Below are 102,590 nucleotides of genomic sequence, written 5' to 3' on the forward strand. Positions count from 1 at the left end.
CCCCTCTCCTTGACCCCACAATCCCAATTTCAGTTCCAGACCTCGGTTAGGAGGACAGCATCGTCATCGTCTTTCGCTCTGCTTTGGCATCTTTATCCTTTATGCAAGAAAAAAAGAGGGAGAATAAAACACGATTCGAGTAAATAAAAACACAGAGCTTCTTGGGGCACGAGCAAAGTTGATGGCAATAAAAAAAAAGCTTACAATTTATTGATTTCATATTAGTAGGGGACTGACGACACGCGGGATACACACACACACACACGCATACCCACAAACTGGATCCGATCAGGACGTATGCATAAATTTACAAACGCCTGAAAGTGTGCAACGAAATCTGTGGCACTCTGTCGCCAGAAATTTGGCTGTTGACGCAGAAGTTTTTCGGGTCTTCTTTCTATTTCGTTTCGGTTAATGCTTTGATTTCAATTTGCCCGAATGTGGGTCAGCTTTTTTGTTGGGTATACTTTGGGTGGCACGCTAATTTGAGAGAGAATTTGAATCTTTTGGGCCGCAGAACTTGCTAATTGAATCAAATTGTCTTCTAATTGTTGTCGAGTTTCGATTTCTTTAAACAGAATTTGTATGGCTTAGCGAGTGGCGGAAGTGAGCAAACTTTCCACTTGGTTTGGAGCAGCAGGATATTGCTCTATTAGGATTTGTTCGGATAATACCACACACAACACACAGATGTACTGTAGTCACTCGAATTGTTCGGCAAACAATCCATCATTTAGGCCAAATACTGTGTTGGCTGTACAAATTATAAACCAGACTTCTGAATGCCAATTTGATAAGCTGATTTATGCTTCATGTTTAGACTGCGGTCCTCCCTCTCTGGGTTGACAGGGAAATCATTAGGCTAATGCGATTGGAGGGTCTGCAAACACAAATATTGGAACTGGCAAACAAAAACGAGCTGTGCACATAAATTAAGCCGGAAATCAGTAATCCCATTGATTCCCAGCCATAGCTGCAACCCCATCGATATGCAAAGTTAGTTCGTTCGGTGATAACAAATGTGGAACAATTATGGCCGCATTAAGCATATGCCCGAATGGTCAGCAAACCTCCATCCAAGTATATGTACGTGTGGGTGTGTGTGGGTCAGTGGAGTGCACCGTCAGTCGTTCTTTGGATTTGCATAAATCCAACCACATTTATTCAATAAGCAACCCACACACGCACGCACACATGTGAGTGGGTGAATGGGTGTTTGGGTGGAAAAACAGCAGCAGCAGGAGCAATCGACTTTGGCTGGGCTTTAAGACCACTTAATAATCCACTTGGATGGGTTAAAGGGGAGTCGAACAGAGACTCCAGCTCCACTTGCTGATTGCCCGCACTGTTGGCATTGATTTACGGGGTGGACTAACCCCAGAAACCGAACCCTTGCCCAATCCCATTCACCATTCCGAAAACGAGTCCCAATGCCAATACCAATCGGGTATGCAAATCGAATACAACTAAATGTAAACACATACAAATGCAGTTGGAGATGGAGATGGAACCTAAGTTCCATTTCTATTTTTCCGATTTGAGTTCGCAAGGGTTCTAATGCCTCAGCGGCTGGGACTCGGACAGGCACAGGAGAAGCAGGACTATGGCCAAGACTAGGAGCAGGAGCAAGAGTAGGACGCACTGAATGACTGGCAGACATCCTTGGCAAACTTTTGCTTGAACGGCTTAACTTTTTTGCACGTGTAGCTAGCTGGGCAGCAGGCACAGGATGAGGAGCAGGATTCGACCCTGCCACTACACACTTTTAGTTAAATTCGAAAAAATAAAAGAATCTTTTGTTCTTTGGCAATCCCTTAAAATGTTTTTCCAGCCCCTTTTTTCAGATGGCAAAGAACTTTCCTCATTTGCGGGAGGCTTGAGAGGGTCTGCAATTTAACTCTGTGAAGATTAAAGACCGGATTAAGCTTAATGAACTCACACACACCTTTAATGAATCACCTACGTATGAGTCGTCCTAGTCAAGGTCTAAGTTGAAGAAAAACAAAAGTACCGCACCCACAATAAAGGGAGATGATCAATCAGCCGGAGATATGCAAATGTTGTGGAATACCTTGACGAAAGATCAGCCAGGTAGACCGCAACAGAAACCGTTTAGCCCAACAAAAAGGCCCAGACAACAATGGGCCGTAAACGCATTAACAGTAATGGCAAACAAAAAGAGAGGCAGAGCCAGCAGATCAACCAGAAGGCAAATCATGCCACACCTGCGCACCAGTAAGAGGCAACATGTTGGGCCGCCAGCCGCGTCCAACGCGCTCTTACCTGCGCAGGTGAGTGGTGAGCGACCCAACATGTTCGCTTGCACTTCTTCGTTTTCCAGTTCCATCGCGAAGCCCCTGAAAATGGGTCAGGCTATATAAACGCAAGTTCAAGGCGATCGCCGTTTCAGACAACTTTGGCAGCAGACGCATCAACATCACCAAACCAGCAGCAGCAGCAGTAGCACCACCCCAAGCGGACACAACCATCTCTATCGCGAAGTGAAATCCGAAGTCTCTCGAAGTGGGATCGAAGTAAACGAAAGTTGGTATCGATCGACAACAAAAATATTGAGAGAGAAATTTTCCAGTGCAATTTTTGGGTGAATTTTTAAGTGAATTGTGTGCTTGACAATCGCGTGCTGAAATTTTCCGTTTTTGCAGTGCCAACGAGCCAAAACTACACTCAGCCAAAGGAGTAATTACAATTTTTCTTAATTGTTTTGAGTTCAGCCAGCTGAAAGACAGCGGGATTAACAGACAGGTGAGAGAAATTTTTCCAGCACCACAAAAATGTGTCCAACTAAACTAGTTTTAATGGAACCGCACAAGTTAAAAATAATTTAATTCAGAGACATTCCATGCAAGAGTTGAGCTATTTATTCAATTGACTGAAAGCTCTTTTTGAATGGTGGAGATTATTAGTTAATTTAAGAGCCATTCAAACACTTTATTAATATCAACATAAATATGCCAACCTTATTTAATGCTGAGTCATCTAAAGTAAAAGTTTGCGGATATAGTTGGGAGTTTTAATGATGAAACATACATTTGTACATGTATTTGGGACTTTTTGATATCTTAATGCAAATATTTGTGACTAATTTTCGTTGCGGCCTTACATCCGCTAAAATATGTAAAAGGTGAGACCTGTCCCTGTGAACTCAATCAAACTCCCTTAAGATCAGCTGATGGACTTTGAGACTTTGCAGCTTGATCCACAAATCAATTGGTCAGCACTGTGTCCAACCAGCGTCGTAGCCCAGAACCAGAGCATTAGAAAGTTATTTACAATTGATTGAATGCCACAATTCTGTCCCGTTGTCGTGCCATGCGTTTTGTTTGTCCAACAAATTGAGGCAAGAGCCAAATATTTGGGTCAGGCCTAAAGAAATAACAGAACTTGAAGCATAAATACAGCAACAAAACGGCCAGAGAGGGAGGGCGAAAGAGATGGAGAGAGGTAGGGGAGAATTTCTGTTAAACGAGTTAACAACTTTGCATGAAAAAGCAAACAGAAACCCATCGACTGGACGCAGCGTGGAACATGTCAAAAGAGAGAGGGGACGCCTGCGGTAAGGAGAGACGCGTATTGGAAGTGCGGTGCGGTGGGGCGACACTGCCAGCCGGGCACGCACTCTTGGCCAACAGGCAACAGACCCGGCTACATATGGAAATGTGCACTGGGCCCAGGTTCTCTGGAAAGCACACCGATGCGGAGCAAACCTCCAATGTGCACTGCTGACGCTGACGCTAGCAATGATGATGGCCGCCCACTGACCCAAATGGGCGCCTGTCGCCCGTCTGTCCACCTTCCCAAAGAATTTTCGTTTTCAGGCCCCCCGTTTTGGCTCTCTCAGCCCACGCTTTTGGCACTCCCAACTCCCCTTTTGTGGAGGAGGCCTTGCGGCCGTTTTGTCTATGGCCTTGATTCCATGTGGGTCTCCGTCTCTGTCTCGCACTTGCTCTTCACTCTCTTTCTGTCAACGTTTCTGCTGTCTCTGCAGGCCAATTAATGCCTGCCTTTTGGCCAAGTCTTTTGGGGAAACTTCCTATACAGAATGTATATTTATTTTATTTATTTAATTGGCTGTAAAAGGTCACGTTTGTCTGCCATTTGCTTACCAATTTGCTTGGCATTCAACCCATTTTCTGATTTTCTGCTGCCGGCCCTTTATTTATTTCTTATCGCCTTCTACCTTGAAGCAAGTTATTTTATTTTATTTGACTTTTTTTCTTACTTTTTTGTTGGTAACTTTCATTCATTCAGCGGTTTGTTGTTGGCTGCTGGTTGTTGGTTTCTTTTGGCATTTTGCGGCTGTATTTGTTGGTTTTGCTGACTGGCTGGCTGTTCGGTTGTCAAGTCGAGTGAGGTGAAAGTTTTTGCTTTGAAGCTGCTAAGTTGCCTTTGCAGTCGGGTTAAATTGAATTTGTTTTCGTTGATTGCACTTTGAGAGAATGCTTGAACCTTGGGGGGGACATGTTATCTCGAAATTCACGCAAAAAAGTGTTTTTCTTCCATGACTTTCAGGCTGCTATGACAGCTGTAATTTGTGTCTCAGCTGCAGCTGACTAATAACCATAATGGCAATGGCAATTGCAAGTGCAATTTGTTCTGCTTTCATGCAGTTTTGCAACTATATTTATCTGTTGGATTTGCAGACTGCATTTTGGGGTCAGTAAAAGTTGAAGACAAGTTGAAGTCAACTTTTCCGTACCTGACATCCCTTGGCGATCATTTCTGCTTGCCTTCAGGTTGCATCACTTTGGAAATTTGTTACCAAATAATCGATATAACTGGTCAACACTCTTTACCCTCACGCTCGAACTTTTAAGCCGAATTAAAATGCAGTACAGTCCGCCAGTCATTTGGCCGATTGACAACGGTTTGCTGGTGGTTTTTCGTTGGGGGTTGCTGACCAGCGATTCAAGACGAAAGACTTAAGGCACAAACTGGCTAGAAAGCCGCAGTGCATGCCAATTAAGGCTAAGTGCGCGCCTCCAAACAATTGCTGTTTATTTAAAACTGTTAACCCCTTCTTGGTCAATAAACCTTGGCTCGGATTCTGGGCAAAAAGAAAGTGAAACCTGAATATTTGTGGCCGCTTTGCTCAAGTTTCTCTGCGGCGGTGGCCGGAAACCAGTCCATGACTGTCCAGAAATCTGGCCAACGCTCTTTTAGGTCTTCGCCGAAGAGAATGATTCACAAAAGAGCGGAGAGCAATGGGCGTGCATCTATGTATGTATGTGTCTGTGCATCTCTCTGCTCACTTACCGCAAATCACGAACATTTTTACCGCTTTCTCATGTTTGACTTTGACCAGAAACCCAGTGGAGCGTGTCGCGGCACGAGACCGCAAACGAAACTGAAAATAAATATCACATAAATTACAATGATATTTCTCCTTTCGCCTCCAAAGAACTTGGTTATTGTTATACTCGTACTCGTACTCGTACTCACACTCGTATGTCTGTATTTTTACTCCCCCTCTTTGTGGCATTGCTTTTCCTCTCTCGCTGTCTGTGTTTTTGCGGTTTCTACACTTTCTAATTTGCGACTTTTGACCAACTGCAGTCGTGTAATTGCTGCTCTCTATATCGAAATAGTTATATTGCTTTTGCCGCTTTTTATAGAGATTTTAATTGCCATTTTTAGACAAACGATTTGGTGCCGCTGCTGGCCATGAAAGTAAGAGTTGCGTGTGAAGTTTTCAATTAAAGCTGGCGTGTTTTGTTGAAGTGAAAAATGAATACACATAAGCAGCAGTGGTGGAGGGAAAGGCTTCACTTGTGGAGAGAATTATGTCACAGCAAATGGCTGTCATTAAGACGAGAGTTCTTTGAGTGGCCATCACAATTTCCCTGCCATTTTGGCATTTCTCTCTCATATAATCAATGAAATTTCTCTGCCACATGCGAGTATCATATCTCAGTCATTAATTACCATTATCTTAACGACTCGATCACGCTTGCAGATCCCTGGAGCTGGAGCTGGAGCTGCTGGCTCTAACAGCTTTCTAAATTTACATGGCCACCGTAATTTCCACGGAACTGTGTCGAATTGTGTCACAAAACCATCAAATCTCGATTGGCATAACCGTGAGATGCGGCTTACTGCTTCTGTCCGATTAATGATCAGGCAATTTACATTTCAATGCAGTTTGACCCATTCTGGGGAGCCTGTTCTTCGTCTGTCGGCGGTCGCCGATCGGCGGTCGGCAATTAAATGGAAATCAATGCAATCTCTGTTCTGCCATTGGCATTCCGCTGGACTCTCCACACCACTCTTGAGATTCCCCACGACTCCACACACTCGCTGGCTTTATTAATTGTAACGGTAAGCTGTTGCATGACATCTGAGCAAGAGAACCGCTAGCTGGAACAGGTTCTTGCCACAGCAACACACAACAAAAAGTAAGGAACAGATCAGAAATAAAGCGAAGATGAAAGAACTTCTTTCCATTCCAAATCGCGCGGATGAAGAGCTCAATTCTGGATGGCTCCCCATGCTAATATCAGACAAAACTGTGAGGCTCGCATTGAGGAAGAGTCTGCTAATTGCTCTTACTTGGCACCTCACCTGTGCCCCACCTGTGCCCAGGCGGCTTTCTAGCGTATGTTGCTCAACTTGGGTAATTTCCCTGCTGCTTCTGCCACAGAAACCACTGGGAGATGGGCATGGGATGGGATCGGATACGATGGTGAACAGGTTCAGTTTGACCGACACCTTAATTGGGAGCAGTTAGACTAGTTTCTAGCTGTTTCGGAAGCAAACCTGGCGACGCTTTGGCTTTGTCTCTGGCTCTGGCTTTGGCTGTGGCTTTAATTACACGCCGAAGCAACTTTCTTATCTGGTTTCCATGGAAATTGTAAAGTAATTTCTGCTCCATGAGAAATGGACAATTTTTGACAATACCTGAGAGAAGCTTTTCTTTCTTGTCTCTCTTTTTTTTGGGTACCAATGAAAGAATATTTAAATGCAATACTCACAAGTGTTTCTTGCATGACAATTCATATTTTCTGAATGGGAGAAAGCATATTTACAATGAAGTTTCTTACAGAATTAATTGTGTGAATTGTTATATTTAAATTTGAGTTGAGTTTCCATTAGACAACACTTAAATGCAATCCATATTCTGCAATTTATTTGGCATTGTTTGGACTCTCTGCCATTTGAGACATGAAACTATTACCAATTCATATGAAATCAGGTCAAGCATGTGCCACTGAAAGGGGCCAGAGTACAGTCCTAATATTAATGCCCAACTCGTGCGGCGGTTCAGGAAACTCGTTCACACACACAATTGGGCAACGTGAAAGTGTTATGCCAATTGTGTGGGCGGTCTTTGGCTTACGATGAATTTCAAACAGTTTTGCTCTGTCTTTTGCAGCAGTCATGTGGAATCAGAGTAAAGTGCACGCCTATCTGCTGCTCTCGATAGTGGCCAGCAATTGCCTGCTGATGACCTACGCCTTCCCGCAGCAGGAGGTCTACCAGAGACAGCACCAACTAGCCCAATCGCCAGTCTATCGGGGAGAGGAGAGTGCCAGGAAGTTCGCGGTCAAGCCGAATGCCTCGAAGAAGGTGGCTCTGGACGACATCGAGGATGATCTGGAGAACAATCAGCTGCAGGAGACTGTGGGCGGCCCCGGCGGATTCACCTGGTCCAACATGCTCTCCACCGTGATGACAATGTTCTTTAATGGCGCTGTGAATGCCCCATCGAAGTCCGATGATGTGGACTCCTCGATTGGACTGGGTGGCAGTCCCTGGGCCAATGTCATCTCCATGGGTAAGTCGCACTCAGTTCCCATAATAGATCCATCTTCATACTATACCCCTTTAGGTCTTCGCATCATCAACACTCTGTTGGGCGGTGGAGCACCCAGCGATGGCATCGACAAGGTCGACAATGGCGGATCTCCCATGCAGGTAAATCGATCGATCCATTAGCCACATAACATGGTGTACACTTACTGATTGCTTTTGTGCCACTTTTGTTTCGCTTTTATCGTAATACGTTGATCGTTGATCGCTGGATCGCTGGATCGTTCATTATTTCGTCTTACATACATACTTATACTTATACTTATACTGATTCTGGGTGTTTGGCTCTTCTCTTATGTTCGTTTCCCGCCTACCTCCTCTACCTGTACCCGTACCTGTACCTGTATCTGTACCTCTACCTCTCTAATAAATCGCACAGGGCATATTGGTGGCTGTGATGTCTGCCGTTTTGGGCTCCAGAGACCCCGATCAAGTCAACTCGATGGCCAAACAAGCTGGCGAGGTAAACATCTTTATTGCTTTCACAGAAAACACAAACAAAACTCAACAAGAGACACTAGGCAACAAGATCGGGGCACTTCGCAGCTTCTTCTAGACAACTTAGAATAGTTTCCACGTCTAAGTTTATTCTTGTTACTTGATGAAAGCCTCCGGTTTGCAATTGAATCAATTTCAATCAGCTTAAGATCCAAAGTTTAACCCCTGAAATTGTTTCCTTCAGCATGTTTCTCTTTCTCTAATTCACGCCCCAAATCTTGTTGCCTAGTGCCTAGAGAATGTAAATGTTTTATATGCACACACACCACACACCACACATCATACACCACACTCTTACACCACACACACTGCGACACACTCACACACACCTCTTAGAATTGGCACAAGCAAATGCAAAACTAATTGACTAATGCTTCCTCTGCCCACCGCGCCCTACCAACACACAAACACACACACAAACACACACGCGACACACACACATGCCACAAAACACACCTTCCACTGAACAACGCTCCCCCTTCCACAGTTCATTCAGATCGTGATGAATCTGCTGGACGCCCTGAAGACCTCCTTCTCGCACCGCTCCCTAACTGCCCGCTCCCTGGGCAAGCGTGACTCGGTGAGCGACGCCGTCGTCGCGGGCATCTCCCTGATGAAGGGCTACGTCCGCACCTACCGCAACTCGGAGGACAAGTGCACGCAGCGCTACATGTGCGACGCCAACACGGAGTGCGTGCGCGAGATTGGCGGCAGCAGCATCTTCTGCCAGCTGGGATCGTAAGTCACGCGGCCGAGCCAGCCCCTTCCTTCCTGAGATATTTCTTAATCATAATTCCTCCGTTTCAGATACGCCACCAGCTATGTGCTTGGACGCAGCAGTGGCGGCAGCTTTGAGGAGCTGTACGATGCTGGTCGCCGGGGTCGCTCGGGCTTCGACTGCCGCCAGATGTATCTGGAGTGCAATGAGGTCTAGGTCCGAGGTCCGACCGGGGGGCTAGTGCCTACGACTGGACTTTTCTCTTAACTAATTTAAATTAATTTATGTACTTCCATTTAGATCTTAGCTATTTATATTATTTATTTACAAGCAAATCTGTATTTATTTTCGTCTCTGACAACAAAACAACAATCCATACAAAATAAATGCATTGAATTTGATTTAAAGAGCATGGTTCCAAAATTTAAATTCAAAATCAAAGTTGTAGTGTGACCATGCAGCGGCACGCCGAAAATATCGCATTATATTCAACTTGCTCCACCAGTCTGGCAGCACTATTTCGCTAGCAGTAAGAAGCTGATTGCTGTGAAAGGGCAACACTGCTTCGTGAAAGCAGTGCATCAAGCAGTTCGAAAAATACAGTGCACCTTGCAAGCAGTTATAATTCCACTGCTCATCGCATATTTGAATCCGAAATTATCGTTAAAAAAGCATACGGCCTGAGGACGTTTAAAAGTGAAACTTATTAGACTTAGTACATAAGTGCATGTTATTTACATTAAAATAGATTTTACAACTATATAAATGCATTGCCTGCCCCAATTTATCCCTAAATAATCTCCTTTATTTTGCAAGCAACTTCATGGCCATCAACAACAAACAACTTGGTATCACCCCAAATGTTGTGTTTTCTGTGCAAAAAGGTGTGTCAACTCCACCCAACATCCATCCACCCATCCGCCCCTTGACAGCGAAGTGGCCGCCTCTTTGGAGTTTCTTTGATGCAACTTGCAGCCGTCTCGGTTGTTGTCCTGGTTCTCATTGCTTATCAACATTCAGCAACAGACAGAAATGACATCCACAAGGGATGGCCACGTGATAGGATCGTGAGCGGAATGGGATAGAAATGCTTGCAGCAGGAGAAAGTTTTCGGCAAAAAACATTTATTCACATACCTGGGTGCACAGCACGCCAGCTTCTTTTGAGTAGGCTATTTTGTGAGGGATGACAAACAGGAAAACTTGCCAGGCCAAAGGCAAGGAACTTGTCTTGTCTCTGGGCCATTGCGCAGCTGCACCCTTTCACAAAGTTTCCGCAATTTTGATAAATGTCAAGGCACAGCTGAGATTTATGGGACAGCCGGCAACGCCGACGCAAAGAAAATGTGCACCAGCCAAATGGAATGTGGAAATGTAGAAACTTAACTAAACTCCGAAGGCGTATCTTCAAGTGGATGAGTTTAAGTGTGTGTGCGTGTGTCTAGGGGAAGTGACAGAAGAGAGAGCCTAACCTAACCCACATTTAATGGGCGGAGATGGCAACATTTTGTCCAATGCAACAGCAGCAGCACAGCAGCACAGCAGCAGCGGCAGCAGCCTCCAAAGTTATGATTAATTTGTGCGGCCAAGTTTTTGCTGCTGCTGGGGAGGCTCCTGCTGCAGCCCACCAAAAAAACTTGTTCCATCTACAGAATTGTTTGTTTCCACTATCTGCAGGAGCAGCGGTGGCAGTAGGAGCTGCAGCTGCAACAGCAGGAGCCTTCTGCCCGTAATTAAAGGCGCTTTCGACCAAATGGCAACTGGCACTGGCACTGGCACTGGCTGGCGATGCATCGCTTAAAATTCCATTTAATTACGTTGAGTGTTGAATATCTTTAGTGCGCTAATTAGAACTGTGCGCAAAACTTTTCTCGGACACCAAATGCACTCCTAGTCTGTCTCGCAGCAAAACTCCCAAATGAAACAATCGAATTTTGGACAACGATCTAATTTGCAGCAGTAGAAGCAGAGCCAACAGCTGCAGCAGGGAGGAGTGCCGTGGCAGCAGCTGAAGTACAAACTTGAGCATGAGTTTGACATTTTTGTCAGACTGCTTAAATTGTTTCTCGCAGACTATAATAAACTTGTTGTCTAGGAAAGAAATTAAGTCTGCCTGCTAAAATCTGAGGGGTTTTTAATGAAATTTTGGAGTGCTGGTGATGGCTAATTGTTCTTGCTGGAAATTAAGGGAATTAAAATGGACTATTGAAGAGAATTTCTAAAGAAAAGTGCACGTAAAGTGGAGTGCGTTTTGCCATGGCAACGTTCATGGGTTGATGGGTTGGGGTATGCATTAAAATACAAAGAAATTATATGGAATTAAAAATGATTGAGTTAATTAAGGATCCATTGTGAGGAGAATTGATTAATTACAGAGCAGAGGATTGATGACAGCTCCATTTCCATATGAGTTGCTCTGAAATGTGAGCAGCATTCAACAATTGTTCAATCATTTTTATATTAAAATAAAAATACGGATAAATCTGTAATTGAATAAACATTTTCAATAAAATTGTCATTTCAACTCGTCGCTATTATACATTCATATTTCGAGCATATATACACGTATTTATACATACCATGCCAACCAATGAAAATTAAAGCAAAATATACATGCATTTCTGTTGTCCATTGCATTTCCATCAATTTCTGTTTGAAAATAATTCATTCTCTTCTGAATGTTAATTCTGTGAGCGTGTAATTAAATGCTGTGTCAAACGTATCAAATATTATTCAATGGCGACCAACGAATAAATACATATTGGTAGGAACTTCAACTTGAAATGTACATCAATGCTCGTATCATTTGGGAAATTTAATATCAGCTCTGTCCAAAAACAGGCCAAAGGTGCTCCCTTCATCACAGTAGCAGACACTGAAGCGAGAAAAGTTTTTTATCAACCTCATTTCCAGCACTTCTTATCCAAGCTGTCAAAATAGGTTCAACAAATTCCATGTCCGAAGGGATCTGTGACACACAAATGTACAAACTTTTTCCCGACATTAGCACTCTGACACGAGCCCAAAAAAAAACGTCTACATATTTATCCATGGGTAAATCCATGGGGAGAAACTAACCGCAAATCAACAGACAACACACACATGTCGCACACGTACAGTCAGGTACATAAATGTCCATCAAAGTCGCTGGCAATTATTTGGATATTTGCGCAAGCATTTTTTGATTTGATTTCCTTTCTGGCTTGGGCCAAATCAATTTATTTGAATCGCCGAAAGTGCGAAAATCTGTTCGATAACCTCAATTTAAGAATAAAAGCTGTAAAAATCCCACCGACAAACAGTAAAATGGCTAAAGCCGGGACATACAAAAACACCAGAATATATAGTACATACATATGTATATGGACATTTTTGTCAACATTTTTTTGCTTAGGCGTTTGGCGCAAAAATTGACCTATTGAAAAATTTAATGTTTGCATACAACAATTTCCTGCAGACAGAAATAACAATGACAACAATGAGGCTGACAAAGAGTGAATGTGAAAGTGAACGCAAACGGGAACGTGAATGTTCTGCTGATGCTGACAACTACAACAAGCCTTTAGGGCTGTAAAAAATTGGTAGAAAATGAAACCCGAAAACAAACCACAGGCCAGGGCGACCAGGACATACAGGGACGAGTGCAGGACACAACGCCGGAGGCGGTCGCTGCACCACGGGAAGCCACGCGGGCAGTTAAATCGATACACTGAGCGTATAAGCGAAACAAAACCAATACCAAAAGGCGACACACTGCCGGAATTTGCATTTGGCTTCTACCCCACAGCTCTGACTATACTGCCACCCGCCACCAGCACCGCCACACTCCAACACTGACACGCAGCGGGCCCTCCGGCAATGTGTGTGGGGCATGTCAGTGGTTGTCACCATCAGCATCACCAGATCCACAGTCAGAGCCAGGGCCAGGCCAGAGACAGGAACCAGGGCTATGGCCCAACTCTTCTCTGCTGCTGTCAGCGTCGGCGATATTGGCTTTTTTTCGGGAGGAGAAGAGAAACGGCACCAGTGGGGGCGAACCTGTGGCTGGGTGTCACTCTGGAAAAATCACAAGGCGCCCGAGCAGCCAGTAAACGCATTCTATGCCAGTTTTTCACCCCATGACCCACGGACCAATTCCAATTTTTGAGCTGGCCTGGCAGGTCCGCTGACGACGCCACCGTGTCTTATGTCACATGTAAAATGAGTTTTCTTTTCGTTACCCCAAATTTGGATGGCTCGTTTTATGTTTTCGTGAGACATCGTGGGCCAGGCAGCGCCCTAACAAACAATCAACTTGAAAACCATTAAAAAACCAGGTCACTTTATGATGGCGAATTTTCATAAATTTCTGAACAGCATTCTGCCACTGTGGGGCTGCTGCCACCGTATTTTTTGTTTCATGGCTTGCCAGTCGATTTTGAGTTCAGTTTCGGACAAGTTGGAATTGCTCAAATTTGCGAAGCGTTTTCAAAAAAAAGTTCGGCCCTACAGTGTGTGGTTTCAAGTGGAACTTACTGGCATTCATTGTGGGCACAACTTTTTGCATACATTATTGGCTCTTCCTCGAGTTGTGTGAAATATATTGAATTATTAACAGCGAAAAAAGGTGAAAATATTTAAACGCAATAACCAATTGTTGGCAGCTGTCCATCCACTCTTCCATGCATCCAGCCTCCGGTTGTTTTGGCGGTTTCCTTTTTGCGTTTGGGAGCGAGAAAATATCACAAAACCATTTGGCTACAAACTACATTCCGGTGGGCTGGGGAGTCTGGCCGGAATGGTTATAGGTTCCTTCGCCTTAGGCATAGCCTCCCCTACCGCCGCTGGTTGATGTAAACAAGCTGTCAAAGCTGCCGAGAATCGATTTGATTTCCTCCTTAATGTTTCCTCCGGCTTCCCTACACAACTTTGGCACGGGCTGTTTTGTGGTCAAATTTCGTAAAAATATTTTGAGAAATTATATTGTGAAAATAACTCCAACCGAAGATTTATGTATGTAAAAGATGTTGAAAGGTAGGCCCTACAGGTTGCACTAACCTGCTTAAATGGATTCAATTATTTTTTGTAAACAATCTACAAAATAGTTTAATTTTATTCCATGAATTCTTTAAACGTTTTCCTTGGCTTGTTGTTTATTTTTCTCAAAGCAAATTGTGTTCCCTCGAAACGTGCTTAATTTTATTTCCTAACATTTAAAATGTAATTGATGTTCAATCCTCTTTCAGTCAGAACAAAATCAGGCTTAAAGTTTGGCAACTCGATTGCCTCTATTCGTTTTAGTCTCTCCCTTCATTGCCTAAAGCCCTAGTGGAATTCGATTTGGCCACTTTAATTACGTCCGCGTAGGGCATTCAAACTTCCATTGGCCAGAGCCACATCCGCCGAGAGGAGATAAGTATTTTGCTGGTCCTACTATCAGCGCTCCCTTCTCAACTCGCACCTCCCCTTCCACCCATCCACCCTTCCACAGTTCAGGCAGCTCGAAATTTGGGCAAAAGCGGCATGTTAGTGATATTTTGCTATACATATACTCGTTCTCGTATATTTGTTGGCTGCCTCTTGCCCCCGACACAAATTGCTTAAAGTGGAAAATTGCTGGCGCTGCATTTGTGTCCTGTTTCGCCCAATCTGCCCCAGAGGATGGCGGCTGGCTTTTGGACGACGTCGAATGTGGTATGGATGAAGAGTGTGTGGTGCCTGGACTCACGATTCGTTTTGGTTACTGCCTGCATCTATGTATCTTTTATTGGTTTCTTCTATCTCTTCCGCACTGTCTATCAGCCGCAGTCGCTGTCGCTGTTCGTTGCTTCCTTCCCAATCAAATCAATATTCGATTGATGCGAATGCCATTATCTTTTTATTATGAACATTTATTTGCCATTGACTGCTGCTCAATTTGCCAGATAATTTTCATGCTGCGCCCCCCACAAATTAGTTCCAGCCATTGACGACTAATTGATGAGGGTCCTCGCACCACTTGTCACCGCATCGATTTGCCATAATCTATCACACATCCTGAGCGATGGGCCTATTTTTTTGGGTGGGAAGAATCAACCCTTTCGGGCAAGTCCATCAACTGATTTCTTTATCGTCATCGATACGGCTCCAAGATGTTTTATGGGAATTAAATGCCTGGCCTCCAGCCGGACGGCCTGCCCATTGGGGCTGCTTCATCAGCAGTTGCTACAAAGTACGGATCGCAATCTCATAAAGCCAATTCGAATATTTGCTTAAGAATGCCATAAAAAGGGCACAGGGATAAGCCATAAAACCATGTCTGGTACGAGGGATACTAAACATTTCCCTCCAAGCAACCTCTGACACTCACTGACACCCTAGGCCCCGATACTCGTAATAAATATGTATGTTTGGGTCATAAAAAAGTTAACTTGGAGTTCGTTAAACCAATGCGCGGACTCCAAGCCAAATGTAAGCCAGGCCTGTTCGACTTTTTTAATTGTACTTGGGCCAATAATTTTTTATTGCTTTTTAAACGCTGCGCTACGTGCGGAAAATAAAACAATTGTCGGGGTCACCATTATAGGGCGCCTTCCAGGCATCATCTAAAACAAAGCCAGTACCACAAATGTTGTAAACAACATATAATTTGATTGTTCGTTTGACGGGGTGTGGCGAGCATTTTCTAATTAAAATTTGTACTGCAATTGCTTTAATTAAAGCCGCAAGGTGAGCGCCAAACTTTATGGCCAATACAAATTTTGGGGAGGATTTTGTGCCGGCTGGGTGCTGGCTGGAGTTATTCCAAATAACTTTTTCCAGACAAAGTTTACTTGGTAATTTATTGAGTTTGCATTCGAGGGCCGCTTTTAATTAGCAGAAGGACGAACGACTCTCACACCACGAAAAATCGGAGCTTAAGTAAATTGTCAACACCAACCGGAATGGGGGCCATGCATTATGTAGCAACTTTTCGAAGGAAATTGGCCGAATGACCCAATCTCTGGAGTTAAAAACTTTTTATATTTTGTCTCACAAGTGACACACTGGAAATAGGAACAAGGATTGAACAAGGATTGTCTTTAAATATTCAGTGTCTTTTGCTTTGGTACGAGCGAACGCTTTTCTGTGGATTTAGGTTGTATTTCCATTAGATTTGATGTTATTTTGAGCGAACTAGAATAAAAGCTCTCTTCTATTATGTGTGTACTTATGTATGTTTGTTTGGTAATTCTTTATCCTTCTATATTTATGTGTGTGAATGAATTATCTCCCATGTGAATAAATCTTAGTCAAACTCAAGAGCATTCAACCAATTCATCAATTGTGAACTTTCCAAACTTCACAACAGAATTCCTATCTATTTTTAGAGTATTCCACCTTCGATCTCCTGAAACTCCCTTTTCGTTTGCGACTTTACCACTTGGCGATGACGAAAGAAATTTGCTGCGAGGGCAGAACTTGTTATTTTGCTCTTCAACTTGGTCCTGGTGCTGGTCCTGTTCCTGGGTTATCTCCCTCCCAACATCATAATCAGCAGCAGCATCAGGAGTGTACGTAGAGAAGCGGCAACAGCAGCATCAGTGCCATCATCATAATTTGCTGGCTGCGCTTATCGAACGAACGCCAAAAAAGTTAAGAATAATGTACACTTCAACATTTGCGCCATAGTTTGAAAAGAAAAAATTCAGCGAAAGATTGCGGAAGGCATTGGCTGAACCCGTGGCGGCAGAGGAAACAAAGGCCCGAGCCGAAAATAGCAAACATAACTTGAGCAAAGAATTTTTAGAGGGCTTCATCTCATTTTTTTGGGTTATGGTAGTACTTCCATGTTCCTTTTGTTTGTCCTGTGAGTACGTACACAACGGTTTACACTCGTTGTGAGTGTGTACTACGAGCTGTGTAATGCAAATGAAATGAGATTTTGTTCAGCGAGGTATTCATTAAAGCGCGCTGATTCGGGGCCCACAAATTGCATTGGCCAATGGCCACTGGCCACTGGCCACTGGCAGGCTCCACAGACTGCGAAATGTGCAAATATTTATAGCTGCAAACAACAGTGGGGCAAATTCATCGGCTCTAAAAGCCTACAGCCAGTTAGGGGAACACAATGTGCTGTTGAACAGCTCTACAGATATGCAGTATGTGTGTAGTAGTCGAATCCCATTTGGAATGCTCTTTGCATGGCCATGCCCATGCCCATTACCATCATCACCATCAGATTCGATGCCTCTGCCTGCGTGGCCAAGCTCTCGTTCCTCCTCTTACCCACAATGCAAATGTTGTTGATAATGATTTGCATTTACGGGCATTACAGCAAACACATTTCTGGATGCTCGATGGTGGAGCCGCACTGGACCCGTTCCCGGCATGGACCTAGTTCGGTTCGCTAATGCGAAATGATTGGGATTCCTTAGACAGAAATGTGTTTTTCAATGTAATTTATCATCCTCAAATTGAACGGTTCCACAGACACATCCACGATAAGGGCACAACTGACGTTCATCGGAGGCCTAAAATGTCGAGAAAAAAGTGATTACCCTTAACTCCTCTCACAGTTAAAGTAAAGAGTAGCCCATCATGTCTTCTGTTGACTCTAACAATTGCTGGTTCAATACAATTATCTAAAGATTTCTACTGACTTATTTACTTGGGATTTATTTACTTTATTTTGTGGATATGCGGGGGCTCGACTTTCCAAAATTGTGGCTTATGGGTTTTGTCTTTTTAGTTGTTCTGTTTACCGAAATGCGATACCACAAACACAACTCAGCTGGACTTCACTCTGCCAAAAGTTAAGCCACGAAAAATACTTTCCCCGAACTTGAATGCTGCAGGGCGGTATCTTCCTACGGAAAAATATGTAGAAAAGATTGAAAAGTTCAAGCTGAATGACCCAAGTGCAGGGCAAAAGTAAGTAGAGGGGCTACTCCCAGACATCAAAGACATAAAACGCACTCACACTGTCAGAGAAGAGAAAGGTTCGGAAACTCTCCACAAACAAAACGGGAGCTGAGTCCTTCAGTAGTGGATGCGAAAAGGGAACAGGAGCACATTTTCCATGGAAGGGATAAAGGAAACCTCCTTCGTCAGAGAAAGTGAGAAAACGAAGAAAGACTGTCCCGCTGTTAACCCAATTAGAGGGGCGTGGGTCAGCATCAAGAACAGAGAAACCCGTTACACGACTAACGGTCAAGTCTGCGCCGGATGTCATTCGGTGCACTCGTCTCTGTTTTTCATGTAGTCTCGAGTCATTATGCCAGGGGAGTTGTCCCCAACAAAAAGCGAGCAAAATAAATTTTAAGAAAGTTCAAAAGAAAAGACTAAAAAAAGTGAAATTAGGATATCCGAACCGAGGAACACCCTTTAAAGGGAGTCATTTTGTATTATCAGGAAAATATTCACGGTATAATATTAAGACATTGCCATGGCAGAGTAAATTGTTTTATGTTTTTTGCAGTCAATCATGCTGTCCTTTGACAAAGTATGAGCTGACTTCAATAATTCGATTGCCTGACAGAGAACGAATCGAATAAAAATTCAAATGAAATCTGCGCTGAAATGGAAGCGATGGGAGAGACAAATTTTAACGGATATTGAATATATTTAGCCTAGAAAAAATACGAATAAATGTTAGATGAAACTGTCACGCTGAAAGTGTTCACTTGACTTTCACTTTTGCCATTTTCTTCGCTTTCGCTTTCTTGTTGCTTATCTTAAAGTTTTATTTTCTCTGGTTCGTTGTTTTTTTGTGTGTTATTTTATGCTGGATTTTATTTTTACTCTGCTCGAGCGTTGAGCGTTCAGCAAGGACATTTCCAACTGGCTTCATCTTGTTTGACTTTTCCTGCCTTGACGGGGGAGCTTGCTGAGTTGTTGGACTTAAGCCAGCAGCTCCCTCTCGCCTTTCGGGCCACCATTCCTTCCGAATGGCTGTCGTCGGGCGAGTCAGTCATCAGCATCAACATCAGCAGCAACATAGTGAAAAATATTTACTGCCTTTCTTTCTATCAGCCGTCTCTCTCTTTCCCTTACTCTGTGTCCCCATCTCGCTCTCCTACTGTTTCTTGTAAATTGCTTCGCTTACGTCCAACCAACACGATTTGCCTTCTTTCTCCTCCTCCTCCTTAAGCTTCGCCTTGACAGGACAACGACAAATTTTACGTGTTGTTTCTTATTTTTACTTCATACTTTTGTTGGTTTTATTTTTTGGTTTGTTTTTTTATGCTCTCAGTAGACGGAGATGTGATTTCCGCTGCAATAAAATAGACTCTCTACCTTAAAGGCTTTATGGCCCCTGGAATTCGCCAGTTTATGGTTTCCGTTGTTTTTATGCACTTCACCAGTCCTCATTTTTCATTCTCCATTCTCGTTTTGTTCGTGCTCTAAGTTTTTGGCTCATTTGTGTTTCCCTTTCGTCACTTTGATGTCCTGCGATGGGTCAGAGTTGGAGTTGGAGTTAAAGTGGAGCCTAAATTACCATAAAAAATATTAAATTATTTATGCATATCGCAATTGAGGAAATTCCTTTGCTGGTCTCCCTCTTTTATTAGACCTCTGTCAACTGAGGGTCAAGCCGGTATTCGTTGGGTTACATTAAATCTGGGACTCTGGTTTATTTTGGGGTTTATTTTGTCAGTGGCTTTTGTTAAGCTTGTGGATGGAGGTATAGAGATGTTTAGTTCATTTTATAAGGGACTACATAATACTTACTTTGAGGCAAGTAAATGGATGTATATTGGCGAAAAGAGACTGCTCTTAACTTAATGAAGCTGTGAAGAGACAAACACTTTCCGTCTATTGTAAAATCAAATAAGTGCATAAAGTAAGTTAAAACATATTTTTGAAAAATGAATTAATGACATTATTAATTATATTTCAGCTAACACCAATCAAATACACCCAAAGAGAAAGAGAGATGGGAAAAACTTCATTATATTTATGCAGATTTTAATCCACACACCATGCAATTAGCTCAGTTTTGATAACTTCCATAAATGATTTACCATTCTGAGCGGAGAGATAACACTGAGATTTCAATTGAGTTTCACATGATTTATTGAATGCTTTTTATTTATGAATTTTTTGCTGATTTCTGTGTTAAGTTTTTAGTGTTTTAATCTTTTTCCGACAATAATCTAATTATTGATTCGTTTTCACAACTTGAAATGGGGAAATTCCGCTCGTGTATCTATGACTAAAATATTAATTTACAGTAGATTGAATTGTATGGTAAGTGTGGGGAGCACGAGTGCGAGTATTTGACACCCAGACATGAGAGTTATGGTAACATTTAACCTAATTATAGAATCCTACTTCCATCTCTCGCCATCTCTGCTATTTACAAGGCCGCCTTTAATTAATCTCTAACCTAAATTACGTAACTGCAGATGGCGCAAAAGCTTACAAATAATTGGAAGCTGGACAGCAATGTCCGCAGCATCCAAGTCAGCATCCTCGACCATGTGTCCGTGCGTCCATGCGTCCCGTCTATTCAATAGGCGAGTCACGTCTGGGGTGTGTGCAACGGTCCCTGCAGCGCCCCAAGGAGTCCCAAGAGTCCCAGCATCCACAGCATCAACTGGGACGTGCTTCTCCCGCTGGTGCTCCTCCTTGTCTTTGTCCACGATGCCGTTGACATGATGGCCGATGCGGAATATTCACCTGTTGGGCAATCCGTAATTCGTGGTGACGACAGTTGCGATTAATATGAATCATTCGACCTGACACACATTTTGTGTGATGGCAGGGGGCTATGGAATGGGACTTACCGCTGAGGACGTGCAGGTCCACTGAGACGGAGACACTGTTTGATGGCTGGCACGTATAATTGCCGGAATCCTCTTTACGCACGACCGGTATAATTAATGAACCGATCTGCAATCAATGTGTTTCGTCAGTGGGAGCTAACTAACTGCCTGGCCCGTAAACACTTCACTTACCGTATTCTGATTATCACCCACTGTCCCGAAGATATTGCGATCGAGCTGTGTGTACCACCCAGTCCGCTCGTCGTTTTCGCTCACCTTCTTCTGGCCCCGGAACCAGATGATGTACTTCGGTGGATCCAGAGTCCCCCGTACGATGCAGTGCAGGGCCACCTTGCTGCCGGCCTTCACGAAGCGGCTCTGATCCCCAATTAGCTCAGTCTTGGGTGCTGTAAGATTGGGAATATACATACGTAAACTAAAACTTTATTGGGCTTCGAAAAGTACTCACTGACTATCTCCAAGTGTACTTTTGCACTGAGCTTCGGTTCGGTGGCCATTTGGCACTCGTAGCCGCCCGCATCGTCGGGCACTACGTACTTGATCTGCAGCGACCAGGTGTAGTCATGATCTTCCTGGAAGATCGACTGGAAACGCTCATCCGCTATAAAGGTAGTCTCGTCCACACTGATAATGTGGTTGTCGCGCATGCGCACCCACGAGACGGGCTTGTCGGAGAGGCGATGTATCTGAAAAGAAGAATCGAAAATTGAATCAGAACAGATAAATATGCTGCGTATTCATTAGCAGTTAATACTCGTAAGTAAATCTATTATGAACCAAATCAAATCAAACGAAGGCCATCTCAATATCTGAGATAATCATTCTGCCATCAAATTATCAAGCACAAGCTGAGGCAAACTATCATTTACATAACTATTATTATGTAAAACCTTGGCCAATCTGCCGCTAATGAGCTTTCACGCATTTCATTCGCCGCCAACTAATCCATACATGAATAATTACCAAGGACCCCCGGACATAGAATGGCACTAATCCGAGCACGATGCCCTGTCGTTCTGGTGTCAGGTTAAAACATCTGATGGCTCAAGCGCATCAGCGGACAGCAAATCAGATCCAAAAGAATCTCTAACGCCACGAAATGGAAATGAGATGGGAGGATGGAGGTGCTTATGTTTTTGCTGAAATATTCTCATAGTCATGTTTGCTTTTGCTTTCGCTTTTGGGCTCATCTTCGTGGCGTGTTCTGTTTGGGGTTTCTTTTACTTTCTGTTTCTGTTTCCGGTTCTGTTTCTGTTCTGTTTCTGCTTCTGGTTGTGGTCCGACACAGATCAGCATAATTTCATTTGCATATCAACAATTCATTCTGTTTACGTTTATTTTTTATGACGCAAACAAGGCTCCCGGCAACAGACACTGAGCCAAGAACCAGTCCCAAGCCCAAGCCCAGGACCAGGCATCTATTTAACGTTTACAATTCCATACAATTTATTTATTTTTGTTCACCCACTCTCATTCTGTTATGTTTTGTTGTTGGATTGTGTTCTGCAGATACAGATATGTATATATGTATGTATGTATGTACATATATATTTCTGAGGAGGAAGAAACACCTACAGGCGCATGTAAATTTGATGTCTGTTGTGGCTGTATGTGAAATACATTGTGCAATACGTGTATGCATGCAAATAAGTGTGCCTCTCCAGCTGTATTCGTATCTGTATCTACGTGGATGTGTGAAAGTCTGCGCCTGTATCCGTGCCTGAGTGTTGGTGTGTGTGCAATATGTAAATGCTAGTTTTATCTCCGGTCCGTTGAAATTAAAAAGGAATTCAGAAACAGTCAGAAAGTGAGAAAAGGATGAAGGGCCTGCTCCACTGTGAGACATTCAGTCTGTCTTCCCCTCGTCAGTAACTGAGTCAGGGTCGTTCTACATTGAGTGGTTACAGTTTTCATCATTGCCCACCAAGTCTCATGCAACTCAGAGCTTTAAGTGTTGGCTTATCCCCTAGAATTTAGTCAGAGTGATTAGGATTTTGGCAAGGAAGTGTTTAGACAAGCTTTGAAAGTGTCACAGCACTTTCGTGCAGATAATTGAACTTGATTGCTATTGTCCACGTGGAGCGGCCAGAGGCTTGCTTGAGCACCATGTGTACCAAAGTTCATGTCTATGGGTTTTGGTTGGGTTATGAAGAACAGGAGTGCCAGTCGGTACGCCAGAGAGGTCCAGACAGAGGCCTTTATCATGGGCTAAAACAACGTAGGGTTAAAATAATTTTTGCAGATGCGTGAATAATAGTTTGAAGTCTCCGGAACGTTGATCTTGTATATTTTTTAGGAATTGGGCAACTTTCTTCGCTGTGTGAATATTTCCCAATCAAAGCTCTTTGGCAACGGTTCTGTTCGAGCCCCAAAAGCATCATGTTAACTGCCACTCTTTAAGCACTCTTTAAGCGGCTTAGCCGTTCTCGCAGCTATGTATTTATGACACGTGTCATTTAATTCAAATTTAATATTCGCAATTAAATGTAAGCGCATATTAAAAACCCTTTTACGAGCGATACCTTTAAGGCTTAGCTGACTTACATCACGCGCCCTAACCGAGCCCCCATCAACCAGCCAAAGCCCACACCAAACCCAGAGATTATGCGACACACAACAGTGGTGTGGGTAGGGGGGATTGTGGGGCCAAGTGTGACAGGAAGAGAGAGTGGTAGAGAGAGATTACTCACTCACCTGGCATGGCATGTAGGCGTGATTCCCCATTTGGGCGGTGATGTTTAGCACCGGCATTGTCAGGTTTCGTCGGACTGGCTGCCCGTCCCCGTCCAGTGCCGCCCGGTGGGCGGCCAAGTACGAATGCTGCTCATCAAACATTCGCCGTCGCTGCTCCTCTGGCGACAATGTCGCTGCCTCCGCTGATGCTGCTGCAGCTGCTGCGGCTGCTGCTGCTTTGGTTTCCTCTTCCACGGCTGCCGCGGCAGCAGCTGCCGCATCGGCTGCAGCGCGGTAAGCTGGCAAATCCGCTGCCGCGAAAACGGGAAACGGCGGCAGGAAGGTGGGTATGGAGAAGCCCTTGGTCAATGAATCAGCCCCACCCGGATGCGGTAGCGACAGTGGCCGCAACGAGTTCTTTTCATCATCCTCAGCAGGCAGCTCTGCCCTTTCCAGTGCTTCGTTTTCCAATTCCTTTCTCTGGTTCTCTGCTGGCAGCGTTTCAATGGAGTTGTGGCCATCCGTTTCCGTTGATGCTGGATAAATTGTTGATATGAGCATCGCTGCTGTCGCTTCAGCTGTTGTGGTCGCTGTCGTACGCTCTTCTGATGCTGCTGCTGCTGCTGCTGCTGCTGCTATTGCTGATGCTGTTTCTGCGGCTGCATTCGCTGTCTGTGGCGCTTTCTCTATTTGCTCTAGCGCTTGCTCTTCTGCGTACCGAGTATTTAGCCCAATTTGTGCTGACTTAGTCGCTCCTATCGTTTTCCCACCCGCTGCTGCTCTTCTGCTGCTGCTGCTACTGCTGATGACACGCCCCGGGCTACGGCCGTGCTTGTTTCCCCTTCGCTCGGGCTCGTTGAGGCTGCCTCGGTTTCTGTTGTTTGTTTTTTTGCTGTCGTCAAGTTGCTGGCTGTCGTAATTAGATCGTTTTGTGTTGTCATTGGCCTATCTGGCAGTGTGGATCTCGGGGCGGCCATAAGCTCTGTCTGTGTTTGTGCTTGTGCCGCTGCTTGGACCTGCCCCACTGCTGGTCCTGGCTGTACGCTTGCCTGTGGCTGTGGCTGCGGCTTTGCCTCGCTGCAGGTGACAAGCTCTGTGGAACATGCAAAATAAACCAGAAATTGTTTGGACAGTCCTTGAATTGAAGCAAAATATTTAACGAGATTTTGTGGAAAGATTTGGGAAAATTCCGGCACTTTCATTCATAAAATTAAATGGAAATGTAATAAAGAATATAATGAGATATTTAAATTACGTTTGATATTCAAATTGTGGTATGTTTTAAGGAGCTTGCAAGCTGGAACTCAACACTCGTTCATCCCAGCAGGAGTTAAACATAAATTGGCTCAAATTTCCTTTCGTTTAAATTTAGATTTTTAATTTCTGACATAATCAAATTAAAACCTGTTTATTGCAACGAATTTGATTCAATTTAAGCCCAAACAGATCCAATTATAAAAGTGTATTCAATTTAAATATTCAATACTGCACACATTAAAGGCGTATTTTTAAATAATTAATAATTCATAAATGTAGGCAGAAGTTGTAATTGCATTTACTCGCAAATTCACACTTTTCCAGCCAGAGTCTATCTTACATTTAATGAAATTTACTTTAAATTGAATTAAAATTAGCTTTCAATGCTTTCTACTATATCTGCCACCTTAGGATTAAGATTTTAAATAATTTGTCTGTGCTATCCAACCCTTTGCGCATCCCTCCGAAATGATTCCCTTAACTTTTAACAACTTTTCAAACATTTCTATGGTTTACCTTTACCCTTTATTTTCAACTTAAATAAACAAATATTAATCTTTATTATTTCAGAGTTGTTCAAGTTGATTTCATCCCCTTAAAATCTTTTTTTTAAGCGAAAACATACATTAAAATTTTATTTTTCAAATTGAAAAAGTTATTAATAAATGAATGTAATAAGTTCACATCAAAGCGAAAATTAAGAAATATTATTGCAATCCTCTTATCCAAGGAGCATGAATTGAAATTCCAATGAAATATCAACCTCTCTCTCTCTTGCTCTCTCTGTCTCACTTTCTCACGGATTCTCTGAAACTCTCACGGTTCTCTCTCAGTGTTTGTGTCACACACAGTCGCACATGTATTCCGTTTCAGTTAATTTTCAATTACGCTTTTATGCTAATTAAAATCATAAAAATTTGCCGCTTAATGTCACTGCCTGTGGTGGCTTTCGTTTCATTTTGTTTCTTTTTCTCTGTGGGGTTTTTTTTAGTGAATAAAAGTTGTTTGTTTTTTTGTTACTTTTGGCTGCCTTTTTCCATTTCCTTGCCCGGTCTCTGTTTCCCTTTTAAACTTTTCCTTTTTATGTTTTTCCCACTGTGCTGCTGTGCCCTAGAGGAAACTCGCCGACAAAAAAGAAATGGTAACTTTAGCTTCATAATCATTTCATATACACGTGTACTGCCAGCGTCCTTGGCCGGTGGTTTGGGGGAAATTAAAGTCCCATACCACGCCATCCGCCACCTGGCTTTAATTACCAAACTGAAATGCAGCACAGCAGCGTAAATATTTATATTTGTTTTATTAAATTTATGATATTTTTGCATTTAAATTGTAATTATTATCCAGTCATAAATTTGTCATCCGTATCTGTTCGATGTTTGTACAATTCATGACCGAAACTAATTTGATTTTTATAAGCGGTATTTATGCATTACAAAGTGCATGTTTGTTTTTGGAAGTTTAAAAAAAATGAAGCGAGTATTTCGTGAACAGTTCGAAAAGGTATTCCACAGTCGAACCCCCGTTCATGGCCCTGGAGTGCTGAACTTTTTGTTTTCTTTTGTGCAAATAAATTGAAGGCCCGTCAATTTGTTCAAAACTTTATTAAAAGATTACAAAGCTAATAACTTCAGGCAAGAAATATCCAAACACCAAGCAGAAAAAGAAAACATCTCCCAGAACTAGGCGAAAACCACAGGAATAATTAGCTCAACACTCATCCCACAATCGGAGGAACTTTCTTTTTTGAGCAACTTTCTGCACCTACACTCAGAGCAGGACATGTTTGTCTTGGGGCTAAGCATCCACTAAATTGTGGGGGTGTGTACCAAGAACAGCACCCAGACTTGAACATGGCACCAAAGTCATTGAAGTGAAAAGTTTTTGAGCAAACCACAAAAACAGGCAGCAAGAGGAAGAGAGGAGGAAGAGGACTGCAGCAGAAATCATTTCAGTGTCCCCAAGTTAGAGTACGAGTATTTCTGTAAATTTGTCGTTTGATCAGAGGTCACTAAATTTGTTTAGAAGTAGAAATTATTTCAGAAATTATATTCTATGACGAAACTTGACAATCAATATTATTGTATTACACGACAAGTTTTGGCCCTAATTACGCAAAGACACCAAAAAGGGGAAACCCCGAAAACATGTAGGAAATCCTTAGGAAAGATCCCTTTAATGGCTCTCATTTGTCGACACCAAAGAGGATGTTCACCATAAGATCTGTGCAAGTTACATAAATTGTAGTACCTAATGTTAATGACCGGTCGTATCCCCTAGCATTCATTTTTTTGATTAGCCTTTAGCCTGAACAATGAACTTACAACAACATTCCTACCTTCAATACCTTCATATTGAAACCTTAATATTCATGATAGGAAAACAAACTCATTTGCGGCTACCTTTAGCCCAAGTCCCTCCCTTACCCCTAAGGAAATCCCGGACAAGTTCAATGCTCAATGAGTTCGTCGGCAGTGAGGAGAAGTCTACGGCTTTGTGCTGATTTCAGGGCTAAGATTTCAGTGGCATGATAAAATAGAATTTGCATTTTAAAATTATTTCATTTCACGTGCTTGTCAGGGCCCATGATTTAGGTAGGGCAAGCCAATTCAACCATTCCGGTGGAATCCGTTCTCGTGTTACCTTCAGTTTCAGTTGGCCAGAAAATCTACGTGTCTCGCTGGCGAGAAAGCCCCCCAAAAAAAAGGATGGAAAGAAAAAAGAGAATCCACACAGGGCAACCGCATAAATTTCCCTCACGAAATCATTTCCACCGAATGCGTGTGATTTGCCTGTGTTGATAAGGTCCAAACGAAGCCCAGTTTCAGGCTCTGGCAAAAAAAGGTTCCCAACGAATGTGAAATTTTTGTAAAAATGCAAATTGAAAATTTCACTAGCCCACACCGTAAAGAAAAAACAAAATAGTAAATTTAAAATCCACCACAGAGCTGTACACTTTTTCCTGTGGTTTGTTTTGCTCTTTACTTGGGTTGTCAAGACTTGCCATGCTGGGAGCCAATACTGAAAGAGATCCAACCAAAACCAGATAGAGAGAGTTGCTCAAGGCAGAGTTTGCGTTTTCAATTAAAACCGATTTAGCCGGCAATCAATTCGGGTTTGATTTCCTCTCAAAAGACCAAACCAACTGGCCAAACAATGAAGAAAGGAAGCAACTAGGAAAACGAATTTTATTTTTGTGGAAAACTGAGTATTTGTAATTCGTAAGGAGCAAAGAGTTTTTATGTCATGTTACGACTATGCCATACCTTCTTATTTCGGTATTGATTTCGTCTGTATCATACAGATACAAAAAGACGGCATACTCTTTGACCTCCCTGGATACCCCTTGCGAAAAACATAGAAAAAGAAAGACACAAGAGGCAGGGCGATGCCACAAAACTATGCCCCTTAAGCCGATTAATTTTCTGGGCTTTTGCCGTGTTCTCCCTTTTGTTTGCTTTAGCACGGGAGATGAAAAAAGGCCTCAGCATGAAGTGTGATCTAGCCATTTACCGCACTTGACGATATCCAGACAGACAGACAGACAGATAGGCACACAGATACATAGCAGAAAGAGTGAAACGTGCAATAACATTCAAATTGTTTTCTTACTCTCCCTCGGCGTTCAGGGATTGCCATTGCCCGTTGGCATGCCAAGTGGCCCCATATCCGCTCCGCTTCGCCTAACGCCACCTCTCGAACGACCACCATTTGTGGGTGCTATTCGTCCGGTGAGATTGGAACTAAAGTCCATATTTTAAGCCAGAATAAACTGCTCGCTCGGCTCGGCTCAGCTCGACTCGACTCGAACGCCAGCTGAATAGTAATGCTCACAAATTAGGCACACGGCTGGTTCAAAAATTACTCAAATTGCCTTTCCACTCGGCAGCGATAGAGTGAGACAGAGAAAGAGACACAAAAAACTACCAACAAGAGCAGCGGCGGCTGCACCAGCAGCAGTTTTTGCAAATGAGTGTGTGGTGTGTGTGAGTGTGTGTGTGAGTGTGGGCTTATGTAAATTGTGAAATTGGTTTAGACAACTACAAAATGTGGCGCCGCATTAGACTGGAAGACCATCAGCATCGTCAATGTCATCAGCTTCGGCGAACAGTTGAACAATGGGTGACAGCTGGCGGAAAAGTGAACAAAAGTACAGACAGGCTCCAGTGAAGAAGGAACCTGTTTCAATGAAGAACGACTAAAACATTACGAGTGATTGTCTCCAAGGGTCCAATATGCCCGATTCTGAATCCATTGACACCCTCTACAAATGGTACAAATGGAAATCCTTATTTTCGTTTGTGTTGCTCCACCTTTTTCTTTTACTTTTCCAAAAAAGATATTTTAAGCACAACAAAATGTGTCATACCAGAAAAAAGAAGACTATGCCCTTTGGGCATTTCCATAAAAATAATTAAAACAACATTTTCAGCAGACCTAAAACTGTGTATATAATCAAATAGTGACCTAGGGCAATGCAAAAGTTATTTATACAACGAAAAAGCAAAAAGCTTGAAAAACTATTCTCATTTAATTCTTTCAAAACTGTCTAAGCCCTTCCCATTGTACAGGGCAGTGCCATATGCCATGCACCAGCAGTGCTGGTTGGTAGCAATGACGCAGTCACCTGATGGGTTTGAGAGTCAGTGAGACGGAGGGATAGGTCCAGACTCGACCATATGGCGTACTCATCCTCGGCACTTTGACCCCTTAGTTAATATTTCATGGATTTTGCCTTTTATGGTGTCCACAGAGAAAGAAGAACACAAAAAACTGATTGGATTTAGTATTGAAGCTGAACATTTTCCTATAATATTGATTACCTTTTGCAACAACTAAAATTAACGGCAATTTAATTAAATTAAATATTTGCTTTTCTGCATTTTCTTTATCATTATTTTCAGATATTTTTAGCTGTTTTTTGTTAAGTTTTCTGCATAAATTTGTTTATAAAGAAATTTATTTGAATTTCAAATAAATACTAATAATAACTGAGGAAAGTTCAAATTGTTTTGGCGGAATTTGTGTGTGGGGAAAAAACTTTAATTGCAAATTATAAAAACCTCTCCTGAGGCTGAATTTCCAGCTTGCTGACCCGGCAAAGGTCAAAAGGTGATAATCTGCACAATCTCCCAGGCACGTGCATCATTAGCGTGGCATCAGGACTTTCCAGGACACTCCAGGACACTCGCATCGCATCGGCTTGGGCCGAATGTTAAAACTTTTGCTGGTCTTCTTCACATTTCATGTAATTATAAAAAATATGCGTGCCCACGCCCACACCTCCACCTCCCCCCAAAAATATAAAACCAGAGTAATTACATATCAAATAAAAAAACATCAGGGCTTCTGCAAAGGACAAAATGGCAGCGGCGCCGTGGCCATAATTAAAACGTCGAGCCCTGTTGGCCAAAGAAGACACCGTCGGCCACTTGACTCTTGGCCAGAGCTGATGCTGAGGCTCCAAGAGAAGCTGAATGGCATCCGGATCCGTATCCGTATCCGACCGTGGAAATTCGCAAAGGCACAGCCCACACACAAGCCACAAACACAAACTTTTCATTGGGGAGCACTTTGGATTATGGCCGCCTCGAGTGCACATAAAACACGAGCCCGAGGACGAGGACGAGGACGAGCATGAGGACTTGAGGATTGCTGCATCCATCTAACTTCGCTTATGGGAGCGCAGAATGTGTGGTTGTGTTGCGGATAGTTGTGTCGTCAGATTTCTGCCCCTCTCTTGCTGCGGGTTAACCATCTTAATGAGTCTCCTTTGGGGCACCGCCAAGCAATTAATGTCCAAATGGGCTAAATTACTTGCTCGGAGACACATCAAATGGGGCAACATTTACACGAATCCCAAACCCAAAAGAATATCCAGCAGAGTAAAGAAAAACCTTGAAAATTTGTAAAACATTTAATTTCTATCTATCAACAAATTTGTGTAGACCATTTACGGAAAAATGTATGACAATTTTCAATAAAGAACTGCTCAAGATTCTATGAAACTCCATAACACACGATTAAAATCATTTATTTTACTCAGCACACGCGAGAACACTCTTACAAAACCTTTCGACTGTAGACACATATTTTTAAAAATACATGCAAAGAGTTGTCCAATTAAAGATGCAAGATACCCACAGCTTCAATAACAATGCCATTAACAATATTTGCCTTAACCGAAAGTTACCAACACGTGTAACACGCAATACACGAAACAGGACAGGCAGCAGTGCGAATAGGCAACAGAAAACAGACAGAAGTGCGTATACGCAACGCTGGGCAATGCTCCAATTTCAATTTACGGCGCAACTGAAACGGGCTCTCAAAGGGGAAGAGGAGCGAGAATGAGAGAAAGAAATTCGCCTTCTGCGTGTAAAAATACGTAGGACACGTAGACCGAGAGGAACACGATGCCATAAAAATAAATTGAGCTGAGGCAGAGTCACCGACAAAAGTGGGTGTACGTATGTACGTACAAGTGCCAAGGCTTTCTGAGAAAGAAAACTGTATTGAACATCCCCATAGGCCCCCTTCCTTGGAGCTCATTCCCTGGCTTTGTGTAATTTTCGCAGTGACACCCAACATATGTTTCAGTTTTCAATGAATTCTGGGATAACGGCAGCAGAGAGCAATTTCCCACTAAACACATCTCCCACACCCTTATCGTCCATCCACGCAGACAGTGAGCCGCACAGGGCACTCGAATAACTGAGCTCTCACCCACTCAAAAGCACCCACTCGAAGCCACCCACACTCGTGCAAATGTATCTTTAATGCGTGTTTTCCTAGCATACAGATGCAAATACATTTTCAATAAGATTTCACGGCTGCTCTCAGCGAGCTTTTATTTATTTATCTATTTTGTGAGCATTCGCATTCTGTAATTGTTTATTGATCGATTTGATAAATGCCACTTTAAATACAATTTTTCTACTCATTCTCCACTCTCATCGATTTTTTTTGTTGTCCTCAAATATTTATGGGAATTCCAAGCACTTGCGATCAAATGTCATCGCAATGTGCATAAACATAAATAATTTATGACACAAAAGGTTCAACGTGATGAAGATGAATCAGGCTAGAAAAGACTCTCTGCAGGGGAAACTCCAATGGGAGCACAAGTCTTTGGGGAAATTAAACTGGCAAAAAATTCTGTTGAGATATAAGTTCATTTTGATGAATTTAAATGGATTGATTGTTTCCTTTTGGGGGAGAAGGCTACCATCCCTGCCAAGGGGGAAATTGCTGATGCTTAAACAATTTATAATAAATTCATATTCATTCGTATTTGATGAGTTGTTACAGATACTCATGCTTCACAATATTTGTTTGGTTTTCGGTTAACTTTTCGAAATTATCAGTTTGATTCCGATTATAGTTATCCTCTTTTAAAAGCTTAAGCATTATCAAACATTGCAAATATATTCTGACCTGAAATATGGCAAACATTTTCCCACAAATTGTGCAAATTAATGCCAGAAATGTTTTCTATCCTACATATTTCCATTGGCTTCATTAAAGCTCGGACTCCATCTGCTCTGCTCTCTCTGCTTTTTCCCCAAATAAATCAGGGGAAATAATTATGCGAAATCTCAGAGAGATATTAGAATATCTCTTATGGCTGCTGTGGCTATCTAGTTGATTTTTATGGCCTCTTGGCTAAATATTTGGCCAGGGAGAGTTGTCCTGCAACAGGGAAATGGAAGAGGAGAAAGAGAGATTGGGAAAGTGAGGAGTGAAGAGGGAGTCTGAGAGGGGGTATCAGAGATAGAAAGAAGAAGGACGCTGCAGGGCAGCCATAAATAAGTAGGCGAACGTTGACCAAAAACAAAACAATTTTTCAAAGGACCTCCTGCCGGGATAGAGTCTGTCCAGGCGGGATCCGCTTTCTCTATGCCCCCAACCCCATCGCCTGCTGCGATTCATAAATTTCCACATTTTGGCCTAGACGAAGCCCTCTTTCTGGCCATTTTGCCCTAGAGGAAGCTCCCGGCTCTGGCCGTTCTTTTTGGTCGTGTTTGTCTTGTTCTTTTCACACTTCGACAAGAAATGAAGACAAGGCTCGTTGACTGCCGCTGCACTTTGTCATTTGTGGGTCATTTCTCGCCATGCCTCTTCCTCTCTCTATCACCCTCCGGTTCTCTGATTCTCTGCTCTTGTCTGGGCAATTAAATGCCCCTCACACACACATGCATTTGCTGTTGCTGTTTTTCTTGTTGTTGTCTTTGATTGCCCAAAGCGTCGACGCTCCGCTGCCGCTGTCGCTGCAGCTGTTGAACGGTTACTCCTTTGGACCCTCTGAATAATTTAAGCTCACATTTTGCGAACCAAAAGCGCATCAAGGACATTCAGCTTACACTGCTGCTGTGAGTGTGTGTGTTGGAGACAGGAAATTGTTAGTTGCATGGCGAATGAGGCACAGTGGGTGGCACAGCCAGCACCACTCATTGTTGCCGTTACTTGAAACCAAACGAAGACTGCTATATATCCGATTATGCAGCTGTGGTCTACCCGGTACACCGATGTATGTATTTGTTTTGAAATAAGAAATCATTTCTTAATATATGTTTATTAGCTGTTCTCTACCCATTTCGACCTCTGGGGCCTACTCGTAATATCTTTTACCTTCTATAATATATCAGTTTCCGATTCCAGCTGCACGAGGAAATGTATATATAAAGGCTATCAATAATGTATATTCCTTACATGCCTGACAACCCTTACAACCGATTGCGTACCGAAAAAAAGTACTCCGCCGCTACTCTCAAAATTTCATAGCCTACATTTTAGGGCTCCACAATGGGCAATTCTTTTTATGGCGTTGCAAACACGTTGCCTGGCAATTTGTTCCACCGTTAGATACTTTGTTGACCTGTGGCACTGTCATGTGTCGGTCAACCCCTCCTCAGCATCCTGTGCCGCCAGCCTGCTGGCTTGTGTTACAATATTTTGCGTCATCACAGGCTCAGTCCCGGGGACCAGTACCAGGCCCAGGACGCGGCCGAGGTCAGCTGACAATGTGTGTGCCACACACTCCACCTGCCATCAGAGAGCGAGAGCCCGGGGCAAGCTCTGCCTCTGTTGCTGTTGTCTGCCCACAAACCCATTTATAATTTATGAAGGTAAGCAAACACTTTTGGCCCTAACAGCAACGACCGCACACAGGACACGACATGCCGACCCCAGAGCTTCCTCTCTTAAAGGATTTCGGGGCCATTTCGGCCAGGTGATGGGCCCCGGCTCAGACCCCAAGTCAACCTGTAGCCAGCTTTGATTTGAGGCACAACTTTGCCGGCACATTTCCGAAATTAGCAGGCAACCAGTACAATGCAAAGCAAACGTAAAAACTTCGTTTAAAAGCCTCCCACAAACCAAAAAAAAAAAACAGAATCCAAAAGGAGAAGTAGAAACCAAATTTTGTTGAAACCAACAGCAAGACAAACTCCAGTTGCATTATAATTTCGAGTATTTTGGTGTGGAGGGGATATGTACATATGTATATGAAGATGGCTAGAAGTATGGGTTTTAGAGGTTGCATCTACTTTATTGCCCCGTTCTGTATTTTCGCATAACGAGTTGCAGTCAAACTTTTCGACAGCGCATTCTGTTTAGTTGGGTTTTGAAAGTGCGAGGGAATGGAAGAGGGATTCCAAGCCAAAAGCGCAGAGAGTTGATAGAGGGCAAGGGCTGCTCGGAGAGAATGGGCTTTAGGGGTGCCATCCGATGTGCCACTGAAAATGTGTTTGTTAAACATTTTTTGGCAAGTTTTCAATTTCGTTAATGTTTCTACTCCCCAGGAATTATAGGGCATGAGTACCGAATGAGAGAAAAACTAGAGAAAAGAGAAATTTATTGTTTTATTTTTGCCATGATTATCGGCCAGCACGAAACAGCAGTTGAAAAGCAGCTGCTCCTGCTGCTGGGATCTGGGGGCCCAACGGGGTTAAGGACCTTCTGCAAACTATTTCTCATTCTCGTAATTTGCGGAACCGTCTAAAGAGCATCTTTAAACTTTTACTGTTGATTTGTGTGCACAAAGGTTCGAAAATATGTACAATTTACTTTATGTGATTTAAAGGATAAAAGGTAGTTTATGCTAAATGGAGTTTTGGGTGCGGAAAATTGAGGCTCAACTTGGAATAAATAAACCTTTTTTAGAGTATAATTAAATCAAATAAATATAGCTAGGGAAAATGAAAGTTCAGCTCTAAAACAAGCTAACAAGATGAAAACTAAAGAATGCCTGAATTATGCATAACAGACGGACTATGACCAAATAATCCTGTAAAAAGTTACAAAAAGCTTCAAGTAGTTTTCAATGGGCTTATCACACTATGTGCTGAAAATTCCACAGCATTAATGTCTGTATCTATCCTAAGGCCTAACTCGAGTGTTAATTAAAAGCTTTTTAATCTGCCATTAAAATTATTCCCTTTACAGCTCTGTAAATTAGTAATACCTTGCCAATTCGCAGCCCAGCTTAAACGATTTCAAACGATTTTTGTTTGGTCCATTGAATCCATTTAACCGCAACAAAAGCATAAATTTAATTGAAGACTTTCCGGAAAGAGGTTCCCCTCCATTTGGCAGAAAATGTCTCCTTAAGAAAAACAGAAAACAGAAAAAGGAATACAAGTGGGGGTATACTCGCACTCCTTCTCGTTCTCGTACTCGTATTATGGATATGTATGGTTAGGGGCAAATTAAATGAACATCTCATTAGGGCAATGAAGTTGACTTAATTATGTTCTGAAATCAAATTAGACTCGCACCCCAAAACAAAAAGTTAGCAAAAAAGGAAGGAACCGTACGGGTGGTGTTTTAAGGGGGGTTTTTCTAAGAGGATGTCTATATCAGGATTCGGATTCCCCAAATGTGTTGTAGTAATAGTAGCTTTTTTTTAAACATGCGTTTAATACAATTTTCATACAAAAAAAATAAATATCTCCAAATGATTACTTGGAAAGTTCTCACACAGACATTTGATCAACTTTAAGGACCATTGTTTTTCCTATTTTTGCCGACCCTCATTTCCTCTGGTAATCTAATTTCAGCTAAATCAAATAAAACAAAGGGAGACTCAGAACCCCCCTCAAACCACTCTCCAATGTGACGCACCTGCCCATGCCACACCACAACACAACCCCCCTCTCTGTCGTCAATTGTCAAGGACAAGTGAGAGAGAAAGGCAATGGCATCTCTGTATCTTTCTCTGTCCCACTGCTGATCCAGAACTACTAAAATAATTTGCCAGCAGCCATGACGCGTCTAGGGGACCCGCTTACGAGTGCCATTATCCCAGTGTGTGGGGGTATTTCTCTGTGGGTGTTTTTGAGTGTGTGTGAGTGCGACATGAATGCGTTAAATTAAATCAAAAATGTATGAAAGTCGCACACACACACACGAAGAGGGAGAGATAGAAAGAGAAGTGCCCCCGAGCTGTACTTACGCATCCCAAAGCCGAGCACCAGAAGGGCTGGAAGGAGATCCAGCCAAGATGCTGTCCGGGCTGCTGTCCTGGTGCCACGTAAAAATTGGCGACGTTGGCCTGAAGATGGTCCGCCCACGTCTCCTGCCCTCACTGTCATCTCTGCAGTTGTCAACGTGGCTGTCCTTCGCCGAGCTGGGGCTGTGGCGTCGGCGGTGGCTGTGACTGTGGCTGTGGCTGTGGCAGTCCCAGTGGCACAGTTCCTGGCTGCAATGACACTTACAGCGCCTTTTGTGCGCTCATTGTCCGCCTGCCTCCAATTGGGACTCGTTTGCGGCATCGAATCTGGCTGCTCCTGCTGCTCTGGCTCCTTGGACTTCTCTGACTCCTCGGTCGACTCCTTAGCAGACTGGGCTGATTGCACTGCGCCGTCTTGGCTGGCAAACTTTGTCGCATTCTCTGCGAAATCTCTATCTCGCCGTCGCTCCCCGAAATCCCAGTCGAAGTCTCACATAAATAGGTTTATTGAATTAATACACTGGGGGCTTGGGCTCTAGCCCCGTTTCTCCTATTTCCTATTTACTTTCTGCTCCACTTTGCTCTTATATGATTTTATTTTATTTTGTATTATAGCCAGGAATTGCAACTTTCTTTTATGGCTTTTTCACAAGTTTTTCGGTGCGTTTCCTGCAAAAATGTTCTTGCATTTTCATTGTTTCGCTCTACTCGTATTTCTCTCTGTTGCTTGATTTATATATTTATTTAAGTGTTTTCGGTTCTGTTGAGTGGTGAACTTTTGTTGGCACTGCAGTGGCATCAATATAAATAAAACCATCATCAGTATTTAAGTTTATTGTTTATGGAAAACACAGAGTCCCACTCTCTTTTCATGGATCTTGCTAAGTGAATCCCTCCTAATCCTAAACTAAATGTTGCTGGCCATAAATGGGGAATATTTTTGTTTGTTTAGGGTGGGCTATCTATGTATGTATATCTAGACTTCTATCAAAAGAATTTAATTCTTGGAAATCTGAGAGAATTTCAAAATTAATTTCACACCAGCTCAACAAAAATTTCCTATAAAAATTTAAAATATTCAATCATAAAATTTTCACAATTTGGCTTTTACTCAAATTTCACAAACTCAATCCTTTCCTCCAAAAACAAACACTGACATTAATATGTATTTCATTAAAGTCCTCCCAAATTTCACAGCAAGCAAACAGCTTGCCATTAAAATGAGATATCCCTTCTCTAAATCCCTTTCATCGTCTGCTCAATAAAGGGAAAAGATGTGGAGGCGGCGCTTAGAGTCTTCCACGAAATAAATATAAATCAAAATTCAGCAACTTTGTTGCCACTTACACTCTCATAATCGTTTTGCAATTAATAATGTAAAATTCTCCTTATAGCTTCAGGTCTCTCCCACGCTCCTTTTCACACAAAAGTTAATAAATTGCACAATTCCCATGCAAAACTATCACGCAACGAGGAGCCTCTCAATGACTAATGGCTGAAAGTTTCATGGCACACAGTAAAAAACTCTTGAAGAAGTTGAACCATTTATAGTGTTTAACAAGTTTCGCATTGCTTTTCAATGGGTTTTCTTGCACCCAAGTTTTCATTTTAAGGTTTCTTCGTAATAAGTTACAATGGCCATATGGCCAGACACTCGAACAGTTGCTTCCTTATACGTATATTTCTTTTAAGGCTTATATTTAACGATTTAACACGTGAGAAAACATTTTCACTTCAGTAACAATTTATCGCATAATCCGGCTGGAGGATACTTTTCTTTTCACTTTCCTTAACTTGGGTCCACGAAAACGATGCACAATAATCCCCTTTTTTATGTTACGCCTCCTTGGAGAAATCCTCTGGCTCTGACTCAAACTGTGGCGCCAGGGTCCCTTGTTTTGGTAGGTTTCGGTTCAGTTCTAATATCCATTTGAATACAACGGGAGCAAAGAAATTTTAAAAGTGATTTCGACAAAAGACACTCGACAGTTGACTGTCGAGACACTCCACGTAGAACAACCGACGCCAGGACACTCCACTCACAGGACACCCAAGAGGACACCAAGTGGTTTAACTTTGTCTTAATTCTTTCTTCTTTTCTCTATGGCTATCCTCACTGTTTACTCTTTACTCTGCACTCTTCGTTATTTGTACATTCACTTTTTTTCCGCTTTTTGTCTTTGGAATAAACAAAGTGTGCGCTTTCGGGGCACGTTTCAATTGCGAAACACGGCAAATTGTCTTGTGGCAGCGGCTTCCTTTTCCATCCGAGTCACGTCCGTACGCGCAGGATGCAGATTTTCCTCTGAAACGCGTGCAACGAGCGCCAACGTCAGGTCCAAAAACCATCCCACGCAGTAGTTCCGCTTAACTCCTGATGCTGCTGTTCAACGTTCGTTTCGTTCGTTGTGGTCCCTCCCCTGTTAACATTCCTTTGCCATTTCATTCCTATTCGTTTTTCCCCTGCTGGGAGCCCGTTTTCGTTTCGTTTCAACTTTTTATTCCCCTAAAGTTCCTTGTCATTCGTTTCTGCATGTGAATTCTTCCCCTGCCAACAGTAGTTCCTATTTTATTCCGTTTCTTATTCGCTTGCGTTACTTCTCCTGCTGTGACCCCTTGCCATTTCATTCCGTCCTTATAGAAGGATTTTATTCTCACACTACCATTTCGCCGGTTGTTTGTATGCGCCTGCGCTTCCGTCCCTTTCGACTAAGTGGGACTAACAGAAGATTTGAAATTTATTTGTTTATGGCTCTGATGCTATTTGTAGATGGCCAACACAATACACGTGTTCCTGGACACCCAGTCCCAGCCTCAGCCCCAGACCCCCAACCCCTGTGTGTCCTTTATGAATATCGAAATTTGTCCACATATTAAATGGGATCAACACTGACTCACTGACACAAGTATGTGTGCCAGTGCCAGCAAATTGTGCACTAAGTTAACACAACAAAGGTTGATCTTAATTAAAGTGTGTACGATAATATTGTTTCATGGAGTTTCTGGTTTCATTTTAGTGATGGCTTTAAGGTTACAAGTTAACCAAAGAGATAATTGGAAATGTCGCTGGAATGGGCAGGCTGACCCCATAAATCACAGGGCCTGACCACTTTGGCATTCGGTCACTAAATTAGCTTAGTGCCTTTAGAAAAATCATCGCCTTTAGGGATAAAATTTACGGCCAAACTCTGGTCGCAGCCATTGTCTGACAATATGCCATTATATAAGAGGGTGTCTGTGGGTTTCCGTGTGGGTCTTTGGGGTAGGAGTTCGAGTTCGGATATCTCTGGGTGCTTGATAAACGGGGGCCTAGGACTAAGTTTAATCTTGTGTGTGCGCGCGCGAGCGAGCTTTGTTGTCAAAGAGCAAGTAACAAATAAATATTATTGAACTTTTAAGTCCCCAGAGGGCGGCCAATATGCAATTGACGCCCAGTACGAATGTGCGGGTGTTGGTCTCTTTCCCTTAGATAAGGAGTACGGGGAATGACGGGGGAGATGTGGCTGTGGCAGTGGCGGTGGCGGTGGCGGCATGTTGCGTCCTCACAAAGTGCCAACATAAATTCTTGCACAGTTCAATTTATTGTGTATTGACACAGCTTACGGAGAAACAAATAAAAATGTTTGCCAAAGTGCGGGTGGCAGTAAAGGTCCTGCACTGCCCTAGCCTCCCTCGAAAACGATACTCCTGGAATGTGGAAGCGAACTTCCTGTCTCTCTGTCTAAAGCCTCGCGGAGTCAGGGACCTCTACAGGCATCCGGCCGCCATTGTTATTACCTCTTTGTTGTGTTTACACGCCATTTGTGGTATTTCACTCGTTCACCAGGCGTCCCAAAAGATCCTGCGGGAAGGTGTTGGACCCCCGATGTTATGCGGGCGAGATGTGCAAAGCAACTTCTGGGTGGATTGTCGTAAAAATATATTTGAAATGCAAATGCCGGCTGGCCTTAAAATACTCAACTTTTGGCTCACAAAATAATCAAAATATACTTTATGTCGCCTTTTCAGCCACTGAAAACATTTAGTCGAGTTAACGCCGCTAAAGCCAGCCACTAAAAATACCGAAAGCTGGCAAAAGCCGACGAGTTTCAGTTGGAAAAGCAAAACAGAGGACTGAAAAAGTTCAAGTGGTGCAAAACGAATGCAAAATACACTGAAAGTCGGAAAGATACTTAAAATTGTAGTAAACGAAAGAGGTAATACTTTAGTGGATAGCTTTGGTGTTTTTCATGGCACCATCCAACACTGATAAGTAGGTGAAAGAGCTTACATCACTCTTGTAAGTGTATAAACGTACATAAACATAGACTACGATTTATTATGAGTAATGTTCCTTCTTACTTTTCATACATCCTCAACGCTGCTTAGGGTATGCATAGCCCAGCTAAGGACGGCTGCCATCTGCAATCCTTAAAAATGTTTTGCAGCTGTTAATTTTAGTGTTTTGGCATTATGTGCCAGACTCGTAAATATAACTGTTGTTTGTTGAGCCACTTTCAGTCTGTGCAGGACTTGAAATTGAAACAAATACAAGTTCCGTAACGGATGGAAGGCAATGTGCATTGCAACAACATCAAGTTGTACATTCGTACGCCTGTCAATATTTCAATATTTGCATCATGGATTGCTTTTCTCAATTTTCTCAGATTTCTTCAGACTTCAATTTTCTATATGCATGCATATTTACACAGAAATATCCCCCCCTTTTCTTGGCCATTCCACTTGTGTGTTTCGTTTTTTTGGCAGAGTGCCCCTGCCCTGCTGTGCCCTGCCATGCCATGCCCTATCAATGCCACTGCTCTCTGAATATGCGAAATTTCTCGTTGACATGCTAGACAAGTTTCTGATAGATACAGTTATGTACATACATATGTATCAGCATATACGAGCAACAACAACTGGAAATGCATCTTCGATATTAAATATTTGTCAAGAGTGGGTCTTACGAAAGAAGAGATGAGATGTTGGGGTCTTGTTGAGGCAAAATACAAGCAAAATCAATAAAGCATACGATATATTAGATGTTTATGGCAATATTAAGATACATTTGAGTTTATTAATACGGATAATATTTTTGGAAAGCTCATTCAACTGTTAGTTTGTTTGATTTTGAGCCAAAGATTAGGCTCAAACTAATTGAATTTTAGAGTCGAAACACTAAATACCCTTGTGGATCCATAAATATCACTGATACAGATAAACGACCCTGACATCAGCTGAGAGTTTAGTAACTGCCCTGTAAAGTTAAAAAACTCTCTCACTGAATTTCTCTCTCCCTCAAACCTCTCTCTCCATAGTCTGTGCCTACTTTTGGGCTTGTCTGTGAAATCTCTCGTTGTGCGATTACCATGTCAGTGGTCTGTAATGCCGCATCCAGAGTGTTTGCTATTAAAATCCCTTTATTCCATGCTAGTACTCTTGCTGTTGACGTTGGTTTCGCTCTTGCCGGGATCATTTGTGTAGTGAAACAGTTTAAAGTTCGGGAATCAATTTCAATGGAGTGCACACAGCAGCTTGGCGATAATTTCCTGCAGTTCTCTTCCACTACGAGTACGAGTATCTTTCAAATCAAACCCAAACGCACTTTACGCTTCACGCTTTTCATTGCAAATTCCAAAGGAAGAAAAGAGGAAATCGCAGTGGCACAGCGTGGCCAACAAACTGCTAAGTAAAACGGATGAGCGTTGCAATTAAAGGCAAACAAAACGCGTAATCGAATTCTATGCAAATGGAACACAAAGAGAAATGGTGGGTAAGGGATAGTAAAAGGTAAAAGAGAGCTAAAGTGTGGTATGGTACGGGAAGGGTATATGAAATAGTAGGTACTGCTGTACCGCACTTCGGCTACCCTTGAGAGTATGCATGCACTTCAGATGCGTGCAGCATTCACGCATAGAAAAACAACTGAAACATGTTTGAGTATCAATCAGTATACCTATCTTGGTTTAGGGTTGTGTTTTGTTTGGTAGGGGGGCAATAGGGTTAATTGTAACCGCTGTAACCCTACTTTTCACACCAACAACAGCTACCGATCCACTCGAAGCACACTCGTCCCTCCCTCTCTGTCTCGTTCTGTATTTTTTTTGCTCGCCACCTCTATTTATCCTATCTCCGCTTTGTGCGTCGCTTCCCTTTTGTGGCAAATCAGGATTAACGGTAAATATAATTACTGCACCCTTTGCTCAATGGGGAAGACGGTCCCTGGCAGGGTCTTAAACGGGGCAAAAGGGGAATGGACCGACGGCAAAGGCCACGTGACGTTAATGACATTGTCGTGCCGGTTGGCGCTGAAGCCCCCGGACCGACCCCCCGCTTGGGTCGTACTACGATGATGCGTACCCTTAACTAATTTGTTCTATGTTCGACTTGTGTCTAATTAATGAAGATTGTCTCGCATAATCATAACGGTTAAATTTATATTAATTTCTGTGGGTTTGTCTGGGTACACTCACGCTTGGTCTCTTTTTTTCGGAGTTTTTCAAGGGACGGGAAACTTTTAAGTGGCTACTTGTTAACATTTTCTAGTTGGAAATGAATACTTTTTGGTTAAACGGTTATGGAATAGGGGTTTCTGATTATATTTGTGATATTATGCATAACGTATCATTTTATTTTTACGTTAGACTCTACAATTTCCTTGAAGGTTTGAAAAGATCCCATTAATGTTACACTGCTGAGAAATTAATAAAAATAGCGAAAAGCTCCGACTTTTCATCCATCTTAAAAATAGATAGAAATCATTATACATATATCCGCGGGAAAACTAAATTGTCATTTGTCATGCTCAAACTCATAACTTAAGACTAACCTTTATTATACACTTGAAATTTATCTTATGGTCTTAACTTATCCAGTTTTTCTTGCTCAGATATCATGTAAAACCTATTAAATAGGAAAAAAAACAAATTCAGAATTTCCAAAAAACAAAAATTAACTTTCTTTACTAAGCGTCTGTGATAAATTCGTGTTTCCGAGAATATTTCAAAATAAGTTTAAATGCCAGCTAGAACCAACCGTTCAGAACTAATCTTCCATAATAAATTATACCAACGTCTAGCTGAGCTTCCAGGGCTCACTAAGCTTAGAAACCAACCAAAGTCTAGCCCCAATTAAGGGTTAGCCCCATAGCTTTTCCCAGCCAAAGCTTTTCCCACATAACAAACGATAGTTAGTAACACAAGTTGGCAACACAAATTACCGCTTATCAGTGGTAAGAAGAGTGTACACGTTCTCGTATGCGACTCACAAAGCTTCGCGAGCGGGCGAGCAAAGTTTCGCTCTTTCTGTGGCGATTGCTCTCTGTTGCTCCACGGGAGCCAAAGCAGAGCCCCATAGGGGAGCTCAATAGGTACTACGCCGTCGACAATTCGCCGCTTCAGTTGAGACGACGCGGTCGTGCGCGGTCCGTGTTAAAGCAATATAATATTTCTCAGGCAAACGAGCGGTGCCCAAGACTCCGAGTTGTATTTAGTTTTTATTTTGGTTTCTCATTTTTGTTTCGGCTTCGATAAACTTGTGTTTCAATCGAATATTTTCGTGAATTTTCGACTTCTAAATATTGCAAAGTTCAGTCAAGTGCAACAAAAGGAAACTCGATAAAAGTAATAACAGCAAAAAGCTGTAAAATTAATACAAATAAGAGCAACAACCAGTGCCCGAGCACATGCAACAGCTGCAGCAGAGAGACAACAACAGCAGAGACGGACGGCAAACAAATCTTAAAGCTTTCTATACAAGCCGGCTTCGAAGTTGACTTCGACAGCAACAGCAACAGCAACAACGGCTTAAGCTCGGCTTCTCTTTGCCTTCTATTTATGCGCCTTGGTCGGGTGAGTCTTTATTCACTTCTCTTATCGGGCGGCCATTATTTGTAAACAGCTGCCGCAATATGCACAATTTTCTCCCCCTCCGGCAAAACCCCTTGCACAAGTTGGTTTTTCTCAGAAAATTGTCGAGCAGATCGGAGCTTATCTGTTGCAATCTCAGTTTCGCTTTTCATCGCCCACTCATACTCATTAATATATTGCTTGTGGGTTTCTATAAGTACTTATACATAACGTTATATGCGGGTTGTCGTTTTTGTGGGAGTGGGGGTGTTTTTTGTGCCCTGTCATGGGTAAAGTTATAGTCACTCGTTTATCTGTGGATCTTTGGTCATTGACTTTAACTTTGCGACTGACATTGGCCTGGATTGGAGACTTTTGGGGTTGTCAAGAAATCGAGGCACTCGCATACACGTACAAATATAATAAGGAATACATAAAAGTCCAAGTCCTGAGCTTTATAGCAAGAATAATAATAGTTCTTCATTTGTACATTAATATTTACATATGTACGCACATAGTTAAAAGTTGCTTACTGGTTCAAATAGCACTTGAAAATATTTATGATTCCACCGAGGATAAATAACAAATTTTTTATGAACCAAGAAAACAAGACATCCAATTCTGATATACTCTAAACTCTAAATTAATTATTTTACGTTAAAACAAAACGTAACCCAAAGCAGACATATTTTTTCTTCTCTTCAAAATCTTCTCTTCTTGAAAATATAAATTAAGTTGTCTCTCAAATATATATTCTTAAGTTATCAAAGAATGTTCATAATAAAAAGATGAAGAAGTGACGACGTCACCGCTTTCAGATGCTCTTAAGTGCAGAAGTACCAAGTGGGGGTCGAATTCCCCTCTAGTTTTTTGTTTTCTTTGATTTCACTTTTGGGGACCCAGACGGCGCGGAGTTACGCGAGAGCTTTCTGTGTGGATAAAACTGAGAAATGATATATGAAGCTGGTCGCTGAAGTAGGTGGAGTGCCAGACGGCTCTGCGCTGAAATTGTGGCACAGGCAGGCACGTGTCCACACTCTATTTCTCTTGATGATCATATCCCAAAATGATGTCATTCTCTTCTCCCTGTCTCCAAAAATGTCGCTTTAACGAAATCGCTGAAAACAGAATGCCGAAAAAAAGTTAATTTTTATAATTTTAAACTCTTCCTGCTCCGTTTCTTTTCTTTTTGTTTCTTAGACGCTTTTGCTTTTTTTTTAATTTTTTTTTAAAGTTCTTTTTGTTTGGCCTTTTGTTTGCCGGCAGCTGACCCGCGACATTTAATAATAATTACTAAACGCAAAACTTTAGTAATTATTATGAGCGGAACGGAGGATTCTTTTAGCGACTCCAAGGAATTTGTTTGTGTTTGTCAAAGTGAAGATAAGCGGTGAAACACGACTGAGATAGAGGAAAGATTCCCATTTTTTGTAGCTCATCAGAAACTTCAGAGAGCATTCTAGCTAGAGTTTCCAACGAATTGTCTCACTTAAGATGCATGAAAAACTGTGACGAACAGAAGTACAAATTTTATCTTTTATAATAGTCTCGAACTTTCGTGTGAGTCAGCGGATCTTTTCAGACGTTAAAGTTGACCAAAGTCGAGAAATAATAGCAAACAAAAACATTCTATAATTACAATAATTCTATAATGTTAATTTCATTCTTTCCATCAAGATTTCTTTATATCTTCAGCATAATTTCGGCAAACATACCATTCTTCTGAGGGGCTCTCTGTGCCTGCCCCTTCCCTTGACATCTTTTGGGTGCTCTCCTCCGTTCGTTTTGCTGTCTTGACTCATTCAAAACTTTAGAAATCATTACGCTGTGAGACAAAGATAAGGCATTGAGAGATACAAATTTGTTCTCCCCACATATCGTATGAGATAAGTGGAGGAAACAACAGAACCAAACACGAAAAAAACAAAAACACAACTTCCCAAGGCAAACAAATTACAAAACGCGATACTTTTTTTGTACAGGGAAAACCAACTAAAATAATTTAACCGTCAACGAATTACAAATACTCTGTCTGAGGAAGCAAACAAGAATTTAACGAATATTGAATTACGATTCTAAAGCTTTCAGCGTAATTTTTAACCTTAAACTGCTTTTTACTGTGAACTTACTTTGTTATATTTTCTCTTATTAACTGAAAGCTTAAAGACTTTAGCGGCGTGAGGGTACCAAGCCATGTAAGTGACTTTAATGAACGTGTATTCAAGCAAATTACAAAACCAAAGGCCAAAAGTGACCAACTAAAACTGGAAAATAAACAAAATTTCATGTTGATTTGGTTTTACTTTGATTCTGGCTTGCTTATATAAGGGAAATAAGTTTGGGGAGGAAATATAGATACTTATGTATATGGATGGAGATAAGTCTGATAGTCGAGTAGATGGATAGAAGGTAGGCATTCGTTTATCGAATGTAGCAATATAAATAAATAGATGGACAAAATATAAGATATCGTAGAGAAAAACAGTTCGAGATACAACAAGAAAAAGATTCAATCACTGATGAGGATGACCTTGAAATCAGACTTTCTTTCGTTCCGCCACACTTTCTTCATACAGGCAATCAATCAACGCGCAAGAAACTTGTCTCAAGTGCTTCCATATCCCATTCCCCTGTGACCTTGTGTATACCCCGCACATTCTTCACTATCCATCCCGTTATCGATACGATATCCAGCGCTTTGGAGACACTTGTGTCTGCTCTGATTGACACACTTGGCACTACAGCTCAATTTTTTCGAAACACTCCCACAGAAGGCGAGCCATCTGAAGGAGAGTTGAGACATAGTCCAAGCTATCTCTCTGTCGTGGGGTACAGCCACTGTGGCAGCACTTAATTGTGCACCAAACCACCCAGAAGTTTGGGCTGTGGGCAGGGAATTCCGTGCCCCTCAGGTGGGTTGGAGCCCCGAATGCGGACAATGGACAATCGGTCAGTCGGCTCTAAGTGCAAACCACACGCCAACCATCGACAATAACCACGGCTACGTCTGTGACTACGGCTACGACCACGACCACAAACGACGGTCACTGTCAAAGGCAATAGACGGACACGCAAAGGACGAGGGCGAGGACGAGGACGAAATGCCAGGGTCCGGGGAGGGAGTTGTTAGGGCAATCTCGTGGCCGGAGGCACAAAAAATCGAACCAGAGGGAAAAATGTTGAACATTGAATGAAAGTTGAATGCTAGTGGGCCTCTACGACCCAGACATCTGACCAACTGACCCGAACACTCGTCGACAGAGAGGGAAACTGTTTTAGTTCAGGAATTTTCCCGCTCATCAAATCAATTTGCAAAGAGGAAAAATGTAAAGAAGAAAAATTGCATTGCTGGCTTTTGCATAAGCTTTTGGCAACCTCCCCATCCCCAACCCCACTTCGCTTTCACGCTATTAAATTATAGTCGATATCCAGACAAATATATGTATGTATTTCCAACTATGGGGAAAGCTCGGACATTGATTTACCCTTAACTCCAAATGCATTTTGGTGGTGTACGTCAGAGTGCCCTCCCGAAAGGCCAAACAGTGATAGACAAACAGACAGAAGAGAGAACGAATAAACGGAAAAGTAAGAGTTAGAGAGGGAAAATAGTGGAAGTGGGAGGCAATAGAGTGATAGTAGGAGAACTAGAGGAGCAGCTGGGGCAGAATTTGGTGGGTAGTCCACATGAATATTCGTAGTCCCATTAATGGGGCTGCAAATTATAAGCGGAGCAAGGACTCGACTTGACCATAACTTCGATTTGGTTGAGGTTGGTTTATGGGCTAAAATTGTAAAGCGTGGATAATGGATTTCAAGCGCTAAGGCTGGAAAAAGCATTAGATCTGATAGGATGTGAACCGAAAAAACAAAAGGTTATTGATAAAATCGACTGAAAATGTACGACAGTTTGAAATGCCCAGTGGAAAAAAAGCAACAGGCGAATTTTTATGTGAAGTTACGGGACAGTGAATGCAAGAAATAGATGAAAATATTAAAGATAAATTTGCAGAAACAAAGAAACGACACATGTCGTTTTAACAGGTTAATCAACACCACAATCAATGTGAAGTTTCCCGTCCTAAATGTGGTTCGATATATTCCCATGATTCACTTGCATGTGAATCATTTTCATGTTTCATTATTAGCAGATGAAAAGTTAAAGGCGTTGCAAGGGTACTTTTCAACTGAACACAATCTTGGCTTCTGCTCTCCGCATGACGAAATGTAATTCGATAAGTGGAAAGATCTATGTATCTACCCTGTAATCTATGGGGCGTATTAATGGCATCTTTATATAAATGTTTGATTCATAGATGAAACACTTGATTCCAATACACCAATGAAGAGATGGAAATTCTCTTGAGCTGACACTAATTATTCAACGTATTTATACATCACTTGATTAGAAATCTCCGTTAAGAGATCGTTCTTAAAGTAAATATTTCTATTTAATTTTCAGTTGAATTCTACCATTGCACTCTATTATGTTTTAAGCCAATCCTCCATACATCGTATCATCAAAATCTCTTTACCCTTCCCACTGTGATCCACACTTTTTTATCATACACCCCCACATATGTACATATGTATGATACCTAAACTATGTTTAACCTCCTCTGTTTGGCCTCAAGAGTGCCTATTCTATCCAATAACAATTTATTTTTAGCCTCCACTACCGTTTCTCTTTCTTATATGTTCATTTCACCCACCCATAACTTTGCCCCATTCTACAAATCCCGCAGCTCTAGCCCGCATTTCTTTTGGCATTTCCAGCGGCAATTTGCCCTTAAGCGTTTTAGCCTCCTCCGTTCCTCCGTGTTCATGCTCCCATTGGATACATAATTTCGCTATCTGCTGATGTGAATCGCTTCAATAAGAGCGACTAGCTGTAGAGTGAGAGTCGGAGAAGGTGTTCCCATCACGCAATCCCTAGTGCACGCACAGTAGTGGCACCACCACAGCTGTGTGCCCCAAATTCCCAATTCGATTCCCAGAATGATCCATCGAATGTTTTGGGAATCGAGGGACAGATGTTCTCGCACGGAATGTCTCACTGCGATGTGAGGTTCAACAAGTCTAGTGCTTACGAACTGACAGTTTTCTCACACCTGACTGTGACTCTCTTGGCAATCCACCATCCACGTTTAGCCACGTGTCACCCTCGTCTCTGTGTTTTTCAATATCACATCAATATTTGATGGAACAAAAGCATATGCTCCCACGATGCCGGGGATTAGTGCCCTTGCACGTTAATTATCCGCACTGAGGCCTTTCTCAGGACTGCCGGCAAGAATGAGTGGGTCCCAGGATTCCCGGCAAGTTACTAACTAATTATTGATGAGAAGATAATTGCTGTAAGTTACGGCATTCCCCGGGGTTAAGACTGCACCAAAGTGAATTTACTGCGTAGATAGAAATTCCATGAAGGGATAACAGAGTGATAACTCCCTGGATTATCTAGAGATTATCTTAGAAATATCAGATTCTTTGAAAAGCGACACCAAACCGTAAATTCAGATATCGATCGATGGGCGCTGCAACATGACGTGCGAAATGGTTGCTAACATATTCATAAAGGAATTAACTCCTTAATTTGTGTCGCTGATTGCAGTTCTTCGTAAGGCACTGAAGGCACATTCTCCTGCCATTAAATAATAATCCTAATAGATGCTATTGATGTATAATCAAACGTTCTACGGGGCTCAAATTCGATAATTTGCTGCGAAACTTGTGGAACCCTTGAACATGTTTGCCAGGACGAACATTTCCATATGGTTAAAATTTCCACGCAACTCTATTATTCCAAACATCTAATGAGACCCGACCCCACAAAACGCCGCCCCATTGTTTTGAACATTACAGAATGTGTTTTGATGGGACGGATTGGGTGGAGGGAGGGACCTGCACTTGACCTGACCTTCGATGCACATTTTCCATTCAGAAATGTTTGTGCCTCGTGGCTTGGCGCTTGCCATTTAAAAGTGAACGAAATGCAGCCTAAATAATTTATGCGAATTTTATGTAGGAAGCAAACACTGCCATACGCTAAACAGGTTGCTCCACTGACCAGAAAAGGGGCTAGTAGAGTACCCTCAATGGGGAATTCCTCTTCAGATCTATTCAGTACCACCTACAGATACTACACACAGATGGTGCTCTAATTGCTGGGAATCAATTGAAATTGATGCTTCAACATTCAATTGCATTGATTGCCTTTCATTTGCAGTTTACTCGAGTTACCCGACAAGTATCGCTCAACACACACAAAGGGCTGCCTCTATGTACGAGTCTTCCGTTTCACTTGTAATGCATTTATCTGATGGATTTGCTTTTAATAGTTTCTTGGATAACAGATCTTTGGATAAGGCTATCTGACAGTTGTTGAAATATTCAATGAATCGTTGCAAATTAATGGCAGCCATGAACATTTTAGAATCATTTTTCATCATTAGGAGGCGCCTGCTTAATATGATAGTCAAGTTTATGTGGCAATAAAAATGTAGTTGCAGCTGCTTGTTGTTGATGTTTGAACTCATTCAAAATATGGCTTGAATGGGTAATTATTATCGAAACGTGGTTGAACCTATAGGAGGTTCATATTTCTACAGACTGTGCTACCCAGAATGCTTTGGTTTGACAAATTAATTATTATGACTGATTGCTTTCTAAATCTCATCTTATTTTGTGGTTTTGAAGTTTATTTCTGGTATTTAGCTACTTCTAAAGCAGTTTTGGTCTGCAGTTCTTTCTTGGGAATAATAATCGTCCATTCCTCTGAAATAAGGCACATCTTACCTACCATTCCGTTCCATCTTTAAAAAAAAACTAGTTCAAGGCTCGTTAGGTCTACAAATTTCCATCGTGTGACTACAGGTCCATAAATAGATCCTATATAATACTATATTGACCATGTAACGAATGAAAAACATCAAGAATAATCGGATATACTATAAGGATGAGTGTAATTATACATAATTCATGTATCGTTCATCCATAATGACTTCTCCCTGCGAGTGCGCCCATGGCTCGGAGTGGGCGAACAATTTTTGGACCACACATTAGAGCTATTTCTGTTCGGGGAGTTTTCTGGGGAAGGTATTCAGGGAGCCATGATTGCCATTCCAAAGAGTCTAGAGGTAGGCTCTTGATTATAATCGCATTGTGTTCGACGCTTGGAGAAGTGCAAAATTAGCGAACCCGTGAAAATGTTTGTGAACTAATGAAGCCAGTCGAATTTTTTGGGGGAAACTGAAATTAGGTGGAGTTTTCCTGTACCTCGTATTTGGGGTAATGCTTTGCATAATATTTATTTAACATTATTTCTGACAACTTCCTGAACAAGAGTCATGACGTTACACAGGGCCACAGTTGACCCACAATTAAATTGCAAATACTTAAAGTGTCGTGTTCGTTTACTTGGTATTTTTACTGGGATTTGCCGGTTTGTCATTATTCATATACTCACTCACATGTAAAGGGTATGTGAAAAGCAAACGATCGACAAAAGTGTCGTATCGAGTGACCTACAGCCGGGGACAGGCGATCCAACGGACAAATCGTTCGTTTGTTTATTATTCATGAATGGACTTTTATCATTCGCAATTAGCATACGGTCACCCTAACTTATTTTGGAGTATATGGGTTTGCATGTGACAAATAACAACTTTTTTAACATTAATCTAAGGCTGGATATATGATATGCTTTCAGTCTAATACTACCTAATACTATTCCTGGCGTACATACATAGTTTTCATGTACTTGAACATACATTGTTTTATATAAACCCCAAATGTGAGGGAATTCAATATTCGAGTCGACCCCACAATCGTGTGTCCGCCGGGTACACTAGCACTCGCTTTGTTTTGCCGTCTCTCTTTTGTGTTTTGCCTTCTGCTTTGTTTATGACGATAGCAAAGCTTTACTCTGACGCTGTTTTGCCTCTCTCTTGGTCTTCTACCTCAGTCTCTTGCTGTCTTCTCTCTCGTTCTTCTCCCCCAATCACGCTCTTTCCCTCTTCCATTTGCTTCGCTGCTCTTTGAATGACTCACATTATCCGCTAAACGCTCCGTTTTGTTCCATTTCATTTCAATCCGTTCCGTTTGTTTGATTTCTTTAGTGCCTTCATTAATTCACGATCATTATTTTGTTCGTTTTGAATGACGGCTCTGTTTATGCAATTATAAAATATTACAGGAAATGATGTAAACGTTTGCCATTTAATATCTGCCAATGGCAAGTGTAACGTTACGAGAACGCAGTTTATACTTTGCAAAATGTCCTTAAAGTACACTTTTATATGAAATATTTGAGTAGACCCTCCACAGGAATAAAATTTATGAAAATGTACATATGTACGTACATACATATGTATGTACATACATACATACATATGTATGTAAGTACATGTGGGCATTGGTTTGGAGTAAGAAAGAAAATAATGTAAGCGACTACGCAATTGCTTGCGCGAATGCCTTAAAGCCTGAAAAATATGACGAATATGTGGTGAGGGCATGGGAGAAAGTGTCTGGAAATCCCCAAGGACACTTTCACTTGCTCAGGGGATATATTGAATAACTGCTACTATTAGGTTATGCCGACAGCTGCTAATGGACACATCACCCTAGCTCCTGCCACCCTCGCATCACCTCCATAAAATCAGCTCAACCGTGCGACAATTAGCATGTGAGCGCATCAAATTTTTAATAGCGCTGTCAAGACCAAGCCCAAGTTCATTTGGCTCAACAGAAAGAAACAAAAACGGAAAAAGTTCGCTCCAGCTGGGTGCTAGGCAAGCCTTTCCCATGTGTGTCCTGTCATGTTCTATCCTCTCCAGTTGTGTCCCATCCCATCCTGTCGGTAGTTCGACCTTCTCCAGCTGTCCAGCTGACAGCATTTAAAAAAAGCTTTATGACTGCATTAACAATTCATCAGAGAAATATAGAATAATTTAATAGAAAGTTTTCACCCACTGATGACGAATCATTTGAATGCTTACTGAATGCTTCCACTCTCCTCCATTGACTCTTCCTTTAGCCTACGGCGGCTCGACAAGGCCAACACATGGAGGTTTACGTCTGTCCAGCGCCAGCCACGACGACGATAACCGACGAACCAATAGCCAACGGACAGCCGCAGTTGGAGCTGCAACCAACGCAAGCGGAGACGCAGCCGGAGACCCATACACAGATACAGACGCATACGCAGACGGTGTCCAGAAGCTTCAGATGCCACCAGGAGATTGAAAGCAGCTGGCGATATCACAGCACAGATCTTTGTTAAGGACGGATCCTAAGTATTGCATCCACTCATAATGGGCACAAAAACTCAACCGCAACAGGCAAAAGGTGAGTGTGATACTCATAAACTACTAGTTGATTAAGTTAAGATGAGGGTCTATATTTCTGTTGGGAGTGTCCTCAAGCGTTCTCGATTAAAAGTGCGAATATCAGCACGAAGCGTCAAGTGCAGAGCGAGTTAACAAAATATGATAAAATACAAGTGATAAAAAGTAATCTAGACTCTTAGATTCAGATATTCTAAGTGAAAATACGAATAGCCTCTGGAATATAAAAGAATTTATCAATCTTCGTATAAACTCAGATCATTTTTCTTTTAACGAGGAATCATGTGAATAAAAATGTAAAAGTAATAGGCATATAATCTAATCTCTAAAATTCAGATATTCTAAATAAAAATGGGAATAGTCTATGGCAAATAAAAGATTTGTATATGCATAAGTAATGTTAATTTTGCTAGCTAGATGGATTTATTAGAAATAAATCTTAGTTTAATTTATATTCATTACTATTTGTGCTCTTCTTCTTTCATGCATCACTAGTAATGAATCCCCGCTAAGCTAACAAATAAATGTATTCAAAGCAGATTCAGGGTCTCAAATCAATTTCCACTAAATTGAATACCGCAGAGGAGATGCACACAGCTCCAAATTGATTCACCTTAAGCCTTTGGCAATCTCTGATTAGGAAATTACCACCTCCCCATCCTCCCATTCACAGTCAGAATCCCACTCTTCTTCCTTTTGATGGGGGTGGCAAAAAGTTGAACAGTTGTTTCCCATTTCGAGCAGATAGTGACCCAGTTCCTGAACCGTTACCAAAGCCAACTGCAACAAAAAAAGGAGAGAGAGAAGAAAAAACTTTAACAAAAAGCAGCTGGTTGCCCATTTTGGCCCTGACACGATTCGAACCCAATCTATGGGTGTGCATAAGTGAGTGTTCGCATGGGTGTGCGAGTGTATCTTTGTTTGACGGAGTGGTATGCGTGAGGCCACCTTGAGCTTGGCCCAAACGGTGCTTCGATTTATTACGCGTATTGCTCGCTCAATGAATGAATGCGAATCTGGCGTGTTTTAGTATGTCTGTGAATGAGTGAGTGTTCGAGTGTGTATAATTCCTGACATGGCATGGTGGTGGCCCATGTAGAGCAAAAATAAACACCAGCAAAGTGTTTTTGAGTTAATGCAATCATTTTCTGTATGTATACAATACTTTATTCGGTCATGATTTTCGGTGTTTTTCTTTGTGTACCATAGACAGTGGGTACTATAGTTCTCACCAGATGTTACGAGAATGTGGAGAGAACCGTAAATTTAATACCCTATATTAATTGTATCTGTTATTTTTCCTAACGCTCACTGGGATTGTGATCTATTGAATAGAAACAATTAAAGTAGTTCAAAGCTTTATTTTAAAGATAATCAAATTATACTCAAACTATTATATACACCATAATATCGTTCTACAACTGACAACTAATCATACGTGGATCACCGATATGTAAAATATTTATGTAGATAAGTACATGCATACATATGTACATATGTACATATATTACAGCGTATCGAACTCCAAGGTTATTAAAACCGTCTACACTAGCACCATCTTTCTTTGGTGTAATAAATACTGATAAGTTTTTAATAAGCTTTTTTCTTAATTGCCGTTTTATAGGCAATTAACTCTTGGCTAATATACTCACATAAATACATAAATATTTACATATGTATGTACATATTTACACCTGTTCGCTTCTTCAAAGGAATTCACGGAATCCGCAAACTAAATTTCCATCCACATCATAAATCTTCCTCTCGGTCTGTCTGCCTCTCTCTCGTACTCTCGTGCATTCTCTATATTTGGTGAAAATTCCTTTCATATTTTTGGTTTTGCCTTGCTTTTGTTCTATTCTCGAAAAGAAGAAAAACAAATCCAAAATCAAAGTGTAAGTATAAGCAGCCACACTCTTCCCCCACCCCCCGCGGCAATCATTCATTAACCCATATGGACGCCCCCAGCAAAAGCTGACTTTGACATTCACTCTCTCAAATTCAATTTAGCTCTCTCCTAACTGTTTCTAGCTCCCGCTCTCACGCTCTTTCATTTGTTTGTTTGATTCACGTGCATTTGTTTGAACCACAGGAGAGACAGACAGAGAGAGGGAGATTAGGGTTTGTGTGGTGCTCTTACTCTCTCGCGCTTTTTTTTGGGGTGATTTACATTTGCTCATTTTTACGCTTGAGAAATTTATGATATGACTTGCTGGGCCATGGGGAATACGCAATGCCCTACAATTGCAAGGGGGGCTCAAACATATCCATAAGTGCAGGTAGTGGTGCAATAGTGCATTTTTTTTTTATGTACATATGTATGGTTTAATATACTGTTTAAATTAGTTCATGGCTAATATCTAACGATCACTTGAAATTAAAATGTCACACCATACAATAGATCTACATATTTATGTATTTATGTACATATGTATATATGTATGTACAATCGGTCCTTTCAATCCGAGTCCAATCGAAAATTAATAAATTATTTAAATGTACATTTTTACATACATATGTACATATGTATGTATGTACACATGTATGTATGTATGCAGCTTTTAAGTCATGCTGAAATAAAAAATATCACATTGTTCAAACCTGCTGAAATGCTTATACATATTGATCATTGACGTTTTGATTACATGATTGATTGTTAGACAATTATTCGTTCTCATAGCTTTTATAATTACCCGCCAACTCTGCCGCTTCTTAAACAGTTTCAACTTAAATTTTCGCTGCCGCGTTGCTAGGCTGAACCACAACGCGTAGATACGTTTGTATGTACATACATACGTATACAGGGTGAGAAACTGCTGCTTTTCGAGCTGCATATGTACATGCAGTTAAATTATTCATACATATGTATGTACATATGAAGCTTTTATTATTCGCGGACACAAACTGCACTGTATCCACATAAATATTCCACCATAATTTTAAGAACACTCTGTATGGTGAATTCCACACCCTGTACACATACCCTATGGGCCGGCTGGCCCAGGTTGCCTTGGCAGCCCCACACGTTTTCTTGTCATCATCGTGTGGCCGACATTGCCTCCTCGGTTTCTATGGGCTTTTGGGTCGGTGGCGTCGTCGGCTAACGGGCACTCAGTTGCTGGCGGCGCTGGGTTTTGCCGTTGGACAGTGTGGCCGCACGCTCGTCTTCTGGCAGTTGTTGCCCCGTTTCGCTTTGACTAATTCGTGTTTTTTTGTATCTCCGCGTTTCTCCATTTAAACCAAATAATAACCAAATAACCGAATAAATCAAAATGGAATATAATAACATTACTCGGGATTAGATTAGTGACGCATAAGAAGCGGAACTCGCTGCTGTGCTGCAAGTGGATTATGTACATGAAAAAGTGTAAACGCAAACAGTGCAAAAAATGTGCTAAAAATGTACGAAATGTGTGAATGTCGAGGAGAGGGAACAGCGTGCTGCCTGCATCGTCGCCTTGTTCTTTTGATGATGCATTTGGCACCTGGCACTATAGCAGGCCCCCTTTTGCCCCTCAGGTCTGACAACGCCTTGGCATTGCCCTAGCCATACGCTCTTGTTTTCTGTTGTCTCAGCATAATTATTGAGCCTTCCATCGATTCTTCTTCGGCATTGACTTTGCTTCTGTCTTTGCCATTGCTTTTGCGTGTAGTTAATTTTCTTTTGGCAATTGAGCGTTTTGCCACCGCTGCCACACTACCCCCTAAACTTACGGATGACGCATGCGAGTAAAATGAGAAAACAACAAGAACATTTGAAGGAATTGTGTGAAGAGGAGAAAACAGCAATAACAAGGAGAAAACTTTGAGAAGAGAAAACAACAAGAATGCTAAAAAACTATGTAAAACGAAACTTGAGAAATAAGCAGGGAGAAAAGCATGCAAAAGCGCAAGGTTTATTAAATAGAAGGTAAGGCACACCAAACAGAAGCAGGTAGTTCTCATCGATTGCCTTACCTTCTATTTAATACATGTTTGTTCATATGTACATACACTAAGAGACTGTAAGGCATAGGAGCAGGACAGAAGGAAAAGCATATTTACATTCACATGCATGACTCATGTTCACGACAGGGACACCGAGGCATGTCAGAGAAGAGAGAATAGACAGCGGGACGGACGTGGTAGTGTAGGCAAAGAGAATCGTGGAGAAGTAAGTAGCCGGCTTTGTTGTTGTTCGACTGACTTCATCCATGTGTAACACGAGAGAGAGTGAACAAAACCCCGAGAGAAAAAGAAAGAGAGAGAGTAAAAGAGCGAGCGTCAATCAGCTGTAAATGCAAAGCAAAAGACCTTGGAACTCAGCAAGGAATCTACGAAAACATGAAAAGTGTGAATCTGTGCTCCGAAGCTTGCATACCCTTACAAAACCTTTGTTCCTACAGTAGTTTGGGAGAACACACATATGTATGTACATATATTGAAAGAAGTATTACTTTCCAAAAGTGTATCAATAGAACCGTTTTATTAAGCAGATTGAATTTAAATCGAGCAAGAATCAATTTCCGACCCAAAACTTTTCGCTTCCTTTATTGTTTTCCAAGCATAGAAAGTTTCTCGCGTTGCAACCCCTAGTCTCATCTTCCGTTATGATGTTTTTATTGTTCTGTCTCACTCACAGAGGCGTTGTGGCCTTGACAACAGTTTTGACATTGACTCCGAAGCAGCTTTTACACCCACCTACCCCACACACAACGAAATGTAGAGAGAGAAAGAGAGATAAAGGGAGTGTTCTTCGCCTGCAGCTTCCTCCCATTTTGTTACTTTGTTTGGATTCCATTCGGCCTTGGGCTGTGGGGCAGGAACACCTGTTGCTGTATATGGGAATTTGCTTAGCGTTTGATGTGTATACAAACTTAGAAATGTTTCTTCATAGCAAGTGATTAGTAGACTGGTAGATATCCTACAAATAGATTTAAATTGTATCGATGATTCCAATCGAATTGAATAGAGCTTTTTTGATTTTTTTAGTCGCCTACCCCCACTTGTCAGGCATATACCCATCCTTCTCTTGTATACCTTGTAAAATCAGAGCAAAAATATGTTTATTTTTTTATTCTTCAAACATTCTCAAACCCGGCACAGCTGTCGAGAGCTGGGGGTTTTCCAGGGGGAAGGCAGTAGTCCATCAATGAACATGACGGATGGCGACCGACCCCCCACGAAAGTTTGTTCGGTGCCAATGGGTTTTCAATTGCATTTTAATCTCAAAGCGACGTTGGCAGTGCGTTAATTTCCACTCATCCCCCAAAACATAAGTACATACATACATACATGTATGTACATATATTCATACATATATACTTATGTATGTATGTATGTTTGTAGATGGTAGAACGAAAGATAATGAAGAAAACAGATATCGAGCAAGTTCCATTGATAGCTTGACAGAGAGCTGATCATGATTGGTGGCGGTAAAAGATGCAGCGAGGCAGCTCGACGTCTGCGCCAGCGTCCAGATACATTGGAGCTGGCGGTGCTAGATGGACAAGAGGTGGAAAAGCAGGATGATGATCAGACCCCATCCGGAGCAATCGGAGAACCAGCAGCCACAGCATCCACATCATCGTCCACAAAGAAAACATGTTGGTTCCAGTTTGCCAGGAGCTCCCGGAATCGAAGAAAACGCCTGCACTGCGAGGAGGATGAAGAGGAAGTGGATAATGGACGGAAGGCTTGTCTTGCACAACCGGAGGGCATGAATATAGGCAGCTCCACCCAGACCATAGCCACGCCACTGATGATAGGCGATAGCTTCTACAGTCTGGCCACAGCAGCTCCAAATCCAGCAGAAGATACAAACCCCGAGGACCAAGAACAGTACAAGCAAAGGGATCCTTCGGAGGTCTCGGAATCGAAATCGACGCGTAGTCGTAGTCTGAGGCGTCTCTCCCAGATGCGGAGACGTCGCAGTTCCTACTACTTTTCGGGTAATAGAGAACGCGGATTACACGACTAGATTATGCAGCTTCTATAACTTTTTAGTTTTAAATCAAATTCCATGCGAAACCTTCTAAAGTGCACTTCCTTTATTCACAGAGAACGAACGCAGAATCCGCGCCAATGACAAAGAGTTTAATCTTCAGTACAAATATCATGTAAGCTCTTCAACTTCGACTTAACCAAATAAAAGCTAATCCAATGGAACTTCTTTAAAGAACAACTACATCAAGACCTCCAAGTATTCGGTGTTCACCTTCCTGCCGTTCAATCTGTTGGAGCAGTTCCAGCGTTTGGCCAACTTTTATTTCCTCTGCCTGCTAGTTCTGCAATTGATTCCCGCAATATCCTCACTCACCCCCGTCACCACTGCGATACCTCTGATTGGAGTACTCACGCTGACCGCTGTCAAAGATGCCTATGATGATATTGTACGTAGGAAGAGCTCTCTAACCTCTCCGGAATTCAACTCATCCAACTCATTTTCTTTCAGCAAAGACATCTGTCCGACTCACAGGTGAACAATCGAAAGTCCAAAACCCTGAGGAATGGCAAACTGGTGGATGCCAAGTGGTCGGAGGTTCAGGTGGGTGATGTCATCCGGCTGGACAACAATCAATTTGTGGCCGCCGATATCCTGCTGCTGACCACATCGGAGCCCAATGGCTTATGCTTCATTGAGACTGCGGAGCTGGATGGTGAGACCAATCTAAAGGCCAAACAATGTCTGACGGAGACCATTGAGCTGGGGGATCACCATGATGCGCTGTGGAACTTCAATGGCGAGATCCTCTGCGAGAGACCCAACAATCTCCTGAACAAGTTTGACGGCACTTTGATCTGGCGTAATCAGCGATTCGCGCTGGACAATGAGAAGATTCTGCTGAGGGGCTGTGTGTTACGAAACACCCAATGGTGCTATGGCGTTGTGGTCTTTGCAGGAGTGGACACCAAACTGATGCAGAACTCTGGAAAGACACAGTTTAAGAGTACAGGCGTGGATCGTCTGCTTAACTTTATCATCATTGGGGTAGGCAACTAGCTGAGAGCTGATGACAGTAGAGTATTTTAATATTTTTGTTACTCCTTTCAGATTGTTCTCTTTCTGGTGTCCATCTGTGCCTTATTTGCCGTTGGCTGTGCCATCTGGGAGGGATTCATAGGACAGCATTTCCAGGTGTATCTGCCCTGGGAGCATATCATACCCAAGGACTATATACCCACTGGGGCCACAGTCATTGGATTGCTTGTTTTCTTCTCGTATGCCATAGTCTTAAACACTGTTGTGCCAATCTCTCTCTACGTTTCAGTAGAGGTAAGTGTATAAGACTTAAAGTTTATCCTTTAATTAATTTGCAATGCGATTCCCTCAAAGGTAATACGCTTTATACAGTCGTTTCTCATCAATTGGGATGAGGAAATGTATTATGCACGCACCAATACTTATGCCAAAGCCCGCACCACCACGCTCAACGAGGAGTTGGGCCAGATACAGTACATATTCTCGGACAAGACGGGCACTCTCACTCAGAACATCATGACGTTCAACAAGTGCAGCATCAATGGGCGCACCTATGGCGACGTGATTGACTTGCGAACAGGAGAACCCATCGAAGTCACTGAGGTTAGTCCACCCGCCGTGAATGGGGATTGGGAATTGGGGTTTTGGTGTTGATTAAGCTACTTGAACCTCTAACTTCTTGGTTGAGGGATTTTGTTGTCCTCTGTGTGTACGTTCGTGTCTCTTTTAATTTGGTGTCCGTTTTCTTGCACTGTCCTGGCGACTGGGGGATAAATCAAACTTTTACTTTGATCTCCTTACACCCGGTCCCAGTCCCTTAGTCTTTTATTTAATTGTGCGAGAAGCAAAGCAATGCAAAAAAAGAAAAACCCACTCACATTACTCGTTATAGCAGCAAACAATTTTCCACAATAGCCCCAGAAATCCCGAAGAGGTTCCCACAGGAACAGCAACAGCAACAGCAGCATCAACAAAGCAGCCACCCCTCATCCTTGTGCACAAAGCGGAGATCCATGCGAAGAAGAGCTCTGTTATGGTCACCGCCGAGGGTGAGACACAATTGGCCAACAGTCCATCATCTGACAGAGCGGAAATGGAGCATTCGGCTCCGCTGCCGCCTCCGCTGGACTCCCAGAGGAATCGGGGACGCAAACAAGTGCGCTATTCGGCGCCCAGCAGAAGCCAAGAGGAGGACCCTGGGGGGACAATCCCTGGCGGATTGTCGACCCCTAGAGGATTGTCTCCCTCTGGTTATGACAGTCAAAGAAGCAGCAGTAGGAACAGCGCAGGAGGATTGGGTGTCTGCTTTAAGCGGAGCGGACCGGGGCTTATGCAACGTCAACTGTCCAGCACAAGCAGCAGCGACAAAGTAAAGATCTTGCATGACATCGAACAAACACAACCTCACATATACCACCACGACCAGAACCACCACAGTCAGCACCACCACCACCAACAAGAGCCACAACACAATGGCCGGTTGGTCAAGCTCAAGTTCAAGAAATCCCCATCAACAGCATCGCTGCGTGTCCCCGTCTGTCTGAACCACAGCGACACAGAGGAACAGACGCTGCCGGCACCGCCAACCGCACAGCACCAAAGCACCAACCACCACAATCACCACAATGAATCATTTGCCACCAATTGGAGTTCGTCGCGTCAGAGAGTGCACGTATGCATGTTGCATGTCCTTCAATCCACACCCCCACTTGTCCCTGTATTCCATTTATCTGTGCATTTGAATGTCTATGTGTGCAATCGATGTCTGCCATCTCGCTGATTATTCGATTGCATATGCATTAGCTGCTTACAATCATTGCACCACGTAGCTTACATATGTCTGCCACTGTTTGAGGAGAAAGATGTGTCAATACATATGAACGTTAGTGTATTTTGTGTGTGTCAGTAGTTGAGTATTGCATAAAGATTGATTACATCATTGAAATTTCATTTATTTACATGCAATGTAGTAGATACATATTAAATATCCGAACAGCACACATCGTTAGCTCGTTTGCTAACAAATCAAACAAAAATTTATCTTTAGTTCGACTTTCGTTATTTTGAATATAAACGTTTTCATAATTGTGTATGTGTCATAAACTAGAATAATGTTCATTTAAAGAACTTGTCAAAACCACATTTAATTAAAAACAAATTTGTTTGAATATAGAATTTTGTATGTGTATGTAATCTTAATTGGCCTATTCAAGTATTAGTCATGCTGATTTTGAAACCCTAAAATCAAAATAATATTAGGTACATGTTAGAATATCGTACGTTGGAATTTACAAATCAATATCCCATCCACTTTTCCAAAACCCAATACTAAATCGTAGAAAATCTTACTCAAACGTCGTACAATTATCGAAGTTCTTCTGTTAGATAGCTTTTAATTGAAAAACTTATCATTAAATAGGAAGAAGTATAATTTCAAAACACTAGGATTCAACCAATCTACCATACTTAAATACCATTTGTAACTATAAAATATCATTTATTTCAGAAATCAACATACAGAATTTATCTTAATGTTGTTTCCCTTACAATTTATTTCTATGTTTTACACAAACCTTTTTTTTATCTAATAATTTGGGACTAATGTCGTAAATCTAACAATGTTCCTTTGCTTTATATCGTATACAGCTTCGCTTAACATATCAGTAAACAGTTATACCCAAAAATCGCAAGATCCTCTAGAGTTTCCATCATCTAATCCAACATCCTTTCGCAGGCCTTGCAATGCGTCGACTTCTCAGCCAATCCTCACCACGAGAGCGACTTTCGCTGGTACGATCGAACGCTGCTGGATGCAGTGCGCTCGGATGAGGAGCATTCCCATGTATTCTTTCGTCTGTTGGCCCTCTGCCATACAGTCATGGCGGAGACTGTGGAGGGAAAGCTGGAGTACCAGGCCCAGAGTCCCGATGAGGCGGCTCTAGTGGCGGCTGCTCGCAATTTTGGTTTTGTATTTCGCTCACGAACACCAAACAGTATTACCATCGAAGTGATGGGTCGATTGGAGGTACGATCTGTCGGAGTGGAAAATTAAATATTGAATGTAACGAATCAGCCATCTTCCAGGAATACGAGCTCCTCAACATTCTCGATTTTAACAATGTGCGCAAGCGCATGTCTGTGATCCTACGACGAGGCGACTCCGTGGTGCTGTACTGCAAAGGAGCGGACAATGTGATATACGATCGTTTACACAGCGGCCAAGAGGATCTAAAAGCCCGCACACAAGATCACCTCAATGTAAGTTCATCTGCCTTTGTATAAGAGGTTCCCATATAAAATGCGATACTCTTCCCGCAGAAATTTGCTGGCGAGGGTCTGCGCACACTGGTCCTGGCCGAGCGGCGACTCACCGAACAGTACTACAAAGACTGGCGGACGCGACAGCAGGAGGCCGCCTTGGCCATGGATTCGCGGGAAGAAAAGCTGAATGAGATATATGAAGAGATCGAGAGCGATATGCAGCTTGTGGGAGTGACGGCCATTGAGGACAAACTGCAGGACGGTGTGCCCAAGGCCATTGCAAATCTACAAAGTGCAGGGATAAAGATATGGGTTCTAACAGGAGACAAGCAGGGTGAGTGGAAGAGGGGTGTGGCATCCCTTTTAGAAATTAGAAAGATTTAGAAAGATAATGAAAAACCTTAATCCTTAGAAACGGCCATCAATATTGGATACTCCTGCCAGCTGCTGACGGACGAGCTGGCAGATGTCTTCATCGTCGATGGCAATTCTGTGGAAGAGGTGGAGAAGCAATTGAGACAGTTTAAAGAATCCATCAAGATATACAATCGATTTCGACCAGGAGGTGAGTAAATGTGTAGAAGATACAAAGGGAAATCTGGGCATTATATATCTTATTTTACAGGAACCGAAGCTCTTTACAATAGCGACAGCAACATGGATCCTCTGAGCGTGACCATGACACAGACCTCGGTCTTTATGCACGAGTCGAGCGCACCGCCCACGCCGCCGCCACCGCCCGCCATATCGGTGGTTACCTTTAGGTGGGATGACAAAAATAAGGATAATAAGGGCGGACCGGACAGGTAGAGGGCAATCCAAACACAAAATACACTTTCAAGTTTCTTTATTTCAAAAAAAGAGAATAATTTTTCTAGCTGAAGTGAAAACTTAACATCAAATAGAAGAGCTAGAAAGTCTATGTTACTTCTAGAACTTCTTTGCCTAACTCTTTTGAACTTTTCCGTTCTCTTTTGTATCTAAAACGAAACTATTATTTATAATTTTTCAATATTTTATTATTTTTTCTTAGAGAAATCCTTAATTTTCTCTTTCTGTAACTAAGTATTAGGATATTTTATTTCCTAGTTTTAGTATTCTTTCTTTTTTCGGAAGATTTCATTATTTTATTCAGATGAAAACCTTTTAGTATTACCCACCTAAGGATGTTACCCTCTATTGGTACTTGTTCCGCCCGTCAAGTAAAATATTTATATACATGTTTAATTCAAATCCAATTATCTTTAATATTTGTTGAAGCATCTCTTTGAGTTCTGTCTGTATGTCTCTCATTCTGCCCTGTATTAAACTCGAAGAACAGAACCCAAAATTCAGAAACACCAAAAACCAAACAGTCAACCAAGTCGTGTTCATTCCTCAACTCCTTTCCTTGTTGTTGTTTGTCTCATCTAAAATTGTTTGCATGTCTAACCAATTGTACATACATATAACTCATTATGGTCTACCTCTCTCTTTAAACTATACTTTGCCTTGTTTGTTCTATCATAACATATCCATTCTTTGTGCTTGCCGTAAAACCCCAAAACAAACATGAAACTAACTAGAGTCTCTGTATTTCTGCACAGCGCCGAGTGCAACGATTTGTTTGGGGATGAGAAGAGGAGCTTAGATGGTGGTGCTGCCTCCATAGTGATAGATGAGACCACTGGCTTTGCTTTGGTCGTTAATGGCCACTCACTTGTTCATTGTCTGTCGCCGGAATTGGAGATCAAGTGAGAGTTATAGTTCTCCGTATAGAAAGGAACATTAGTCTCTAGATAAATCTATTTTATTTCAGATTCCTGGACATTGCCTCACAGTGCAAGGCAGTCATCTGTTGTCGGGTTACTCCACTGCAGAAGGCCCTGGTCGTGGAACTTATTAAGCGTGCCAAAAATGCCGTCACCCTGGCCATAGGCGATGGTGCCAACGATGTATCGATGATCAAGGGTGAGTTTTTACCTTTTCGAATCCAACTTAAATGCTTCAACCTCTTTTTCCGCCTTTAGCTGCTCATATAGGTGTGGGCATATCGGGTCAAGAGGGCCTACAGGCTGTTCTCTCCAGCGATTATTCCATTGCCCAGTTCCGGTATCTGGAGAGGCTGTTGCTGGTCCATGGTCGTTGGTCTTACTACCGGATGTGCAAGTTTCTTCGCTACTTTTTCTACAAGAACTTTGCATTTACTCTGTGCCATTGCTGGTATTCGCTGTTCTGCGGCTTCAGTGCTCAGGTAAACTCAAGCTGATTTTTCCCTCTATCTTATTTATTTAACTTATGTGTACATAATTCTCTTCAGACCGTTTTCGATCCCATGTTCATATCGGTGTATAACCTGTTCTACACTTCGCTGCCTGTTTTATCTTTGGGCATCTTCGAGCAGGATGTCTCGGACAAAAACAGCCTGGAATATCCGCGTCTCTATACTCCGGGTCTTAAGAGTGAACTCTTTAACATACGTGAATTTATATACAGCGTGCTACATGGTGCCTTTACCTCTCTTGTCCTGTTTCTGATACCCTATGGCGTCTATAAGGATGGTGTCTCTCAACATGGTTACATATTGAGCGATCACATGACCCTTGGTGCCGTTGTGGCCACCATACTCATCGTGGATAATACAGCACAGGTAGAAGGAATAGTTCATACCCATCTGAACATCATCTAAATTCTTAATTCCATTTAGATCTCTCTGTACACTTCTTATTGGACCGTTGTGAATCACATAACGATTTGGGGCAGCTTGGTCTGGTATTTTGTGCTAGATTATTTCTATAATTATGTAATTGGAGGTCCCTATGTCGGATCGTTGACACAGGCCATCAAGGATCTTACCTTCTGGATGACCATGTTGATAACGGTGATGGTGCTGGTGGCTCCTGTGTTGGCGTACAAGTATTATCTTCTGGATGTGCATCCGAGCTTGTCGGATAAGGTGAGAATTCTCTTATAAATCTTCTCCAGATGTCAGTTTTCTTAATTAATTTCCTTATATTGTTGTAGATCCGCCAAAAGTCTTTGAAGAAGTTCCATTCGAGAGCCTCCAGCGATGTTCGACGGACTCCATCCTCACGTCGTGGACGTCGCTCTGTGCGTTCAGGCTATGCCTTTGCTCATCAGGTACGATTCAACCCTAACCCATTATCTCTTCCCAGATTAACTTATTGTGTTTCTGCAGGAGGGCTTTGGACGTCTCATCACTTCGGGCAAGATCATGCACAAGAAGCCGCAAGACTTTGCCTTTCCTCTTGGCTTAGGCACAAAGAAGACTCAGGCCCTGCACAACAATCTCGCCTCTGCAGATCAGACCAAGACCAATTCCTCGGGTAACCACATGGGCAACAACAACAATACCAATCAGAGGCACAATCAGAACCAGAATCACTCATCCATGGCGGATATAAGTGTCGAAGGACGTGTCCATGGGGCAGATGCAGGAGGCAGTGGTGGCACCGAGGATATGAGCCCTCGGGCCCCCTGCCAAGATCTAGACACAATTAATCTTTAAGCTTTAGCATCGGGTGCCGGATCGTAACAAACACCAAAAACACTGTAAAGAATTTAAGTTCGCGAAAAGGGTTAGGAGTTAAGAGTTAAAGTAGGAAATAGCTTGGGTAGATATAGTCTTTTGTGTGTGTGTTGTGTGAATGTGAGTCCCAGAAGTATTACAAAGAATGTTTAACGGATTTGAAAATTTTACCCCATTTTACCCTTAGTTATATTTACAGGTTGATTATGTTTTAAGGATTATTTATAGATATTTTCATAGTATTTGTAGAGTGGGAAATCATCATCCAAAGATAACCATAGTATCGCCCGTAGAGTCCCTTAGTTAAGTCCTTTCTTACGTTTCCTCTGTGTGATAGAATCCCTGTTTAAAGTGGTTCGAATATGATTACAATCCATTGAATCTATGCTGAGCTTACCGGCGTCTCTAGCCAAGTAGTTTCCTTAAAAGCTATCTAATCCCTTGACAATCTGCTGGAACCAATCGCTAAGATATCATTCATCGCGCACCCGTCCCCCCACTGAAAGCACAAAAATCTCTTCTACCACGTATTTATCTCATTGTTAAATGCATTTAATCGAGTGAATCTATTGAAACCACAGCCCCTATGGAGTGATTGTGAGTACGTTTGAGGATAGTCATAGACTTAGAATAGAACTAGTCTTAAATGTTGGATAACTGAAAGTGTACTTAAATGCTTAATGTCGTGCTGTGTGCTTAGCCAATAGCTTAACTTACCTATAGAAAACGATTTCGGATCGAAAAGTCCAAAGCTTAATACTAGATACTCCTCTCCAACACACACAACTCTTAAACATAGACAAGTCCACACTTCTGTGTTCCTAATTAGTGTTTTAATGAATTGTAGAACTTTCAGATGCATTACAGAGTCCCCTAGGAATAAGTCTTTTTTTGGAGGTACATCTACATCCATGTAAGAGAGTTTCTCCCGTCATTATTCGGTGGTTTTTGGGATGGGTTGTGGGTTTGAGGAGGTTGAAAGGGTTCACAGTGATTTATACTTAAAGAGTGCTTATAATCAAGAGGTTTAACATGGCTTTTCAGATATAAAATATATAGATCTAGCTGTACGATTTTGGGTAAAAATTTTAGCATAACAAGAGTCCAAGTAAGCTAAACTTAATTATTGCAAATTGTTGGCATGAAACTTAATTTTAATGTGCAAATTGTTGGTATACAAAGATGAAGACCCACAAAAAGAGTAAATACTTTATTTTTATCAAACATTTTTAGACAGAGAAAATTAATCAAAAACTTGTGCTAAGAACATTTTTAAATGAATAAATAAATGCGGAATATTTTAAAAAGAGAGATGGCAGCTTTCAGCGCTTTCAATTTCAATATTTACTTTTTCCTTTCAGATACCTAAAGAGGGAATGCTTTCTCTCGTAATTGCTTTGAGCTTATTGTAATTATTATACTTCCACACTCTTATATCTCCCTTACCTACATTGTTTCCAACTATATTTCCCCAAAGTCTCATTCCTATTATATGGGTTTATCTCTTTTCCGATTATGTTTAATTTGCGGAACAGATTACACTTAATTTATTAAGAGAAAAGTTTAACTCCTGCCCCAAAACCCAAACCGACAGCAAAGCCAACTTTCCTTGACTTGTTCACGCCTCATTAGCTGGACGCTAAGATTATGAATTTTTTTTGTTTGAACTTTTTGGTCAAATTTAACACACGACTTGCTCGGAACTCTGTAATTAAATCTGCTACAATCAAATTGCATGCTCTTTTCAGGCTCTCACTCTCACCCCCTCTCCGTCACTGTCTCTGACTCTGAAAGAAAAACTTGAAGATGTTTCGAGGAAAATTCAAGGCGTTAAAAGTAAGTCAACTTAATGTCGCTTGAATATCCACTTGGGTCAGAGAAAGGGAGATAAAGGGAGACGGAAAATAGCGATAAAGAGAGATGGAGTACTTGGGAGGGAAAAATCTTAAGAAAAAAATGTGATGCCATTTATTTTAATTTGCAAGAGTCAAAATGTCGAGATTTAAAGTGAGCAATGAGTGTGGCCAAAATGCGAAGCAGTTCAGACCAAAGAGAAACTGAAAGAGATACAAGAATACAGATAGAAAGAAACGGACACAGAGAGAGAGAGAGAGAGAGGAGGAAAAATAATAATGTCCAAAAGGCAGACTCGTTCCGTGTTTAATTCCATCAAGATGGGTCCAGCCATTTAATTGATTGACTTATGACCCATTAAAAAATGTTCTCTTGAAAAGAAGCATCATAAAATGTTGAACCTTACTTAGGTAACGAATACTTCGATTAACTTAATCAATGAAAATCGCTTTGAATGTTCTATAAAAATCTTAACATGCAGATAAATAACTCCCGACTGCCAGAAGGGATCAACGGCAATGGTTCCCTCGGGTGCCAGTAGATTGCTTGTACACAAGATGTGGCCATAAAACTAAATTGATGCAGCTGAAAGGTCAGGCAGAATATAAAACAAAGGGAAACAAAATCATAACAATATTTTATTGGTTATTTATTTATACATATATTATTTTTGGATTACACTTCAAGATGTATTTCAGTCCCCAGCAGCTTATGGGCTTACGCTTTGTGGTTTACTTTGAAAATACAAATAAGAGATTTTTTATCTGGAACTTTTCCACTTTTCATCTGCTTTAAAGGCAACAAACACCAAAGACATTCACCTGCAGGATAAACGACATTGAAAAAGTACACATCACATAGACTGGGCTATGGGTGGGATGTGGATGAGGGTCCTGTACGTACAGTCATCAGTCTGAAAGTTCTCCTCGTTGGGCTACTTTCGGTATGCTGAGTAATGTGAGTGCTTCCGCTTCCGCCTCTGCCTGTCTGGGATGCGATGGGTGAGTGTGGGTGTGGGTGTGTGGCTGGACCAGCAGCCACTTCCGTAGCCGTTTCTCCTGCTTTTTAAATATACTTGTACAAAAGGTATATTGTATTTGACCAGAAGTTTGAAGCATATTCAAGGGAAATAGCAATCCGTCTGTCTAGTTGCATCTCTTGGAGTCCTTTTACTGACTTACACGACTTTGGTTTCTAAAGATAATACTCCCAAACATCCCAAACATCCCAATTCTTAATTATAATTTTAAATCATATATCTACGTTAAGATGCTTCTTAAAGAGTATCGAAAGCATCCCAAGTTGCCCTTTCCTTTCCCTTTCTGTTGTATATATATTTTTACAAAAAATTTCAAAATACTTAATACTCAATTTGCCCCACAGAGAAATGTTATGCCAGTCGTGGCAGGGCGGGTAGGGGTCGGGTCGGAGCTGAGAGGATGTACATGTGTGTTGTGTTAACTGCTCACCACTTGGCCGCATTTCCTTCTGGGGGCAGCAACCCCATCACCCACTTGGTGTGTGTGTGGCAACTGTGAGATAAAAGCATCTTTAGCAAGTTGAATAACTTGTTGGTAGCTCTCTGGAGCTGGGAGCTGGGAGCTGGGATCTGGATGCAAACACTTGCCGAGCAAATGGTGCTTGAACGTATTCCACTTTGATTTCATTTTATATTATTTCATTTTTTTTTGAGAAATAAAATCCATTCGACATTTTGCGTGGGACCTGTGCCTGGCATAAATCTGGCAAAAGGAGCCAGTTACAAAATGAAAAATGAAAAGCTGGAGAAGTAAGTGTACTTGAGGACTTTTATGCCTGGCACTTAACCGCTTAATTACTCATTATGTTCTCAGTTTATCCAGTCATTTAATCAGTTATTCAATGCAGGCCGAAGGTAAAGGCGCATTTAATGAATAATTGAGCCAAGCCAAACGGCAATAAAACATTTATTAACAATCTCAGCAGCCAGTCCTCGGGATATCTGGAGGGTGGGCGCTCACGAGTGTAATTTAACATTGATTCCATGCATTTATCGTCCGCTGCACACCGTCTGTTTGCTGCCGGTACACAGATATGAAATATTTACTTCGTATTGTCCGTGTATAAATATTTTCCCATCATAAACAGAGTGAGCCTCCATTATGCTTGTGGAATTAATGCCATTCACTCCTGTTGAAGAACTCTGATTTCGAAATAAGTTAAAGGTTATTAATACGAGAAAGTTGAGATTACATTAAAATAAATATTCAAGAGTTGAACATAAATAAATAATGGGTTATATTCGATTAAAAATTATTATTATTTTTAGATTTAGACTCTGTTTAGATTGATATCTCTAGAACATAGAGGAAATAAACCTCTTTAACCTCATTCATAATTTAGATACTACTTCCAATCGTAATATACTTCCGTTCCAAAACTTTTCTACTTTCAACATCTTTGTTGACCCAAAAACACTCCGACCCTCAAGGAGACCACGTCCTTGCTACCCATTTGTCAGAATCAGCGCCCCGTCGTGACCCCAAGCCACGTGAGTTACTTACAACGAGAATGCCCCTCCCAAAAAAGAGGAGAGCAAATCGAAGCGACACCCGTAACAAGTTCGACGTGATGTCAACAAAAGCCAAGCAATATCAACCTAACCGGAGACTCCTTGACACAGACACACACACATCCCTCTCCTACAAACACAAAGGCACACACGTATGCCTGGAGAACTTTCATTAGAGGAAACGTCAAAGTTCGTGAAGGAGCCCACGCCGAACACTCACTCACATAAGCTCCTCTCTCTCTCTCTCTCTCCCTGTCTATTTCTAATGCAGGAATGCCATTCCATCGATGGGGTTTCACAAAGAACGAGTTCACAGAAAGTATTGTAATTGCATTTGCATATGACATTGCATTTAGAATAAACTTTAAGTAATCCGACTAACTTTAAAGAAAGCTTAAATGCAATTCCTACCCCTAATACAAACACCTCAGGACAAACACCAAGTCAAACGTTGCCAACTAGGAATATCTTTCAATTTGTTTCTGACTCTGGGACCCCTCTCTGCGATCCTCTGTGTGACTGCCAGCCGTATCTATCTGCCGTTTTTTGTGTGTGCAGGAAAGTTAGGTTAATAAAATGATTTTAAAGTTTTCGCTGCCATGGAGACGACACTTTCTATTATGCATTAAGGAGCAGCAACAAAATTGTTTTCAACCTTTTTCCTTAGGGCATTTTTTTGGCTATGCTTACGCTTGTCTGTGATGCCGTGAAGTTTTGCAACAACAAAGCAAAAAAAATGATAGCATTCAGGCCGAAGAATTAAATACGCTAACATTGCGCAGTCATTGGCATCTGCAGACGTGAGTAAAGTAAGCGTATAAGATCTCTAATTTGAAAATATTTGTAGAAGCGATCTCTAAATACTCGATTACCACCTAAAAATTGAATGCGCCTTATTGTCATCCCGATGGCTGCAACCAAAACTGACTTTTTATATACAAACATCAGCTCTGAGTCTTAATACCTTCCGAAAGAGTATATAATGAAAAGAACTAAGACCAAGTGGAGTCAAGTGGAAGGCGACAAAGGGAGAAAGAGTGCCAGAGAGAAGGAAAGAGTGGGGGAAAGACACGGAGGAGTATAGAGAAAGTTGCAAGAAGAAGGGCATTGCGGGTGGTAGAGTAAGATAGATACCGTTGCTGACAGCTGCTTAAGTGCGAAATTCGATTTCGTATTCAAGGGCGTTGTCCACGCCAAGCCAAAGCGAGAAAGAGGGAGAGAAAGATAACGATTAACTCACCGATACTGATATACCCTAAATATTATACCATCAGTAATTAAATTAACTATTTAGCAATCTTCCCAGCACATGGCCCTTAAAGCTTTATATGCAGTTGGATGAGGGTTCCTCGATGCTGCACATTTCATTTATATGACCTGTTTTCATAGGAAGCCTTTTCATGTGGACCTTGCTCATATAATACCCCTAATCTCAAGGGTAATCCAAAGAGGGAGAGAGCTTAAGTGTGAAGGGAAATTATTTAAACTTGTAATGAACCAAACATCAAAGCTGAAGCGGGGAAAAAATACTGAACTTGTGAAATTTATAGGGGCGGACAAGGACATCAACAAGCGAAGAGACAGGAGACAGTAATGGGAGCAGGGGCAGAGGGAGAGGGATATATAGTAGCGAAGAGGAGAAGTGGCAACAGGAAAGGGCCCACAATAAAGAGATAAAACTAAGACTAAAAAAAAACGTTATAAAAAATAGGGGGAGTGAATACCATTTTACAAAAAACTGCCGTCCTTCAGCTAAGCAGACTCTTGTGAAACTATTCAGAAGCCGAAAAAAAGGCTAATGAATGGCTTAAATGGCACTTGAATGGAGCCAGGGCCGCGTATTCATTTTCGCTAATTGAATGTTAATTAATAAAATGAAATACGAATACACCAGAAAAAAGATCCAGTAAAATAATGAGTGGAAAACGTCAAAGTGGGATAATTTTTGACTGAATAGCCACAGGACAGAGAGAAGGATACGAGAAAGAGACGGCCAGAGAAATTGCGAAAGAGACAGCGATATACATAGAGTGGCTGGAAAATCCCTGCGAGTGCCATCAAGCGATAAAGTTTTAATTTCCATTTGATGGCTGTTAGTGAAGCAGCAAACAAATTATTTTTTATATATTTATACGTTATTTTTTTGTAGTTATTTGTCGGTCTGTATCTGTGTGTAAAATATGTTTTAATTAAAAGCAAAGTTTTATAGTTTTTCCCCAGGCACTCTCTCGCTGCGATTGCCCCAAAGCTGGACAAAAATCAGAACTGCAAACAAACAAATATAAATTTGTTGAGCGGCGGAAGCGCCGGCAAAGACCAAAAAAATTCCCCAAAGTGGAAGGACCCAATGGGCAAAAATGGCGAGTGAAAAACGCAGTCAAAGTACCAATTCCACTTATTCACTAACACACACACACACACACACATGCTCTTTCACTCTTTCACTTCACAGATGAGTTGACGTTACGGTAGAAATACCCTCATGCCAGAAACTTCAAATAGATATTTAATTTTTTTGCAATTTCATGTAGAGCTGTCCTCCCCCACTCGAAAGCATCGGAAGCTACGCAGAAGTCATAGAAAGATTGGTATTTCAAGCCACCAGAAATAGTGGCGGAAAGAGGGAGAAATGTTGCTGGATGGAGTAGTCAAAGTGCTGGAAATGAAGGAAGAGGAGCTCTTTTGACCCATGACCCAAGTGTTGTTAAGTGTCACACAAACGGGAAGTAATTGTATGCGCTGCTAGGTCAAAAAAATTATAATTTTAAAAAATTTATCACTGCTAACAAGTTATTTCTTTTTATAATTGGACATTTATTTAGGTGAAAGTCTGCATGGTAATGTGTTTACGGGAAATACTTTAAGGTTTGTACATTTATTGTTCTAATCTTTAAATTGATAAAAACAGAATGGATTTTAAAATCATTGATTAATTCAAATACGACAGTTTTGTCAACTCAACCTCTGCCATATCTAAAAATACGTAATCTAGTCACCTTTTTTTTAATTTTGATCAGATTTGACAGATTTCAGTTTTGTTCGTCAGTCGTTTATCAGCAGTCAGAGAGACAGCTCAAAATTCTAAATTTTTTGTTTTAAATTAAAAATTTTTTGTTTTAAATTTTAAGTTTTCTATTTTTTTTCTCCTTCAATATGGGAAGATCTTTACTAAAGTCCCGATCTAGACAAGTTTTAAAATGTGGAGAGTATTATTGGAAGGTAGGTGATCCATTAGATTCTCGAACCGTATCCCTAATCCTCCATCCTCCGAACAGAATAACTCGCAGCTTAGTTCCCTGCGAATGTACAGCGATGGTGGCAGCCTCAAGGAAGTGCTGGCCAAAAAGATACCACAGGAGCGTGAAAAGATGCTGGGCATCAAGTGCCTGCACGGCGACAAGAAGCTGGGCGAGATCAAGGTGAGCAACGTTATGGGGGGACAGCGTGGGCTGCTGCTCCTCATGTGCGACACCTCCTATGTGGATCCCAACAAGGGCATCTTCTACCGCGGGATACCACTGAAGGAGGTGTGCGCCAAGCTGCCGCGTACCCAGAAGGGCAGCAAGGAGGGCACTCCTGAGGGAGCTTTCTACCTACTGACGGCTGGGAAGATGCCCAACAAGAAGCAAGCTAAAGCCGTGACCACGGAGTGGCAAAAGCGTGGCAAGCTCCCCGACTACTGCTTCAAATTGCTGGACAGCATGGACAAGCGGGTGCATCCGATGGCCCAGTTTTGTGCGGCGAGCGCCGCTCTCAATCCGGAGAGCAAGTTCGTGGAGGCCTACAACAAGGGTGCGAAGAAACCCAAATACTGGGAGTACATCTACGAGGACTCCATGAATCTGTGCGCCTTCCTGCCCACCGTCGCGTCGGTCATCTACTGCAACATCTTCAAGGGCGGAAAAGGTAACCGCAAGCTGGATTCCTCCAAGGACTGGTCTGACAACTTTTGCAACATGATGGGCTACAAGGACAGCGGCTTTGTGGATCTGATGCGACTGTATCTCATCCTGCATGCCGATCACGAGAGCGGCAATGTCTCGGCCCACACCACCCAACTGGTGGGGTCGGCTCTCAGTGATCCTTATCTATCCTTCTCGGCGGGCATGTGTGGTCTGGCGGGACCGCTCCATGGATTGGCCAACCAGGAGGTTCTGGTGTGGCTGGACAAACTTGTCGCTGCCATTGGCTGTGAGCCATCGGATGAGCAGATACTCAAGTTTATCAATGACACGCTGAAGAGTGGTCGGGTAGGTTTTTCCTTCTCGCATACCTTCAATTTGGAATATCATCCATAATCCTATACTCCTTCAGGTCGTTCCCGGATATGGTCATGCGGTGCTGCGTCAGACCGATCCTCGCTTTTCCCTGCAAAACGCCTTTGCAATGAAGAACTGCAAGGACGATCCGGGAGTTAAACTTGTCACACGGCTCTGGAAACTCATACCCAAGGTGCTGAAGGAACTGGGCAAGGTTGCCAATCCCTATCCCAATGTCGATGCCCATTCGGGTGTACTCTTGCAGCATTATGGCATGAACGAGATGAAGTACTATACGGTTCTGTTCGGCGTATCCCGAGCCTTGGGCGTGCTTCCTCAGCTGATCTGGGCTCGCGCTCTGGGTGCTCCCATTGAGAGACCCAAATCCTTTACCACCGATTTCTTGTGCAAGTTCCTTTCCAAGTCGAAGAAGGGCAAGAAGGGAAAGTCGGGCAGAAAGGGAAGGAAGGGCAGGAAAGGAAGGAAGGGCAAGAAAGGAAAGAAGAGCAGGAAGAACAGGAAGGGAAAGAAGAGCAGGAAGGGAAAGAAGAGCAGGAAGGGAAAGAAGAGCAGGAAGGGAAAGAAGTCGAAGAAGTCTAAGAAGTCTAAGAAGGGGCCCAAGAAGTGTTGAAGGTCGAACCATAATGGAGGGGAATATCATTGAGGAATGTTTTGGCTAATTATAGAAATAAAATTTGAATATCTGAAGACTTAACGAGGACCTGAGTCCTGAGTTCATTTGCATATTCATATTCATGTGTGTTTGACAAGAGGTAATTGGGTTTTGTTGTCACTCACTGCAATCGTATGATGTGATTTCAGACTGACTTTGATATTTATGGTAGAGAGGTAGAGTCGCCCTCAAGAGGCATGCCCCAGCGATTATTAATTATGGCCCAGACAAAAGTACAGCTTTGATGTCTGCGGCTCCGTTTCTCTCCCCGTCAACCCGCCACGAGCCACAAGCCTCACAAGTCTAATATTTCCCTCCAGCTTCTTAATATCTATAATGTCACTCAGGCCTCAATCTCAGCCATAAATTAGTTGTGTAATAAAACCGCCAGAATAATTAAGAAAATTAATTAGTAAATTTTCAAATAGATTTCTGGTCTTAGTTTCAAATTACGTTCTGCCTTGAATTCCATGGCTTGTGTGGTTAAATCTCTTGGAGACTCAGTAAGGAAAATACAATTTCATACTCAATATTTGCCGTAAGAAAGAGCATCCTGGTTTCAAATTCAGGACACACTATTATTGTTTCCCCGTGGACAAATCTAACTTATTAATATGTGCATATCAAGAGATGGCCCTCACCGCTCCCCACTGAATACCATTCAGTGTACTCATGATTATTGTAATTTTTGTAAAAGCATTCCATCAACTGATTGATTTCTGTTGAAGTTCCTCTTTTGTTTGTCTCTCGTACTTCTCATTCCGATTGTATTCCGCACTCTCTGGTTTTTTGTTTCATTTGTGGAAAATTTTGCTATTTGTATGAGTGATATTTTATTGTTATTTCCCTCACCGCAGCATCGGTCTCCTTTGGGGGGGAAACTGTGTCCCTGGGGTAGCCTTAACCTGGTTCCTGCTTTCCACTTGAATGCGATTTTAATTTTTCTATTTGAACACATTTGGTTGCTTTTTGTTCCATTTAACAAGTGACCCAATTCAGTTGTTGAGTAAGTATGGAAAATAATTCTCTCGCCATTGTATATCAATCTTCAATTGAGTCTCAATCTTCTATTCGCATTATCTATGCTAACAAAAATGCATAAAATAAAATTTAAATTCGTATTTAAATTCATCCACCTTAAGTCCCCAACGAACCTTGACACTCGACAGAACCACATAAATAAATTCTCTGCTGCTCGTAAAATAATCATGATTATGAGATACTTTTTTCCATCCGTCCTTAACTTATTATTAATTGCTTGGAGAGTATGAGAGGTGTATGCTGGGGAGGTCGGTACTACGGTGTAGAGAGGTGTTTATGGGCGGGCAGACGAGAGGAATGAGGGGACGGAATGTAAATGATAAAAGTTGAAATATGTTTACACAAGTTTGACGGGGAAAAGTAAGCTGCAAAACGTTTTAATAAAAGCATTTACTATTTTCGCCAGCACAGTTATTTTATTTTATTGTTGAGGGAAATCACACAAAAACTTTTTTTATTGCAATTTTCCCTCCCCAACTCTCCCCCACCACCCCACTCAGTGTATGTGTGCGTGTCTACTTTTTTTGTTTCAAACATAATTTGGAATTTTTTGAATGGGGATGGTGTTGGCAAATGCAGCGAATCGGTCTGGCTTTGGCCTTGGCTACCCAGAAAGGGAAAGCGTTCCACTCCCACACATACTACCATGGACAAATACACCCACTTGAGCACGCACACTCACAGATACAAGCAGCACAGTGGCAGGGGGTATGAAAGTGTTCTGTCCGCGAGTGAATGGCGAATAAAACACATCCGCATCAGCCATGTTCCGTCCACGTTCATGTGGTCGCTGCTGTCCTGCTGCGTCTCGCAGACCCCACTATAAAAGAAACTAAAAGCCCCATGGTCGATGATAACGACTAAAATGTATCCTAACAAACATATATTTTGGACTACGAATATGAGGGGAAAATACCATTTCATTCTGCACCCTGGCTTAGCTTTATGGCAATTTTTTATCTTCAATATTCATTCCACAAATCAAACAAATGTAAGTTATATTTCTGCAGACAGGTGCACATCGATACTGCTTCCATCATATCTTAAATTATGTTACAGACACTTAAATACCCTTGAAAATGACAAGTACTGGGTATTACAATATATGACTGTTTCAATGTATGTGTCTTTTCTGTGTGTGTAGCTTTGTGCTGAGGCGCTGCGTGTGTGGTAGTAGTCATATAAAATGTTCGCACATATGCCAAGTTGCTTTCAGCCATTTGCTGCAATATTAAAACAAAAGTAATGCGAAAAGTGCTTTCCAACCCATCGCATCCCCCTAACCCCCAACCCCATGATGCTGCGTATTGTCCCCACCCCCCTCCTGCACCCAGCACCCTTGACCACCCATGGCACTCGTAGGAAAAACAAAACCATAGATTAAAAATTGTGCAAAATTGTGTCTGGCAGGCAACTATGTTGGGATATTTTAAAAACTGACCATAGTACGGCATTTGCCATACCCATTGTTGTGGAATGAATGATGGAGTATGATGGGATTAAAGTTGCAGACGAAACTATAAAATTTTTGATTTTGGAAGAGTGATTTTAAATGAGAATGGAAGGGCGTCACGCAATATCACAATTTTTATAAATAATCTCTGTTAGTAATTTATTTTTTAAAGACAAGAGTAAAGGTGCAGGAACAAAACTGATCTACCTCTCTGAGATCACTGTAGAAAGGAAAGGGAAAGGATATAGAGATCATTGTACTCCTACATCTTAAACATTTACAACCCTTTTACCATCAAAAGTACAATAAAACAACCAATCTTAACAAAAGGGATACCAAACATTCGACTCACTGTAGGGTCATGCACCTCTCATACATCTCTCATCTCTGGCACTCTGTTAATTTGAATACAAAAATTGTCTCGGGAAAAAAAGCCACTCGAGTGTTGAGTGTTAAAAACTTTCGCTTAAAGCCCCTTCTCTATCTCTCTCCTCGCTCTCTATTTTGGCCAACAGCATTTTGTCTGTGGTCTCATTTCATTAACTTCCTTCCGGCCAAGAAGCCAGAAGAAGCCAAGCTGAGGCATTCGCCATGGGCTTGTACTCCTTTCCATGGCCCCATATCTCTATAATCACTTTCCTTGTCGGCGAGCAGTACACGCAGCTGAAATTTGAATATTTCTCTTTCTCCATCCCAGCTCTCTGAGGCAATTTTTTATTTGTCCAAAACCAAGAGAGAGGAAGCCAAGAGGGAAATGCCATAACTTCCTTATAGACCGAAAACTTTATGGCTCTGGCAGCAGCTGCACTATCATCCCGAAAGCCCCCTCCTCATGCTCCTTGTTATTGTATTATAATGGTCTCTGGCGCGAGTCGGAGGCTGGGAATGGAAATGCTCGGGTGGGATCTGCGTATGTTCTATTTTTTAAGATATGCAAAATAAGTTGCATTTACTTTCGACAAAAGCAGCTCGCAGACAAACACATCAGACATTGTGGAATATTATTTTGCACGAGTATATGTGTTGGGTAGTTACAAGAGAATACGACAACACATATTTATATGCTCTTACACTCTTTAAAAGGCACCACGAATTTAAAGAAATGTTTAAAGCAAAGAAGAAATCTTTTAGCAGTTCTGTAAAGGAATATCTTGTTTCTTTCCAAAAATAATACACCCGGGAGTAGAATACAGAAGTTTTATATGTTTCCACATCACTTAACTAAAGTTTATTAAAATTTAATGACTTATATAATGTATAAACTGTTAATTTACAAGTGTATCCAAAGCTTCGACTTGTGAAAAACTTTTGCTTGTTTTATATCTATTTGGCTGAGTGAAAAGTTTGTCGGGTACGCAGGAAAATTATAATTCTTCCTCTCTAAACAAAGACTCGCCCAAGGAGGAAAGGACATTCTACTGAAAGAGCAGTTGCCGTTGCCGTTGCAGTTGCAGTTCCACTGGCAACGGCAGTTGCAACATCAGCAGTGGCAGCCACTGACAGAGTGGCAGTAACTGTTGGCTTCCATTTGACAGTGGCCAGGAAGTTTGGCTGTCCGCTCGATACTCAAATAAATTGCATTCCCTTACCACATGGTAACTGTACTCCATTCTATTTTCAGTTCCAATTCTCTTGCCAAATTTGTACTTTCTTAAAATATAATTCAAAGAAAATTGTTTCCCCTTTAAATGCATTAAAAATGTTCCCTGAATGTTGATCCATTGTTGTGATTGTTGGTCATTCATGCATTTGTTTGACTACAAAAAGTAATTATTTACTTATGTACATACGTACAATGTAGAGTATTCCTCCCTGTTTGTAATTTAAATTAATTGTTTAATTAGTTCAATATGCGGCTCTGTATTTATTGGCCTATTGAATCCAATGAACACGTGTTAAATTAAATCACTTTTAATTACAGGTTAATTAAATACAATACATACTGCATGTCCCTACTATTTCAGCTTTGTTGAAAATTAAACGCAATTTTCTGATATTCATTTGTGATGCTAATGAGAGTCGGAAAAAATATAAGGAAATTAATGTTTATTTAATGGTACAAAAATAATAGTGGGGTAAATAAAAAGTTGTATTCTTAATATACAAGTTTTGATTGTATAATAAGTAATCCTTGAGTACTTGTTTGTCTTATTTGCCTCATACGTCAATGCAGACTATCCTCTCTAGACAACTTTCCATTCTCTCCGTTCATTCCTTTGGCTTTCTAACACTTGTACTTTTCAATTTAGTTAGAAGTTAACCCCCCGTTAACCACCCCTTATCCAGGCAGTTTTAACCGATTTATAATGTACATAAAATAAGCAACTGAAAAAAGAACTTTACGAGAGTAAGTGCTTACCTAACATAACTCTCAAAAGTTTCTAGTTCGCCTTTTTTAGTACTAGCATTTTCTAGCAGCTTTTCCCTGTCTAGTGCTCTACATTCCCCTTTGTGGCATGCTCTCCCCGCCACTTGCTATGGCTCTCTGGAGCGCTCACTATTTCATTTTCCAGTCGAAGAAATATTCGCACATAGTTTTGCCCGACGGAATGTGCTAAAAGTGCCGGCAGGTAAAAATAATTGCGATTATACTCGCTATTTTTCCGCACAGCAATGCCTGAAAGCTTGGGAGTGGCGGAGGGAATGTTGGGCGAAGGAAAAAGAGAGAGCAACAGACAGACAGAGGAAGGAGAGAGAGTGGAGTATAGCTCTCCGGGGCATACAGGAGATGGGGCTCATAGATGCCTTTTCATGATTTTTGTGACCCCTCGCAAAGGGTATAACAATTTGACTAAGTTTAAGAAATACACAAGGGTGTCCTCAGAACTTTTGACACTATATAGTTTATATTTTCTTGATCATTATCAACATCAGACTTGTTTTATTTTATGTATGCATATGTGTACTTTTATGCGTTTATTTTATGCTTAAAAGAATCTAGCTGGAAAAGGGGTATCCAAGTTTTCGCCAGACATTCTTTTGCCGTTTCTCTTTTCCTGACTCTACTTTTGTTTGGTTTGTGTGTATTTCTCTTCCGCAAACTCTTCCTTTTTTGGTTTCTGTGTGAAATGGGAAACCGCGAACGCTCTTTGACTTCGTGCCTTTTGACTTTTGTTGGTTACAAGGGGAAGTTTTATTAACCAAACTTTTTCCAAATAGTAGTTTAAAAGAGCAGGGGAAACTAATCAAATTAAATCTAGAAAAGGATGGGAAAACGTTGGAAATTTCTGTGCAGATAATGAGGAAGCTTAAATATTTTGTCAAGTGCGATCCAGACAAGCCGTTGGACGGACAATGGGGTTTATGAGTGATGGCCTACGGTCAAAGCATAAATTATGCAATGCAGGCAGTTGGGATAGAAGAGAGAGACAGGCAAAGATATTGGCAGGTGATGAGGCCTCTGACAGGTCTCTGATGAACCAGCCGCAGGCAGCCAATAAATAGGTGTTTTGACTAATGTGAATGACACACCGGACGTATGCGTAATGCGGAATGCAATTTAAAAGCAGACACCCAATCTCTCTGGCCATCACTCCCGCTCTATGAGTACACTTCTGGCTTAATTACAGCCAGGAAAAGTTTTGCCGCATTGTTTGCAATTTGGTATCATCCCTTTTTGTCATCATTTTGGCATCGTCCTTTGCATGGAGCTCATCTGGTTGGGGGAGCAGGGGCCTCTGTGTGTCTATTCTCTCTTTCTCTCTGGGCCTTTGTTCGTTGAATTAGATTTTGGTGAATGGACTGCAGTTGTCGCTTATCCTTATCGCCTTGTCCTTGCAATTATCAACAGACAACCAAGGTGTCCTGCCCTGGCCATTGTTTCCCGCAACAGCGAATTATGCTTTCCACTCGGCTTGTTAGATAAGATAAGCCAGAGGCAGAGCCAGAGCCATAGCCAGACAGTGTGGAGAGAGATTTTGGCTTTAAGGAAGATCTACTAGAATCTTGGGGCAAGTTTAGGAACGCCTTTAATTAGTTATTACACATTTGTGGCACGTGTTGCTTGGCCTTTTCTCGTTGCTAATTAATTTATCATTGTTCTGGCATTCGTTTTGACATCAACCAACTGTCGGCACACAATAAATTTCTTTCGTGCTGCTCCCCCACTTTGGGGCTTCATTAATAATTCAGTTCATACACGACTTAGCCAAACTGCTGAATTGAGTAACCAAAACTGGATAAATTAACTTCATCCTAGGCGTTGGCAGCAGCCTGAGAGCATCTGCTATCATCTAGCTCAGCCACCTCCTTCAATCCCTGAGACCAAAATCAATACGTTTGACATTCGTCTGATGTATCTTTAGCTATTTATTTCAATTTGTCAATCAAGATGACACAACAGGGTACGTACGAATAGCGAAAATTGAAATTAAAAACATTCAGACCGATGTTGATCAAGAAAAATGTGGCATCTTGATATGGAAAATTCCCAAAAAATCCCATGTACGATTTTACTACGTTGTCTGTTCGAACTGATTTGCTTGCGGTTAGGTTCACTGCACTTTTGTTTGTTTACTTTGTAGATACATTTTATTTGTAAAATACTTTTGCGGTTAAATGGAACTTTTATTTGATTTTCGTTGGAAATTGAGATGGAGCAGTTCTGAATTGTTGGTTGTTAGCGTACAGCACAACTAGAGTGATTTGAGTTCTCTTTCCATCGCTAAAGAATTTTTCTTGGTACATTTTCCCATAACAACTGATATTTTGCATACATTTATCCCATGAAAATTGGGAATTATTCGTTAACATAAACCAATGATGGCTTTTGCTGGCAGATATGTTTTTTCAAAGTTAATTTTCCTGCTCAATTTGATGTGTTTTAATTATAAATTATGGCACCTAACGTTTAGCCGTTTAAAATCGCGCACTCCGACTAAACATATATTTTGTGGCTCTTTTGCACTACATGGAAATCCCTGTTGCTAACACTTTTCTGCTCGCTCTAATTGCATTTCACATGAGGAACTTTTTACAAGGGAAAAGTGCCTTACATGTACATTATGCAGTCTGACTGTCATGTGCCCGTCATCACATATGTACATACATACATATACATAGTACTCCAACACTCCAACCATATCGCATTCAACTATTTGAACAGCAACTGAAATGTGCATAAAAACTTTTACAATAAATCAGAAAATTCGCAAAACATTACACACTCGCTCACATATGTACTTATGTACATACATGTGGAGAGGCGCAAAAGTTTTGTTACATTTTGCAACAGCAAATGGAAATTTGTTTACCAAGCTGTTGATGCTGCAGGCCCTGATATTTTATCTGTCCCTGAAACAGTTTCTATTATATCCGAATAATTTCCAAAATTGTGGCACTACCAACTCATGTGACAAACATCCCTCTCTCTCCCCCAAATGTGATGATAATTTTTTTGGGGGCATGTTTGCTAATACCGGCATCAGCTAACAAGGCTATTGTAAGCTCATTTAGCAGGTGTCTCTGTTATGGTTGCCTAAGCGGCTGTAAGCTTTATCACGTGAACACACAGACAACCGTCACAGGGAGCGCGCTTAATCAGTTATTAAATTGTTTGCTCTCCGTTAAATCCATCAATGCACACACTCCCCAAGCACAGGATGTCTGTGGATGTATGGGGAGGAGCACAGGATGGTTGGGCACTGTTGCCGAGGCCCAGTACCAACATCTAACAACCCATTGAGCACATTGTGTGCGTTCAACTATGGCACAAAACAACAAGGCCCAATCCCAATGGCGAATTCGAACAGTGGTGCAGGCACTGCAGATGGAAAAATGGAATTCACCTGAATTTCGCATATACATGGATACCTTTACGTTTTCTAAATCAGATGTTCCATCTCTTGATCTCCACTACGTTTAAATCGTTAATTGATTTTCCCTTCATTCAAATAGTTTTCTCACCACTGTCTCGACGCAAGTTGACTCTATTGTTGGCTGGTGGGAGCAATCAAAGTCCGTGACGAATGAACGATTTAACGATTATGGCGATAAAGAGATTTATCGATGAGCAAACCAACTGAAACAATACTCACACACAGACTCAACTCTGCTCTGCTCTGCTCTGCTTTCCGCCTAGAAGGAGGCCCGATTCGCGTGTGTTTTATTGAGCACTTGATTGCACTCACTTGAGGGAACGATTAAAATCGATTTAATTCATGCCAGGCATAAATCAGGAAGCCAAAAATTTTCGCCAGACAATGTATCTGTTGGCGAAGGTCAAGATGGGCCCTCAGCCGCACATCCTGAAAGTGATGGATGGGGTGTACTATGTGTGGCATCTGTCTCTGTGAGTGGCCTTCAAGTGACAGTACTCGTGGGGAGCGTGAGACAGACAGATAGACAGTGAGGGAAACCATACATCATTCATCATGGCTGATGATTTCTGGCCGCAAAAAAAAAACGTTGTTTGCATAGGCAATAAAACGAATGCAATGTGTGATGAAAAGCCTTTTAAATGCAAATGTTTTATTTATATTTACCAACCGAATGAAGCGAAGGAAACGCTTTATTGATTTCACTATTGTTGTCTTTTCCTTGCAAACAGTTGCGCAACATCGATATACTCGTCCCAACAATGACAAAGGGCTGTCAAAAGCAGCATAAGAGTGGAACAAGTTTTTACATATCATAACAATATGGAAATTTGAGTTTTCAACCCTCTTACCCCCTTTTGGCACGCATGATAAGCTGTTCAAATAGTTTCCAGGGAATATTTGTAGTCCTTGGAAGGTTCTTCAGAGTCGTGCACTCGTATTAAAGAAGAAATTGTAATGCAACATAAGAAATAATTATAATTATTGGCGCATTCCACAAGTACCTTTATAGATACCTTCATAAAATTTCCTCTTTCTTAAATCCGTTCCTGTTTCTGAAGCCTTCCCTTGTTCCGCTACCCCGAGGGCAATTCGAGTTCAGGGAATCTCTTTTTACATGTATTTCCTTGATTTTGGGAACACATCGATACTCACATATGCACACCCTGTTTAAACTTCTTAAAGATCTTTGCCTGAAATAATTTCAACTCTTTTCGCTACAACTGAACTCGGTCACATGCGGCTAAATATGATTATGGGGCAGCTAAGTGGAATTTATCCTTTCGCTTGTTGCATGCCATTCAGCTCTGGTTTCAGTTTCTCTTTCAACTCCAGTTGCACTTGCACTTGGAGCTTTTCAGTTCTCTCGTCGCGTTCATCCATAAATATTCATGTGCCCTAATCGGTTTATGACTGGCATAATCGTCTGCACTGTGCACGTCTTTTGCTCATGAAGTTGAATTTATATTTTCTCTCCATTTTTTCCACAGTTTTCCTTTTGTGTATCTTATGCTGACATATGTATGTATGTCCAGTACGGAATATGGGTTAATCGGAGGAAGCATACGGGCGGCATTACACGATGTCATGCAGCGGTTGGAGTCTTCTTCGCGAACGCGTATGTATGTGTTTCTGAATTTATGCTACAAGTTTTGCTGATGCTGTCTGTTGACTGCAACATGGCAAGCAGACTCTCCGGGACACTCGAAGCTCGTTAACATGTTCATTTCAATTAACCGCAATTATGCAAATTTCGCTTCACTTTTTACACCGCTGCGGATGTGTATGTGCGTGTTTGCTCCTCTTGTGGATGTTATGCACATTTTCGGCTGTCCATTGAGAATGCAATGAAAAGAGCAGGACAGCAAGCCGACAGCGAAGAGCTCTGCTTGCGGTTCTTGGTGCTTATCTCTTCATGTGCATGCACACAAAGCGTTGATCCAGGTGCAGCGCAGCTCGTGGATTGAGAATGTGAAACGATGGGCGGAGAGCAACTGATGGAATATATTCTGATGCAGTTGGTGGCTTTAATTGTGGATTGTGGATGTAGATTACTGGGCGACAGAGATGCTGAGATTTGGAGTGAGAGATTTGTGGATGCTAGATTGGATATTTGCGTGTCTGTTCGTGCCTGGTCCCGGCTGCGTCACTAAGTAGATGCTGACTAATCGAGATGGCTTTAAGAAGTCCATCAGTTCCACTGACAATCCCATGCCGATTACAGTGCTCACATTGCTCTAGAATCTCGTAGAATCGTTCATTGTTTTTCCATTGCCAAATCAGAGTGTGCCAATTTCAGCAAAACAAATCTAACGAGAATGGACGTGTGAGACGCTTCTTACGCGTCACAACTTTTATACCCGGCACTCAGTACTACATCTGCAACTTAGCGGTTATTTGTCAAATTTTACATTTTTTCTTCATCTGTCATCTACATCAACAACACTACTCACGCCAACACGCCCCTTTAGCTCGCCACCCTCCCCTAGAAACACACACTGCAGAGTCGCTGCAGAGGCAGCGGCAGAGGCAGCGGCAGAGGCACCGTCAGAGATGTGTCAGGGGCAGAGGCCATAAACAGCGTGAAGCAGAGTGTGAATGCTGCGGGACGGGGTGGGTTTCGCCACTGAAAATTAATTTCTCCATTGTGGCTATAATAATGATCCAATCGTATGCCAATTTGATGATCTGATAGATATGGTCATTCCCTACGGAATGGCGTTTTTAGTTTTCTGTTATCTTCAAAATTGTAGATTTGGGAGGTTTTCGCCCTTTTGCGGGGGCGGAAGGGGGCGGGGCTCATTTTTGAAATACACTGGTTTCAGTGTGAGCATACAGCAGTCTGGCGCCAAAATTTGGTGGCTCTAGCTCTTATAGTCTCTGAGAACTAGCCGACAAACAAGACGGACGGACGGACGGACGGACGGACGGACAGACAGACATGGCTCAATCGACTCGGCTATTGATGCTGATCAAGAATATATATACTTTATGGGGTCGGAAACGTTTCCTTCTGTGCGTTACATACATTCACTTTGTGCACAAATACAATATACCCTATTTACTCTTCGAGTACCGGGTATAAAAAAAAATCCCTCTTTCCCTGGTGTGTGATTTCTCTTTCTGGTTGCTCAAGCACCTGGCTCCGCCCACCTTCTGGTTTTCACAAGTACAAAGGTGCTCCAACTCTTTGGCATTTGTCTCACGCAATCCGCGAATCCCGTTTGCAATGAAAAATATTCAATAATAAAAAATGCAATACGAGTTACATATGGCCCTAGCCGAATGTCAACAGCCAAAAAGGAAGGAAAAGGAAGAAAAAAATCTATATTTACGGGATATATTTACGGCATTTTAAATGAAAGCACGTGTTTGGCAAGGCAAACGAAGCGCTGGCAATGGCAGCAGCGACGCTGATGCCTCAAATATCGCACCTAAGCTCAGTCCCCCCCCAGGAGGAGCAGCAGCAATAGAAGCACCAACAACATCAGCCACCTGAAACGCGACCATAAAATGGCAAACGAACGCAATAAAAACTAGAAACAAGACGACAGAAGCACTGTGACAGCCGAAGAGTTAGATACCCTAACAGAACTACTCACATACAAATTTACATTTGTATTAACATACATGGGTATGTATTGTTATATCATTTTACTGTTGCATTCAGCAAAAGAAAATATCTTTGAAAGGTTTTTCATATATTTAATTAAATTCATAGTACCCTCTTCAAGAGTATAACTGGAACAACGGCTGCTGGGCCGCAAGCAATAAGCAGAGAGGTGGACTCATGTAGAGTGGGATTGCTAGAGTGGAGAGTGGTGGGGGAGGGGGCACGGTGGACTGAGGCTGTGAAGTGAACGCGGGCAGGTGGAGCGCATTACTTTGAAAGTACATTGAGCTTGAAAATGACTTTGTAAATGGCGCTCGACAAATATTTTATTACCAGGGGAACAGCAACAATTTACTTTGCCATACACCCCTACTCGAGAGTTTCTTTCCTTTGCTTGCTCTCTGCTAAGCGTTCTCTTTACTCGCGCAACCCCACCTCTCTCTCTGCTTCCTTATACTTTCATTTTGGGACAAAAAATTATGAACAAGGAGACCTACATATTTCTGCAATTGAGGTTATAAATGCTTTAAAAATAATTTGAGATACATTGCATACCTTTACAGGAGAAATTTCTATTGCATTTAAACACAACTAGTAACTCATACATTCAATTTAAATTGAGAGTAAACCGCGCTGTTACCAAATCAAAGTTTAATCAAGTTGATTTTTAACATTCCACTCAGACCACGCAATTGATGACCGTACAAATCCTGCAAAATTCCTAGTTGATGGTCTAAAATTTGGTGTTCAAAATTGTGGCTCCTGGGAAAATTTCATTAAAAATTATCTAGTTAATTTAACAAATTTTGTGCTCTCTGAATGCCTGCTGCGAGGGAGTACCGTGCCCCACACCAGAGGCCATGTACAAAGCCCCGCAGATATATGTAGATAGGGGAGGAGGGTGGGTTATGGAATGTTGCCAAAATGCCAGGAGGTTCGACCTGCGGTTGCGGGTTCTCCCCACCCGATCCGGTCCGGTCCGGCCCTGTCCAGCACGGTTCTGGGTCTATTCTCTGTTCTGGTGTTCCCTGTTCCCGGCTGGTAGTTATCCTTTTCGCGGTTACCTTTTGTCGCTAGCCATTGTTTTAGCGGCTTCATTGTTTTGCGTGGGCCTTTGGGGCTGGGCACGACGCGGCCATTGTTTCTGTGGAGCCTGATGGGCAAAATTTCTCAAGCCCCCTGTTTGCACTTGTTGGAGTGTTGACTTTGACGTGGTCAATGCTGGCGGTCTTTGCCACAACAGCTTCATTACTGCCCCGTTCTGAGTTGATTACAGTTCGCAAAATTAACGCCCATGTTGAGATTACTCCTTAATGTTCCGCCCAAGAAGGAAATATCGTGCTCCAAGCCACACTCCGACTCCACTAAAAGTGTCTCAAATGCGTAGTCTCAGACTCATCCTAAGGACTGGGCGCGTAGTTTGCATTAATTTCGCGTTAATTTTACGCGATAATCGTATTTCTTGGGATAATAGTCTGCGACCGGGCTGTGGGGCGGGGGTCTGGCCATATTGCTTTAATGGTGGCTAAAATGCTCTTAATGGCATCTATTTGAGATTTTATTTATGCACTTGAAAGCTTCATTGAAGTCTGTTCCGTCTTGGCCAAAGCGGTCTCCTCTAACGCTCCCATCTTGGCAAAATCAATGGGGAAAATGTATGCATAAGCCCATATCCATAAAACACCAACTCAAAGTTGTAAATGGGTGCGGAGAAGGCACCCCAAAAGCCTCAGAATTCAAGGTCTGCCATTCATATCCGGCCGAAATTTCACTTAGGAAAATCAATTTTACTACGAACAAGGCAAGATTCTCATCGAAATCAGTAAATGATGGAGTCCCAGCCAGGTATTGTCTTAGGGCTTTTAGGAATATGCTCATGGAGCTCAGCATTGGTGTGGATACCCGACTTTAAAACATAATTCCCAAAAGGGAGAGCAGAAAGAACAAAATTCCAACTTAAAACTTTAAAATTCACTATTCTGGAACATCACTGGCAGGAGTGCTTCAAAAGCATTCAGCTGTTAATTAGAGCCGCACCAATGAAACACTCGATGAAGTGAAGCCTGTAGCAATGATATCGTAGTTTTATTAGAAATATTGTGCCAAGCGACCCATTCTAAAAAGCAAATACCAAAACTGCTATTTTGCAGGCGCCTATTCGCTTTGATCCAAAAATGGCCAATATTTGATTTGCTGCCCATGGGGCAACAAACTAAAAGTCGCATGAATAAACTGTGGCGGAGGTGGGAATGTGTTAGGTGGAGAGATGGGTGGGTGGTTAGGGGGAAATGAGCAATGGACCTTCAACAAAATTCTAATTATTCATTGTCGACGCGCCGCTCGCTGACAGCGAAAACAATGAGGGCACTCGACTGCGAAAACTGCAACAAAGCGCATTCCAAACCCAGACAGAGACAGACAAAGTGGGAAAGATAGAAGGAGAGAGATGGAGAGGTGAAGAGATGGAGAGTGAGAGTGAGAGTGAGATGGGTAGACTGACGCATTTACTGTCGCACTAAAAATAAAGCATGGGGGCAAAGGATTTACCAGCCATGAGAAACATTGTCAACATTTTTTACAATTTTCTAGTCGTTATTTACCATTGTTTCAGCTCCAGCCATTGTCGCTGATACAGAGGCACAGACGCAGATACAGGGCCACAGACACAGACACAGATACAATCTCTCGCTCTCTGCTTTTTTATATACGTACATATGTATGTACATATTTCTGGATCCTGGTGTGTCCATACTGTTTGTTATGGCAGCTATTTGCAGCATTTAGTCCAAGTCCATTTAACTTTAATGCACTCTCCATCTCTTTTTTCATTCGCTGAATCCTTTATGGAACTGTAAAAGTGGGTCTTAGCCATCAGACGATCTTTGATTTATTGCCAGCAATCAGAAATGCATTCAACTTGGAGTGACCCATTAAGAGGGGCAGCAAAGGGTGGCAGAGATTGAGACTGTCCACAAGGACAAACCTTACAGCCACAGCCACAGCCCAAGCCACACCCACATTCACGTCCACTCGGTAGCCCACTTTTCCTAGGGCTTCCTAGGACTTTCCCTCGTGCCCAATTACAAGCAGTTGGCAGGACGGCCAAAAACTTTGTCCCACGCGCAATTAATGAATTTCATTCTCGGAACGGCGCCAAAATCCGTTTAGACGCAATGCGACACGGCCAACAAAAAAATCCACGAAAGCGGCCAGGACAAACTGAGCTCAAAATCGGGTGGAACTAATAAATAAAAAGAGATGCATATATATTTTCACTTTCATGCTGTAGCGTTTTACGGGTTTAGTTGCTGGGAAAACATTTAAATGAATTGCTTGCTGTTGACAGGCTTTAAGGGAGTTATATAAAATGATTCAGAAAATTGAATTACAGATGGCGATGTTTTACCAACATATGTACAAATTTTATTTGTGCATTGGAATATTGCTCGACAACGACGACAGAGTGATTGGAGCCCCCTAAAAGTGGATTACAGAGCGACTTTTAAGTGATTATACGCGGTACTCGAAGAGTAAATAGGGTATATTGTATTTGTGCACAAAGTGAATGTATGTAACGCACAGAAGGAAACGTTTCCGACCCCATAAAGTATATATATTCTTGATCAGCATCAATAGCCGAGTCGACTGAGCCATGTCTGTCTGTCCGTCCGTCCGTCTGTCCGTCTGTCCGTCTTGTTTGTCGGCTAGTTCTCAGAGACTATAAGAGCTAGAGCCACCAAATTTTGGCTCCAGACTGCTGTATGCTCACACTGAAACCAGTGTATTTCAAAAATGAGCCACGCCCCCTTCCGCCTCCGCAAAAGGGCGGAAACCTCCCAAATCGACAATTTTGAAGATAGCAGAAAACTAAAAACGCCATATCTATCAGATCACCAATTGGGATCCGATTGGACCATTATTATAGCCAGAATGATTAATTTGCAGTAGCTAAACCCAGCAGCGCATCTTCTTCATCACCCCCCTTTTTACTGACAATTCCAGAGACCGATAATCAAAGTGCTAGACACAATAAATGTACATCCGATTTGCAAGTAGGAGAGCGAGTCATAATCCACCAACACCAAGAATCCAATTGTCTTTCCTATTCACTCATATAAGGAAAGAAGAACGAGAGAGCTCAGTCTTGTGTTGTTTTACAGTTACTTTGCTATCTCACTCTCACACGAAAACCAGAGAAAAGCAAAAAGAAGAAACGGCGCATTATGATAGTTTCTGTATAACAAATCTTAAATGTAACTCCCTTTACAATTTCCGAGTCAAAAGTAGGAGAGCGAGCCAACAGCCACCAACACCAAGAATCCAATTGTCTTTCCTATTCACTCATACAAGGCAAGAAGAACGCCAGAGTTCAGTCTCGCATTGTTTCGCCGTTACTATGCTCTCTCGCTCTCGCTCTCGCTCTCACACGAAAACCAGAAACAACCAAAAAGAAGAAACGGCGCATTATGATGGCTTCTGTATAACAAATCTTAAATGTAACTCTATTCAAAATTTCCACATTTTTCTAAGCATTTTCCGATCGAGATCACGTGAAAGAAATCTTTTCCGGGACGATTTATTTCATTTTGATTCAAGCCTGCACTCCAGCAGCGCATCTTCTTCTTCTCTCCCCTTTTTACTGACAATTAGTCAAAAGCAAAAAAAAGTTTCGGCTTGCACCAAATTCCAGAAACGGAAGGTCAAACTGCTCTATACAATAAATGTGCATTCGATTTGCAAGTAGGAGAGCGAGTCAAAAGCCACCAACAACAAGAATCCAATTGTCTTTCCTATTCACTCACACAAAAAAAGAAGAACGAGAGAGCCCAGTCTTGTGTTGTTTTTACAGTTACTTTGCTATCTCACTCTCACACGAAAACCAGAGAAAACCAAAAAGAAGAAACGGCGCATTATGATGGTTTCTGTATAACAAATCTTAAATGTAACTCTATTCAAAATTTCCACATTTTTCTAAGCATTTTCCGATCGAGATCACGTGAAAGAAATCTTTCCCGGGACGATTTATTTCATTTTGATTCAAGCCTGCACTCCAGCAGCGCATCTTCTTCTTCTCTCCCCTTTTTACTGACAATTTACTGACAAGATCACGTGAAAGAAATCTTTCCCGGGACGATTTATTTCATTTTGATTCAAGCCTGCACTCCAGCAGCGCATCTTCTTCTTCTCTTCTCTCGGCTTTCGGCTTGCACCAAATTCCAGAAACGGAAGGTCAAACTGCTCTATACAATAAATGTGCATTCGATTTGCAAGTAGGAGAGCGAGTCAAAAGCCACCAACAACAAGAATCCAATTGTCTTTCCTATTCACTCACACAAAAAAAGAAGAACGAGAGAGCCCAGTCTTGTGTTGTTTTTACAGTTACTATGCTCTCTCGCTCTCACACGAAAACCAGAGAAAACCAAAAAGAAGAAACGGCGCATTATGATGGTTTCTGTATAACAAATCTTAAATGTAACTCTATTCAAAATTTCCACATTTTTCTAAGCATTTTCCGATCGAGATCACGTGAAAGAAATCTTTTCCGGGACGATTTATTTCATTTTGATTCAAGCCTGCACTCCAGCAGCGCATCTTCTTCTTCTCTCCCCTTTTTACTGACAATTAGTCAAAAGCAAAGAGAGTTTCGGCTTGCACCAAATTCCAGAGACGGAAGGTCAAACTGCTCTATACAATAAATGTGCATTCGATTTGCAAAAAGAAGAAACGGCGCATTATGATGGTTTCTGTATAACAAATCTTAAATGTAACTCCCTTTACAATTTCCGAGTCAAAAGTAGGAGAGCGACTCATAATCCACCAACACCAAGAATGCAAGTGTATCTCCTATTCACTCATACAAGGCAAAAAGAACGACAGCTCAGTCTCGCAATCTTTCGCCGTTACTTTGCTCTCTCGCTCTCAATGTTTTCTTATTCTTTCTCCTCTTCACTTCCTCATTAGTTAAATGTAAAGAGAGCGCAAATCCCATGCAAAAACGTAGATTCACCCTACACTGATCTGGTCTGGTCGGCTAGCTCAAAAACCCAGAGAGCAGTAGGCCCAAGTGCACGTCACAGTGTATGTGCATTAGATTTCAGAGTAGGGGAGCGCGGCCCAAGCCACCAACACCTACGCAGTTTACTTCTTTTGCAGCTTCCTCATCCCCACTCAGTAGTTAAAAATTTGTCAGCGCGTTCGGTCCGGTACGGATTCGGTCCGCGAAAAATCGAAAAAATCGGGTAAAATCGGGAAAATAAGGGAAAATTCGGGAAACTAAACGGGAAAAAGTATCGTGCAGTATGTGCAGTGTACAACAACAAGTGTGTGTTAGTGAAATCAATAAAAAATCAAGATCATTTGCGGAGGAGCACAGCAGCGAGGCTAGAAGCAGATCGTCGATGGAAATATGCGGCAATATGTGAAAGTGAAGTGTGTGTTAGTGAAGTGAAATAAAATGTGGTGCAATGGTTGAACATTTTGTGGACAAAAAATGCGAGATCATATGCGAAATATACGACAATATGTGAAAGTGAAGTGTGTGTTAGTGAAGTGCAGTGAAATATGGTGAAATGGTTGAACATTTTGTGGACAAAAAATGCGAGATGAATTGTGAAATATATGAAAGTGAAGTGGGTTTTAGTGAAATATGGTGAAATGGTTGAGCATTTAATGGGCAAAAAATGCGAGATCAATTGCGGAGGAGCACAACAAAGCTAAAAGCAGATCGGCGTTGGAAATTCGCGGCAAAATGTGAAAGTGCAGTGTTAAATGTGTTTTTTTTTCGTACAAATGTATGTACATACGTATGTACATAGAGCTAAAATGTTCTAAATTTGCACCAAGGGCTTGCAATGTGTGTGTGTAAAAATGTGCCAAAAAAGGTGCGATGTTGTCCCCTCCCTTTACCGTGCAGTCATATAAAAGCGCAAGAAAAAAGAAGAGGCGCAAAAAGCAAGAGCGAGTGTCAGCGCTCTCATTTCAAGTGTCCCCTAATAGGGTGAGGCAACGCAATTCGTGCCAGTCTGACTCTCTCTCGTTTAGTGTGTGCGTACGAACTTCCGTCCCAATGCCTCACCTTAAATTAATGTGCCCAATATCTGTGCTCTTATTAGAATCTCTCGCTCGATCCCGTTACATTTATTTCGTTTCGTTCGTTTCGTCGTATCGTCGCGCGGGTTACGTATGCATGTGTGTAAAGAGGACAATAAGTGCTTCACGGCACATGCGAAAAGAAGAAGCGCAATGAGGAAAAGAAGAATGTAAAAGGCAAGTGAAAATTGATGTTTTATGTTTGCTTTACAGTTTATACTTTGTTTTCGCAAATGCTCGTATATTTTTTCTCAGTGACGATCATTTTTTTTTTTCCTTTACTTATTTTTGTTTTGTTTATTGCCGTACCCTATGGCTTTACGCTCTCGAAATTAACCAAAAACAATTCTCCTTACACTTGCACCTCTCGATAAGTGAGTGTGGGTGCACGCAAAGGCAGTTTTTCTCTCCTTGCATAATTTTTATACCCGGTACTCGAAGAGTAAATAGGGTATTTTGTATTTGTGCACAAAGTGGATATAAATATGTAACGAAGGACACGTTTCCGATCCCATAAAGTATATGTATATATTCTTGATCAGCATCAATAGCCGCGTCGATTGAACCATGTCTGTCTGTCCGTCCGTCCGTATTGTTGAGCGCCTTGATCTCAGAGACCATAAAAGCTAGAGCCACTAAATGTTGCATCCAGCCTTCTGTATGCTCACACTGTTATAAGTGTATTTCAAAAATGAGCCCCGCCTCCTTAACAAAAACGCCATTCCGTAGGGAATGACCATATCTATCAGATCACCAAAATGGGATCCGATTGGATCATTATTATAGCCACAATGGAGAAATTAATTTTCAGTGGCCAAACCCACCCCGTCCCGCAGCATTCACACACTGTTTCGCGCTGTTTATGGCCTCTGCCCCTGACACGTCTCTGCCTCTGCCTCTGCCGCGACTCTGCAGTGTCTATAGGGGAGGGTGGCGAGCTAAAGGAGCGTGTTGGCGTGAGCAGTGTTGTTGATGTAGATGACAGATGAAGAAAAAATGTAAAATTTGACAAATAACCGCTAAAGTGCAGATGTAGTACTGAGTGCCGGGTATAAAAGTTGTGACGCGTAAGAAGCGTCTCACACGTCCCTTCTCGTTTTATATTGCATTTTTCTGCTATTAAAACTAACCGCTAACAAGTAATCCTTTTGGATCTTTTTTTACCTTTAGAAAATGTTTAATTGGTTGATTCATGACAACAGAGGTTGTGACCGCTATAAGGATGGGCGCTCCCATATAATTTCCTACAGAAAGTCGGCATCTAAGTCTGCTCTATGACTTTTGAAATGTGTGTAGATCGAAAGTGTTCGTCTTTGCTGATGACGTTCATTGAAAACTAGATAACTTCCCACCCAATCTCCCGAACCTTTCCAAAACCATATAATGATCCAGAGCTCGAGTAGGCACTAGTGCTATATTTCTAGTACACTTCAATGTAAATACAGCAAAATTCTGGTTTCATTTTATTATGTGAGTACTACATCTAATGCAATTCAATCCAATAAAACCCTTTTCAATGAACGTGGTTTACTGGCAACAGATCACACTTGGAGGTACGTCTGTGTGGCAGACGGGCGCACTCGAAATTCCAGTAGATCCAATACATATACTTGCTTGGAGTACAGATGGCCAGTGCAGTCGTGAACACCACATCGCCCATGGCGGGGCGACGCCTTCAACGGGACGTTAGCCGGCTGCTGGCCTCGGGCCATCGGACCACCGTTGACGACGATATGGCCAATCTGGATGTGCTCTTCGAGGGGCCGCTGGGAACTGCATACGAGGGTGGCAAGTGGACGGTGAGCATTAGCATGCCGAAGGACTATCCGTTGAATCCGCCAAAGGTCCGCTTCATCACCAAGATACTGCATCCGAACATCGAGTTTAACACCGGCCTGGTCTGCATGAATGTGTTCAGACAGGCCTGGTCGCCCAGCTACGATCTGTTGAACATTATTGAGACCTTCTTGCCCCAACTGCTGCGCAACCCCAACCCGAACGATCCCCTCAACCACCATGCCGCCGAGATAATGAAGCACTCGGAGGCCATGTTCCGCGAGAACGTGATCGCCTGCGTGAAGATGTACGCGCGTCCCGCGCCAACGTGTAGCCGGTCGGACACGGCCAAGCAGCCTCTCGAGAAGCGCTCGTCGGATCTAAGTCTATCCGAACTGCTCTCAGACGAAGATGTTGATAAAGATTAGGCCTTTTTGGTTGATCCCTCGTTAGTTCTTTGTATCGAATACAGTTTGTCTAAAGTTAAAATTAAATGGCACATTTAATGCAGATCTGTAAAACAAAGTTTAATTTTGGTGAGTGGTCGCTTTATATGTTGGTTGCTCTTCGTCGATTAGTTACTGAATCTGAAGTCATATCTTCATGAGTTAGTCTTAATTTCAGTTAATTTAAATGGACCTAAATTATTGTTTTATTTTCCAGTCGAACCTATTTGATATTCCTGTGCTTTCAGTCGTGAAAATCTGTTGGTGAACATTTAACCAATAAACTTTGGTGAAGTCAATGATTTTCTCTCATGAACTTTAGATGTCAATAAAATATAAGCCGTGCTTTATTTTTCAAAAATTGTTCATTTAAATGTGCATTGCATCCAATTAGTATTACATGGCCTACTTTGCAGTCCATTAAACAATTTATGGAAACAATTTTCGCCCCGCCTCCACAGAGGCCAAAAATCGATGGCATCCAAAATTCTGATGATACGAGAATATCTGTAAACAGGTAAACAAAATTTAAGTTTGGCAAAAATCAATAGGTAGGTCCCAGGTATACAAATAGTGTCTGGACTCACCGTATTCGTCCTCGATTTATTAATATTTATAATTGGATGGATTTATTAAAAAAGGAAAAAAACGAGGCCGTTGATCACGGTCTAAAAAACAGACATGCAGCCATAACGGATGACTACTCTTAGTCGCTACAATAGCCCATGTACACTGACACGATTTACGTATCGATAGTTGAGTAACTCAATAACTCAGAGTGGGCGTTTACACTCGCACAAGGTTGAGTTATGGTAAAAAATTGGCATTTAATTTTCTGCTTCCATAATAATGATTAACAAGCTAGAGTGGCCTCGATTTGGATTATTTTAGGAGGAAGATGTTGGGAAGCACTTTGACGCCTCCTCCGCCGGTGGATTCGAAGAAAATAGCCTTAGCCCTTTATTGTTACATTTCGGTCTACTTCTTATCAATAGTTATACGTGAATAAAAAGCATAAGCAAGTTAAATTATGTAAATGTATGTGCAGATTTTCTTTAAAAATGTGGGAGTTTTCCCCATGCCATGAAAGCCATTGTTGTTGTAAAGGTGCTCCCATCCCAACAAATATATTGTACCTAGAAATAAATGGTGTTAAAGCTATGAGTGTTTGTGAATTTACAAATCTATCCCTTTTGCATCAAACAAATTTGTTTATTTGTTGGTTTGCTAGTGTTTCGTTCCTATTCCTACTCTAAGTAGGTATCAAAGTAGGCTATTTGATACATATTCACGTATGTTTTTCGTTGTTTTTCAGTTTCAAACAGAGCGTCGACGTGCTAACATCAAAATTGTGTAATCTTACACCAAAAAAATTCCCCAAAGGAAGAATTCAAATTATTTAAAGTGAAGTAAATAAGTGAAAGAAATAAGAAAATTAGGAAAAGAAAATGAATGTACAAAACAAAGACATCAAAACAAATGAGGCACTTCAGAAGCATAGCTATGCTGGTAGATTGGTTTACAAACCAGTGGTCCCGAAGCAAAAGCCACATTTCCAACTAGATTCATATACAAACGATAACAGTGACATAAACCTGTATTCGAATATAAAACAGTCTGGATTTGGCTGTAGACCGCAGTGCGATACTGGGGCGGCCGGAAGAAGAACATTGAGTCGAGGTATTCGAGGTGGAGACGGCACGGGTTGCGCGCCGAACACTCGGAGCGGTACTTTTGCACGTACATGCAGACATCGAAGAAATAGACCTTGATGCCTTCGGCCTTCGCCCATTAGAGAGACTCTTCAAGCACTTCACCCCCGCGGTATGCTCCTAGGCGCTGACCACTCGTATGTGCACCTCGCCGGACTGGTGGTGGTGGACTGGCGCTTGGCATTCAATTGGTTATCCTTCCTTCTTAAGGCACGGATCGTTACCCGATGTAACCGTCTCCTCTCCGGATTTCATGAAATCATTTTTGGCAGCGATCCCTGTGAGTACGTATACGATGTCTGGCTGATGTTCAAAACCTCACCTCACAGCATTTACGCTTACCACTACCAATCGTTGCTTTACTTTCTTTTTTCCCCGTTACTATCGTTTAGACTTCGGAGGTGTTTCAGGCGGACTTCGATCCTGTGATGCAGGCCCTGGGCTATTGTTTCGGCAGGAGGCTACCTAAACAGGTGTGTACTTCTCCAAGTGGTATCCTCTTGGCGCTTACTCCTCTTCCTCCACACATCTCCAGAAATTTATCCAGAACTTTTCTTTTCCTTTCTTTCTTAGCGTTCCTTTGACCCAATCGCCACTCCATACACTCTCTTTCTTTGAAGCAAACCACCCGCACATGCACTCCTGCATGGGCTGCAGCCGATCTGTGTCCTCTATAGGGCTTCATCAGAACCAGCAGCTGTGTCTTAAATTGAACATCAACTCAAAAGGGACGGAGAACCAATTAAAAGCCAGCGCCTGCCCACCACCAAGCTCGGCGAGATGCACATCCGAGTCGTCAGCTCCTTGGACAATATCGTGGAGGTGCAGCGTTTGAAGAGTCTCCCAACCGGGCGTTGGTTGTAGGATGTGGACGGCATTGATGTCTGCCTCTTCGGTATGCACGTGTAGGAGTATGGCTCCGAGTGCCCGGCGCCCAATACGGGCCGGGTCTACATCGCCTACCTCGACTCGGTGATCTACTTCCGAGAGCGCCAGTACCGCACTGCAGTCTACAGCCAAATCCAGATTGTTTTATATTCGAATACAGGCTTATGGTCACTGTTATCGTTTGTATATGCATCTAGTTGGAAATGTGGCTTCTGCTTCGATTCCACTGGCTTGTAAACCAATCTACTAGCATAGCTATGCTTCTTAAGTACCTCATTTGATTTGATGTCTCTGTTCTGTACATTTCCATTCTCAATTCCTAATTTTGGAGGTCTTCTTTCTAAATGCCTTTTAGTTTTTATAAACAATAAATTGTGCAGATCTCGAATTATTTTTGGCTTGTAATATTATTAATGAAATGCACCGAAAATGATTGTTCGGCCACTTCAAATTTTCCACATTTCAAACCCACACTTTCCGAGACATTTTCATATTTTCACGAATTTGATTTCTTGACATCTGCTTGGAGCCTAATTTGGGCTGTTCCTTGAGTAAGTTTAAATTGTCAAAAACAATTTTATTGCTGACAACAATGTTCTCGCGGGATGTTTGCCATTAAATTTCCAGCCTTAATTGCACTGAGCATATTGTCATAATGCGCCGATAAGAAATTGATTGTGCTCCATTAGCGTTAATTACGAATTCACTGGATATCCATAATGGAAACTAATGTCATTCCGCAGTTGATGACACATAAAAGGGCCATGCAGCAGGTGAATTTCTGACCAATTTGTTCAACTCAAATGTTTAATTTGACCAACGCAAGCGGCAGGGGGGTGAAAGGGCCCACCATACCTCTTTGAAAAGTTGAAAATTTGCTGAAAACAATGGCAAACAAAAGCAGTCAAGTGCAAACAACGATTTAATTGTGATAATTACCGAAACAAAATTGTTTTTGATGCGCGGCGCCCCTGAAAAGCCCATTGAGCTGTGTGTGGGCCATGGCCGGTGATAGATCCACCAAACAAAAGCTTTAAATTGCGAGTTCTACGAGTGCCTGAATTGCATACGATTCGAGTTGAGAGAACTTTCAATAGTTCTGGCATAGTCCTGGCAGAGAATGTTCTCGTTAATTAATTAATTTATGCTCGACAAACGAGTGGATCTCGTATTTCCACGAACAATCGAAAACTTCCAGGGAAAGTAGAAGTTTTGCCTTCTCTCTGATGGAGTTTTGTCCTGTTTGTTGAGGAATGTCTGTCGTTTGCCATCCAAATCAATATTCAACAAACAAAAAATTCCACAAAGCGATAATTCAGCAATGCTGACAAAATGAATTCGTCTGGTTGTGCCCCAAAATTGGTCTAATACGATAAAAGGGGGGCCCTCCCCTGTCATGATGTGAATGTACCTTATTGACGCCTGCCCTGGCTTGGACTCACTGACTGACTGAATGTCCTAGCCACCTTCCTTCCTTCCTTCCATAGATCCTTCCTTTCCATCAGACGGCTTGCCAATTCCAGAGACCATTTGCCAATGCCAATGCGAATGCGAGTGCACTGTTCCAGACAGATGCGCAGTCAATGCCGGAGTGGGTCTGGGACTGGGCTACTGGTTCTGAGGAGCAGGCTGAATCTGACTGCCTGTCTGTCTTTCTGTCTGTCTGGCTTCCCATCGAGAATTAGAATACGAGAGAGAAACGTGGCCCAGTCTCTGGGAATCGCATTCGGAATTTATGCAATAGTCGTTGCCGTTTTCGACTTTCAATGACTTTATCGTTGTATTTGCCACAACGAAATGATGCCATTAGTGAGGCATTCGATTGAAACTGATGGTTGAGTGGCTGGGAGAAAGATAGTGAGAGAGAGAGTGGGAGAGGGAGGGAGCCATCACTGAAGCAAGGGGTTACTTTTGGAGCCACAAAATACCTCAAGGTATGCAACACGTTTTGAGCTTTGAGATGGTGACAACTTAATGGCTAGATAGGGAGTAGAACTCGTACTCGTAGAGTAGAAAGGTTTGTTTAATAGTCCCTTAGAGATTGAAATAGAGGACATTAGAGTTGGCTCTGTGGAATAAACTTCAAAGGATATATGCAATGTGTTTGGGGATTGGAGATGAAGTTAGACATAAATGAGCAAAATGTAAATGAGATATTTTCGACAATTTCAAGGTTTAGGCATCCCTTTAAACAAATCTCACTTTGAAATACACCCAAAGTACATAATTCTTTGCTAAGTAACATTCGGAATCATTTTCCCTACCATTCCAACCGAATTCCTCGACAATCTTTAAGTTTCTCACTTTGTCTAGACATTTGTATGCCAATGGGCCGAGCACCA

The 102,590-nt window shown here is 41.9% G+C and overlaps 5 protein-coding genes across 18 annotated transcripts; 4 read left to right on the forward strand and 1 right to left on the reverse strand.

The window, feature by feature from the left end:
• Positions 1–2,495: 2,495 nt before the first annotated feature.
• LOC117896681 lies at positions 2,496–9,403 on the forward strand. Of its 3 annotated transcripts, none has more exons than XM_034805129.1 (7): positions 2,496–2,602; positions 2,664–2,763; positions 7,391–7,792; positions 7,847–7,932; positions 8,207–8,290; positions 8,813–9,063; positions 9,133–9,403. In XM_034805129.1, exons 3-7 carry the CDS (start codon positions 7,396–7,398, stop codon positions 9,257–9,259), a joined length of 945 nt encoding a protein of 314 aa, XP_034661020.1. In that variant the 5' UTR covers positions 2,496–2,602; positions 2,664–2,763; positions 7,391–7,395; the 3' UTR covers positions 9,260–9,403. The 3 variants fall into 3 exon arrangements, with proteins under 3 accessions (XP_034661020.1, XP_034661021.1, XP_034661022.1); XM_034805130.1 differs by having other exon boundaries at positions 7,394–7,792; XM_034805131.1 differs by lacking the exon at positions 8,207–8,290 and having other exon boundaries at positions 9,133–9,402.
• A 10,609-nt stretch (positions 9,404–20,012) lies between these two features.
• Positions 20,013–36,965, reverse strand: LOC117898140. The gene is given in 7 exon segments (XM_034807336.1): positions 20,013–20,664; positions 20,772–20,877; positions 20,943–21,157; positions 21,220–21,457; positions 23,466–24,298; positions 24,301–24,537; positions 36,157–36,965. Coding segments are annotated over 7 exon segments (2,106 nt in total). The 5' UTR covers positions 36,476–36,965; the 3' UTR covers positions 20,013–20,506.
• A 6,560-nt stretch (positions 36,966–43,525) lies between these two features.
• LOC117896512 (phospholipid-transporting ATPase ID) lies at positions 43,526–67,885 on the forward strand. Of its 12 annotated transcripts, none has more exons than XM_034804872.1 (20): positions 43,526–43,982; positions 53,017–53,327; positions 59,366–59,424; positions 59,485–59,697; positions 59,760–60,296; positions 60,360–60,581; positions 60,642–60,890; positions 61,180–61,959; positions 63,022–63,312; positions 63,372–63,545; positions 63,606–63,882; positions 63,961–64,113; positions 64,174–64,354; positions 65,135–65,281; positions 65,347–65,498; positions 65,558–65,781; positions 65,848–66,177; positions 66,235–66,483; positions 66,552–66,668; positions 66,727–67,885. In XM_034804872.1, exons 2-20 carry the CDS (start codon positions 53,294–53,296, stop codon positions 67,054–67,056), a joined length of 4,719 nt encoding a protein of 1,572 aa, XP_034660763.1. In that variant the 5' UTR covers positions 43,526–43,982; positions 53,017–53,293; the 3' UTR covers positions 67,057–67,885. The 12 variants fall into 12 exon arrangements, with proteins under 12 accessions (XP_034660763.1, XP_034660766.1, XP_034660767.1 ...); XM_034804875.1 differs by having other exon boundaries at positions 64,174–64,312; XM_034804876.1 differs by having other exon boundaries at positions 43,527–43,982; positions 61,180–61,656.
• Positions 67,886–74,620: 6,735 nt separating this feature from the next.
• On the forward strand, positions 74,621–76,444 carry LOC117898088 (probable citrate synthase, mitochondrial). The gene is made up of 5 exons (XM_034807268.1): positions 74,621–74,701; positions 74,758–75,732; positions 75,797–76,188; positions 76,225–76,240; positions 76,340–76,444. Exons 1-5 carry the CDS (start codon positions 74,636–74,638, stop codon positions 76,370–76,372), a joined length of 1,482 nt encoding a protein of 493 aa, XP_034663159.1. The 5' UTR covers positions 74,621–74,635; the 3' UTR covers positions 76,373–76,444.
• A 20,311-nt stretch (positions 76,445–96,755) lies between these two features.
• On the forward strand, positions 96,756–97,696 carry LOC117896815 (ubiquitin-conjugating enzyme E2 6). The gene is made up of 2 exons (XM_034805320.1): positions 96,756–96,896; positions 96,967–97,696. Exon 2 carries the CDS (start codon positions 97,052–97,054, stop codon positions 97,628–97,630), a length of 579 nt encoding a protein of 192 aa, XP_034661211.1. The 5' UTR covers positions 96,756–96,896; positions 96,967–97,051; the 3' UTR covers positions 97,631–97,696.
• Positions 97,697–102,590: the final 4,894 nt, after the last annotated feature.

Source organism: Drosophila subobscura, chromosome O (assembly GCF_008121235.1).
Source record: "Drosophila subobscura isolate 14011-0131.10 chromosome O, UCBerk_Dsub_1.0, whole genome shotgun sequence".
Lineage (NCBI taxonomy): Eukaryota > Metazoa > Arthropoda > Insecta > Diptera > Drosophilidae > Drosophila > Drosophila subobscura.

What these genes read in the sequence shown, in the direction of transcription:
- LOC117898088 (XM_034807268.1), top strand. Translation starts at nt 74,636, where the DNA reads ATGGGAAGATCTTTACTAAAGTCCCGATCTAGACAAGTTTTAAAATGT. An exon ending in GTGGAGAGTATTATTGGAAG is followed by an intron (nt 74,702 to 74,757) that starts GTAGGTGATCCA and finishes TCCTCCGAACAG; the next exon opens with AATAACTCGCAGCTTAGTTC. An exon ending in ACACGCTGAAGAGTGGTCGG is followed by an intron (nt 75,733 to 75,796) that starts GTAGGTTTTTCC and finishes ATACTCCTTCAG; the next exon opens with GTCGTTCCCGGATATGGTCA.
- LOC117896681 (XM_034805129.1), top strand. Translation starts at nt 7,396, where the DNA reads ATGTGGAATCAGAGTAAAGTGCACGCCTATCTGCTGCTCTCGATAGTG. An exon ending in GGCCAATGTCATCTCCATGG is followed by an intron (nt 7,793 to 7,846) that starts GTAAGTCGCACT and finishes ATACCCCTTTAG; the next exon opens with GTCTTCGCATCATCAACACT. An exon ending in TGGCCAAACAAGCTGGCGAG is followed by an intron (nt 8,291 to 8,812) that starts GTAAACATCTTT and finishes CCCCTTCCACAG; the next exon opens with TTCATTCAGATCGTGATGAA.
- LOC117896512 (XM_034804866.1), top strand. Translation starts at nt 58,728, where the DNA reads ATGATTGGTGGCGGTAAAAGATGCAGCGAGGCAGCTCGACGTCTGCGC. An exon ending in TTAACTTTATCATCATTGGG is followed by an intron (nt 60,297 to 60,359) that starts GTAGGCAACTAG and finishes TACTCCTTTCAG; the next exon opens with ATTGTTCTCTTTCTGGTGTC. An exon ending in CGTCGCGTCAGAGAGTGCAC is followed by an intron (nt 61,960 to 63,021) that starts GTATGCATGTTG and finishes ATCCTTTCGCAG; the next exon opens with GCCTTGCAATGCGTCGACTT.
- LOC117896815 (XM_034805320.1), top strand. Translation starts at nt 97,052, where the DNA reads ATGGCCAGTGCAGTCGTGAACACCACATCGCCCATGGCGGGGCGACGC.